Raw genomic sequence first — 119,826 nt, 5'->3', positions numbered from 1 at the left:
AATGTGTGATTCTATTGAGGAATAATAGGAATGATTGACTTTGGTTTTGAGATTTCAGGCATGAAATAGTTACATTGTGTGTTTTGACGAGGTGAGAATTGAATCGAGTAATGCTATGGAGTTATTTACCTGGTATGGGTGTTAAGAGGAGATTAGAGATCTTTTATGCTAGTTGATGACTATGGTATTTGGTGCCGTATTGCTTTTAGTTTTTTTATGGTTGCATGATTAAAGTATGATTGGGATTTTTAGAGCAGGTATATGACTGTATAGTTGTTGAGGTTACGTAGGACGATGGATTGATAGTGAGTGGATCTCATGGTTATCTTGTGGACTGTGTAAGATTGTGTTTGAGGTTGGACCTGAGGACAAGAACGACATCTGTGTTAAGACCAGATTGAAGACGAGAATGGCCTGGCCAACCATTTCTCCTGAATCAGTCCCTCTGTAGCATGATGTCAGTTCAAAGGTCAATGATTGTTTCGATTTGCCAGGGGCGGTGAGAGCATGGTATCATGTGTTATATTGGCGTGACGGTGTGGATTCAGGTGGTTAGTCTCAGGTGACGAGGTGTGTTAGGTGGGACCAAGTATCCGATAAAGGTTTGTGGTGCGACCACTTGATTATTGAGGATCTGTTTTGACGATTATATCTTGGGTATGTGATAGTGCGCTGTACTATTTTGGTGACTAATGTCTATGTAGCCGTTAGGGATTCATTATTTAGTAATCTTGAGGTTATTGGTGTAATGATTGTCGTATAATAAGGGTAGTAGTCGTTGGTAGATTATGAGATGGTGTAGATGTGTGTTTGATGGCGAGTATTGGTTTGACAGTGACATGTAGATTTGAGTTTGAGCTTGATTGTGAGATAGATAGGGTTCCTTGTCTGGGATTTTGTGTATCCTTTAAAGGATGAGTTGAGTTAGGATGTTGTCATGTTCAGGGGACTTGTGACCATTCTTCTTTCAGGCTCCGAAGCCTTGTGTAGCAGTGTAGAGGGGACCAGTGTTGGTTTTAAGTCGAGTGTTGAATCCAGCGGGTTTTGTGTATGATGTTGTGAACGGTGAGTACCCTGATAGGGTGGTGAGCAGTGGGTCCTTCTGGAGGCAGTGTGTGATTGCCTATTGGCATCGGGTCAAAGGCAATAAGGTTGTCAAGTTCCTAGTTATGCGGTTTGATGAGGATGTTTCATACGAGGAGGGAACAGTTCAGATCCTTGACACACAGCAGAAGGTGTTGAGAAAAAAAAACGCTACTGTTGGTAAAAGTTCTTTGGAGGCAACTTGGGAGCTCGAACAAGAGGTTCGCTCAAAGTATCCAGAGTTGTTTTCTCCCTCAGGTATGGCTTGATTTCGGGGACGAAATCTTTTAAAGTTAGGGAGAATGTAATGTTTTACGGACATATATATATATATATATATATATATATATATATATATATATATGTTAAAGTTATTTAGTTTTTTTAATAAAACAAAAAAAAAGGTAGTGGGCCCCACTAACATTTTAAACACCACATATGGCTTAATGACTATTAACCAGATCCATTTCTCTCTCTCTGCGTATCTCTATCCAAAAGCTTCCCTTTTCTTTTCTTTTTTCTTTTCCAATTTAAACCTTTGATTCCTCCTTCCATACTTGGAATTTTTGGGTGCCGTTTGCGGCAAATCGAAGAACACGGCGAGTTCTACGTGTGAGTACCAACAATTTCAGTTTTGGTGCACTCTAGGAAGTTCGAAATTCTATGGTTCTTGGGCTCAAATTGGGGGTTTTCATCAATTTGAGGTAGGGGTGTTCTAATCTACAACTTCTTGGGTCTTTTGTGAATTTTTCTCCTTAAATTTGATCCTAAGCATGCTAATTTTTTATTATCTAGTTTGTTGTTGTTGTAGTTATGTGTAATCAAAATGATAAATGTATTCTATATGTTATTTGAGTTCATGTATATGTCTATTTTCATTGCGATAAATGAGCATGCTTAGTGTTGATATGTTGTATGATTTATGATTATTTAATTATTGCTTTGAAAAATTGATGCTATGGTTATAAATAAATAAATAAATAAATAAAATAAATGAATGTTTAGAAATTCTTATTAAATTGTGATGATGATGTAAATGGAATGTGTGAAAGCCTATAATTGAATTGATGATTAGAAGCATGAAACATTCATCCATTCATTCGGAAAGAAAAAGGGCAAAATGTTTTAAAATAGATGAAATTATTTTTGGGAAAATATTTTCAGAGGTGTTTGCAAAAACCGGACGCCTAGGAGGCGCCTAGTGGTCCGTGTTGTTAGTATAATCTAGAAGGGTGTATGGTTGATCTAACTAGGCCGGATGCGACGCCTTGGAGGTGTCTTGTGGTCGTAGATCGTTAGTCAACCCTCTATTCCTGACGCCTTGGAAGTGCCTTGGGTCGGATTACACTAACGGTTTGGTTGTTGAAACGGAATTGTTTCGGAAATGAGGAGCAACATTTGCATAACATCGCACTTCATGGCATTTTAGTAAATCAGTGATTGGTTGACATTTGTTACATATTTGTTGTTATGGTTGAGAATATGTATTTCCCATGGTATGACCTCGTCCATTTTTATCCATTCTTTGTGTAGATTCACGGGGTCATAAGAAGTGTATCTTAGACACTTCCTACTGAGCTTATGCTCACCCCATTATTTTTTTAACATTTTTCAGGACATGAAAAAGAGGTGGCAGACGACGATCCACCACAATTTTAAACGAGTTTGAAGACTCATTTTTATTTTATTATGTTTTGTATTAGACTCTAATATTTTGTAAATGTAATCTTAACTATTTTGAGAAATTTTAGTTTAATCAGTATAATGTTGTAAATTATGGACTTTAAAACTTTAGCTATATTTATGGTCTGTAACTTGTTGTAACATGACTGTTCCTTGTTTGGAAGAGATAGAGGAAGGAAATTTTTGATATGTATGTAATTATTTTGGGAATGTGATGTAATACTTGTATTGTGCGTTGGGACAGAACGGGTTATTTTTAGGGCCCAGTGAGGCCATTGTATTTTTTTTTTTGGTATTTCAACAGGTTGTAGAGGGACTTTTTCTGCACAGGTCATGCCAAAATTTTATCTATTTTATTATTATTCTTTTGGTATCTAGTTGGGTCGTTACAAATTAATTCTCCCAAATTGATTTTTTGAGCCTATTAATTTTACTCTCGATCTCCTCAACAAAAACATATAGCATCGAAAACATCAATCAAGTACTTAAAAGAGTTACATAGTGGCCCAAAAAGAGTCTAGAGAGAAAGAAATGAGCCCTTTAAGAGTTATAAGAAAGAGAAAGAGATAAGTCATTTTACATGTGCTATAATGACTAGAAATAAAATAATTGTTAAGAGAAGAACCAATAAGCCCAATACCTATTGTGGGGCGAGAGGCACGAGGCCAATTTCTTCTTAAACAACAATCATATAATTTCCTATTTTTAATTTCTTCAATTTTCTTTTATTATTATTATTATTATTGGTCATCATTATTGGCTTAGTGATTAACCTATAGTATTACTTTCTAAAATCTTAAAACGTGATACATAAAGTGAAGGAAAAAAAAAAAAAAAAAAAAAAAAAAAAAACCTTACTTGTTACATTCGATGATAGAGAGACTTGTTTCGGTTTCTTTATCATTTTTTCAAAAATCAATTGATTATTTTTTTATATTTCTTGTTAAATAATTATTATTGTTGGTATAAAAACAATTAGACCAATTGATAGTAAGAGAAAAACTGAATAATCAATGAGTCAAATAAGAATTTTAATTTTAATTCAAAAATACATTTAGAAGCCCGACACCAAAAACATTTTCTGAAAAATATTTTCAAAACCTTTGCCAAATTGAAAAATAAAAATAAAGAAAACATTCTACATGAAAAAGTGTTACATATAAATTATTTTACTCTCAAACAAACGGAGCCTTAATATTATATATACTTAATATTATATATATATATATATATATATATATATATATATATAATACTAGTTTAAGCGGGATTCTTACCCAACATTTCAACCTAAAAAAACAATATATATATATATATATATATATATATATATATATATATATATTGTTTTTTTAGGTTGAAATGTTGGGTAAGAATCCCGCTTAAACTAGTATTCCTGAATCCTTCCTTGTCCAACCAGAACAAGGACTCCGTACGTACTCCTATATAAGAAGGCCTTCTGTCTTCTAATCCCTCCAAAACCCTCACTTCAAAACCCTAAATTTTATTCCCACAATCTCATCGATCAACAGTCCGTCGTCAATTGCCACAACCGCTTCTCACCCTTCTCCTTCAACTGGCATCATCGAGACTCTTGGAAGTTTCGCCCAATCCATCCTTTCTATCTTCACAGACCACACAAACCCTAATGTTAATTACTACTCCACCTGCTGCAGGCTTCACATCCCTTCAAACTCAGCTCTTTGAAGTTGTTGCTGAAGTTGAAGAAATTCTTGATGCTAAGCAGAATTTCTCTCGGTCCAAAGATTTTACAATTCTTGCCGCCTTTGCCAACAAACTCAAAGAAGCCGAGAGGGTTCTTAACATCCTTGCTGTCCATGATTATTCTGATCATCGCCGCCCCCGCCCCACCAAACAATTAAAAACAACTCTATGAAGCCCTTAGGGTGTGTTTGGATAAACAGAGGAGAAAATAAAAGAAATGATAGTATTAGTTAAGAGAGAAAAGAAAATAAATGATAGTAATAATTTCTATTCGTGTTTGGATAGATATGGGGGAAAAAAAAAAAAAGAAAGGATAATTATTCTTATTTGGATAAGATAGAGGAGAGAAAAGAAAAGAAAGGATAGTGACCAAATTACAGTCATACCTTTTCATAACCACTTCTTACATTATCCATTTTCAAAATATTGTTTCTTTTTGATAATTCAATGCCATGGGTAAAAACAAAAACAAAAAATAAAAATAAAAAAGAAAAAGTATCACAAGGCTAAGATGAAACATTCAACATGGTTGAAGGTAACAACAATATTTAATCTTTGTTATGAGCATATGAAAATTTTATTTTTGTTGTATCTGTTATACCTATCCGACTCAATTCCTTCCCATCCTAAAATTTTTAATAACTTTTAGCATTGTCATACATCCTTGCATTCCACTAAGCATATTAGGAAATAAATGGAATTACTTTTCTGTATGTTGATTTGTAGAGGGCATTTTTGGTATTAATAATTATAACTTATTCCACTATCCTTTCTCTCCCTATCCTCTTTTTTCTCTCCACTTAATCCACCCAAACACATTCTCACACTATCCTCTCTTTTCTTTTCTCTCCCTATCCCTCCAAATCAACCCTACCAAACACACATAGGCATTTAAACCAGTACAGACACCCCTGCACTCAGTCCAACCCAATGTAAACTAACATGAAGTCCCATCACTGAATGTATTATGATATATTTTATTAATGAATGTATGATTTTATAGTTTAAATGCTTATATCCATTTTTGGTGAATGCTTATATTTATTGACTCAAGAGTTTTTTTTTTCCCCTGGCAATAAGAAAAAAGCCATACGGCATCTACATAGCACAAACCAACAAAACATCCCAACACCCAAAGGCAGAGGATAGACAACACACAAATTCACCACAAGAAATGGTCATAAAGATGCGACGACCCCAACTGAAGAAAATACCCAAAATCAACTGGCAATACTTATGTGCAAGCTACAAATAAGGTTTTAAAACACCACTGAACTGGACATCGGGTCCATTGAACATACCCACCAATGATTGGGCTAAGCCACTGCCAAATAGGCCCATTGAGTTCTGCACACTCCAACAGCCGTGAGGATCATCACGGAAACCCAAACTAAAATTACAAACTATAGCTACCCACAAAGGGAGCCTAACAAACAGGACGTTAGATGACAAGACTAATGGGCTGCCCACAACAGTGACATCAAAGTGGGACTGAGGACAAACAAAGCCCACAACCATAAATTCCATAGGCATCAGAAAAACTATCGGTTGTGCATTTCCTACGTGGTGTAATGGATACAAGATAAACCACCCCAAAGGTGAAGCCACAAATTTAACATGCGCACCATGTTGAAGCCACAAAACCATCATTACGTTTGACTTTTGATGCTCATTTTGACCGTCAACTATAAGACGGAGGATTCGAGGAGACTCCAAATTCACCGGCCACCGAGAATTAGGAAGAAGTGAATGTGCCAACCAAGCCCAGAACGGTGAAGCCTTCACAACAGAGCAACCACGACGACCTGGGCTAGCGACCAAACTGCCGCTGATAGTCTGAAGCTCCACCGGACCATGATTTTCATGGCTTGGAAAAAGATGAAAAATCATTCAGAGTACAAAACTAACTAGCAACTTATTGAAGTTTTAAGCAAATAAAATCCTTGAAGGCTATTTTAAGGTGAGGAATAAGGAAGGCTTTAAGGCCAAAAAAGAATTTACAATCCCACATTTCAAATCATATGTAAGAGGGGTTTTGACTACATATCTTTCATGATTGTGTTATATCCTCGGCTATATTGTACATATTGTATTACATTACAAACCATTTAATATAGTCTAGTTCCCAAAACTCTTCTAGTAGCTAGAGAAGACAAAAGTGGAAGAAATTCACATGAACATATATATATATATATGGTCCAACAATAATTTATATATATTATAACTTTCTATATATCAAATACACACACATATAAATGTTTTAATGAACTGAACTTGGAGGTAAAGCATAGAGAGCAGATGTAAATGGAAAAGAGAGATCAAAAATAATTTTGATTGGAACAAAGGAATGCAAAAACATTTTTCTAGGAAGATGGGGTATACCAGTCATATTGGAAGGTGCTTTCGGGATTAATAAAAAATTATCAATCATGTGCATTACAATATGGAAAAATATAAAAAAAAAGTAGTTAGAGATAAAATGCAAGGAGACAAATTATTCACTTTTGAAACTATAGGGATTGACTTGCTCACTTTTATACTACATGGGGCTATTGTGATCACTTGGTGAGACTTTGGGATTGTTTTTTACTCTTTTGCCTAATATATAATACATTCTTTATGTGAAAACTATATAAAATTTCCCGGAGGTTCATCGATATCCCACATAAACCCTCTCTACGTTTATAATTCCACTTACTTCCCGTAAGGTTATAATTTATGTAACTGATTCCCCCATGTCGTTAGCATATGATAGATTCTGTTGATGTCAACATGAGAAAATTGATAAAGGTCAATTTTGTCCTTTTAATGCGCGCCTTAAATGACAATATATAAGGACAAAACGGTAAAATAATATATTACTATTATCAAGTTGGACAACACTGAGGAAATAAGTGAAATTATGAAACATAAAGGGATTTATGTAGGGCTGCAACTCAGGCGAGTTGGGCGGATTTGAGGTATAACTTGAGCCCAACCCACCATATGAAATGCTAAACCCAATCCCAACCCTAAACTAATTCTCAACCCTTGCTACTCAATCCAAACCCAATCAATTCTTCTACTTTTAAATTCGGGCTTAGATTTCGTGTTAAAATTTCGAATTAATTTAGGTGACTCATATGGCTAATCTTCACATCGAAAATTTAATATGATCTTAATTAGTTTTAGATTAAATTACTCTTAAACAAAAAAAAGTTCAAAGACTTTTTGTAAATTTTTAATAATTACAAACAAATTCTTAGAAAATTAAGTCTCCTAAATATTAATATACAACAAGTTAAGATTTAATAAAGAAGTTGAAAAGAAAAAAGGTAATCATAGTTTAAATATTATATATAATGTATTTTAAAGTAAAAATATATATGAAAATAATATTATAATTCGGGTTCGAGTTGGCTCGGGTTGCTAGGATTTCAACCCAAGCCTAATTCTAATTTAATTCGGATTGAGATTTTTCAACCCAAGCACAACCCTAATTGTAAAAATAATTATCCAAGGTCCACAAAAAATTTATATAAAATATTGATATAAGAGAGGCAAGTGAAATTTACTGTTAAAAGAAATTATTTCAAGGCTCAAAATAATTTTATTGAAATTTAAAAATAATGCTGGCACTAAATAAAATTCGAATTTATCATTCTTTTATACCCATTGGTCAAAAAGTTATTGGAGTGCAACATTGGAGCCCGAATTAAAGATGGGTTCCAACTCTCATACCAGCGTTTTTCTCTTTACCACTGTCATTTTCCAAAACTAAATTGACCTTTTTGATGGAGAAACGAGTGAGTGGCCATCAGTTCATTATGATAATTACCGAGAACCGTTCAAGTCTCTGTGAGCAATATTGCTTCCTGTACAGTGTGTCTCCTCCTCTTTTTCAAGCTTCGAAGTGTTAATTCAAGGTTTTAGAGGTAAACATCTTAACTGGATTTTTCTGGGTTTTTTTATTTTTATTTTTCAAATACTTTGTCATCTCAATGCTATGTTCATGTGATTCGGAAACATGGTTGGGTTTGGTTTTATGAAAATTTGTCTTTTGGGTTCAATGGAAGTCCAATTTTGGGTTAAATGAAAATTTGCTTTCTTTTGTTCTTTTAATTCCTATATGGGGTCACATTGTAAGTCCTCTTTTCTTCTGCTTGTTACAATTTTTATAACTATTTTCTTTGATATGATTGTTATGGTGATAATGACTCATCATTGCCTCTTTTTTCTTACCTTGTATTTAAATGATTTGCTCTTATAATTTGTTCAAACTAAAATATACACTGTACTTTCTATGTAAATGTTTGGAATGTGTCAATTTTGTTCAAACTAAAATATACAATATACTTTCTATGTAAAGTTTGGAATATGTCAACGTAATTGAGGTGGTTTTTTTTTTTTTTTTTTTTTTTTTTTTTTTTTTGGCTCTGCTGGATTTGATGCTTGTGGTCCTGTGGATAAATTATTATTCTTGATATGTAAATATTTTCTTCGAAAAGATTTTCCTTTTCTAGGTAAAATATATTTATTTTTTTATTTTTAGGTGATTGGCAAAAGTTTAGGTCAAGGTTGAGTTCCAAAAGGCTGGTCGAAAAATGATAGATAAGTTATTTTTGTTAGGTTTTAAATTTTTTTTCTTCGTACTATAACCAAACACCAAAAAATATATATATATATATTTTACATATAAACATAATTCAAATTTTCTTGTTTAATGTTCCTTTTTGATGTTAGTGCTCAATCAATGGATCAATTATTGTAATGGGTCTGTAATTGCAATATCTTCTCTTGTTCCTGTAGAATGGGAAGTACCAATGAGACCAATAATGGTGCATACACCTACGAGAACCTCGAAAGAGAACCTTACTGGCCATCTATGAAGCTCCGAATTTCTATTAATGGGGCAGGAGGCTTTATAGCCTCGCTCATTGCTAGCCGTTTGAAGAGTGAGGCCACTACATTATAGCTTCTGACTGGAAGAAGAATGAGCACATGACAGAAGACATGTTCTGTCATGAATTTCATCCGGTGGATCTCAGGGTGATGGATAATTGCCTCAAGGTCACTGAAGGATTCGACCATGTCTTCAATCTTGCCGCGGATATGGGTGGGATGGGCTCCATTCAGTCCAACCACTCTGTTATTATGTATAACAACACAATGATTAGTTTCAACATGCTTGAGGCTGCTAGGATCAATGGGGTCAAGAGGTCTGTGGGCTTAGACTTAATCTATATTGGTACTTTGTAGTTCTTGGAATGTACATTTTTATTGAAATTTGAGTTCTCAAGTCTGAATTTTATCTGCATTAATTGCTTTAGTTCATGCTCTTATTGTTGCATTTACAATAAGTACAATATGATTTTACCAAGTATTTAGGCTTGGTTTGCTTTCACATAAAATATCTTCCTCTGAAAATATATTCCTTTTTCAGCTAAAATATATAGTTTTTATTTTTATTTTTCGGTGTTTGGCAAAGTTCTAGGTCGAGGCAATGGACAAGTTTTTCTTGTTAGGTTTTGATATCTTTTTTCTTCGTAATATTTTACGACAACCAAACACCAAAAATTTAAAAAGTATTTTTGAAAAAATATTTTACATCTAAACAAATGGAGCCTTAGTAACTTGCAGATGGCTACATGCAGGTTCTTCATTGCCTCAGTGCTTGCATCTACCCTGAATTTAAGCAACTGGAAACTAATGTGAGCTTGAAGGAATCTGATGCATGGCCTGCGGAGGTTTGATACTTTTCTGAGTCAATAACAATATAATCTAATTGTATTTTGTTTTGTAATATATTATTAATATTAGATAAATTTCATTTTATGTTTAGCCTCAAGATGCATATGGCTTGGAGAAACTGGCAACAGAAGAGTTATGCAAGCCTTACACCAAAGATTTTGGAACAGAATGTCGGATTGGGAGATTCCATAAAATTTATGGTCCTTTCGGGACATGGAAAGGTAAGCTTTCAGTGATCACTTATGGTGTTATGCATATGCTCATCTTTATTTTCTTTTTGTAGATTCTATTCTTTGTTACTTTGCTCTATGTGGTATAGGTGGGAGAGAAAAGGCACCTGCTGCTTTTTGCAGAAAAGCCATTACATCTACGGATAAGTTTGAGACGTGGGGAGATGGACTTCAAACTCTATCTTTCACTTTCATTGATGAGTGTGTTGAAGGTGTGCTGAGATAAGCACTTCAATTTCCAATTTTCTTGTAGGTGAAGGCAACATTTTCCATTTTCTTTCTTTGGTAAGTAAGAGCGCGCGCACACACACACAACTCAACACAACCAGTGCGAGTTGAACCTTCAATCTTTCCCACATGGGAGGATGAGGAGATACGACTTGAGCTAAAGGCTTGTGGTAGCTCAAGGCAACCTATTTTGTAATTTTTGAAATTTTCTCTAGGTACTTGGTTAGAAGTTCAAGTTCATGGATATATCTTCTCCAGATTTACCAAAAATAAATGTTAATACCCTAGCAATTTAGATTATGGATTGCAAGCTACAGACCATAGTGCACAGTTTTCTTAAATCACTAAGTTTATTATCTAAAATGTTCTCTTGTTTCCTTTTCCTTAACATTAAATGGAAACATAAAATAGAAATTGAATTGAAATATAATTTGGTAAAGTTTCTTTAGGTGAAGATTTCAGGAAAGGGACATGGTATCAATATCAGCTTCTTCTTTTAATACTTTTGTATTTCATTAATCTACTCCTTGAAGGAAATAAGATGAATCTTGCATTTAGAATTACTTTTAGATATTCCTGTTATGATCAAAACTATCTCCAATCATGCAACAATTTAGGAGTATTTGGAGTACATTTTTAACGTTCCAGTTTTAGGTACTGTATCAATTTAATTTCACTTTAAGCAGCAACAATATTGAACTTCTAGGGAAGCCTTGGTTATTATGTGGCTGAAGATGGAAGATAGGTGAACAAGCCTAATCCATAATTGTCAATCTCTCATTTCTTTCATTGTTGTAAATCTGTTTGTAGGAGTGTGTGCACACCAATGTGTATGAGCAATTTTTATTATGCTGTGCACGTTATAGGCATGCACATGGTTACATTCCTCATTTCCTTTCCTTAATTGCGTTACCATTTTCGATTCAACCTAGATTGACAAAATCAGACTTCCTGGAGCCAGTGAACATTGGAAGCAATGAGATGGTTAGCATGAATGAGATGGCTGAGATTGTTCTTAGCTTTGAGAAGAAGAACCTCCCTATCAACCACATTCCTGGCCCAGAAGGTGTCTGTGGTCGTAACTCAGACAACACACTGATCAAAGAGAAACTTGGTTGGGCTCCAACTATGAAACTGAAGGTACCGATAAAGCTTGAAATCTATATTTGGATGTAATTTCAGTTACTATTCTGAGTCAAATTTGTTTGTTGAAGAAGTTATGCAAATCTCCAGAGTTCATAGTTACGGAAAATTTAAATTCACTACTTCCTACTTTTGTAGGATGGGCTGAGAATTACTTACTTCTGGATCAAAGACCAGATTGAAAAGGAGAAAGCTGAGGGCATGGATTTGTCAGTTTATGGCTCTTCTAAGGTGGTGGGAACCCAAGCCCCTGTCCAACTCGGATCCCTTCGTGCTGCTGATGGCAAGGAATGAATTGGTTGGAAGCCAGTCAGCTCTTCTAGTTGCAGTCAAAGAAGGTTTTTCTATTATTATATATTTCTATTAGTGATATGTATACTATATTTCGGAACAAATCTGCTCTTGGATAGTGTAGTACCTTATGAAATCTATATGTGGTTTAATGCATTGATAGATTGTTGCACCTTGACTCGATAGTTTATTTACATGGTTTTAATTGAATTGTTACCTGCACATAAGAAAAGCAAGTTGCTAATGAATTGTTTCCCAAAAATCGTAGTTGTTATCTCTAAATGGGGCTATCATAGTGTAGAAAACAAAGGAAAATTGTGTCCTTTCCTGGTTGAGTTTCATCTGAAATTTGACTGAGATCCTCGTGGGATTTGTTTAAGGTTGGCTGATTTTGTTAAGTTGGAAGATGATATATGTCCATTACTTTTCTAAGCGTTACGTTAGTTTGCCGCGGATATGGGTGGGATGGGCTTCATTCAGACCAACCACTCTGTTATCATGTATAACAACACAATGATTAGTTTCAACATGCTTGAGGCTGCTAGGATCAACAGGGTCAAGAGGTCTGTCGGCTTAGACTTAATCTATATTGGTACTTTGTTGTTCTTGGAATTTACATTTTTGTTAAAATTTGAGTTCTCAAGTCTGAATTTTATCTGCATTAATTGCTTTATTTCATGATCTTATTATTGTTGCATTTACAATAAGTACAATATATTTTTACTAAAGTAGTTAGGCTCCGAATTCATCGAAAAATATATATTTTTTTCAGCTAGAATATATATTTTTTATTTTTATTTTCTGGTGTTTGGCAACGGTCTAGGTCGAGGTTGAGGTCAAGTCCATCGGGTGGATGGATAAGTTTTTTTGTTAGGTTTTAATATCTCCTTTCTTCGTAAAAACCAAAAAAAAAAAAAAAAATTCCTCTAAACAAACGGAGCCTTAGTAACTCGCAGCTGGCTACAGGCAGGTTGTTCTATGCCTCTAGTGCTTGCATCTACTCTGAATTTAAGCAACTGGAAACTAATGTGAGCTTGAAGGAATCTGATGCATGGCCTGCGGAGGTTTGATACTCTTTTGAGTCAATGACAATATAATCTAATTGTATTTTGTTTTGTAATATATTATTAATATTAGATAAATTTCATTTTATGTTTAGCCTCAAGATACATATGGCTTGGAGAAACTGGCAACAGAAAAGTTATGCAAGCATTACAACAAAGATTTTGGAATAGAATGTCGGATTGGGAGGTTCCATAACATTTATGGTCCCTTCGGGACATGGAAAGGTAAGCTTTCAGTGACCACTTATGGTGTTATGCATATGCTTGTCTTTATTTTATTTTTGTAGATTCTATTTTTTGTTACTTTGCTCTATGTGGTATAGGTGGGAGAGAAAAGGCACCTGATGCTTTTTGAAGAAAAGCTAATACATCTATGGATAAGTTTGAGATGTGGGGAGATGGACTTCAAACTTGATCTTTCACTTTCATTGATGAGTGTGTTGAAGGTGTGCTGAGGTAAGCGCTTCAATTTCCACTTTTCATGTAGGTCAAGGCAACATTTTCTGTTTTCTTTCCTCGACAACTCAACACAACCAGTGGATAGTTGAACCTTCAATCTCTCACGTGGGAGAACGAGGAGATACCACTTGAGCAAAAGTCTCGTGGTAGCTCAAGGCAACTTATTTTGTAATTTTTAAAATTATCTCAAGGTACTTGGTTAGAAGTGCATTTTCATAGATCTATCTTCTCCAGATTTACGAAAAAGTGTTAGTATCCTAGCAAGTTACATCTGAGATTGCAAGCTACAGACCGTGTTGCACGATTTTCTTAGAACACTAAGGTTGTAGTCTAAAATGTTCTCTCATTTCCTTTTCCTTAACATTAAGAAGACAGAGAACAGAAAATGAATTGAAATATATATGATGAAGTTTCAGTTATGTTCGAAACTATCTCCAATCATGCAATTTATTTAAGAATATTTGAAGCACATTTTAACATTCCACCTTTAGGGGCTGTATCAATTTTCTCACTTTAAGCAACAATAATATTGAACTTTTAGGGAAGCCTCCGATACATTTCCTTTTTTAAGAAAAATATGTTCGTGGTTATTATGTTTCTGTAGATGGAAGATAGGTGTCAAAGCCCATTCCATGAATGTCAATCTCACCTTTCTTTCATTGAAATAAAGCTGTTTGTGGGCGCAGGCAAAAGTCAATGTGTATGAGCAATTTTTCATATGATGTGCGCATGATAGCACGCACATGGTTGTATACCTCATTTCCTTTCCTTAATTGCATTACCATTTTGGATTAAACCTAGATTGACAAAGTCAGACTTCAGGGAGCCAGTGAACATTGGAAGCGATGAGATGTTAGCATGAATGAGATGTCCGTGGTCGTAACTCAGACAACACACTGATCAAAGAGAAACTTGGTTGGGCTCCAACTATGAAACTGAAGGTATCAATAAAGAGTTCATAGTTCCCTGTTTGGAAGCTTGAAAATATATGTTTGGATGTAATTTTAGTTATTATTCCAAGTCAAATTTGTTTGTTGAAGTTATGCAAATCACCAGAGTTCGTAGCCCTGCCACAATTAAATTTACTACTTCCTACTTTTGTAGGATGGTTGAGAATTACTTACTTCTGGATCAAAGACCAGATTGAAAAGGAGAAAACTCAGGGTGTGGATTTGTCAGTTTATGGCTCTTCCAAGGTTGTGGGAACCCAAGCCCCTGTCCAACTCGGATCCCTTCGTGCTGCTGATGGCAAGGAATGAATTGGTTGGAAGCCAGTCAGATCTTCTAGTTGCAGTTAGTAAAGGTGTTTCTTTTATTATATATTTCTATTAGTGATATGTCTACTATATATATTTTGGAACAAATCTGCTCTTGGATAGTATAGTACCTTATGAAATCTATTTGTGGTCTAATGCATTGATAGATTGATTCACCTTGAGATAGTTTTTTTTACATCTTTTTAAAGGTCATGTCATCTCATGGCAAGTGCTCTTTGCTCGCCTTTAATTGAATTGTTACCTGCATATAAGAAAAGCAAGTTGATATATATATATATACTTTTCCCAAAAATCTTAGTTGCTATCTCTAAATGAGCCTAGCATAGTGTAGAAAACAAAGAAAAATTGTGTCCTTTCATGGTTGAGTTTCATCTGAAATTTGATTTGAGATCCTTGTGGGATTTGTTCAAGGTTGACTGATTTTGTTAAGTTGGAAGATGATATATGTTCATTACTTTTCGATACAAAGCTTTTAGGGATAATAGTGAGTTATATTCAATAAACATTCCTACCATGTTTGGAGAGATGTGAACTGCAGTATGAAAGTAGTGCAAATTGAATTTGTTTTCTAATGTGTTCCTTGGTTGGTTATTACTTTTAATCGAGACCAATTTTCTCCCCTTGGTTAATAAAATTCGAATGGCAAGGAACACATGGACAGACATACGGAGAATCAAAATATATAGGATGGTGCAGTTTTTCCCTGGCAGTGTTTCCGTTATAGGCTTTCAATCTTCATCATTGAAGCTCAAAGGCAATATTGTAGAATCGAGTTATGTGCAGAGTTTGTGGGTTGAAAGAGGAGTCCATTGATCATCTTTTATGTCAGTGTCCAGTTTCTCAGAATGTGTGGAAGCTTTGTCCTTTGAGGATCGAGTTTAGAGAACATGTTCGATGTTGTGACACAGGAGACGATTAGCTTTATCTAGAATCTGGAAGGCCAGTTTTGTCCAATAAAGTGCTTGAGCTCTGCTTCTTTCATTTGTTGGAACCTATGGAAGTGCATTAATTATTGGGGTTTTAATGAGAGATATTCGGATCCACACTTAATTTTGAGCAAGGGTCTTTAGGGTTATCGTGAATTAATTGAAGTGATGAGACGAGGGGTTGTGTGCAATGACTATAGGAGCTGTAAGGGCTAATCCTTTGTCCTTTTCTGCTCTGCATCTTTGGTACACGAGATTACAAGGTAAATTTCAGACATGTGCAATCACCCGCAAACCATATATCATTCAAACTTAGGTATTATTGCGTTATGTGAGAGTAGAACACCCAGGACTTCTGAGTTTAAACTTCGTTTCAATGTTTCTGTTAGTGTTGTGCATACAGAGAGTGGAGCGTGAGATCATTCTGGTATACCAGTCAAAGTTGCTTCTGGGTATTTAAAGTGAACCAGTAGTGCTATTGTGGCTGAAGGTTTTGATGCTCAGGAGAGCTTTGAAGCTTCTGATTAAAAGGGGTTATTCAAATGTCTTAGTTGAAGGGTACTACCAGTCGATCATAAATTTTAAGGCTATTGAAGATGCAGTAATAGGGATCATTGAAGATGTGCATCTACTTTTGAAGCAGTGTTTGGAGATTAGTCTATTTTGGGATCCATGTTGTTGTAATAGGGTTGCGCTTGTAGTGAGCCAAGTCACACAATTCTTCTTAATGGGTCCCGTTCTCAAGCTCCATACGCGCTTCCACTTTGGCTCCCACTTTGTCTGACTTAAATTTTACTGCTTTCATGTTCCCACTACGTTTGACTTAGGTACTGAGTAGGGAAGCTTCACAAGTGAAGCAAAGTGACAAAATTATAGAAGTGTAGTGACAATATTTGAATAATGGCAATGGTTTTTGATAACTGGGGTGTCTGGCGCTTTGTCCCGACTAATCCACAGGACCCATGCAAGGCCCCCTCGGTCATACCATTTGGAGTTCACTTTCTGTCCTTGATACAGCTGATGAAACCAATAAGTCAAAAACAAATAGAACCAGAATTTAACAAGATGAAAAAAGAAAAATTACAAAGCTTGATCCAAAGACCATGAACTTCCCTCCCACATCTATTTCACCCTATTTTCAACAAAACCCCGAGTCATACCATTTGGAATTCACTTGCTGTCCTTGATACAACTGATGGAACCCAATCACCATCATAAACTGAATTATTCCTGGACTTCTCAAACCTATCTCCATCACCCCACGGGGCATATGCTTCCTCTCTATGCACCGCTTCATCGCCAATTTGAAGATCTTGGTCGTTCAATCTCAGTGGGACTATCAACTTAATGAACAAACAGATCAAACTCGTGGTAAAAAAGTTGAGAGAGACGATGAAAACGATCCCCAGGAGTTGAATTCTCATCTGTCGAAATCCAGCACCAGTTCGGCCACTTTGGAGGCCATATGCTAGGCCAATGAATCTTTCCCAGTCTTGTACCGTGTAGAAGAGGCGGCTGAGCTTAGGCACTGCAAAAAAGCCGGTGAGAATGCCAAAAAAGCCGGTGAGAATGCCGCCCAAGCTTCCGGCAATGGCGTGGATGGGGAAGACGGCCATGGTGTTACGTATCGTAGTAGCTTGATCTTGTGGTGGAGCACCATCATTGTGTACCATGGGACACTTCCTGAGATTATGCCCATCAGAATGGCAGCCCAGCATTGGACCACTCCTGCACATTTTTAAAGTAACAAAAATGGAGACTTTAAGTATGACTTATTTGAACAAACATACATATACAAACTCTGAATTGTCCAAGTGAATTGTTTGACCTCCTATTTTTGATAGGCTATCTATGCAAATATAAGTTAGTGGGCCCACACATGACCAATCAAAACTTGTCGAACCATCGGCCTAAAAATCATTTTCCTTAAAAAAAAGTTTGTGCTATCTACAAATATTCTTTTGGTGTTAAAAAAAACTCCCTTACATTTACCTTGAAAAAAAAATCTAGATGTGTAATATGAATGATGATGTAGCTCGTTCTCTTATATTATATATATAAGAGAATGAGCTACATCATCATTCATATATATATATATATATATATATATATATATATATATTGTAATAATACAGAACTACATGCTATATATATTTGGGCGATGTGAGACTTGTGAGCACACATAACTCATACCAGAGTCTTGCCTCTCATAGGCCTACTTCCGCCCACCGAGCCTCATAATTCCACCACCTTGGGAGCCCGACGTCCTTGTCGGCACACTTCCGGCTAGGTCAAGCCCACCAACTACGGAATTCTGATGAGTTAATCTCTATCACGGCTTTAAAACGAGTTGTGTTATAAAATAATGTTGAACTTACATATATCACTTCACACTCATGCGATGTGGGAGTTGTGAGTACACGTAGCTCGTACCAGATCATTGCCTCTCACAGGCCTACTCAGTTCCACCGAGCCTCGTAATACTTTGGAGTTTTTATAAAGGGTAAAATACAGCCACACCCCCTGAGGTTTGGCAAAAGGACACTCAGATGAAATTTATCTGTTTTTTGAATAAAGACACCCCCTAAATGTTCAAAAATGGACAAAGATACCCCTTTACATGAGAAATTGACCAATTACCCTTTAACCATTTAGGAGACTTTTTTAACTTTACAATTTAATAAATCGGACCAATCTACCTTCATGAACAATTTATGCATAAAAAAAAGTAACTAACAAAAAAAAAAAAATTATATTTTGTTATTTACTTTATAAATGTCCCAACTTCTTAAAAATGTAGACGTCTAAGATTTTTTGATCCAATACATATATTTCAAATAAATTATATTTTGTTATTACTTCTTTTCTTTTTCTTTTTCATTTTTAAAATAAGATACTTAATTCTTTTATCTAAAAAAAATTAAACCAATCTCTTTTCCTTAAAAATAAAAATATGGTATCAGTATAACTTTATGCATCTTAAATTATATATCAAAGATTATGCATTTCCCAACATAAAAGGGAATAATAATAATAAAAAAAACAAAAGGAAAAAAAATAATAAAACAAAGGGAAAAAAAGAAAAAGAAAAAAAGAAACAGAAGCATGCATAAAGTTAAGATGCATAAAGTTATACTGGTACTTATTTTCTTTTATGTTAGGAAATGCATAATATTTAATATATAATTTAAGATGCATAAAGTTATACTAGTACCCTATTTTTTATTTTTAAGGAAAAGAGATTGGTTTAATTTTTTTAGATGAAATAATTAAGCATCTTAATTTAAAAAGAAAAAAGAAAAGAAAAGAACTAATAACAAAATATAATTTATTTGAAATATATGTATTGAATCAAAAAATCATTTTAGACGTTTACATTTTTAAGAAGTTGGGGCATTTATAAAGTAAATAACTAAAAAAAAAAGTGAACAATATAAAGTTTTTTTTTTTTTACTTTTTTTTATGCATAAATTATTCATGAGGGTACATTGGTCAAATTTATTAAATTGTACAGTTAAAAAAGTCTCTTAAATGGTCAAAGGGTAATTTGGTCAAATTTTCATGTAAAGGGGTGTCTTTGTTCACTTTTGAATCTTCAGGGGGTGTTTTTGTCCAAAAAATAAGTAAGTTTACTCTAAGTGTTCTTTTACTAAACCTCAAGGGGTGTGACTGTACTTTACCCTTTTATAAAAAACAAATGATTGTTTATGTGTACATTTGGTACAATATTTTAAATCATAGGAATTTATACGAAGGGTAACATGATTGTTTATGTATACTTTTTATTATATATGTTCCATGATATGTATTATTTATTTATATACATAAAAATGATCTCTTGCTCGTTTGTACAAATTGAGCCAAAAATGATTGTGATTTGTGAACTGTACCTGCGCCGGGAATGATGCAAACCAAGCCAGTGATCATGCCCTGCACGGCTCCAATGGCGGAGGGCTTACCATAGATGAAGGTGTCAAGTACAAGCCAGGTGAGCAAGCTGGTAGCCGCACACAGGTGGGTGTTAAGCGCGGCTAGGGACGCGTCCATGCTAGCCGCAGAAGGAACTCCGCCGTTGAACCCGGTCCACCCGATCCACAGCAGCCCTACACCGGCTAACATCATTAGGATGTTGTTAGAAGGGAACATCTCCCTGTCCTTGTCTGCTCTAGGTCCCACCTATACATTCATATATCTATATCTGTACTATTATTAAACGTGTAAAGTGTTTCAGTGTTTCAGTATTTATTTATTAATTGATATAAATTCTATAACACTCAAAATTACCTAATAAAATTAAAATTAATTCAAATTAACAAAATATAAAAAGAGTTTAATTCAAATTACAAAGTCCCACATTGGTTTTAAATAAAAAGGATTACATGAAAGCCTCTTATAAAACTATAGAGCTAAAGAAATAATAATCATACCTAATTCTCTTATAAAACTATAGAGTTAAAAAAATAATAATCACACCTTCTCGGCCTTTTGGCTAAGATCAAGTGTAGTACTAAATATTTTTGGGTCGGCCTTTTGACTAATCTTTCTTAGTCTTTTGGCTAAGATCAAGTGTAGTACTAATTCTATAAAACTCAAAATTACCTAATAAAATTCAAATTAAAAAAATATAAAAAGAGTTTAATTCACAATAAAGAGCTCTCGTTAATTATTACATCCCACGATATAAATTCTATAAAACTCAAAATTACCTAATAAAATTAAAATTCAATCTATAATCAATTGTGTTTAACCAAATGGTCCATAAATTAACCTATTTATCTATTTATTATTATGAATTTTTTAATAAAAGAAAATCTAATTAGACAAGAATTATGAATATAAAAATATTTATTAATTGATATATAAAACAAAATAATTTTTCTAAAACTCTACCATAAATTAGCTTTTATAATGAGTTTCTTAGTAAAATTAAATTTAATTAGACGAGGATATATTTAAAGAAAATAAAATAATTTTTATAAAATTCAATCACAAATTACCTATTTTATTTTCAGTAAAACTACAACACACTAGACAAAGATATATTTAAAGAGTTTCTGTAAAACTCTAACACAAATTACCAATTTATCTATTTATTATGAGTTTTTTAATAAAATAAAATCTAATCATTGTTAATATAAAAAATTATTTGTTAATTGATATAAAAAGAGATTTCAAAAGAGTTTCTATAAAACTCTAACACAAATTACCTATTTATCTATTTATTATGAGTTTTTTTTTTAATAAAAGTAAATTTAATTAGTCAAAAATTATTAAAATAAATATTTCAGTATTTATTTATTTATATAAAAAAAATATTTATTAATTGATATAAAAATAGCTTTTGTAAATGTAGTTTCTATAAAACTCTAAAAATTACCTAATAAAATCAATCACATTCTATATAAAACTCTAATTTTTAGTTCAATATAAAAAGAATAGTTATTTTTTATGGATAATTATCACAATATAACCGGTCCGGCCCAGTTATGATTATGTAATTATCAGAAAAGGACACATGTCATCATCCTATTAATCCAAGAAGCCTATAAATAAAGGCATGGAGGACAGAGGAAGGGGTACAGAAATTGAGAATTCTAGAAATCCAGAATTCTATAGTAAAATACAGAAACTCTACCAAAGAGTTTCAGTATTTATTTATTTATATAAAAAAATATTTATTAATTGATATAATATTATTATTAGATGTGCAAAGAGTTTCAGTATTTAAGTACAAATTACCTATTTATCTATTTATTATGAGTTTTTTTTAATAAAAGTAAATTTAATTAGACAACAATTACTAAAATAAAAAATATTTATTAATTAAAAATTACCTAATAAATCATGCAAAGTGTTTCTGTATTTCTATTTCTCATGCTTTAGTTTCGGAAAATGATTGTTGTAGTGAAAAACAATCAACCAAAATAAGAGACCAAATAGCTAATAGTCATTTGAGGCATTTATGTAGGACTCATTTGGTGTCCCTCCCTAATGCATTAAATGGTTACCAAATCATTCAGTCTGTGACCCTGAAAATAGCGTAATTCTTTTGTTTTAGTTCTGAAATATAGATAATTCTTGCTATTTCACAAAAGTCAAGTGAATAAAAAATTAAAAAAAATCATTGAGGATTTTAAAAATAAAAAAAACTTTGAGGATTTTAACAATGACTACTCATTATTAATTGATACAAAAATAGTTTCTATAAAACTCTAAAAATTACCTAATAAAATTTTAGAGTAAAATACAAGAACTCTACCAAAGAATTTCAGTATATATTTATTTATATAAAAAAATATTTATTAATTGATATAAAAAAGAGTTTTTATCTATACTATTATTAGATGTGCAAAGAGTTTCAGTATTTAAGTATTTATTTATTTATATAAAAAAAAAATTTAAAAACTAAAATTTAAATAATAAAATTTAAACTAACCTATTTATCTATTTATTATTATGAATTTTTTAATAAAAAAAAATCTAATTAGACAATAATTATTAATATAAAAAAATATTTATTAATTGATATATAAAACAAAATAATTTTTCTAAAACTCTACTACAAATTAGCTTTTATTATGCGTTTTTTTAATAAAATTAAATCTAATTAGACAAGGATATATTTAAATAAAATAAAATAATTTCTATAAAACTCTATCACAAATTACCTATTATATTTTCAATAAATCTCTATCACACTAGATAAAGAAATATTTAAAGAGTTTCTATAAAACTCTAACACAAATTACCTATTTATCTATTTATTATGAGTTTTTTAATAAAAGGAAATCTAATTAGATAAGTATTATTAATATTAAAAATTATTTATTAATGGATATAAAAAGAGGTTTTAGAAGAGTTTCTATAAAAGTCTAACACAAATTACCTATTTATCTATTTATTATAAATTTTTTTTTTTTTAATAAAAGTAAATCTAATTAGACAATAATTATTAAAATAAAAAATATTTGTTAATTACAAAGTTACCTAATAATATCAATCACATTCCATATAAAACTCTTATTTTTAGTTTAATATAAAAAAAATAGTTATTTTTTATAGATAATTATCACAATATAACCGACCTGCCCTGTTATGATTATGTCATTATCATAAAAGGACACATGTCATAATTCTATTAATCCAAGAAGCCTATAAATAGAGGCATGGAGGAAGGGGTACAGAAATTAAAAATTCTAGAAATCTAGAAGTACAAAGTAAAATACAGAAACTCTGCTAAAGAGTTTTAGTATTTATTAAAAAGAGTTTTTATCTATACTATTATTGGATGTGCAAAGAGTTTCAGTATTTTTTTATTTATATAAAAAAAATATAAATACTAAAATCTACCTAATAAAGAGTTTCTATAAAAGTCTTACACAAATTACCTATTTATCTATTTATTGTGAGTTTTTTAATAAAAGAAAATCTAATTAGACAAGTATTACTAATATAAAAAATTATTTATTAATTGATATAAAAAGAGGTTCAAAACAGTTTCTATAAAAAACACTCTAACACAAATTACCAATTTATTAAAATAAAAATATTTATTAATTGATATAAAAAGAATTTTTTAAAAGAGTTTATATTAAACTCTAGTACAAATTACCTATTTATTTATTTATTATAAATTTTTTTATAAAAGAAAATCTAATTAGATAAGAATTATTAATATAAAATTATTTTTTTATAAATTGATATAAAAAATAAAATAATTTTTCTAAAACTCTATAACAAACTACTTTTTATTATGAGTTTTTTTTTAAAAAAAATAAAAACTAATCTAATTTGAAAAGAATTATTAAAATTTAAAAATATTTATTAATTGATATAAAAAGAGTTTTTAAAAGAGTTTCTATTAAACTCTAATACAAATTACTTATTTATTTATTTATTATAAGTTTTTTAATAAAAGAAAATTTAATTAGACTAGAAAAAATCTACCATAAATTACCTATTTTATTTTCAATAAAATTATAATACATTAGACAAAGATACATTTTAAGATTTTATATAAAAACTCTAATACAAATTACCTATTTATCTATTTATTTTGAGTTTTTTAATAAAAGAAAATCTAATTAGACAAGTATTTTTAATATAAAAAATTATTTATTAATTGATATAAAAAGAGGTTTTAAAAGAGTTTCTATAAAACTTTAACACAAATTATTTATTTATTTATTTATTGAAATCTAATTAGACAAGAATTATTAATATAAAAAAATATTTATTAATTGATATAAAAAGAGTTTATAAAAGAGTTTCTATAAAATTCTAACACATATTACCTATTTATCTATTTATTATGAGTTTCTTTAATAAAAGAAAATATAATTAAATAATAATATATTTAATGAAAATAAAATAATTTTTATAAAATCTACTACAAATTGACTGTTTTATTTTCTATAAAACTCTATCGTATTATCTACAAAATATTCAACACGTACATCGCTCGTGCCTTTTCCTAATATATATATGTATACATGTAAGATTCTGTGAGTACATAAACGAATGTGCTACCACCACTAGTGGACATCAGTTTGGCTGTATGCGTGTGTTCTTTAAATTTAATTTTATATAAATTTTCATAAATAAATTGTTTATGTTTTTCTGAGATTGGTTAGTAATTTATTTTGAGAATCAACATATTAAATAGAGATTCGAAAATGGACATATAGCATTTACAAAATAAGTAAATAAATAAATTTATGACTGAGAATATGGAATTTAGCAAATTACTGAAAATATGGAATGTTGCAAATGATCTTGCATGGCAGCACCAAACAAAATAAAGATGAAAAGTTTGGGGTAGGGCTGGATTGGTTTATATTTAAAGAGAATAGAAAACTAGAAAATTGTAAAAAAATTCTGTTTGATTTAATTTTTCAAAAGCTGTTTTTTAAAAATCCAACTATGAAAACATCTGTTTTCAAATAAAATTTGTTTTTTAATTTTTGAGAACCACTACCTCTGTCCCAAAAAAATATCATTTTTAGGAAACTGTGACTTGACAGTTTCTCAAAAGTGACATTTTGTTGGGACCTAAGTCACATAAAGTGGGAGTGAGAACAAATTTGAGAGCGGGAGCGTGAGAGTGACAGAATTAAATCATAAATAGTGAAAATTTAAGGGAGAGCACGGGGAGCATGAGAGCGGAAATGTGTTCGGAGCATGAGAACGACACCCGTACGTTGAGAAGGATTGTGTGAGTTAGATTGGAACAGAGGAAGTATTATTTTTTAGTTTTTTGAGAGATGTTTTCTAGTGATAAAGCAAGTAGGGCGTTTGTGGTCTATTTTTAAGAATTTAGGTTTTGTGTAGTCAACACCAAATAAGATCAGATCAATGAAAGTTTGCAGTAGTATAAAAAATTTATTGTTACCAGTAAGCTGAATGTAAGGGCTTACTCATTTTTATAGTTTGTCCCTCAAAAACAATTTTATGTTTATAGAACAGAAAACTGTATTTTATAATTTTCTAAAAATTATTTAACTAAATAGACAAGGAAAAGTAAAATATTGAAAGTTTGCGGTTCTTTATTAAGAATTTAGGTTTTGGGCGATGTGTCATTATTATCATTTTGCAGTTACTACTGTATTCATGCTTTGTGGCAACACCATGCATGCATATATATATATATATATATATATATATATATATATATATATATTGATGGTTAATTACTTACCCAATAAGCAGCAGCGAATCCAGCAACTCCAGAGGAAAGATGAATGACATAACCACCTGCAAAATCAATCACTCCAAGCTTGGCCAACCACCCATCTGGATTCCAAATACTATAAGCTCCAATCGTATACGAAAATGTAAGCCACAAGGGCACAAACAACATCCATGCACGAAAGTTCATCCTCCCCAAAAGTGCTCCAACAACCAAAATCAACGTAAGCCCTGCAAACATAAACTGGAACAGCACCATGGTCGCGGTCGGAAAATACCCTTGAAATGCCCGATCCAGAAGAAACTTTTGGTCCGACGCGACGTCCGGTTTGCCCCAGAAGGCGACGAGCCTGTTTCCGAATGCCATGTTATAACCCCATCCCACCCAACAGACGAGAACGGCTGCAAAGGCGTAGAAAGCCATGAGTGCAGAGTTGACGGCCCATTTCTTCTTGACCATGTTTCCGTAGAGGATGACCAGCCCCGGGACGCTCTGTAGGCTAACGAGCATGGCAGCAGTGAGCTGCCACGCGTTGTTTCCCTTGTTCATCCACTCGGGGCTTGCCTCGTCCGGGAGGAAGTTCGACGGAAGCTCCATTTTTGGTGTTCGATGTCAAGTGAAGGTGGGAATTATGGAATGGAATGAAGTAGCTAGTGTTGGGATTTATATGCCCTGGCATAGCAAATTCCTGTTTGGATTAAGTGACATATGTTCCTGACGTTTCTGAAATATTTATGTTTTATACAATTGGTGAATTCAATGTATTATATTTCAATTCATTATAAAATTGATAGCGTCCATTTGATTACAAGAGATATTTATATATATGTATGTGATGGCAATCAATCCATGATATATAAATAGTAATCACAAATTGTTCATAGTCAGTAATTATGGATGGACTCATAATTAATTAAGACTTGAACTGGATCCGCGTTAGGTTGAGATATTTTGCGAGAGCCGTCGTATGCAATTGATCCCTATCACCGTTATGGCATTTGACTCTTAAGCATGAGAAAGTATAAACTCTTTTATTAATTAATAATTACTTTGATTTGTTCGGCGGATTCTTCGGGATCCTTAGACCGACACTTCGGGTAGTTATGTAATTAATAGTTAGGGGGTTATATTTTCAATATTTGCATCATTACTACTTATATTTATTTTGTATTGATTATGATTGATCACAAAGTAAATTCGAAGGCCTTCGTGTGTTTTTAGACAAAATGATTTATTATATATTTATTTATTTAAATTATTATTTTTGTCAAACAAATGTTTTATTGTGATCGAGCCAGAAATAATCAAAGGTACCAAAATAAATATATTAATTAAGTAGTCGGATTGATGGCTTTATTTATCCGATAACTAATTATGCATAGAGGGGTCAAAGTGCAATATTGACTTAGAGGTTATTTATTATTTAATTGGAGTTCAATTAATTTCTTTTAGTGGAGTAGAAATTAATTTATGAATTAATTGAATTGGGTCCATGGATCGGACCAATTATTAATTCATTGTAGCTAATAAAATAATAGGCCCAATGGATTCTCATTCATAGCCCAACTTGATATTGGAATCATATTAGATTTGAGACATGTGAATTAGAGATTGAGAAGGATTAGTTGTTTCCTTTTCTTTACCTTTATGTTGCCTATAAATATACATGGTTTATGTATATTTTAGGGGTGATTTTTTGGAAAAAGGAAAAAGGAATATATTTTCTCTCTCAAGAAAATTAGGGTTTATGTTCTAATCTAATAGAGGCTCCCACAAGCCTAGTTTTCCAAGGTCATTCATGGTGGCACATGAGTGATTCCTAAAGGCAAAATAATTACCAAGAAGATGGAGATACAAGGAGAAGGCATCTTACTAAGGGATCTACAATAAGTGAGAACATTCACTTTAGATGATAGATTTAAAGGTTTACTCAAACCTTTGATGTAAGTATTCAATCCATTAATTGAATGATACATCATATTTTTATTTTTGCATAAAACTTGTCTCTATGTGATGAATCAAGATTTATGAATAAAAATCCCTCGAAAAGTTTTTAAATATTGCACGTTTCCCAACAGCTAGTGATGTGATTTTTATTAAATGTATTGGACTTCAAGGCCGGCCATATTTTCTTAATTGACTAAGTGGGAGATAAGGACATACTCTGAGAACTCCATTAGCAAAATGGAAAAGGAGTTGAAAGAAATATCAATGACTAAAGTCCAAGGGTGTCCTTATGTGAAATGCATTTTCATGCAAGTTGAAGATTAAGAATGTTTTCTTTGCCATTTAGACAGAAAGGGAACTTTGTTTGTTGAAAAGTTGAGGGGATAAATTACACTAACCTATCTCAAACCAAATCACTTTCACTTTTGAGATATAAATTTAAATATTATTGATGTAACATTAAAGAAAAATAATGAGTTTATAAACCATAAGCTCTGATACCACGTGTAAATTATAATTTATTCATGCAAATTATTTATCACAAATAAACATGAATTCCAAATCTTAGAGCTTCATTATTTTCACATACCTATAATGCATAAATAAATATAGTTAGATATAAATGCCTTGATCTATGATTGCAAATATCGTAGAGATTAAGTTCAACGTTAAGATCCTTTCTGCGGAACGAACACGTGATAAACTGCAATAGCTAAAACATGGAAACTGATTTCTCTTTCTTGGCCTTTTGCATACATAAACATTATATATTTTGTTTTCATTAGCGTATATAATTGATGAGATATATGCACTTTTATAAAGGCAGAGAGAGGACTAGTTTTCCTTTTTAGTAAGCTTAATTCCACTTCCCATCAAAGTAAGGAAAATGTTTGAAAAAAATTATAAAATGGATATTTATCATTCAGCGTTTAATACTCTAACTTTTCTCTATCCGTCCCAAAATAAGTGTTGACCTTTTCATTTTTACCCATCCCAATATAACTGTCGGATTTGAGTTTGGGCTTCTGAGTCACTCAAGTATTTTTTTTAGAAGGAAGGACCTAGGCAAGCATGGGTAACCCACCACCACCCGCGGCCCCGCCCCGTCCCGTCCCGCCTATTAAGGCTTGGGCTTGTTTCTTAGAGTGATTATTCTATTTTATTAAAGTGAATAATTGAAATGCACTAGGCCTCTATTTTGTCAGAGAAGACCATTCAACACACAAAAGCGGGACCCTATTTATCTTAAGGATATTGTATTTTATACTTAGACTTCGTCCATAAACAAGTTCTTTATTATTATTTTATTTTATCATCAAGATCCGTTCAATACAGAAGCGTGACAATATTTGTCTTGAAGGATATTGAATTTGAATTTTGTACTGGACTCGTACATAAACAAGTTCTTTATTATTTTTTTATTTTATTATATTTATAAAATAATGCTTAGTATATAAATTATATATTTAATATATACTAGCATTGAAACCATACTATTTATAAATGACTACTATTTAACACGGCAATTAAAAAAATGGAATAACATGAGTTTAGTAAAAGTCAATTTTACACCTCGGTCGGTTGTAGAGTTAGGTGGGTAAATATAATAATTCATTACATCATTTTCAGCAATAAATATATTTATGCGCGTGTTCTAGGTCACATAAAATAATAGTGGAAGTAAAAGAGAATTAAAAAATGACAAAATTAAATTACAAAAAAGAAAAATTTGAGCGACAGCGGAAATTCGCTCTCTCGGAATGTAAGAGAGACAAATGTTCAGAAAAATTCTGTGACTTAATGCTAACTTGAAATATATAGTCATCCTTCTCGTACCAAACTAGTATTACTTTTACACAAGCACACAAACATAAGTTTTCGGATACACAATGCTCCACTGAACTGGCTCTGACACACCAGATAAATAGAAAACTGGCAAATCAAATTTGGCTTCACATGATCACTTTATTATATAATTTTTCACTGCATAGAGTTCCATAAACAAATGCCCGCACAGCATAGAGAACACATGCATATATATATATATATATATATATATATATATATATATATATATATTAGCTCACATATTTTTGTATATATCAACTACTATTTGATATCTACTTGTGCCCTTTGGGTGGCGTGTTGGCAAACATCCATGACACACGATAGAGAGGGCCATGTATTTTGTTCCCTGCCACCTCATTGGCTGGCACTGCATCAGATATCTCTTTCAATTCTTCTTTTGTGAGCTTCACTTTCAAGGCACCAATATTTGCCTCTAGATTCTTGATCTTCGTTGTTCCTGTAAAAATACACAAGGAGAGGACATTATATATATTTCCAGAAACAAGATAACTCAATTCAACTCTTAGAATTGAGCTCTTAAAATTTTCAGTACTTCATCAATCAGCACCGTAGCCTTCTGTTACTATCATTAAGAAATTAAAACCTCCAAGCTCGAAGATATGGTTATCCAATAAAAAGAGCTCCTTGTCGTATCATAACCGTTATAGTAAAAGATCATAAATGATCTCTTGCTACCCAGTATCATCATGTCTTGCCTAATTTTGGGTGTAATAAATAAGTAGCAATTACTAGTGCTTCCGATATTCATGAGGAGGGAGTCTATTGTTCACCTAGAATGTCAAGCATATGGTGAAATGACGATTACACTCTAAAGAAAATTGGCTAATCCGATATTTCCAAACAAGTGATGATATTACTGAGATGGGAGTTAGTTGGGATAGAATTACTAAAGATTATATTTTTAAATAAATATTTTGTTTTGTTGTATTATTAATGATGAGATGAAATTGATGACTCTTTTTTAACCATAATATATATTTTTTATATATGACATGTTGAATTAAATTTAATTATGTTGAATGGTTGTATAAAAAACAAGTTAACTACTTTATATTGCCAAACAATCCCCAAAAACACTCTTGGGTAAAATAGTTATTTCAGTAATGTTGTATTTGGTGTGTAGGAATGGAATGGAGTGCAAGTGAGAATGAAATGGAACAACCATTCTCATTTTATTGTTTGGTTGTAAATATAAAATGTGTAGGAATAGAATGATAATAACCATTTTAGTATTTGGTTGGACCAATTTGAATTTAGAATGGAATAAATTTCAAATATCCTTCTCAAAAATATCCTTCTTGGTAACAAATAAATTAAAGTAACAAAAAAACATTCTTCTATAATTTTTTAAAAATAAATGGTGGCGGTGGTGGTGGTGGATGGTGGTGTAGGTGGAAAGCAGTAGTGTTGTAGGTGGTGGTGGCAATGGTAGAAGGCAGAGGCAATGGTGGTGGTGGAAGGCGACAGTGGTGTTGGTGGAAGGTGGTGACAGTAATGTGGTGGTGGTGGTGGAATGAGATAGTGGTGTAGGTGGTGGTGGTGTAAGCCAATGGAGGTGACTGTGGTGGTGGTAGAAGGTGGTGACGATGGTGGTAATGGAAAGTGATGGCAGTGGTCGTCGTGGTGGTGAAAGATGGTGGCGGGGGCAGTGGTGGTGAAAGGCGGTAGCGGGTGGCGGTGGCGAAAGTTGATGACGGTAGTGGTGGTAGAAGGTGGTGGTGGTTGAAGGCGGTAGCGGTGGTGGTGGAAGGTGGTGGCGGTAGCGGTAAAGGAAGGCGGTGGCGGTGGTGAAAGGCGGTGTCGGTGGTGGTGGTAGAAAGTGATGGGCAGTAATGAAAGTCAGTGGCGGTGGTAGTGGTACGTGGAAGGTGGTAGTAGTGGTGAAAGGTGGAGGTGGTTGTGGTGGAAAGTAGTGGTTTTTAGACTTGGAATATGAGAGTTTTTTGGGAGTTGATTTTTTAAAAAAATTTAGTTGGGAATGGAATGATCATTCCATAGGTTTAGTTGTGGAATGGATTCATTTTTCATTCCAATAGAATGGCCATTCCACTTTAAATTGTATACCAAATAAAGGAATAGTTGGAATGAGCATTCCAACATAATAGAAGAGTTTCAACAAATCTTTGCCAAATAAACAAAAAAAATTCATCTGACATTAAAAGATCTTCAAAAATACAATTTTCAAACGCCAACAAATAAACCAAATAGAAGTGATAGCTTATACTTATCGTTTTCTTTTACTTAAAAGTATGAGTAAAAGATATATCAAACGACACCAGGTTACTTTCGGAGAAACTAAAAACACTTTTAAATTGAAATTCTCTTTTAGATGCACTGGTAACAAAATAAAAACAAAAAAAGGCTCTTTAGTCTTTCGGTGAAGTATAACTTTTAGCTGAAGCTAAAAATTGAAAACCTTGTATAAAAGAGATAACAAATATATATAAATAGTCTATTTATTGAAAAAATAAATTTTATAAGGCTATTTAATCATGGAAAAACTATTGGAAATGAAGCTTAATATAGGCCAACTTTGAACCAAAACTAAAGGGGGACCCATTAATCATTTTTGACGGGTCTATAGTTGAACGCATTCCTCTCCAAGAATAAATGAACACGGTATAATTATTTTCTCGATTTCATTTCCGGATGATTAAAGATATTAGCTCCAAGTAAAGATATGAAATGGAAATGTTTGGGAAATGTGTGTCCCACGTTGGAAGGAGGATGAAAAAATATAGAGTTAATATACTCCTAGTTTGATACGGAGTATTTGGGTTTGGGCTTTTGAGTCACTCAAGTATTTTTTTTTTTTTAGAGGGAAGGACCTAGGCAAGTATGGATAACCCACCACCACCCCCGGCCCCACCCCGCCCGTTAGGGCTTGGGCTTGTTTCTTAGAGTGATTATTCTATTTTATTAAAGAGAATAATTGCGGGATGCTATTTATGTTAAGGATATTGTATTTTATATTAGAGTTAGTCCATAAATAAGTTCTTTATTATTATTTTATTTTATTATCCGGATCCGATATGACTCAAATCCCACTTGCAACACATAACCTTTAGTAAGTCTTAACCATTCTTAGCCATTGTAGTCCGTTCTGAATTTAAAAGTTTAGTCTAATCTAGTAAGGTCAATAGAGAGATTCGTAGCGTTGGTTCAATGCTCCATTGGTGTGGAGTAACGGAAGACAAATGTTAGAAAAATTCGTTCAATACAGAAGCGTGACGATTTTTGTCTTAAGGAGATTGAATTTGAATTTTGTACTAGACTCGTACATAATCAAGTTCTTTATTATTGTTTTATTTTATTATATTTATAAAATAATGCTTAGTATATAAATTATATATTTAATATATACTTAGCATTGAAACCATACTATTTATAAATGACTACCATTTAACACGGCAATTAAAAAAATGGAATAACATGAGTTTAGTAAAAGTCAATTTTACACCTAAGTCGGTTTTAGAGTTGGGTGGTTAAATATAATAATTCATTATATCATTTTCAGTAATAAATATATTTACACCTGTGTTCTAGGTCACATAAAATAATAGTGGGAGTGAAAGGGGATCAAAAAAAGGCAAAATTAAATCATACATAAGGAAAATTTTAGCGATAGCGAAAACACACTAAAAACGAGAACGAGAGAGAGAGAGAGAGAGAGAGATGTTTGACTTAATGCTAGCTTGAAATATAGTCATCCTTGTCGTACCAAACAAGTATTACTTTACACAAGCACAAACAAAAGTTTTCGTATACACAATGCTCCACTGAACTGGCTCTGACACACCAGATAAATAGAAAACTGGCAAATCATTTGGCTTCACATGATCACTTTATTATATAATTTTTCACTGCATAGAGTTCCATAAACAAATGCACGCACAGCATAGAGAACACATGCACATATATATATATATATATATATATATATATATATATATATATTAGCTCACATATTTTTGTATATATCTGATATCTACTTGTGCCCTTTGGGTGGGGTGTTGGCAAACATCCATGACACGCGATAGAGAGGGCCATGTATTTTGTTCCCTGCCACCTCATTGGCTGGCACTGCATCAGATATCTCTTTTAATTCTTCTTTTGTGAGCTTCACTTTCAAGGCACCGATATTTGCCTCTAGATTCTTGATCTTCGTTGTTCCTGTAAAATACACAAGGAGAGGACATTAGATATATTTCAAGAAACAAGATAACTCAATTCAACTCTTAGAATTGAGCTCTTAAAATTTTCAGTACTTTATCAACCAGCGTAGCCTTCCGTTACTATCATTAAGAAATTAAAACCTCCGAGCTCGAAGATATGGTTATCCAATAAAAAGAGCTCCTTGTCGTATCATAACCGTTATAGTAAAAGATCATAAATGATCTCTTGCTACCCAGTATCAACATGTCTTGCTACCGATGAGCAAGAAATTTATCAACACCCAAACATGATAATTGTGAGAAATGATATTTTTTTTAATCTTGTTTACGCTTAAATCATATCCAATGGTATCGGAGAAAGTTTTTTTTGCTGAACGATGAACAAGAGATCATTAGTTAGTGAAAGATAAATCCTTATATGACAATTCAACTACACCACAAATCATGAGCCTCTTGTAAGCACAGGGCCCCCAAGGGTTGAACCTAGGACATCTAAAAGCCTGATATGACAACTCAACTATATAAAATGGTTCTAGTTGAACAGTTATCAACTACAAAAAATATTCTTAGACAATCAGTATTTATTTATTTAATAATTTTTTTTGTCAACACAAATCATGAGCATCTTGAACAATTCTCAGCTACCTAAAGGAAAGTTTTTTTTTTAGATAACCATGCTCTCTTGTATGCAAGATAACCAACAAAAAATATTCTTAGACAATCATTATTTATTTATTTATTTATTTTTGTCGCCACAAATCATGAGCATCTTGAACACAATTCTCAGCTACATAATGGAAAGTTTTTTTACATAACCATGCTCTCTTGTATGTAAGATAACCAAGGGTGCAAACTATAGTCTACAATTCTAGTCTTGTGATTGGGAGCACCAAAACCGAGCACTGAAAGTGAAATCAAAGGAAATTTAGTTCGAATTTATTCTAATTCTAATCGTAAAGTGTCAATTCGGTGCTCCCAAACATAACTTATAATTATTAGGATATATGGATGCACCCACCTCCCGACCAATCACTTTTGTAATTCTAACAAACTTTATACACAATATTCGAATGACAATGGAGCAATATGTTGACGGACACTAATTACTCACCAGGGATAGGTACTACATCATTCCCCTGATGAAGAACCCAAGCAAGTGCGACTTGAGAAACTGTGCATCCATGCTTCTTAGCCAGCCCTTCAATTCTTTCATAAATGATCTTGTTCCGCTTAAGGTTCTGTTCTTCGAACCTTGGATGATTTTTCTGATAAAAAGTAAGGAAATTTGATCATTCATTCATTCACCAAATCCCTTTCAAATTAGCGAATTACAAATTAGAATTGTAAAGTATCAAAAAAGATTTAATGGAATTAAAATAACATGCACAAAAAAATAAAAAATCATGAGTATAGTTTCATACCAGAAGACTATTTTCATTGATAGTCTCCTTAATTCCCTTCCCGCCAAAAAATCCATGACCAAGAGGGCTGAATGGAACAATCCCAATTCCAAGTTCCCTACATGCATGTAACATAAATTTCAGTTTTTATTTATTTTTGCAACAAATGTAAGTTAACATGATCGAAATTTTTCATAGGAATTAATTTTGTATGGAATATGAAAAAATTAACCTGCAAAGCGGAATTAATTCATCCTCAATATCACGAGTCCAAAGGGAATACTCCGTTTGTATGGCAGTGATGGGATGAACTTTATGTGCCCTCCTTATTGTGTCAAGGCTAGCTTCTGATAGTCCTATGTACTTTATTTTACCCTCTTGAACCAATTTCTTGAGTTCTTCCATCTGCGATTCAAAAAAAAAAAAAAAAAATTCATGACTTCAAAATGCTTAAATTATGGTAACATTATTAAAAGAACAAGAAAAAGACATCAAGAATTTTTATGTCTGTTGACGGAAAATGAAAATAAAAAACCTGGCTAGAAAGCTTACAGTGTCCTCAATAGGTACCGACTGGTCTACCCGGTGTTGATAGTAGAGATCTATGTAGTCCACACCTAGGCGCTTCAGACTACCTTCACAACAAGAGCGGACATATTCCGGATTACCTTTTATGATAACATTATCAGCTTCAACCTTAACAACTCCAAATTTTGTGGCTATTTGGATCTTTTCTCGAGGTAATTGCTTTAGTGCCTGCAATATTCAGATTAATATATGAAAGACCATTCATTCCCCAATACAAGATAAAATAAATAAAAAAAGCGTTTCATTTTCTTTCATATATATATATATATATATGATAATGTTGTTGCCAAGAAAAGGTTTTAAGCTGTCAAGTTCAACCCAAACGGGCATAGATGAATTTTATTAAATTTAAGTATTCATAGGTTGTTATACATAATACAATACCTTTCCAATCAACTTTTCATTAGCATTGTCGACGCCATAAACATCGGATGAATCAAAGAATGTGATTCCCAAGTTAAATGCATCCTTGATCATGGAAATGCCATGCTCTTCAGGCAATGGAGCATTGAGCACTCCAGTAAGCCCCATACATCCAAGCCCCAATCTTGAGACCTGCAAATAGGAGAAAAAATTTAGGATCAACTGAATATAATAATACCTAATATAATAGAAAAACTATACCCTATAAATAAATGAGTATCACACCCACACAGTGAAGCTTTACAAAAACTTGAAAGAGAAAAACATAAAGGTGGTTTGGTCAAAACTGAGGACTCAATGAAAGTGTTTGTCTGCTAAATGAGCAAAATGGATCTTTTACTCTCATACAATCATTTTAAGAGTTTTAACAAAAAAAAATGAGCAAACAGTACACTTATGTCAGTACCCTAACCTCATCCGCCACAAGAACTACCATTCCGCACCACCATTCCAGCCACCAGCATTATGGTTTGAAGCATCGCGAGAAATTATTACTCCTCACCCAATCACTAGTTGACACACAAGCAAATGTGCAAACTTTATTCAACTTTTTACCAACTAGTTATTGGCACCATGTAATAATTTCTCCTACTTACCTATGTATATTGGCAGCAGAAACATTTCAATATTTCTGCCATTGTTTTGCAAAGTCAATGAAATCATGTACTCATTAATCTTGTAAATTTTGAAACTTAAAATATGTATTAAAAAAATTCTAATTTTTCCGCTCTTATATTGACTCCCATGTGAGTAGACAAGTATTTTTTTTTTTTTTTTTTTTTTGATTTTTAATAAAATGAAGCCAAAACAATTTAATGTTTTTCTTTTCTTAAATTTGAAAAAATTAAAAACCCAAATTTGCCATTTAGAAGAGAAATCAAATTCTTTCATGGTTTGAGTTTTCTTTTTATCTTTTTCTCCATTTATATTTGGATTTGACTGATCTCTAATAGGTTTTTTTTTTTTTTTTTTTCTTGCTCCAAATCATCATTTCCGAGCTAGAAAGAACCTAAACTTTGGAAACAGAGAAAAACCTCAAACCCTCCTAGATTTTTCTTTCCTTTCCGTTTGATCACCCATCAAAATGAAAATAATGATGGATTGATAAATACTAATATTAAATAATACAAATAATAAAGAAGGTAAGGCTCCCAAATCAACTACTTTACCAAAACAATACTGACAAAGGTCATGAGCATGACCATGCTTTAACAGTATGGCTTCAGAAATAAAATAATTGGTGGATCCATACCGTGAACATATTTATAAATAAAAAATTAAAAAAAAAAAAAAAAACAATCAACAAAACCCAAAAAACACAAAATCACACGAAATGAAGTTGTTTTTTTATTGAATTTTTTTTTTAATTTAAAAAAAGGTATTTACCTCAAGTCCCTGGCTTCCCAATTTCACCCTTGGGATCTCAACCTTCTGCACTCCAGCCATTTTCCTGCTTCTACTAGTCTGTATGCTTGAATTCGACCTGGGTTAATTTTGAGTTAAAACAGATATACATATATATATATATATATATATATATACACACACATGTCTAGAGAGAGAGAGAGAGATAATGCGATCTAGGGCTGACGTCAGGGATGACGTCATGTCTCGATTACGTCATTAATGACTTTTTCTTATTCTGCCAGGTGGCAAGATTTGTCGAAGATTGGCTCCTGTGTTTTTTGGTTGAGTTTGGCGCGCTGTGAGCTTTTGATTGGAATGGACCTTTTTCTTTTTTATCTTAAACTTAACTTTATTTGGCCGGTCTTGATGTAACATAAAAAATTAAATTTTTTATAATAATAAAAAAAAAATGTGACAGACACTTGTCTACTTTTTGTTTATCATTTGACAACAACGACGTGCTTTGCTTGTAAAATCAATAAACTGTCCACCGTTTGACAACAAAACATGCTTTGTTTGTAAAATCAATAACCAATTGCAACTTCAGTTACCAATTGACTAAAAAACTACTTTTATATATATTAATTATTAAAAATGTAAAGAGTTTCATTATTTTAGTATTTTAATATTTTAGTATTTATTTATTTATTAATATAAAAATATTAATAAGAGTTTTTATAAAAAGAGATATTTTTTAATTAATATAAAAAGAGTTTTTATTAAAAGTGTAAAGAGTTTTAATATTTTAGTATTTATTTATTAAAATAAAAAAATATTAGTATTTCAGTATTTATTTATTAATATTAAAAAATATTTATTAATTGATATAAAAAGATTTTCTATTTCGGTATTTATTTATTAATATAAAAAATATTTATTAATTGATATTAAAAGAGTTTTTATAAAAAGAGATATTTATTAATTAATATTAAAAAATATTTTATGTTGTTGACCTATTATGATTTACAATTATGACTAATAGTTTAAAATTATGAATATTAATATTTATCTAATATTAGCATTTATATCATGATTAATAATTATTTAAGTAAAATTTTGTAACTCTTTAAATTTTAATCTTTACTCTTATAATACTATTTGTTCATAATTCATGAAAAAAAAAAAAATCAATACATTTGATTTCATTAATATTTAAAATTGTAATAACTCAAATAAGTTGCTAATTAATTATTTAAAAATAAAATTTATTTTAATAATTCTCTATAAATTTTAATTAAAATTATAAAATAAATTTTAATCATGTGCATCGCAAGTGATTTTTACTAGTGTGTGTGTGTGCGTGTGTGTTGGGGGGGGGGGGTGTTGGCTGAGCTATTGAAACAAAAAATGCATGTGGGCTGGCCGGCCGAGCCAAGGGTTGTGTGCCCAAGCTCTAAAAATCCTACTATAAGATTGGGTTAGGGCCGAACAATGGGCTTAGTCTCTTTATGGACCTTAACGAGGGATGGAGGATTGGATTCAGATTCTGTTATGGGTCAAAAACCACGTCATTCCCCTCAATGGTGTTCCGCCCTTTGAATTTCGTTCTGTTAAATCTTACGCTCTGTTTGTTCGAGTGTAAACTATTTTGTTTTAAAATATATATTTTTCAGTGTTTGGTAGTTCCAAATTCAAAGAAAATCTTTTACGAAGAAAAATAATTTATTAAAATTTAACTAAAATAACTTACCAATTATGTAATGTTTTACGGATTTATATATATATATATATATATATATATATATATATATATATATATATATATGTCAAAGTTATTTAGTTTTTTTAATAAAACAAAAAAAAGGTAGTGGGCCCACTAACATTTTAAACACCACATAAGGCCTAATGACTATTAACGAAATCCATTTCTCTCTCTCTACGTATCTCCGTCCAAAAGCTTCCCTTTTCTTTTCTTTTTTCTTTTCCAATTTCAAGCTTTGATTCCTCCTTCCATACTTAGAATTTTTGGGTGCCGTTTGCGGCAAATCAAAGAGCACCGGTGAGCTCTACGTGTGAGTACCAACAATTTCAGTTTTGGTGCACTCTAGGGAGTTCGATATTCTAGGGTTCTTGGGCTCAAATTGGGGGTTTTCATCAATTTGAGGTAGGAGTGTTCTAATCTACAATTTCTTGGGTCTTTTGTTAATTTCTCTCCTTAAATTTGATCTTAAGCATGCTAATTTTTTATTATCTAGTTTGTTGTTGTTGTAGTTATGTGTAATCAAAATGATAAATGTATTTTATGTGTTATTTGAGTTCATGTATATGTCTATTTTCATTGCGGTAAATGAGCATGGTTAGTGTTGATATGTTGTATGATTTATGATTATTTATTTATTTATTTATTGCTTTGAAAAATTGATGCTATGGTTATAAATAAATAAATAAATAAAATAAATGAATGTTTAGAAATTCTTATTAAATTGTGACGATGATGTAAATGGAATGTGTGAAAGCCTATAGTTGAATTGATGATTAGAAAGTATGAAACATTCATCCATTCATTGGGAAAGAAAAAGGAAAAAATGTTTTAAAATAAATGAAATTATTTTTGGGAAAATATTTTCAAAGGTGTTTGCGAAAACAGGAAGCCTAGGAGGCGCCTAGTGGTCCGTGTTGTTAGTGTAGTCTAGAAGGGAGTATGGTTGATCTAACTAGGCCGGATGCAACGCCTTGGAGGTGCCTTGTGGTCATAGATAGTTAGTCAACCCTTTATTCGTGACGTCTTGGAGGTGCCTTGGGTCAGATTACACTAACGGTTTGGTTGTTGAAACGGAATTGTTTCGAAAATTGGGAGCGACATTTGCATAACATTGCACTTCATGGCATTTTAGTAAATCTGTGATTGGTTGACATTTGCTACATATTTGTTGTTGTGGTTGAGAATATGTATTTCCCATGGTATGACCCCGTCCCTTTTTATCCATTCTTTGTGTGGATTCACGGGGTTATAAGAAGTGTGTCTTAGACACTTCCTACTGAGTTTATGCTCACCCCATTATTTTTTTAACATTTTTCAGGACATGGAAAAGAGGTGGCGGACGACGATCCACCACAATTTTAAACGAGTTTGAAGACTCATTTTTATTTTGTTATGTTTTGTATTAGACTCTAATATTTTGTAAATGTAATCTTAACTATTTTGAGAAATTTTAGTTTAATCAGTATAATGTTGTAAGTTATGGACTTTCAAAATTTAGCTACATTTATTGTCTGTAACTTGTTGTAACAGGACTGTTCCTTGTTTGGAAGAGATGGAAGAAGTGAATTTTTGATATGTATGTAATTATTTTGGGAATGTGATGTAATACTTGTATTGTGCGTTGGGACAGAACGGGTTATTTTTAGGGCCCAGTGAGGCCATTGTATTTTTTTTGTGGTATTTCAATAGGCTGTAGAGGGACTTTTTCTACGGAGGTCATGCCAAAATTTTATCTATTTTATTATTATTCTTTTGGTATCTAGTTGGGTCGTTACAAAATTGGTACCGGAGCGATGGTTCGAATACCATTAGGACGACGGGTAGAGGCCTACCTAGGGTTGCATGGGAAGTTGAATTACATGTTTATATGTTTGTGTGTTAAGGTGTTTAGTTATTTGAAAAACATGTCCAACTGCTTAATTGCTTATGTGTTTACGGTTTTAAAAGGCATGCTTATTTGCTAAGTGTTTACATACTTACGTGTTTAAATGCCAGTATATATAAATGAAGTGTATATGTTATTTGAAAGCATGTTAATTGTGATAAGATGACAAGTATGAGGGATGTGGTGACGGCAAGTGGTAGGCACGGTGTGTGGAGTTTCATTTTTGTGATAATATGGCAAATGGTGAGCACGGTATGTGCAAGTATGTTTCATATGGTATTGTGGATTATGGTCATTTTGTGTGTATATATATGACTCAATGTAATTATATGTATATGCGGTTAAGCATTGGCATGGTTGTTAGAACGGCAGAGTACTGGACGAAATAGAGTTGGTTGTGTGTGTTTTGACCTGAGTAAGTGAAGAGCTCGGTTGCTCCAGGGTTTTTAGGTGCCGGTTCTTATCGAACGAATAGCGTGGGCTTCTAGCTCGTGGATTGAGTTATTTGGTGTGTAGTCATTTTGATTTTCTTGATGCATTTTGTGCGGTGTTTAGAGCACGACTTTAGAATAGGTTCACATTTTATGGCACGGTGTCCGTAGAGAGTGTGAGTTTCATGCATCGGTGGATGGGTTCCTGTGACCGTGGAGGTCGAGTGTGTGAGTGAGGGTTTCGAGGGAGAAAGGTATGACCTTAGAAAGTTAGTGTTTGTGACTTTGGTCACAGTTTGGTGCGGAGGTTCTTTTCGAACCAGTCGTGGTAGGTATAACAGAAGTTGTTTGAGTCACGAATGTAGTTTATGGGATGTAGATGTGTATCATCTGGTACGGTCTGAGGAGGCGTGTTGGTTCTGACTGTCGTAGGTACTTGTTGGATTTTGTAGGTCTGGGGTAATATAGGACCGGTTGCAGGGTGAGGAGCATTTTGTGTCTTGTAAGAGTCTATTTTGGAGACTGGGTTGTTAAGGAGTGATTCTCATTTTGGATAGTTGTAGGAGCATGTTATGGGTAATTAACTCTTTGTGAGTTGATTACATGGTTCGGTGGATGAGTGGGGTTATAGGTTGTCACAGTTGTCGAGAGAGTCTTGAGGTAGTGTATAGTGGTTAGTTTTAGTTGTATAGAGCAGGATTGCACTATAAGGCAGGTTATATGAGGTCATTGAAGTACTTGGTCATTTACGGATGAAGTGATTGATGGTAGGTACGGTGTTACCAAATAGACTGTGTTCTAGGATTTGAAAGTTGTGGACTAGAGTTGGATTTTATGTTATGTCTAAGGTATCAGGAAATTGTGCTTGGTGTTTGAGGATTCGAAAAGGTCGACAGATGATTAGAATGATTTGGACGAGGTTGATTTTGTGGGTTTAGTTGTTAGCCCCATTTGGCCTTTGTTGGGGCCAAGGGTGTTCTGAGGAACGGCGAAAAGGGGAGGTAATGGTGTTGAACATAGGGTATTAAGTTTTCTTGTTTAGGCATGTAGATCGCTTTAGAAAGAGTAGTTTAAGTAGTTGGTTAAGTATTAATGATTGATTACATAGTTGGTGGTTTTGAGGAGACTGTTGGGTGTTGGGCATTTTGAGATTTGTATTCATTTTGTTTTGAGGATTTGTCAGCATGACATTGTTGTATGGAGGTTCTTTTCTAATGGTAAATAGTGGTCATTATGGGAAATATCGAAAGTAATGCTTATTTTATTGTTACGATGGTGTTATCTTAAGGATGTTGGAAGAAGAATTGCTTGGTAATAACTTGATGGTCCGGTATGATGATAGGTTTGAACTGTTGATATAGATGAGTGGCAGTGAAGGTGTTATGGTATGATGTTTAGAGATGATAAGTAGAACGGTTTAAGGTATGATCTGAATGTAGTTTGGGGACTATGAATTGTTTGTTATATGTTGTCGGGTAGGTAATGGGGTTGTGGGCCAGTCGAGGCAATTATGGTCAGCTTAGTCTTTAGAACCAGATGAAGAGGTGTTGCTATGTAGGCATCTTTTTCTTTTGAAGCGTCAGTGGGTTGTTGTGACTGAGTTCATGGGTCTTGTGTGCACGGTGATCGAGGTAGTGTCGCTTGGGTAGGTAAAGATGAATGGATGGTAAAGTGTCATTTTATGGCGTAGAGGTTATCGATTGGAAGTGACTGATTCTAGGTAGAACGGGACATGGTGTCCGAAGGGTTGTGATTGTTTCTAGTGATAGTGTGCCGTGAGCATTGGTGCTTTTATCTAGTTGGTTTTTATTAGCGTAGGCATTACAGAGTAGCGTATGTAAGGTTTCTGTGTTGATAGAGCGTGACGGTCCGTTGGTGGTGAGGTTGCTTGGAATCGAGGTCGTAGCCCCATATGTGTTTCCAGTTGGTTCTTCTCCTTGTGGGTAGGGAGTTTATTTCGTCTCAGGTGGGATTGGGTGTCCATCGTTGGATGATTGGTGAGTAACGTGTGATATGGTGTCGGGTGATTCAGGTACGAGTGGTCAGTCTCTTGTGAGAGTAGGGTCGTTACCCTTTCCATTTGCTCTAATCCTGGCAAGGACGTCGTTTGTAATGAGTCTTGCTCTCCGTTTACGAGTTGTGCGCGTCCGTGGGTGGACAGACCTGTGTGTGGTTGTTATGTTGTTAGAGTTCATCGGTAAAGGTTTGGTTAGTTTGGTCGACTCACTCCCACAGAGGGAAATAAAGTCGTTGGTTTTTAGTAGCGTTTGTTTTATAAGTGGTCTTGATTAGTGGAATGTGAGGCACGAGTTGCTGACTACGAATTGTGTTTCTGGTGTTTGGTACTAGCAAAGATGGTTAGGGAATGTGTATTGAATAGCAGTTTGAGGACGATTAGGTGATGTGATGTGAGTTATGTACTCGGAAGTTTTTATAGGCGTTTGATTCGAGCAGTGCCTTGATGACAAGTGTCGATGTTGTCCTATAATTTCGTTATTAGAGAAAGTGAATGTGTGATTCTATTGAGGAATAATAGGAATGATTGACTTTGGTTTTGAGATTTCAGGCATGAAATAGTTACATTGTGTGTTTTGACGAGGTGAGAATTGAATCGAGTAATGCTATGGAGTTATTTACCTGGTATGGGTGTTAAGAGGAGATTAGAGATCTTTTATGCTAGTTGATGACTATGATATTTGGTGCCGTATTGCTTTTAGTTTTTTTATGGTTGCATGATTAAAGTATGATTGGGATTTTTACAGCAGGTATATGACTGTATAGTTGTTGAGGTTACGTAGGACGATGGATTGATAGTGAGTGGATCTCATGGTTATCTTGTGGACTGTGTAAGATTGTGTTTGAGGTTGGACCTGAGGACAAGAACGACATCTGTGTTAAGACCAGATTGAAGACGAGAATGGCCTGGCCAACCATTTCTCCTGAATCAGTCCCTCTGTAGCATGATATCGGTTCAAAGGTCAATGATTGTTTCGATTTGCCAGGGGCGGTGAGAGCATGGTATCATGTGTTATATTGGCGTGACGGTGTGGATTCAGGTGGTTAGTCTCGGGTGACGAGGTGTGTTAGGTGGGACCAAGTATCCGATAAAGGTTTGTGGTGCGACCACTTGATTATTGAGGATCTGTTTTGAGGATTATGTCTTGGGTATGTGATAGTGCGCTGTACTATTTTGGTGACTAATGTCTATGTAGCCGTTAGGGATTCATTATTTAGTAATCTTGAGGTTATTGGTGTAATGATTGTCGTATAATAGGGGTAGTAATCGTTGGTAGATTATGAGATGGTGTAGATGTGTGTTTGATGGCGAGTATTGGTTTGACAGTGACATGTAGATTTGAGTTTGAGCTTGATTGTGAGATAGATAGGGTTCCTTGTCTGGGATTTTGTGTATCCTTTAAAGGATGAGTTGAGTTAGGATGTTGTCATGTTCAGGGGACTTGTGACCATTCTTCTTTTGGGCTCCGAAGCCATGTGTAGCAGTGTAGAGGGGACCAGTGTTAGTTTTAAGTCGAGTGTTGAATACAGCGGGTTTTGTGTATGATGTTGTGAACGGTGAGTACCCTGATAGGGTGGTGAGCAGTGGGTCCTTCTGGCGGCAGTGTGTGATTGCCTATTGGCGTCGGGTCAAAGGCAATAAGGTTGTCAAGTTCCTAGTCATGCGGTTTGATGAGGATGTTTCATACGAGGAGGGAACAGTTCAGATCCTTGACACACAGCAGAAGGTGTTGAGAAAAAAAAACGCTACCGTTGGTAAAAGTTCTTTGGAGGCAACTTGGGAGCTCGAACAAGAGGTTCGCTCCAAGTATCCAGAGTTGTTTTCTCCCTCAGGTATGGCTTGATTTCGGGGACGAAATCTTTTAAAGTTAGGGAGAATGTAATGTTTTACGGATATATATATATATATATATATATATATATATATATATATATATATATATATATATATGTTAAAGTTATTTAGTTTTTTTAATAAAACAAAAAAAAAGATAGTGGGCCCCACTAACATTTTAAACACCACATAAGGCTTAATGACTATTAACCAGATCCATTTCTCTCTCTCTGCGTATCTTTATCCAGAAGCTTCCCTTTTCTTTTCTTTTTTCTTTTCCAATTTAAACCTTTGATTCCTCCTTCCATACTTGAAATTTTTGGGTGCCGTTTGCGGCAAATCGAAGAGCACGGCGAGCTCTACGTGTGAGTACCAACAATTTCAGTTTTGGTGCACTCTAGGAAGTTCGAAATTCTATGGTTCTTGGGCTCAAATTGGGAGTTTTCATCAATTTGAGGTATGGGTGTTCTAATCTACAACTTCTTAGGTCTTTTGTGAATTTTTCTCCTTAAATTTGATCCTAAGCATGCTAATTTTTTATTATCTAGTTTGTTGTTGTTGTAGTTATGTGTAATCAAAATGATAAATGTATTCTATGTGTTATTTGAGTTCATGTATATGTTTATTTGCATTGCGATAAATGAGCATGCTTAGTGTTGATATGTTGTATGATTTATGATTATTTATTTATTGCTTTGAAAAATTGATGCTATGGTTATAAATAAATAAATAAATAAAATAAATGAATGTTTAGAAATTCTTATTAAATTGTGATGATGATGTAAATGGAATGTGTGAAAGCCTATAGTTGAATTGATGATTAGAAGTATGAAACATTCATCCATTCATTCGGAAAGAAAAAGGGAAAAATGTTTTAAAATAAATGAAATTATTTTTGGGAAAATATTTTCAGAGATGTTTGCAAAAACCGGACGCCTAGGAGGCGCCTAGTGGTCCGTGTTGTTAGTATAATCTAGAAGGGAGTATGGTTGATCTAACTAGGCCGGATGCGACGCCTTGGAGGTGCCTTGTGGTCGTAGATCGTTAGTCAACCCTCTATTCGTGACGCCTTGGAAGTGCCTTGGGTCGGATTACACTAACGGTTTGGTTGTTGAAACGGAATTGTTTCGGAAATGAGGAGCGACATTTGCATAACATCGCACTTCATGGCATTTTAGTAAATCAGTGATTGGTTGACATTTATTACATATTTGTTGTTATGGTTGAGAATATGTATTTCCCATGGTATGACCCCGTCCTTTTTTATCCATTCTTTGTGTGGATTCACGGGGTCATAAGAAGTGTATCTTAGACACTTCCTACTGAGCTTATGCTCACCCCATTATTTTTTTAACATTTTTCAGGACATGAAAAAGAGGTGGCAGACGATGATCCACCACAATTTTAAACGAGTTTGAAGACTCATTTTTATTTTATTATGTTTTGTATTAGACTCTAATATTTTGTAAATGTAATCTTAACTATTTTGAGAAATTTTAGTTTAATCAGTATAATGTTGTAAGTTATGGACTTTAAAACTTTAGCTATATTTATGGTCTGTAACTTGTTTTAACATGACTGTTCCTTGTTTGGAAGAGATGGAGGAAGGGAATTTTTGATATGTATGTAATTATTTTGGGAATGTGATGTAATACTTGTATTGTGCGTTGGGACAGAACGGGTTATTTTTAGGGCCAAGTGAGGCCATTGTATTTTTTTTTTTGGTATTTCAACAGGTTGTAGAGAGACTTTTTCTGCAAAGGTCATGCCGAAATTTTATCTATTTTATTATTATTCTTTTGGTATCTAGTTGGGTCGTTACAAATTAATTCTCCCAGATTTTTTTTTTGAGCCTATTAATTTTACTCTCGATCTCCTCAACAAAAACATATAGCATCGAAAACATCAATCAAGTACTTAAAAGAGTTACATAGTGGCCCAAAAAGAGTCTAGAGAGAAAGAAATGAGCCCTTTAAGAGTTATAAGAAAGAGAAAGAGATAAGTCATTTTACATGTGCTATAATGACTAGAAATAAAACAATTGTTAAGAGAAGAACCAATAAGCCCAATACCTATTGTGGGGCGAGAGGCACGAGGCCAATTTCTTCTTAAACAACAATCATATAATTTCCTATTTTTAATTTCTTCAATTTTCTTTTATTATTATTATTATTATTGGTCATCATTATTGGCTTAGTGATTAACCTATAGTATTACTTTCTAAAATCTTAAAACGTAATACATAAAGTGAAGGGAAAAAAAAAAAAAAAAAAACCTTACTTGTTACATTCGATGATAGAGAGACTTGTTTCGGTTTCTTTATCATTTTTTCAAAAATCAATTGATTATTTTTTTATATTTCTTGTTAAATAATTATTATTGTTGGTATAAAAACAATTAGACCAATTGATAGTAAGAGAAAAACAGAATAATCAATGAGACAAATAAGAATTTTAATTTTAATTCAAAAATACATTTAGAAGCCCGACACCAAAAACATTTTCTGAAAAATATTTTCAAAACCTTTGCCAAATTGAAAAATAAAAATAAAGAAAACATTCTACATGAAAAAGTGTTACATATAAATTATTTTACTCTCAAACAAACGGAGCCTTAATATTATATATACTTAATATTATATATATATATATATATATATATATAATATATATTGTTTTTTTTTAGGTTTAAGCGGGATTCTTACCCAACATTTCAACCTAAAAAAACAATATATATTATATATATATATATATATATATATATATATATATATATATATATATATATATATATAGAGTGAGAAGCGGTTGTGGCAATTGACGACGGACTGTTGATCGATGAGATTGTGGGAATAAAATTTAGGGTTTTGAAGTGAGGGTTTTGAAGGGATTAGAAGACAGAAGGCCTTCTTATATAGGAGTACGTACGGAGTCCTTGTTCTGGTTGGAGAAGGAAGGATTCAGGAATACTAGTTTAAGCGGGATTCTTACCCAACATTTCAACCTAAACTAGTATGTTGAAATGTTGGGTAAGAATCCCGCTTAAACTAGTATTCCTGAATCCTTCCTTCTCCAACCAGAACAAGGACTCCGTACGTACTCCTATATAAGAAGGCCTTCTGTCTTCTAATCCCTTCAAAACCCTCACTTCAAAACCCTAAATTTTATTCCCACAATCTCATCGATCAACAGTCCGTCGTCAATTGCCACAACCGCTTCTCACTCTTCTCCTTATATATATTGTTTTTTTAGGTTGAAATGTTGGGTAAGAATCCCGCTTAAACTAGTATTCCTGAATCCTTCCTTCTCCAACCAGAACAAGGACTCCGTACGTACTCCTATATAAGAAGGCCTTCTGTCTTCTAATCCCTTCAAAACCCTCACTTCAAAACCCTAAATTTTATTCCCACAATCTCATCGATCAACAGTCCGTCGTCAATTGCCACAACCGCTTCTCACTCTTCTCCTTCAACTGGCATCATCGAGACTCTTCTCCGTACGTACTCCTATATATATATTGTTTTTTTAGGTTGAAATGTTGGGTAAGAATCCCGCTTAAACTAGTATTCCTGAATCCTTCCTTCTCCAACCAGAACAAGGACTCCGTACGTACTCCTATATAAGAAGGCCTTCTGTCTTCTAATCCCTTCAAAACCCTCACTTCAAAACCCTAAATTTTATTCCCACAATCTCATCGATCAACAGTCCGTCGTCAATTGCCACAACCGCTTCTCACTCTTCTCCTTCAACTGGCATCATCGAGACTCTTGGAAGTTTCGCCCAATCCATCCTTTCTATCTTCACAGACCACATAAACCCTAATGTTAATTACTACTCCACCTGCTGCAGGCTTCACATCCCTTCAAACTCAGCTCTTTGAAGTTGTTGCTGAAGTTGAAGAAATTCTTGATGCTAAGCAGAATTTCTCTCGGTCCAAAGATTTTACAATTCTTGCCGCCTTTGCCAACAAACTCAAAGAAGCCGAGAGGGTTCTTAACATCCTTGCTGTCCATGATTATTCTGATCATCGCCGCCCCCGCCCCACCAAACAATTAAAAACAACTCTATGAAGCCCTTAGGGTATGTTTGGATAAACAGAGGAGAAAATAAAAGAAATGATAGTATTAGTTAAGAGAGAAAAGAAAATAAATGATAGTAATAATTTCTATTCGTGTTTGGATAGATATGGGGGAAAAAAAAAAAAAGAAAGGATAATTATTCTTATTTGGATAAGATAGAGGAGAGAAAAGAAAAGAAAGGATAGTGACCAAATTACAGTCATACCTTTTCATAACCACTTCTTACATTATCCATTTTCAAAATATTGTTTCTTTTTGATAATTCAATGCCATGGGTAAAAACAAAAACAAAAAATAAAAATAAAAAAGAAAAAGTATCACTAGGCTAAGATGAAACATTCAACATGGTTGAAGGTAACAACAGTATTTAACCTTTGTTATGAGCATATGAAAAATTTATTTTTGTTGTATCTGTTATACCTATCCGACTCAATTCCTTCCCATCCTAAAATTTTTAATAACTTTTAGCATTGTCATACATCCTTGCATTCCACTAAGCATATTAGGAAATAAATGGAATTACTTTTCTGTATGTTGATTTGTAGAGGGCATTTTTGGTATTAATAATTTATAACTTACTCCACTACCCTTTCTCTCCCTATCCTCTTTTTTCTCTCCACTTAATCCACCCAAACACATTCTCACACTATCCTCTCTTTTCTTTTCTCTCCCTATCCCTCCAAATCAACCCTACCAAACACACATAGGCACTTGAACCAGTACAGACACCCCTGCACTCAGTCCAACCCAATGTAAACTAACATGAAGTCCCATCACTGAATGTATTCTGATATATTTTATTAATGAATGTATGATTTTATAGTTTAAATGCTTATATCCATTTTTGGTGAATGCTTATATTTATTGACTCAAGAGTTTTTTTTTTTTTTTCCACTGGCAATAAGAAAAAAGCCATACGGCATCTACATAGCACAAACCAACAAAACATCCCAACACCCAAAGGCAGAGGATAGACAACACACAAATTCACCACAAGAAATGGTCATAAAGATGCGACGACCCCAACTGAAGAAAATACCCAAAATCAACTGGCAATGCTTATGTGCAAGCTACAAATAAGGTTTTAAAACACCACTGAACTGGACATCGGGTCCATTGAACATACCCACCAATGATTGGGCTAAGCCACCGCCAAATAGGCCCATTGGGTTCTGCACACTCCAACAGCCGTGAGGATCATCACGGAAACCCAAACTAAAATTGCAAACTATAGCTACCCACAAAGGGAGCCTAACAAACAGGACGTTAGATGACAAGACTAATGGGCTGCCCACAACAGTGACATCAAAGTGGGACTGAGGACAAACAAAGCCCACAACCACAAATTCCATAGGCATCAGAAAAACTACCGGCTGTGCATTTCCTACGTGGTGTAATGGATACAAGATAAACCACCCCAAAGGTGAAGCCACAAATTTAACATGCGCACCACGTTGAAGCCACAAAACCATCATTACGTTTGACTTTTGATGCTCATTTTGACCATCAACTATAAGACGGAGGATTCGAGGAGACTCCAAATTCACCGGCCACCGAGAATTAGGAAGAAGTGAATGTGCCAACCAAGCCCAGAACGGTGAAGCCTTCACAACAGAGCAACCACGACGACCTGGGCTAGCGACCAAACTGCCACTGATAGTCTGAAGCTCCATCGGACCATGATTTTCATGGCTTGGAAAAAGATGAAAAATCATTCACAGTACAAAACTAACTAGCAACTTATTAAAGTTTTAAGTAAATAAAATCCTTGAAGGCTATTTTAAGGTGAGGAATAAGGAAGGCTTTAAGGCCAAAAAAGAATTTACAATCCCACATTTCAAATCATATGTAAGAGGGGTTTTGACTACATATCTTTCATGATTGTGTTATATCCTCGGCTATATTGTACATATTGTATTACATTACAAACCATTTAATATAGTCTAGTTCCCAAAACTCTTCTAGTAGCTAGAGAAGACAAAAGTGGAAGAAATTCACATGAACATATATATATATATATGGTCCAACAATAATTTATATATATTATAACTCACTATATATCAAATACACACACATATAAATGTTTTAATGAACTGAACTTGGAGGGAAAGCATAGAGAGCAGATGTAAATGGAAAAGAGAGATCAAAAATAATTTTGATTGGAACAAAGGAATGCAAAAACATTTTTCTAGGAAGATGGGGTAAACCAGTCATATTGGAAGGTGCTTTCGGGATTAATAAAAAATTATCAATCATGTGCATTACAATATGGAAAAATATAAAAAGAAAGTAGTTAGAGATAAAATGCAAGGAGACAAATTATTCACTTTTGAAACTATAGGGATTGACGTGCTCACTTTTATACTACATGTGGCTATTGTGATCACTTGGTGAGACTTTGGGATTGTTTTTTACTCTTTTGCCTAATATATAATACATTCTTTATGTGAAAACTATATAAAATTTCCCGGAGGTTCATCGATATCCCACATAAACCCTCTCTACGTTTATAATTCCACTTACTTCCCGTAAGGTTAAAATTTATGTAACTGATTCCCCCATGTCGTTAGCATATGATAGAATCTGTTGATGTCATCATGAGAAAATTGATAAAGGTCAATTTTGTCCTTTTAATGCGCGCCTTAAATGACAATATATAATTTATGGACAAAACGGTAAAATAATATATTACTATTATCAAGTTGGACAACACTGAGGAAATAAGTGAAATTATGAAACATAAAGGGATTTATGTAGGGCTGCAACTCAGGCGGGTTGGGCGGGTTTGAGGTATAACTTGAGCCCAACCCACCATATGAAATGCTAAACCCAATCCCAATCCTAAACTAATTCTCAACCCTAACTACTCAATCCAAACCCAATCAATTCTTCTACTTTTAAATTCGGGCTTAGATTTCGTGTTAAAATTTCGAATTAATTTGGGTGACTCATATGGCTAATCTTCACATCGAAAATTTAATATGATCTTAATTAGTTTTAGATTAAATTACTCTTAAACAAAAAAAAGTTCAAAGACTTTTTGTAAATTTTTAATAATTACAAACAAATTCTTAGAAAATTAAGTCTCCTAAATATTAATATACAACAAGTTAAGATTTAATAAAGGAAGTTGAAAAGAAAAAAAGGTAATCATAGTTTAAATATTATATATAATGTATTTTAAAGTAAAAATATATATGAAAATAATATTATAATTCGGGTTCGAGTTGGTTCGGGTTGCTAGGATTTCAACCCAAGCCTAATTCTAATTTAATTCGGGTTGAGATTTTTCAACCCAAGTACAACCCTAATTGTAAAAATGATTATCCAAGGTCCACAAAAAATTTATATAAAATATTGATATAAGAGAGGCAAGTGAAATTTACTGTTAAAAGAAATTATTTCAAGGCTCAAAATAATTTTATTGAAATTTAAAAATAATGCTGGCACTAAATAAAATTCGAATTTATCATTCTTTTATACCCATTGGTCAAAAAGTTATTGGATAGTGCAACATTGGAGCCCGAATTAAAGATGGGTTCCAACTCTCATACCAGCGTTTTTCTCTTTACCACTGTCATTTTCCAAAACTAAATTGACCTTTTTGATGGAGAAACGAGTGAGTGGCCATCAGTTCATTATGATAATTACCGAGAACCGTTCAAGTCTCTGTGAGCAATATTGCTTCCTGTACAGTGTGTCTCCTCCTCTTTTTCAAGCTTCGAAGTGTTAATTCAAGGTTTTAGAGGTAAACATCTTAACTGGATTTTTCTGGGTTTTTTTATTTTTATTTTTCAAATAGTTTGTCATCTCAATGCTATGTTCATGTGATTCGGAAACATGGTTGGGTTTGGTTTTATGAAAATTTGTCTTTTGGGTTCAATGGAAGTCCAATTTTGGGTTAAATGAAAATTTGCTTTCTTTTGTTCTTTTAATTCCTATTTGGGGTCACATTGTAAGTCCTCTTTTCTTCTGCTTGTTACAATTTTTATAACTATTTTCTTTGATATGATTGTTATGGTGATAATGACTCATCATTGCCTCTTTTTTCTTACCTTGTATTTAAATGATTTGCTCTTATAATTTGTTCAAACTAAAATATACACTGTACTTTCTATGTAAATGTTTGGAATGTGTTAATGTTGTTCAAACTAAAATATACAATATACTTTCTATGTAAAGTTTGGAATATGTCAACGTAATTGAGGTGGTTTTTTTTTTTTTTTTTTTTGGCTCTGCTGGATTTGATGCTTGTGGTCCTGTGGATAAATTATTATTCTTGATATGTAAATATTTTCTAGGTAAAATATATTTATTTTTTTATTTTTAGGTGATTGGCAAAAGTTTAGGTCAAGGTTGAGTTCCAACAGGCTGGTCGAAAAATGATGGATAAGTTATTTTTGTTAGGTTTTAAATTTTTTTTCTTCGTACTATAACCAAACACCAAAAAATATATATATATATATTTTACATATAAACATAATTCAAATTTTCTTGTTTAATGTTCCTTTTTGATGTTAGTGCTCAATCAATGGATCATTTATTGTAATGGGTCTGTAATTGCAATATCTTCTCTTGTTCCTGTAGAATGGGAAGTACCAATGAGACCAATAATGGTGCATACACCTACGAGAACCTCGAAAGAGAACCTTAGTGGCCATCTATGAAGCTCCGAATTTCTATTAATGGGGCAGGAGGCTTTATAGCCTCACTCATTGCTCGCCGTTTGAAGAGTGAGGGCCACTACATTATAGCTTCTGACTGGAAGAAGAATGAGCACATGACAGAAGACATGTTCTGTCATGAATTTCATCCGGTGGATCTCAGGGTGATGGATAATTGCCTCAAGGTCACTGAAGGAGTCGACAATGTCTTCAATCTTGCCGCGGATATGGGTGGGATGGGCTCCATTCAGTCCAACCACTCTGTTATTATGTATAACAACACAATGATTAGTTTCAACATGCTTGAGGCTGCTAGGATCAATGGGGTCAAGAGGTCTGTCGGCTTAGACTTAATCTATATTGGTACTTTGTAGTTCTTGGATTGTACATTTTTATTGAAATTTGAGTTCTCAAGTCTGAATTTTATCTGCATTAATTGCTTTAGTTCATGCTCTTATTGTTGCATTTACAATAAGTACAATATGTTTTTACCAAGTATTTAGGCTTGGTTTGCTTTCACATCAAATATCTTCCTCTGAAAATATATTCCTTTTTCAGCTAAAATATATAGTTTTTATTTTTATTTTTCGGTGTTTGGCAAAGTTCTAGGTCGAGGCAATGGACAAGTTTTTCTTGTTAGGTTTTGATATCTTTTTTCTTCGTAATATTTTACGACAACCAAACACCAAAAATTAAAAAAGTATTTTTGAAAAAATATTTTACATCTAAACAAATGGAGCCTTAGTAACTTGCAGATGGCTACATGCAGGTTCTTCATTGCCTCAGTGCTTGCATCTACCCTGAATTTAAGCAACTGGAAACTAATGTGAGCTTGAAGGAATCTGATGCATGGCCTGCGGAGGTTTGATACTCTTCTGAGTCAATAACAATATAATCTAATTGTATTTTGTTTTGTAATATATTATTAATATTAGATAAATTTCATTTTATGTTTAGCCTCAAGATGCATATGGCTTGGAGAAACTGGCAACAGAAGAGTTATGCAAGCCTTACACCAAAGATTTTGGAACAGAATGTCGGATTGGGAGATTCCATAAAATTTATGGTCCCTTCGGGACATGGAAAGGTAAGCTTTCAGTGATCACTTATGGTGTTATGCATATGCTCATCTTTATTTTCTTTTTGTAGATTCTATTCTTTGTTACTTTGCTCTATGTGGTATAGGTGGGAGAGAAAAGGCACCTGCTGCTTTTTGCAGAAAAGCCATTACATCTACGGATAAGTTTGAGACGTGGGGAGATGGACTTCAAACTCTATCTTTCACTTTCATTGATGAGTGTGTTGAAGGTGTGCTGAGATAAGCACTTCAATTTCCAATTTTCTTGTAGGTGAAGGCAACATTTTCCATTTTCTTTCTTTGGTAAGTAAGAGCGCGTGCACACACACACAACTCAACACAACCAGTGCAGAGTTGAACCTTCAATCTTTCCCACATGGGATGATGAGGAAATACGACTTGAGCTAAAGGCTTGTGGTAGCTCAAGGCAACCTATTTTGTAATTTTTGAAATTTTCTCTAGGTACTTGGTTAGAAGTTCAAGTTCATGGATATATCTTCTCCAGATTTATCAAAAATAAATGTTAATACCCTAGCAATTTAGATTATGGATTGCAAGCTACAGACCATAGTGCACAGTTTTCTTAAATCACTAAGTTTATTATCTAAAATGTTCTCTTGTTTCCTTTTCCTTAACATTAAATGGAAACATAAAATAGAAATTGAATTGAAATATAATTTGGTAAAGTTTCTTTAGGTGAAGATTTCAGGAAAGGGACATGGTATCAATATCAGCTTCTTCTTTTAATACTTTTGTATTTCATTAATCTACTCCTTGAAGGAAATAAGATGAATCTTGCATTTAGAATTACTTTTAGATATTCCTGTTATGATCAAAACTATCTCCAATCATGCAACAATTTAGGAGTATTTGGAGTACATTTTTAACGTTCCAGTTTTAGGTACTGTATCAATTTAATTTCACTTTAAGCAGCAACAATATTGAACTTCTAGGGAAGCCTTGGTTATTATGTGGCTGAAGATGGAAGATAGGTGAACAAGCCTAATCCATAATTGTCAATCTCTCATTTCTTTCATTGTTGTAAATCTGTTTGTAGGAGTGTGTGCACACCAATGTGTATGAGCAATTTTTATTATGCTGTGCACGTTATAGGCATGCACATGGTTACATTCCTCATTTCCTTTCCTTAATTGCGTTACCATTTTCGATTCAACCTAGATTGACAAAATCAGACTTCCTGGAGCCAGTGAACATTGGAAGCAATGAGATGGTTAGCATGAATGAGATGGCTGAGATTGTTCTTAGCTTTGAGAAGAAGAACCTCCCTATCAACCACATTCCTGGCCCAGAAGGTGTCTGTGGTCGTAACTCAGACAACACACTGATCAAAGAGAAACTTGGTTGGGCTCCAACTATGAAACTGAAGGTACCGATAAAGCTTGAAATCTATATTTGGATGTAATTTCAGTTACTATTCTGAGTCAAATTTGTTTGTTGAAGAAGTTATGCAAATCTCCAGAGTTCATAGTTACGGAAAATTTAAATTTACTACTTCCTACTTTTGTAGGATGGGCTGAGAATTACTTACTTCTGGATCAAAGACCAGATTGAAAAGGAGAAAGCTGAGGGCATGGATTTGTCAGTTTATGGCTCTTCTAATGTGGTGGGAACCCAAGCCCCTGTCCAACTCGGATCCCTTCGTGCTGCTGATGGCAAGGAATGAATTGGTTGGAAGCCAGTCAGCTCTTCTAGTTGCAGTCAAAGAAGGTTTTTCTATTATTATATATTTCTATTAGTGATATGTATACTATATTTCGGAACAAATCTGCTCTTGGATAGTGTAGTACCTTATGAAATCTATATGTGGTTTAATGCATTGATAGATTGTTGCACCTTGACTCGATAGTTTATTTACATGGTTTTAATTGAATTGTTACCTGCACATAAGAAAAGCAAGTTGCTAACGAATTGTTTCCCAAAAATCGTTGTTGTTATCTCTAAATGGGGCTATCATAGTGTAGAAAACAAAGGAAAATTGTGTCCTTTCCTGGTTGAGTTTCATCTGAAATTTGACTGAGATCCTCGTGGGATTTGTTTAAGGTTGGCTGATTTTGTTAAGTTGGAAGATGATATATGTCCATTACTTTTCTAAACAAAGCGTTACGTTAGTTTGCCGCGGATATGGGTGGGATGGGCTTCATTCAGACCAACCACTCTGTTATCATGTATAACAACACAATGATTAGTTTCAACATGCTTGAGGCTGCTAGGATCAACAGGGTCAAGAGGTCTGTCGGCTTAGACTTAATCTATATTGGTACTTTGTTGTTCTTGGAATTTACATTTTTGTTAAAATTCGAGTTCTCAAGTCTGAATTTTATCTGCATTAATTGCTTTATTTCATGATCTTATTATTGTTGCATTTACAATAAGTACAATATATTTTTACTAAAGTAGTTAGGCTCCGAATTCATCGAAAAATATATATTTTTTTCAGCTAGAATATATATTTTTTATTTTATTTTCTGGTGTTTGGCAACGGTCTAGGTCGAGGTTGAGGTCAAGTCCATCGGGTGGATGGATAAGTTTTTTTGTTAGGTTTTAATATCTCCTTTCTTAGTAAAAACCAAAAAAAAAAAAAAAAAAAAAAAAATTCCTCTAAACAAACGGGGCCTTAGTAACTCGCAGCTGGCTACAGGCAGGTTGTTCTATGCCTCTAGTGCTTGCATCTACTCTGAATTTAAGCAACTGGAAACTAATGTGAGCTTGAAGGAATCTGATGCATGGCCTGCGGAGGTTTGATACTCTTTTGAGTCAATGACAATATAATCTAATTGTATTTTGTTTTGTAATATATTATTAATATTAGATAAATTTCATTTTATGTTTAGCCTCAAGATGCATATGGCTTGGAGAAACTGGCAACAGAAAAGTTATGCAAGCATTACAACAAAGATTTTGGAATAGAATGTCGGATTGGGAGGTTCCATAACATTTATGGTCCCTTCGGGACATGGAAAGGTAAGCTTTCAGTGATCACTTATGGTGTTATGCATATGCTTGTCTTTATTTTATTTTTGTAGATTCTATTTTTTGTTACTTTGCTCTATGTGGTATAGGTGGGAGAGAAAAGGCACCTGATGCTTTTTGAAGAAAAGCTAATACATCTATGGATAAGTTTGAGATGTGGGGAGATGGACTTCAAACTTGATCTTTCACTTTCATTGATGAGTGTGTTGAAGGTGTGCTGAGGTAAGCGCTTCAATTTCCACTTTTCATGTAGGTCAAGGCAACATTTTCTGTTTTCTTTCCTCGACAACTCAACACAACCAGTGGATAGTTGAACCTTCAATCTCTCACGTGGGAGAACGAGGAGATACCACTTGAGCAAAAGTCTCGTGGTAGCTCAAGGCAACTTATTTTGTAATTTTTAAAATTATCTCAAGGTACTTGGTTAGAAGTGCATTTTCATAGATCTATCTTCTCCAGATTTACGAAAAAGTGTTAGTATCCTAGCAAGTTACATCTGAGATTGCAAGCTACAGACCGTGTTGCACGATTTTCTTAGAACACTAAGGTTGTAGTCTAAAATGTTCTCTCATTCCCTTTTCCTTAACATTAAGAAGACAGAAAACAGAAAATGAATTGAAATATATATGATGAAGTTTCAGTTATGTTCGAAACTCTCTCCAATCATGCAATTTATTTAAGAATATTTGAAGCACATTTTAACATTCCACCTTTAGGGGCTGTATCAATTTTCTCACTTTAAGCAACAATAATATTGAACTTTTAGGGAAGCCTCCGATACATTTCCTTTTTTAAGAAAAATATGTTCGTGGTTATTATGTTTCTGTAGATGGAAGATAGGTGTCAAAGCCCATTCCATGAATGTCAATCTCACCTTTCTTTCATTGAAATAAAGCTGTTTGTGGGCGCAGGCAAAAGTCAATGTGTATGAGCAATTTTTCATATGATGTGCGCATGATAGCACGCACATGGTTGTATACCTCATTTCCTTTCCTTAATTGCATTACCATTTTGGATTAAACCTAGATTGACAAAGTCAGACTTCCGGGAGCCAGTGAACATTGGAAGCGATGAGATGTTAGCATGAATGAGATGTCCGTGGTCGTAACTCAGACAACACACTGATCAAAGAGAAACTTGGTTGGGCTCCAACTATGTAACTGAAGGTATCAATAAAGAGTTCATAGTTCCCTGTTTGGAAGCTTGAAAATATATGTTTGGATGTAATTTTAGTTATTATTCCAAGTCAAATTTGTTTGTTGAAGTTATGCAAATCACCAGAGTTCGTAGCCCTGCCACAATTAAATTTACTACTTCCTACTTTTGTAGGATGGTTGAGAATTACTTACTTCTGGATCAAAGACCAGATTGAAAAGGAGAAAACTCAGGGTGTGGATTTGTCAGTTTATGGCTCTTCCAAGGTTGTGGGAACCCAAGCCCCTGTCCAACTCGGATCCCTTCGTGCTGCTGATGGCAAGGAATGAATTGGTTGGAAGCCAGTCAGATCTTCTAGTTGCAGTTAGTAAAGGTGTTTCTTTTATTATATATTTCTATTAGTGATATGTCTACTATATATATTTTGGAACAAATCTGCTCTTGGATAGTATAGTACCTTATGAAATCTATTTGTGGTCTAGTGCATTGATAGATTGATTCACCTTGAGATAGTTTTTTTTACATCTTTTTAAAGGTCATGTCATCTCATGGCAAGTGCTCTTTGCTCGCCTTTAATTGAATTGTTACCTGCATATAAGAAAAGCAAGTTGATATATATATATATACTTTTCCCAAAAATCTTAGTTGCTATCTCTAAATGAGCCTAGCATAGTGTAGAAAACAAAGAAAAATTGTGTCCTTTCATGGTTGAGTTTCATCTGAAATTTGATTTGAGATCCTTGTGGGATTTGTTCAAGGTTGACTGATTTTGTTAAGTTGGAAGATGATATATGTTCATTACTTTTCGATACAAAGCTTTTAGGGATAATAGTGAGTTATATTCAATAAACATTCCTACCATGTTTGGAGAGATGTGAACTGCAGTATGAAAGTAGTGCAAATTGAATTTGTTTTCTAATGTGTTCCTTGGTTGGTTATTACTTTTAATCGAGACCAATTTTCTCCCCTTGGTTAATAAAATTCGAATGGCAAGGAACACATGGACAGACATACGGAGAATCAAAATATATAGGAAGGTGCAGTTTTTCCCTGGCAGTGTTTCCGTTATAGGCTTTCAATCTTCATCATTGAAGCTCAAGGGCAATATTGTAGAATCGAGTTATGTGCAGAGTTTGTGGGTTGAAAGAGGAGTCCATTGATCATCTTTTATGTCAGTGTCCAGTTTCTCAGAATGTGTGGAAGCTTTGTCCTTTGAGGATCGAGTTTAGAGAACATGTTCGATGTTGTGACACAGGAGACGATTAGCTTTATCTAGAATCTGGAAGGCCAGTTTTGTCCAATAAAGTGCTTGAGCTCTGCTTCTTTCATTTGTTGGAACCTATGGAAGTGCATTAATTATTGGGGTTTTAATGAGAGATATTCGGATCCACACTTAATTTTGAGCAAGGGTCTTTAGGGTTATCGTGAATTAATTGAAGTGATGAGACAAGAGGGGTTGTGTGCAATGACTATAGGAGCTGTAAGGGCTAATCCTTTGTCCTTTTCTGCTCTGCATCTTTGGTACACGAGATTACAAGGTAAATTTCAGACATGTGCAATCACCCGCAAACCATATATCATTCAAACTTAGGTATTATTGCGTTATGTGAGAGTTGAACACCCAGGACTTCTGAGTTTAAACTTCGATTCAATGTTTCTGTTAGTGTTGTGCATAAAGAGAGTGGAGCGTGAGATCATTCTGGTATACCAGTCAAAGTTGCTTCTGGGTATTTAAAGTGAACCAGTAGTGCTATTGTGGCTGAAGGTTTTGATGCTCAGGAGAGCTTTGAAGCTTCTGATTAAAAGGGGTTATTCAAATGTCTTAGTTGAAGGGTACTACCAGTCGATCATAAATTTTAAGGCTATTGAAGATGCAGTAATAGGGATCATTGAAGATGTGCATCTACTTTTGAAGCAGTGTTTGGAGATTAGTTTATCTTGGGATCCATGTTGTGTAATAGGGTTGCGCTTGTAGTGAGCCAAGTCACACAATTCTTCTCAATGGGTGCCGTTCTCACGCTCCACATGCGCTTCCGCTTCGGCTCCCACTTTGTCTGACTTAAATTTTACTGCTTTCGTGTTCCCACTACGTTTGACCTACGTATTGAGTAGGGAAGCTTTACAAGTGAAGCAAAGTGACAAAATTATAGAAGCGTAGTGACAATATTTGAATAATGACAATGGTTTTCGATAACTGGGGTGTCCGAGGCTTTGTCCCGACTAATCCACAGGACCCGTGCAAGGCCCCCTCGGTCATACCATTTGGAGTTCACTTTCTGTCCTAGATACAACTGATGAAACCAAACTTTTAAGTCAAAAACAAATAGAACCAGAATTTAACAAGATGAAAAAAGAAAAATTACAAAGCTTGATCCAAAGGCCATGAACCTCCGTCCCTCATCTATTTCACCGTATTTTCAACAAAACCCCGAGTCATACCATTTGGAATTCACTTGCTGTCCTTGATACAACTGATGGAACCCAATCACCATCATAAACTGAATTATTCCTGGACTTCTCAAACCTATCTCCATCACCCCACAGGGCATATGCTTCCTCTCCATGCACCGCTTCATCGCCAATTTGAAGATCTTCGTCGTTCAATCTCAGTGGAACTATCAACTTAATGAACAAACAGATCAAACTCGAGGTAACAACGTTGAGAGAGACGATGAAAACGATCCCCAGGAGTTGAATACTCATCTGTCGAAATCCAGCACCAGTTCGGCCACTTTGGAGGCCATATGCTAGGCCAATGAATCTTTCCCAGTCTGGTACCATGTAGAAGAGGCGGCTGAGCTTAGGCACTGCGAAAAAGCCTGTGAGAATGCCGCCCAAGCTTCCGGCAATGGCGTGGGTGTGGAAGACGGCCATGGTGTCGTCTACGTATCGTAGTAGCTTGATCTTGTGGTGGAGCACCATCATTGTGTACCATGGGACACTTCCTGAGATTATGCCCATTAGAATGGCAGCCCAGCATTGTACCACTCCTGCACATTTTTAAAGTAACAAAATTGGAGATTTAAGTATGACTTATTTGAACAAACATATATATATATATATAGGATTATAATATTGATACACTTTTCAAACTCTGAATTAATTCAGAATAATCTGAATTTCTGTGGTCTATGTAATAACCTTGGGTGGAGTCATATAATACTTTTATTGTTGAACATTATGACCCACTAAGACATATCATATGAAGTATGAACTATTGAATAGTGACTCTAAGTGTCTAAGTGAATTGTTTGACCTATTATTTTTGATAGGCTATCTATATCAAACATATGTTAGTGGGGTCTACACATGACCAATCAAAACTTGTCGAATTATCAGCCTAAAAATCATTTTCCTTAAAAAAAAATTCTTGCTATACGAATGTGGAGATATTCTTCTGCTGTTAAAAAAAACTCCTTACATTTTTCCAAGACCAGTGATACACATCTGGAAAAAGAATTCTAGATGTGTATTATGAATGATGATGTAGCTCCTTCTCTCATAATATATATGTGTATATATATATATATATATATATATATATATATATTAGGAAAAGACACGTGCGATGCACGTGGTGAATATTTTGTAACTTATAAAATTTTTGTTTTCATATTGATTAATAAAAATTTATTTTATATTAATAAATAAATACTAAAATATTTTGAAATTGGTGATAGAGTTTAAGTTTCGTAAATTAATAAATTCTTTTATATTTTTATATTAATACTGAAATAAGTATATTTTATTTTTTATTAAATAATTTTTTTTATTTTAATAGTGACATATTTGAGTTTTGCAAAGTAACAAATTTTTTTATAAAAACTATTTAAATATATCCTTATCTAATGTGATAGAGTTTCATTGCAAATAAAATAGGTAATTTGTGGTAGAATTTTATATAGATTATTTATTTTCTTTAAATATATATATATATATATCCTTGTCTAATTATTTTATTTATTTATTAAAAAACTCATAATAAAAGATAATTTGTGGTAGAGTTTTAGAAAAATTATTTTATTTTTTATACCAATTATTAAATATTTTTTATATTAATAATTCTTGTCTAATAATATTATATTTTATTAAAAAATTCATAATAAATACATAAATAGGTAATTTTTATTAGAATTTTATATAAACTCTTTTAAAAAAATATTTTATTTTCTTTAAATATATCGTTGTCTAATTAGATTTCCTTTATCAAAAAACTCACAATAAATAGATAAAAACAAGTTATATGTGATAGAGTTTTAAAGAAAATAAAATAGATAATTTGTGGTAGAGTTTTATAGAAATTATTATATTTACTAGAAATTTATTTATAATAAATAAATAAATAGGTAATTTGTGTTACAGTTTAATAGAAATTCTTTAAAAAAACACTTTTTATATCAATTAATAAATATTTTTTTATATTAATAATTCTTGTCTAATTAGATTTCCTTTTATTAAAAAACTCGTAATAAATAGATAAATGAGTAATTTGTGTTAGAGTTTTATAGAAACTCTTTTCAAACCTCTTTTTATATTAATTAATAAATATTTTTTTTATCTTAATAATGCTTGTCTAATTAGATTTTCTTTTATTGAAAAAACTCATAATAAATAGATAAATAGGTAATTTGTGATATAGTTTTATAGAAACTCTTTTAAAAACTCTTTTTAGATCAATTAATAAATAATTATTTATATTAATAATACTTGTCTAATTAGATCTCCTTTTATTAAAAAACACTTAATAAATATATAAATAGAAAATTTGAGTTAAAATTTTATGGAAACTCTTTAAATATTATATCTTTGTCTATTGTGATAGAGTTTTATTGAAAATAAAATTTGTGATTTGTCATAGAGTTTCATAAACATTATTTTATTTTCTTTAAATATATCCTTGTTTGATTAGATTTAATTTTATTAAGAAACTCATAATAAAAGTTAATTTATGGTAGAGTTTTAGAAAAATTATTTTATTTTATATATCAATTAATAAATATTTTTTATATTAATAATTCTAGTCTAATTAGATTTTCTTTTATTAAAAAATTCATAAAAATAAATAGATAAATGGATTAACTTAAATTTTATTAGATAGATTTTAGAGTTTGATTGATATTTTTTTTTTATTATAAAAACTCTTTGCATATCAATTAATAAATATTTTTTTTATAAAAATAGATAATTTAATACTGAAACTCTTTGCACACGTAATAATACTATAGATAATTTTTTTTTATATCAATTAATAAATATTTTTTTATATAAATAAATAAATAAATACTTAAACACCTTGACACAACTTCTGTATTTTACTCAAAAAATTAGGTTTTCTTTTATTAAAAAATTCATAATAATAAATAGGTTAATTTGAAATTTATTAGGTAGATTTTAGAGTTTTATAGAAGTTTTTTTTATTTATAAAAACTCTTTTTATATCAATTAATAAATATTTTTTTATATAAATAAATAAATACTGAAATATTAAAACTTATTTCACATTTAATAAATATTTTTTAAATAAATAAATAAATACTAAAACTTTAGATTTTCTATTATTAAAAAATTCGTAATAATAAATAGATAAATAGGTTAATTTGAATTTTATTAGGTAGATTTTATAGTTTTATAGAGTTTTTTTTTCTTTTATTATTATTATTATTATTTTTATAAAAAACTCTTTTAATGTCAATTAATAAATATTTTTTATATAAATAAATAAATACTGAAATACTAAAAGTCTTTGCACATTTAATATTTTATTTTCTTTAAATATATCCTTATCTAATTAAATTTAATTTTATTAAGAAACTTATAATAAAATTTAATTTGTGGAAAAGTTTTAGAAAAATTATTTTATTTTATATATTAATTAATAAGTATTTTTTATACTAATAATTCTTGTCTAATTCAATTTTCTTTTATTAAAAAATTCATCATAATAAATAGATAAATAGGTTAATTTAAATTTTATTAGATAGATTTTGGAGTTTGATAGAGTTTTTTTTTTTAAAAAATACTTTTCATATCAATTAATAAATATTTTTTTTTTTATAAATAGATACTTAAATACTGAAACTCTTTGCACATTTAATAGTAGTATAGATAAAATCTTTTTTTATATTAATTAATAAATATTTTTTTATATAATTAAATAAATACTGAAATACTTTGGTAGAACTTCTGTATTTTACTCTAAAAATTATATTTTCTTTTATTAAAAAATTGTAATTTGTAAAACGTAATAGACTATTGTAAAAAATATTTTTAAACTCTTTTTACATAAATTCATAAATATTTTTATATTTATATAATTCCTATCTAATTAGATTAGCTTTTATTAAAAAAAAATCATAATAAAAGGTAATTTGTGGTAGAATTTTAGAAAAATTATTTTATTTTTTATATTAATAATTCTTGTCTACTTAGATTTTATTTTATTAAAAAACTTATAATAAATAAATAGGTAATTAATGTTAGAGTTTAATATAAACTCTTTTAAAAACTCTTTTTATGTCAATTAATAAATATTTTTTATTTTAATAATTATTGTCTAATTACATTTACTTTCATTAAAAAACTAATAATAAATAGGTAATTTGTGTTAGAGTTTTTTAAAAACTCTTTTAAACCCTCTTTTTGTGTTAGTTAATAATAATTTTTTATATTAATAATACTTGTTTAATTAGGTTTCTTTTTATTAAAAAACTCATAATAAATTGATAAACAGATAATTTGTGTTAGAGTTTTATAGAAACTCTGTTGATAGAGTCTTATGGAAAATAAAGTAGGTAATTTGTAATAGAGTTTTATAGAAATTATTTTATTTTCTTTAAATATATACTTGTCTAATTAGATTTAATTTTATTAAGAAACTCGAGTTATATAAAAATTATTTTCTTTTATATATCAATTAATAAATATTTTTTATATTAATAATTCTTGTCCAATTAGATTTATTTTATTAAAAAATTGATAATAATAAATAGATAAATAGGTTAATTTAAATTTTATTATGTAGATTTTAGTATTTTATCATATTATTTAATAAATATTTTTTTTACATAAATAAATAAATACTGAAACTCTTTACACATCTAATAATAGTATATATAAAAACTCTTTTTATATCAATTAATAAATATTTTTTTATATAAATAAATAAATATTGAAATACTTAAACTTTTTGACAGAGCTTCTGTATTTTATTCTAGATTTCAATTCTTTTTATATCAATTAATAAATATTTTTTTATATAAATAAATAAATACTGAAACTCTTTGGTAGAACTTCTGTATTTTACTGTGGAATTCTAAATTTCTAGAATTCTCAATTTCTGTACCCCTTCCTCCATGTCTCTATTTATAGGATTCTTAGATGAATAGGATAATGACATGTGTCCTTTTCTGATAATGACATAATCATAACAGGCCGGTTATATTGTGATAATTATTCATAAAACATAACTAAAAATAAGAGTTTTATATAGAATATGATTGATTTTATTAAGTAATTTTTAGATTTTTATAAAAACTATAATTATCCATAAAAAAAAAAACTAAAAAGAAGAGTTTTATATAGAACGTGATTGGTTTTATTAGGTAAATTAGATTTTATTTTATTAAAAAACTTGTAATAAATAAATAAATAGATAATTTGTGTTAGAGTTTAATATAAACTCTTTTAAAAACTCTTTTTATTACAATTAATAAATATTTTTTATTTTAATAATTCTTGTCTAATTAGATTTACTTTTAGTAAAAAAACTCAAAATAAATAGATAAATAGGTAATTTGTGTTTTAAAAACTCTTTAAAAACCTCCTTTTGTTTCAGTTAATAACTAATTTTTTTATATTAAAAATTCTTATCTAATTAGGTTTTCTTTTATTAAAAAACTCATGATAAATTAATAAATTGGTAATTTGTGTTAGAGTTTTATACAAACTCTTTAAATATATCTTTGTTGATAGAGTTTTATTGATAATAAAATAGGTAATTTGTAATAGAGTTTTATTGAAATTATTTTATTTTCTTTAAATATATACTTGTCTAATTAGTTTTATTGAAATTATTTTATTTTCTTTATAAAAATTATTTTATTTTATATATCAATTAATAAATATTTTTTATATTAATAAATCTTGTCTAATTAGATTTTCTTTTATTAAAAATGGATAATAATAAATAGATAAATAGGTTAATTTAAATTTTATTATGTAGATTTTATTGTTTTATAGATTTTTTTTTTTTTTTTGTTTTAGTAAAAACTCTTTTCATATTATTTAATAAATATTTTTTTATATAAATAAATAATGAAACTCTTTACACATCTAATAATAATATAAATAAAAACTCTTTTTATATCAATTAATAAATATTTTTTTATATAAATAAATGAATACTGAAATACTGAAACTGAAACTATTTGGTAGAGCTTCTGTATTTTAATCTGAAATTCTGGATTTCTAGAATTCTCAATTTCTGTACCCCTTCCTTCTTCCTCCATGCCTCTATTTATAGGCTTCTTGAATGAATAGGGTGATGACGTGTGTTCTTTTCTAATAATGACATAATCATAATTGGGCCGGGTCGGTTATATTGTGATAATTAATTATAAAAAATAACTAAAAATAATAGTTTTATATAGAATGTGATTGATTTTATTAGGTAATTTTTAAAGTTTTATAGAAACTATAATTATCCATACAAAATAATTTAAAAATAAGAATTTTATATAGAATGTGATTGATTTTATTAGGTAATTTTTAAAGTTTTATAGAAACTATTTTTACAAAAACAATTTTTGTATCAATTAATAAATATTTTTTTATATAAATATTGAAACACCGAAACACTTTGCACATTTAATAATAGTATAGATATAGTAATAATACAGAACTACATGCTATACATACTTGTCAGATTTGCCATAAATTTGATACACCACCTTGAAAGATTGTTCTTAGGTGGAGGTTGGGGGCAAATCGTCAAATTATGGAGATCATGTCCATAACACATGGAGAACGGCTTATTATACCAAAATAATAATAATAAAAAAACTTCTATAGAAAAATCTAATAAGTTTAATTTAGGAGTATTTTTTTTATTTCGCTCTACATTTGCCAAATTTGGATGTAGCATATACTATAGAGAATAGATCTATTTTTATTGTTATTACTTTGGGATACTCATCTACAAACAATTGAATTCAGGTGAGAACTTAGGTGTTGAAGTTTAGATTTGGGAGAGATTGTGATAAGGGAAGAAAAGAAGATGAACATAGAAAATTTATAATTTAAAAAAAATTCCGAATCAGCCAAAGAACAAAAAGAGAAAATTATAATTTCTATATGATGGAAAGAATAAAAAACAAAAAGGGAGGAAAAGACGCAAGAAGTGGCTAAGAAATAAAGTTTATAGTGTCTTGAAGTTCAAGATGCATATCATGAAAATGAATTCATGACATGTACTCCTTCTGTCTCAAGATATTTGGTCACTTTGGAAACTGTACAGTTTCCAAAATGTTCAACTAATTTGAAATGGAGGGAGTATCATTTTCTTTTTTTCCAATTGAATTAATACGCACAATCTTTTAATTTGAAAATTAAAATATTTAAAATGCCATTAAGAATATTGATTATATAGCACCTTCACTCTTTCACATCTGGGCGATGTGAGACTTGTGAGCACACGTAACCCACACCAGAGCCTTGCCTCTCACAAGCTTGCTTCCGCCCACCGAGCCTCACAATTCCACCACCTTGGGTGTCCGACGTCCCCGTCGGTACACTTCCTGGTAGGTCAAGTCTACAAATTAGGGAATTCTGATGAGTTAATCTCTATTTCGGCTTTAGAACGCGTTATGTCATAGAGGAATATTGAACCTACATATATCACTTCACTACTTTACACCCATGCAATGTGGGACTTATATGGCTCGCACCATATCATTACCTCTCACAAGCTTACTCCCGCCCACCCAACCTCATAATACTTTGTAGTTTTTATAAAAACAAATGATTGTTTATGTGTACATTTGGTACAAAATTTTAAATCATAGAAATTTATATGAAAGATAGCATGGTTGTTAATGTGTACTTTTTATTATATAAGTTCTATGATATGTAATATTATTTATATATATATATATATATATATAAATGATAGTGATTTGTGAGTTGTACCTGCGCCGGGAGTGATGCAAACCAAGCCGGTGATCATGCCCTGCACGGCTCCAATAGCAGAGGGCTTACCATAGATGAAGGTGTCGAGTACAAGCCAGGTGAGCAAGCTGGTAGCCGCACACACGTGGGTGTTAAGCGCGGCTAGGGACGCGTCCATGCTAGCCACGTAAGGAGCTCCGCCGTTGAACCCGGTCCATCCGATCCACAGCAGCCCCGCGCCGGCTAACATCATTAGGATGTTGTTCGGAGGGAACATCTCCCTGTCCTTGTCTGCTCTAGGGCCCACCTATACATACATATATATATATACACACACACATGTAAAATGAATTATACAATGATTACATTGAAGCAATAAGATTCTGTGAGTACATAAACGAATGTGCTACCACCACTAGTGGACATCAGTTTGGCTGTATGTGTGTGTTCTTTCTCTCGAGTCATTTACTTGATCCGTGTAGTTCCGTAACGAATGAGAGGTTGGTCATTTATTTCGAGAGTTAATATATTATTTTAAATTTAATTTTACATAAATTTTCATAAATAAATTGTTGATGTTTTTCTGAGATCGGTTGGTAGTTCATTTTGAGAATCAACATATTAAATAGATTCGAAAATGGACATATAGTATTTACAAAATAAATAAATAAATAAATTTATGACTGAGAATATGGAATTTAGCCATTACCTGAGAATATGGAATGTATAGCAAATGATCTTGCATGGCAGCACCAAACAAAATAAAGATGAAAAGTTTGGGGTAGGGCTGGATTGGTCTGTTACTTAAAAAATAGTTTTATATTTAAAGAGAATAGAAAACTAGAAAATTGTAAAAAAATTTTGCTTGATTTAATTTTTTGAAAGCTATTTTTTTAAAATCCAACTATAAAACATTTGTTTTCAAATAAAATTATTGTTTTTTGTTTTTTATTTTTGAGAACCACGAAAAAAATATTATTTTTACGAAACTGTGACTTGATAGTTTCTCAAAAAGTGACATTTTATTAGGATCTAAGTCACATAAAACGAGAGCGAGAATAAATTTGAGAACGGGAGTATGAGAGCGGTAGAATTAAATCATAAATAGTAAGAATTTGAGCCAGAGTGCGGGGAGCATGAAAGCGGAAGCGTGTTTGAAGAGTGTGAGCAACACCCGTACGTTGAGAAGGATTGTGTGAGTTGGATTGGGACAGAAGTAGTATTATTTATTTTGTGAGAGATGTTTTCTGAGTGACAAAGCAAGTATGGCGTTTGTGGTCTATTTTTAAGAATTTAGGTTTTGTGTAGTCAACACCAAATAAGATCAGATCAATAAAAGTTTGCAGTAGTATAAAAAATTTATTGTTACCAGTAAGCTGAATGCAAGGGCTTACTCATTTTTATAGTTTGTCCCTCAAAAATAATTTTATGTTTAAAGAACAGAAAACTGTATTTTATAATTTTCTACAAATTATTTTTTATTTTAAAAATTTTTAATTACTATTTTTTAAATTACAAACTAAATAGACAAGGAAAAGTAAAATATTGAAAGTCTGCGGTTCTTTATTAAGAATTTAGGTTTTGGGCGATGTGTCATTATTATCATTTTGCAGTTACTACTGTATTCATGCTTTGTGGCAACACCATGCATGCATATATATATATATATATATATATATATATATATTTATTTATTTATTTATTGATGGTTAATTACTTACCCAATAAGCAGTAGTGAATCCAGCAACTCCAGAGGAAAGATGAATGACATAACCACCTGCAAAATCAATCACTCCAAGCTTGGCCAACCACCCATCTGGATTCCAAATACTATAAGCTCCAATTGTATACGAAAATGTAAGCCACAGAGGCACAAACAACATCCATGCACGAAAGTTCATCCTCCCCAAAAGTGCTCCAGCAACCAAAATCAACCTAAGCCCTGCAAACATGAACTGGAACAGCACCATGGTGGCGGTCGGAAAATACCCTAGAAATGCCCGATCCAGAAGAAACTTTTGGTCCAACGCGACGTCCGGTTTGCCCCAGAAGGCGACGAGTCTGTAACCGAATGCCATGTTATAACCCCACCCCACCCAACAGACGAGGACGGCTGCAAAGGCGTAGAAAGCCATGAGTGCAGAGTTGATGGCCCATTTCTTCTTGACCATGCTTCCGTAGAGGATGACCAGCCCCGGGATGCTCTGTAGGCCAACGAGCGTGGCGGCAGTGAGCTGCCACGCGTTGTCGCCCTTGTTCATCCACTCGGGGCTTGCCTCGTCCGGGAGGAGGTTCGACGGAAGCTCCATTTTTGGTGTTCGATATCAAGTGAAGGTGGGAATTATGGAATGGAATGAAGTAGCTAGTGATGTGATATTTATTAAATGTATTGGACTTCAAGGCCGGCCATATTTTCTTAATTGACTAAGTGGGAGATAAGGACATACACTGAGAACTCCATTAGCAAAATGGAAAAGGAGTTGAAAGAAATATCAATGACTAAAGTCCAAGAGTGTCCTTATGTGAAATGCATTTTCCAACAAGTTGAAGATTAAGAATGTTTTCTTTGCCATTTAGATAGAAAGGGAACTTTCTTTGTTGAAAAATTGAGGGGATAAATTACACCGACCTATTTCGAGGTTTGAAAAAATTATAAAATGGGTATTTATCATTCAGCGTTTAATACTTTAACTTTTCTTGAATTGAAATTTAACGTGTGCTCAGTGGCATCTCTAACATTTCTTTTAGATAGATCTATTAAATTATAAAATTCAACGTAATATACCATCCGTCCCAAAATAAGTATCAACCTTTTCATTTTTATCCGTCCTAATATAACTATCGAATTTGAACCCAATAAAGGTAAATTTGGTAATTCATTCACTACAATACAAAAAAAAAAAAATAATAAAAAAAAAAATAAAATAAAAACCCCTAATGCTCTCAAGAGATCCCTCTCATGAGAAGAGTCATGAACTCTCTCTCTCTATTTAATCATCGGAAAAAACAATTTTTTTGAGAGTGAGAAAAGTCAAATCAATTATTTAATGTATCTAAGTTAAAAAATAAGAGAATTCATGACTCTTCTTATGAGAGGGACATCTTAGGAACATTATTCATAAAAAAATTATAATAAAAATTATTCTCTTAAAAAGTTAAATTTCCTAAAATGACACTTATTTTGTGAGTAGACAATATACTGACTTTTATATTTAAAGTCACTTTTCAACAGTTGGCGAACGAGTTTAGATAATGTCAAAGTAATAAATATTCAATAGTCTATTCAAAGAACCAAAATGAGAAAAGATGAATAACGGAAGAAACGACATCAAAAACTAAGTCCCGAGTAAAAAGATATGCTTCGAACAAGTTCGACAGCAATCGGGGTCAGAAACCTTGAAAATGAAGAAAAATGATCAAAAAGTGTTATAATATGTTCAAACCTCAATTAAAGTCAGTGTAATTTATTTATAAAAAAAACAAAAAAGAAATAAAAAGGTTAAGTTTAAAGAAATGCTTTAACTTTGTTTTTCCATATAGTGTATTTGTTGTTGTCACTAAAACAATGATAATTAAATGAATGTGGACGTAAATTTAAGAAAGAAAAACAAAAGGGAAGACAGAATGAGGACTGCTTGTCCATAGTACTAAAAGCTTATTATTCTCAATATTTGTTGTAAATTTACACTCCATTTCTTTTACACGACCATTCAATATTCGTACAGGCCCCCACATTGTTCCCCACGCTGTCTATGTTACTCCTCATTCCATCTGAATTGTGCGCGTGTGGTGTTGTTATACGGAGTACTACTATTTTATCATATAACTTGTTTTTTTTGGTTACAAGGAAATCTCAATCGGGGGTTTTGCTCCATGTACTTTGGACTGAGAGTTTTTCTAGTTTGATTGTATCATCTTATATCTACCTTTGGCTGTGAGATTACATTTTTTTATTTTTTTATTTTTTTTTATAATTATAATAATAATTATTATTTTATTCTGACAATAAAAAACAGTTATACGGCATCTACAAAGCACAAACCAACAAAATAACATTACATACAAAGGAATAAGACAGATAACAAACAAAGCCACCACAAGCTATGGACACAAAGATCCTACAACCCCACAAGCATTCCACGGCCCAACCAAAGAAAAGACTCATGGTCAACTGATAATGATTAATTGCAAGCCACAAATATGGGCTTAAAACTGCATTGAATTGAACATCGGTTCCATTTAACATACCCACCATTGATTGGACTGAGCCATAACCAAAAAGGGCCATTTGGTTCTGCATACTTCAACATCCATTAGAATCTTCACCTAGACCCACACTAGTTTTCCCATCTTGGGCAACACGCATAGAAAACCCTAACAACCACGAGGTCAGATGACGGGACATATGGACTGCCTACAACAGTGACAAGAAACTAGGTCTGACTAAAAACAAAGCCCATATCCACAAAATCCATAGGCACCACATATATTATTGCCTGTGTACCTCCTAACTGGTTTTGTGGAGGCAAGATAAGACATCCCATAGGGCTCACTGCTCCAATATAGATATCCAAATTTACGTGCCCACCACGTTGATGTAATAGAACCATCATGATTTTTTAATTTTGTGGTTCATTCTGACAGACAAATAAATGACGTGGGTTTCGAGAAGGACCCAGAGTAGCCGGCAATCGAAAAGTAGGTAGAATCAATTTCGCCGATAAATCCCTAAACATTGAAGCCTTCATAACAGAGAAACAACTTCGACCTAGACTAGCAACCAAACACCGCTGATAGTCCGATGTTTTGCCAGACCATTATTTTCCTGGGCACATATTCACAGACTATAATTGGCGCCGTCTAGCACTACCATGGATTCAAGTGATGAACAGTTACGGTGATAAGGCATTTCCGTGGCTGAAACAGACGGACTGGAGCTACTACAAAAGGAAAAAAGCAAAATCTGCCAAGGTAATAGAACACTTAAATGTGAAAAGCAGGACTAGATCACCGATTTTAAAAGAGCTTGCTGGCTGATCGTCATACCCACTAGCAAACATCTGAGTCAGAGAGAACGAGAGACAAAAGACAACCAACAAAGAAATCGATGCAGAAAGGAATTGGAGAAAACGTACGTGAAATGAGACAGTTAACAAAGGAACACGTACCAATACCAGGATAAAAAGGATAATTGGTGTGGCCCTTCTCCAAAAGATTGCCAACACTCCAAAAGCCATGAAGGAACACCATGACCACAAACGTTGCCAGCCTGCTATAGTTCGCAGCACGGGGCGAATACACACCGTAATCACGAAGGTCATGGGAGTAAAGGGAAGCCATCCCAAGGAACAACGAACCACTGACAGAAGACATCGGACTCTGATCAACAGAGAACCTCAATAGAGAGAAAGGAACCTTTACAGAGAGAGGAAACATGACTAAAATTCGTTATCATTTCTTTGGCTGTTAGATCACACTTTTTTTTTTAAAAAAGCACAAGGCTAACCAATTCACAAGAATTCAATTTTTTTATAGCAAATTTTAATAATACTTCAAGTCAGATAGAATCAACGAGAACGAGAAAAGAAAGGATATATAATATTTTGAATTTTTTTTTAAGAGTTTGGTTAGATATTAAAGGTAAAGTTCTGGAAAATTAAAAGATTCTCATTCTCATAACTTTCTATTTTCTTCAAAACGTTTCCTGAATAAAATGCGGAAATTTTTTTATTTTCACGTGAAAGCAACATCTTTTTATTTTGTGTTCCTATTTGCCCAACAACTTCATTGCATTATTTTACACAAGTATTTTTTTTTTTTTTTTACTGAGTTTCAAATAATTGCAGTCAAACAACAACTTTATCTTTTATAGGGTTTTAATGAACTTGACTTTCGTTTTTAATTGTTTTCCATCATATATGAATGAAATAAATAGTAAACTATTACAAAGTTTAAATTAATTGAAAACCCTATTATTATTTTTTTATATACTTACTACTAATTAAAATTTTTTATTATTATTTTACTATTTTTATAAAATAAGGACAATTTAGTTATCTAAACTATAACATGATATTTTTCTATAATTTTCTTGAATAAATTTTCATCTTAACTTAATACATACTAAAAAATCAATTTTCTTTTCATTCACTTCACTTTTATTTTTATTTTTGGGTAAAGTACAAAAACAGCTCCTGAGGTTTGGGAAGAGGCTATGCAGATGAAAGTTAGCCTATTTTTGGACAATGACACCCCTTCAAGTTTGAAAATGGACAAAAAGACCCTGATGATGGTGAATTAACCTTATTACCCTTTGATATAAAATTGACATTTTAATTGACTTAAATAACCTTGGATTAAACCCTAACCTAAACCCAAACCCATCTCAAACCCTAGCCCAAACCCGCTTGTGTAAAGAACCCCTCAGCCGCCCCCACCTCATCATCATTCTCATGTGGTGGTGCTTGAACCCATCGTCATGGTAGGGGTGATGTCGACGCATGCCGCTATGGAACATCATCAGATTAAAGTCACTGTTCTCATCTTCTCTCCTCTATGTTCTCTCTTCCTCCACCCCAACACCAACAAACACACACACACACACACACACACATACACACATGTATATACAGTCGGCGATGATGAATGGATCCGTGGCCTTCATCCTTCGATTTCGTTAACTGACAGAGCCTTCATCCTTCAAATCCGACTCTAGTTCCACGGCCCGCCTTTGATTCCGTCAACCAATAGAGCCCCATAGTCGCCTTCCATTCCATCAATCTACAGAACCAAACCCAATCCTCTGATTTTGCCGCCACAAATATCCAGCGTAATTGATCCGTACATCCACAAACACATGGTAGATCGCTGTCGGAATCGATGGGGTCGCCGAAATCCTTGGAGCTGATAGTTACAGATAAGGTGAGTGTGCCAACTATGACCCTATGAGTCGGATTCCCTTTCTGTAGTTGTAGCCTAGCACGAATAGGTTGTAACAGTGAGGAGTAGGACAGAAGAAGCCGATGAGATTTATGCCTCAAGATCAAAAGTTGGAGCAACGAGATGGCGATTGTTTGCATCATCCACTTCCGAAGAATCACTCTTTCTTACATTGCCGGTAGTGAACGTACAAGTGAGGGTTGTGGTGTTGATTTTATTGTGGGTAATGAGTTAATGGTGGTGGTTGTGAGGGTGGAGATGTGTGATACCCCTCGATTCTAGAGTCACGGATGACTAAGTCCGAGCACAGAACCGAAGGATATCGAACAATTAAGTATTTAACAAGCATAGAATACAAAATAAATTAAGAATAAAGAATAAAAGCTAAAAGAATACTAAATAATAAAACCCCATTAATTAATCCAATAATAATCCTCCAATAACTAAATCCTCTGATGTTAGTAATTAATTAAAATTACAACTCGAGAATCCATCACCTAAACCCCTAATCCAAAATCCAACTGAAATAAATAATATCCAACTAAAATATAAAGAAGGAAATCCTATGTAGAGTCGGAAGAGTGAATATACCATCTCTGTTCAGCACGAACAATCCCTAAGTCTGTAACTTATGAACACCTGAAAAATAATAGTGGGTCAGGCCCACAAACAAGTTCTAATCTACTACATCTCAAACAGAGACTCAAAACTCATATACATCCTAATTAATTTAATAATAAGTAATAGTTCGTAAATATATATATATATATATATATATATATATATATATATATATATATATATATATATATATATGCTAAGGGAACCTCACTAAACTATAGGATTGCCTCAACTTGAATAGTAGGCAAAATGCAAAATGCACATATAGTGGACATGGATACCTAGACCTACCAGGGCACACAACTACACTATATCTAGCTACACATCCCTGGCAATATATGCACCCTAACCACTAATACTAAGACTTAAGCTCATATTATGGCATATAATCATATATATAAAATCCGTCCTATCTAACCATAAAAGTAAACTATGGTATGTCATCCAACTATGATGTTAACCTGATACAAATATAAGTAGGACTTTACATTTTAGTCAATCCATTCCTTTATATATGCATAGGCATGACTTAACCTTTTAAGTTAATCTGTCCCTAATATGCTCCCATCCCATAATGGTACATTACTCCACACAATAACAAAACAAAGGTTTCAATATCCATATTAAGATGCAACTAATATTTACATCTAATAATCCAAATAAACATGATATCAATCATATATACATCATTTGCATTTAATTGAGCAAAACTAACAATTCTAAGTAACATGCATATAATTTACTTCACCAGAAATTAACATGCATCTCAATTGAATTGTATAACTTTATAACCTGATTAAATTCATTTAAATCAAAATAATTGACTAAAATAATTTAATCCATCCATAGTTAATTAATTTAACCTTTTAAATTAATTAAATTCCACACTTAGCATGTGTACTTTAAATCATGCATTCCAATCCTTAATGAACCTATTTAAAATTAATTTAAAAATATTTAATAATAGGTCCATTAAATTAATTCAACAAACAATAGTCTAATATCCCAGGTAAAACAGATCCGAATCAAATCAACAATCTGCAGTTCAACATCCCAGGTCCCCAAATAGTGCCCAAATCGGTTGACCGATAGCCCCATACCGGTCTGCCAATAGCCCCAGACCGGTCTGCCAATAGCCCCAGTTCAGTCGGCCAAACCATGCGTCCTTTCTTCTTCTTCGTCTCTGACAAAGTCTACACTTTGTAATCACCATTGTTAATGTCCTATGCAGCAATCTAAGTCCCAGAGGTATCCCAATAGCAATTATACATTATATAAACATACTTTGAACAACATAAAACACAATACATGCATCAATTCATCAAAACATGAAACATTAACACAAACCCATCAATTTATACATAAACTATAATTTCAGACTTAATTCATGCAATTAGTTTCAATTAATTTTATTAAATTCCTGGAACTAATCTAGCATGCATAGGTTATGAATCAAAGGAGAAGAGAAAAATTAGAACTTGCCTTAAGGATTTTGATTAAAACCCTAGCCTCTTTCTTCCTCTTTCTTTTCTTTTCTTTTCTTTTCCTTTTTTCTCTCTCTAAACTCTCTGCCTTTTCCTCCAAAATGTATTACGTGAATAATTTCTAACCCCCTTTTACTAACCTATAGTTATATATTTATAGGCTACATAATAAACCTAATCTTTTTCCCAAACTAAGTCAACTTAATAAAGAAAATAATAAAAACTAAAATATTAAAAAGGTAACTGAGAATATGTTACGTATATAATCTAGAGAAAAGTGCCAAAAAACCCCCTGTACTATTGGTAATTTGCAACTAACCTCCCTAAACTAAAAAAAAAAACCCCTGAACTATGAATTTGTTGCATTTCAATCCATTCTGATAATTGACTTTAATCGAAAAAATAAAAAGTTTAATTTACCCTTGAAGTAATTTGGACCAAAAATTGACCATCCATGTTCTTTCTCTTTCCCCTCTCAAAACTCAAATTGCAGACACCACCAAGGAGAAGCTTGATTTGGGGAAACTAATAGTGAACCAGTAGAACAAGAAGAATCGAAACAGAACGAGTCACTCGTTCCACCGTCATCCATCTTCGCCGTCATAGCCGAGGGGCCAGTTTTTAGGGGCAAACAGCTGTAAGTTGGAAGGGTATTGAGTGGTGGGTGAGTTGGAAGAAACCAAGTTGAGAAGAAACAGAGAGAAGATAGGTTAAGAGAGTTGGGTTTGGGTCGGAAAGAGGATGAGGGGATGAGAGGTGGTGGTAAGCGGCGAGTAGGGAGGGAGAGATTGGGTGGGAGGCGATAAAGGATTCGGGAGAGAACATCCACAGCGGCAGCGTCTAATGAGGAGAGAGTGTTGGGTTGGATCGATGGTGTTAGCGGCCGAGCTGTGATGGTGCTGTATGAGTTAAGGATGTGGTGTTCGTTTTGAGCAGAGGAAGCCATGTCAAGATGTAATACCCCTAAATTTTAAAAGGATATTTTTGGAATTAAATTTATTATTTGATTGCATTGTACTTGATTATGTGTCATTTTATTGGATTATTTGTTTAATTTAATTATATTGTGGTGCTTTAAGTGATTATTACTTAATTTGAATTGTTTGTCTAATTTGAATATTTGTTATTTGAATTGATTTTTTTTTTTTTTTTTTTTTTTTTTTTTTTTTTTTTTTTTTGTATTATGTGAATTATTTGTATTATTACATCTGTTATATTATTTATTTGTGATTTTTGATTTAATGGTGATTTATCTTGTCTATCGTAACTTAGGGATATCAGTTATAACTTTGGCTTATATTTCACGTATAGGTGTGCCGCTATAGGTTAGAACTTAGATAGTTTCATGGACCGATTAGGAGGGGAATTAGGGCTTGGTCTCTAAATTAAACATGGACTAGGGTTGCTGGGATAAACCTATAAATATGTGCATTACCGTGGTTTAGGGTTTGGAGACAAAAAAACAAGAACAATATAACAACGTTCTGTAAAACAGAGAGATAGAGAGATACAGAAATACAGAGAAAGAAACACAAAGTAGAGTTGAGTGTTATATAGAGCAGCTCAAGGAGGAAGAAGCGTGGTTGTGTGGAACAACAGTCTAGGATATTAATAGAACCTTTAGACACGGTGAATTAGAGTTTCAAATCTGAGACTCAAAGGCAAGTTCTGTTATATTCTATCCCTTTAATCTATGTTTTGTGCATGCTTAGAAAGACTCCAGGGATTACACTAAGATTTAATTACATCTGTTATGCATGTTTAATCTGTAATTAAATTCATGAAATAAATCTTTTAAAATTTTAACCTGAAACCTTGCGGCCGTTGTGTAGCAACTTGTGTTTCAATTCAAGTTTTGGTTATATATTCTTGTTCTGTGACCAATATGGAATCTGGATGGACTTTAAAACATGTATTAAAAACTACTACAGAGGACTGGGGATCATCGGAATCGGAGAGGAGGAAGATGAAACGAACAGAGGCTGCTAAGAGGAGGGAGAGAGGGCTCCCAAACCTCTTAGAGCCGGCTCCCAAAGGGGAGAGCCGGCTCTTGGTGTTGTGGAGCTGGCTCTAAGAGCCTAGATCCGGCTCTAGATGAAAAGTAGAGCAGGCTCCCAATTTTGAGAGCTTGCTCTCTCTTAAAACACACAAAAATGAGATTTTTTTTTTATGGACTGTTTGGCGAAACGGGGATTTCTAAAATTGTTTTAAAAGTCACAGAATAGTGTAATGCATTGCTAAAAGTTTGTATTAATGTTGGGAAGTATATTTTACTCTTGCATATTGAGGATGGAATTAACATAAGATTAAACTAAGATCTGTATGTTAAGGATTGAACAATTGACTTGTATTACAGACTGTTACGTTTTCCTTGAAGTGGAGAAGGCTCTCCTTGAGATGGAGAAGGCTCTTTTGTTTTTAGAGCTTTCTCTTTCTCCTTTAATATGTAAAACTGATAAATTGAGGTCTGTTTGGTTAAACTGGGTTTTTCTAAGGCTATCTATATGCTACTGAATAATGTAATTCATTGCTTAAGACTTATAAAATTGTTGGGAAGCAAGCTTACATTTAGATATTGAGGATGGGATTAATCTAAGCTTAAACAGAGAGTTCGTAGGTGAAGGATTGGAGAATTAACTTCTATTGCTTACTGTTTTTGAAACTTTGATTTCTCTACATGACTTAAAATTATGAATAATGGTTTGCAACTATGCTATAAGCATACTGATGTTTAATTATATGTATGCTTAGTTGGGATTAACTGATGACTTAATCTGTTGTATATTGTATCCGTTATGGCACTGTTTGGAGGAGTTAAGTGCATAGTCTTACTTTGCCAATTTAATGGACTGTAATTAGGATTCTAAATCCTTTCTGGGATGTATGTTTTAGTTTTACACATGTTAAATTGTGTTTGCGCTTATTTTGGAATGTAGTTGATAATTATTTTTATACTGTTTTGTTAACTCCGGTAACTGGAGGGTAGTATGCACCGGTATGGGACGGTGGCATACTAGGTATGGATTAGTTCAGACACTAAGCCTACCTAATCTGGATTGAGGTTCGGATTAACAATAAAAGTTAAGTCCGACTTCTGTTAGTGTTAGGTCAGTAAATAACTGAATCACACAATCGAATTTCTGGGATGGATTGTTATACAAATATCAAGCCACTATATCAAATGGATGATATTTTGTATTAGGAGGATACGGACTTTATATATTTATGTTATGATGCCATGGTATGAGCTTGAGTCTCATGACCATAGTTAGGGTGCGTATATCGCCTAGGATGGATAGCTGGACAGTAGTTGTTGTTCCTTGGTAAGTCTAGGTACACATGACCACATTATGTGCAATTTGCATGGTATCTCTACTCAAGCTGAGACAGACCTATTGGACTAGTGAGGGTCCTATAGTGTGTACTTATACATATATAGACTACTCTAGATATTGTTGAGTCTATCTAAGATGTATCTGCGTATCAGATTCCTGTTTGAATCGTAGTAGATCAGGACTTGCATATGGGCCTGACCCACTCTTTTATTTTTCAGGTGCTCGTCAGTTGCAGGGTTAGAGCTTGGTCGTGTAGAGCAGATACAGACTTCTATTCCACCGACTACATAGGATTGCTTACTTATTAGCTTTGGATCTTATTTCAGTTATTTCATTTACAGTTGGGATTTTTATTAGGTGTTGTTAATTGGTTGGAGGTTTTGGAGTTTGGATTTTTATAACATTATTTTGAGGATTTTCAATTAGAGCTTTTTTCAGCTATTTTTAATTACTTCTTATTATTTCATCTTGTATTCTGTGTTCATTAAAGTATTAATTGTTTGATATTTCCCTCGGGTTTGGGCTTAGGCCTGATCAACCCATGTCTCGGATCTGAGGGGTATCACAGTTGGTATCAGAGCATTCCGAGTTCAAGTGTCTCTATGATTCTATCGTATAAGACTTCCGCGTAGCGTTTTCTCTTTATTAGAGTTTAAGTTTAGGATTCGTTGTATTCCTTACAGTTCATTTAGCATTGTATTCTATAATTTCAGAATGTTTGGCACTAGGAAGAGGATGTGGTCCGCGATGAAAGCAAACAAGGACCCACGGAAGAAGAAGGTTACTCCGGCGATTCCTCTACGAAGACCGACCAAGAAGGTAGAATTGGAGACCAAGGAATTTGTTCCAATAGGTGTCGCTTCGGAGTCAAGGAAGGTTTCTGGTGTACGGGATTGGCCACCATACTGTGGACCTAACGCAACTTCGGTGGTATTTAAAGTTGAGCCAAGCGGAGAGGAAGACCCCGAAGAAGATCAGGATGGAGGAGATACCGGTGTATCCAAGATGGAGGGCACCGGAGTTGAGGGATGACTGCTCTTTTAAGAGTACTTATAATTACTAGTAGTGGAGAAGGTATTAGTAAGAATGTAGTACGGATTTAATCACGTACATTAGGATTATGTTAAAAAAATACCTTACAGTTATTTGTTTGACGGTTTTGGTTTGGAAAAGTTCTTAATAAAGTGAACTCACGGTTTTGGTTATTTTATTTTGTTTTCTGATGGCTTGTGTGTGAGTTATACACATATGGTTTTATTAAGCTATATTAGATAGTGTATGTTGGGCTCATAAATATCTATCATAGTGGAGTGATTGGTTTTGCTCAGGCAAACAGATAATTGCTTGTGGTACATTATGTTGAGGTAGGACGATTACCAAGGAGTTTATAAATGAACTTGTGTAAGTCGATATGGTAGGTTTGTTTGGAAGGAGGAATTCCCATGATAGAATAATAATTTAAAATGGGACGATTGCGGAGTATTTCGTTTTACCTTATGTGTTTTGCTCTACGGAGTATTCGAAAATGGAGGATTTTCATGGATTGGTTGGTGACACATATATGCAATAGACCTTAGGATATTTTTACCCCGTTGGGCAATACTGCCATTTCTCATGAGAGTGATGGGCCTGTGACACTAGATAATGGTAGACTCGGACTTCTAGCCAATCTTTTTGTTCTAGACATGCACACTCATGATGTAAAACTTGGGATGGATTGGTCATCACTGCCATGCTCAAGTTATTTGTTTTAGATAGGTCTATTGTGTTCACCATACCTGGTCAGGATAGGTACGTCATTGCTATACCACGTTCGAGGGGGGGGTCACTAGCACTAGTGGAGATGCGAGAGCTGAGGGATCAGATTCAGCAGCTACTCAGCCAGGGTTTTATTTCGCCAAAGTACTTCACCCTGGGGAGCACCAGTCTTGTTTGTGAAGAAGAAGGATGGTTCGCTTCGTCTATGTATAGATTTTCAAGAGTTGAACAAGGTTACTATTCGTAACACGTATCTTTTGCCCAGGATTTATGATTTGTTTGATCAGTTGAAGGGAGTTACCTATTTCTCTAAGATTGATCTGCGGTCTGGATATCATTAACTTCGGGTTCGGGAGCAGGATGTTTCGAGGACAGCGTTCCTCACTAGATATGGATCTTTTGAGTTTTGAGTGATGCCGTTTGGGTTGACTAATGCACCAGCGGTCTTCATGGATTTGATGAATATGATTTTCAAAGCCTATTTGGATTAGTTTGTCTTTGTATTCATTGATTATATTTTGATCTATTCTAGGTCTGAGGACGATCATGCTAGACATCTTCGGATAGTCTTGCAAATGTTTCGTGAGCACCAGTTGTATGCCAAGTTCGAGAAATGTGAATTTTGGTAGCGGGAGGTGAAGTTTCTAGGTCACGTGGTTGTCGGAAAAAGGAATAGCAGTGGATCCAGCCAAGGTTTCAGCAGTGGTTGAGTGGGGACAGCCTACTTCACCTACTGAGATTCAGAGTTTTCTGGGTCTGGCAGGAATTACAGGAGGTTCATCCAGGGATTCTCAAAGATAGAGGGACATTGCTCTTTTTGTCTTACGATGTAGTACTTGTCAGACGGTCAAGATTTATCATCAGAGGCTGCCAGGAGCTCTACAGCCACTACCGATACCGGAGGGGAAATGGGAGAGCATTTCTATGGATTTTGTGGAAGGGTAGCCAAATTCCTTCAAGGATCACAATTCCATTTGGGTTATCGTGGACAGACTGACGAAATCAACTCATTTCTTGCCTATTCGTACTGACTTCACTTCGAAGCAGTTGGCGAGACTTTACAGTACCGAGATTGTGAAGTTGCATGGCATTCCATTGTCTATTATATCAGACAAGGATTCGAGCTTTGTGTCAGGCTTCTGGATGAGTTTTCAGCAGGCTTTGGGTAGAGAGTTACATCTTAGCACTACTTATCATCCTCAGACTGATGGACAGACTGGGAGGGTTAATCAGATAATGGAGGATATGCTTCGGTCGTGTGTTCTTGATTTTAAGGGCCGCTGGGAAGATTATTTACCGCTTGTGGAGTTCGCTTATAACAATAGTTTTCAGAAGACTATTGGGATGGCACCATTTGAGGCATTATATGGCCGACCGTGTCGATCGCCTGTTTGTTGGATGGAGGTTGGTGAGAGCAGATTCTTGGGTCCTGAGTTCATCAAGGATACTTTTGAGAAGATAGCTCTTATTCGGGATCGTATGCACACTGCCCAGAGTAGGCAGAAGAGTTATGCAGACCGTCACACACGTGCTTTGGAGTTTCAGGTTGGGGATCAGGTTTTACTCAAAGTGTCTCCTATGAAAGGGGTAATGCGTTTTGGGAAGAAAGGGAAGTTGTCTCCGCGTTTTGTCGGTCCATTCATGATTACAGCGGTCGCTTATTGGTTGGCACTTCCAGATAATTTGGATCGCGTACACAACGTATTCCATGTTTCCATGTTGCGGAAATTTCTGCAAAATGAGGATCGGTATTAGCATATCGATGTTGGGGACATTGAGTGATGAGCACTGAAAAGTGCGCATTTAAACCCGTTAAGCTTAAGCATTCTAGTACCTTTATTTATCTTACTTTGCCGTTTTAGACTTATTACGTGTTATTTATATTTTCAGGCACTAATCCCAAAATTGAGCTAACTCAGCCAAATAAGAGCTTAATTGAAGCAATCCTGAGATAAACCAAAGGAGGGAGCAAAGTGGAGAAAGAAAGGAGCAAAAAGGAATCAAAGTTGTGCAGCTGAAAAGTTCGATCGATCCAACTTAGAGTTCGATCGATCGAACATCTATGATCGATCACAGTACTTCTCGATAGATCCAACCTTCGCCTTTGCTGAAATTCCAAGTTCGATCGATCCAACATCACCTTCGATCGATCGAACCCTATTTTGTCCTATTCGAATGATTGATCTTATCCACAGCTGTACGCCTACCAACCACTTTTGTCCTTTTCCCCATAAATATCTTCGAAATATCTCAGCCTTGTCCTTATCCGGAGGAGTCAGACCACTTCGATCGATCCAAGATGCAGTTCGATCGATCGAACCCATCTTCGATCGATCCAAGTTAAGGTTCGATCGATCGAACTTCCTCCAGCGAGAAAAAGTTAAAGTCCAGCTCATTTATTCCGTCATTTACCCAATCATTGGAGAATATGCCTTGCATGACCACAGCTCATCATAGGGTGTATTTGACTTACCTATATAAGGAATATGATACACTTTTTGGAGGGGAGTCTAGAGTTTCTTGTCACACATTGAAAATCATCTTGGAGGTTATTCTTGGGGAGGAAGAAGGGAGGAAGCTAGAGCAACCATTGGAGGAGATCTTCATCAACAAGGAGCAGCCATGGAGTTAGCCCTTGAGGGTTAGATCATCACTACCATGAGTGGCTAGACATCTTCTTGGGGCTAGAGTTAGCCCCAAGCATGCTTTCTATACTCTAATCTTGTGTATTATTGAGGGATTAGTGTTGTATGATACATCTTGATATTCATGTATATATAAATCTTGATTATTTCATGGTTTGTATGGTTTAATGCTTCCAATTGACTATTCTATTCTACCCATATGTCTATATATGCTAGAGTAGGATATTCATGTGCTTATCTCTAAATTTAGTGTTTTTGATGCATGTCTATGTGTATTGATGCTATAGATCTAGAGATTATTAAGATGATATGCTTAATGAATGCTATTTTGGTTCATTTGATGGTTTATGCCTATTCTTAATGGTTTGTGCCTCTCCCCTAGTCTAGATAGCTTTATTTTCATGCTAGTAGTGTAGATTTAGTGTAGTGGTAATATAATGTTAGATGGGAGGACAATCTACTCTTGATGTTTGATGTTCCATGCTTGTGAGTCCAAATGGCATATTCCTCTAATATTGTGTTGTATGTGGATTGTGAGCTTAATGAAGGATTAATGACTTGTTTTGATCTATTGTGCTATCCCCATGTTGTCTAGACAATATATGCTCTATTATTTAGATATATTGTGCTCTTCACATGATGTTTAGACAATACTTGCTTGATTTGTCATCCTTGCCAATTGAATCAACCTAATGCACACACACCCTTATCATATTGCAACACATCCATTACCCTCAATTGATCACTTGTTAGTAGTATAGAAAAGTATTGCTTGGTGGTGATCTCTACACCCCAAGACCTCTCTCTCTCTTGTTTACCTCATATTATTTTATCTAGTTGAATTCAATTTAGCTTAATCAACCAACCAACCAATTGTGTGATCACTCGACCTACTAACCCTAATTACCATAGTTCACAATTCGATACACCATCAAATCCCTTGGGACGATCCCTACTCGCCCTATCTATATTTTATATAGAGAAAGGTAGTAGTGGCTTTTTATAAATGTAAAACTTGGCCACCTCCTAAATTCACACAACTCTTCAAGCTTTGTTGGTTGTGGCGACTCCATCAAGGAAACCACCAACAAGTTTTTGGCGCCGTTGCCGGGGATTAACGGTTTTGTTGGAATTAAACTAGACAATAGTGTTCATTAGATTGCTTCTATTTTTATTTTATTTTCCATTGTATATTCTTTTCTCTTGATTCTCATTATTATTTGTTCAATTAGGTACTTGACTACAAGGAAGGCGAACTTTGGAACTTAAAGCAATCATTGGAGCTTAAAAGCTAAATTTGGAGTTGAAGTGCTAAAGGACCATTGTGACCAATTCTTGGCTCTCTTGTATTTTAATTGTTTCACTTCTTTGTATGCTTGTGATAGCCCTTGTTGAGGCTCATTTTATTGCTAAATTTTTGTCCAAGCATAGGCCCTTGTTGAGGCCAAATTTTTCTTGCATTTGGGTTTTAATTGTGAATGGAGGAATTGTTTGATCCAAGTTTGGGGGGGAATTACATCCCTTCACCTTATGCTCCTCCATCATGTTTTAATCCTTATGAGATTGAGTCCAATTCATTTCATGCATCATCTTATTATGGACTTGATCACTCATTTAATCCTTCTTGTGACTATTACCCTCCCCCACCATTTTATGATGAATCAATTCCACCACCTTCTAAGTACTCACCCGGATTTGAAGAAAAAGTGTTAGCTTTACTTGATGTGCATATTTCACACACTTCACTTATTAATTCTCATTCTCAAGCTTTAGCCAACTTAGAAGCTCAGGTTGAGCAAATTGCAAGTACTCTTTCTCATCAAGAGGAGGAGGAAGAGGCAAATGAAAAAATGGCAAGAACTTCAATGTATATAGATGAGGATGATGAGAGTGAGGAGAATGAAACAAGTGAGCTAATGCCTAGCACTCTATCTTGTATAGAGGAGGAAGTAGCAAGTGAGTTAGTGGCTAATCCAATAGAACATAACATGATTAATGAGGACTTTCCTTGTTTTGATTATGATTTTATCTCGGAGATGGCTACTCTAGAGAGTGAGGAGATGTTGACCACACTTGAGGTAGGAGAGAAGGAGGCGGAACTTGTTGAAGAGGGCCTTCCTTCTATTATCTCTAATGACTTGAGGAATGTCTTTTGGAAATGTATGAAAATTGTGGTTTTGACTTTAAAAGCTCTAAAAATGAAATAAACTCTCTAATGGACTCCTTAGCTTACTTAAAAGGTGAGAAAATGGTAAGTTATGAGGAGGAGAAGAGGGATGAAGAGAGGGTGTTTCTTATTAATCCAAATGAGTCTTTGAAAGATAATGCCTCACCAATTATCAATGTGGATGATCATTTGAATGTGTTTCAAGAACACAACAAAGAGGTAAGCCTAACCATGATTGATTTTGTTTTCAAGACCGTGGATGAAATGAACAATATCATCTCTTTTATTTCTTTTCAAGTCATTCTTTTGGAGGATGATTTTATTGTTATAAGTGGGACATTAAATGAGAAAAGTGAAAAGAGGGTCAATAAGGATGTTTCATATCCAGTTTTTGATTCATTTGATTAGTAAGTTGACCTAACGTCTTGCTAGAGACGTTAAACACTAGTATTCGTAGAGTTTCACAACTCTATTCCTCCCTCATTTCTATCTTGCATTTTGATTCTTGCGAAGTCTAGATACCGTTTTTGTGGTTCATATACATTGGAAGGAACTGAGTAAGGGATTGCATGAGCATTCAAGTCATTTTGAGCATTTAGGCATAATTTCGATCGATCCAAGTTTTGGTTCGATCGATCGATCCAAGTTTTGGTTCGATCGATCGAACTTTGGTTCGATCGATCCAACTATGGACTCGATCGATCCAGCTCTCATTTTGCACCCAACACTTAGAAAAATTTTGGACCTGCATCCAAATTCCAAAATGCATGCTCTCGGGATCTCCAAATTTTCAAAAGTTCGATCGATCGTAAACCATTTCGATCGATCGAACTACCTTTCGATCGATCCAACATGTGGTTCGATCGATCATGAGTCTCAACACTTAGAAAATTTTTGGACCTGCATCCAAATTCCAAAATGCATGCTCTCGGGACTTTTCAAAATTTTTCATGTTCGATCGATCGAATTCTAAGTTCGATCGATCCAAGGTTCCAGCACGTATCAACTCTTGAACCCTTAAACTTGTACATTCTTTATCCTCTTCGATCGATCGAAATCTTTCTTCGATCGATCGAAATTTGCATCTCATTAATTTAATTTCCTTTGATTTTTCAAAATTCATTAAAAAAAAAAAAAATTTCAAAAAATGCCATTAAGAGTGGAAACCTAAGTTCGATCGATTGAACTCCATCTTCGATCGATCGAACTCTGCATTTCGTATTTTTAAAATATAACCGAGTTGGATCGATCACTTTAGATCTATCCAACTTTAAAAGGAAACCAAACCCTAGTCTCCCTCTTCTCTCAATCTCATCTCACTCCGGCCAACCTCCATTCCAATCATCTTTCTCATCTCCGGCGAGCAAATTCCGGCCAACTCAAGCCTTATTTTCACCGCGGCTTCGCCCCCTTTCTCTCATCTCATCTCTCTCGGTTTTGAGGTAAACTGCGAGCCATTTCTTGATTCCAAGCTTAAATTGATGCATGTTATTGATTTTCTATGTCGAATTATGTTATAAATGTGTAAATCATCCATTTTGAAGCTTGAATTTCCTGTTACATGATATACATATACATATCCATTCGGCCGAACCAAATTGGGGATTGTGATGTGATTTGTGGAGTTTGGGGAGTGTTTGGGTGTTGAGGATGGGATGTTTGGTGTGTAGATGGGCCCACAAACACGTTTGTGTGGGCCCCGTGCTCTAGATCTCACAGATCTACGACTTTTCAGATTCGGCATTCGCACAGTTCGATCGATCGAACTTGTGTTTCGATCGATCGAAGTAGTGAACTTCATTTCACTACCTTCGATCGATCCAATCTTGTGCACTTTCATGCTTCGATCGATCCAAGTGTTGGATCGATCCAATTCACTTCGATCGATCCAACTTTTGAACATTTTTCACTTCGATCGATCGAAAATTTTCGGTGATCGAAAGTTCGATCGATCGAACTTTCAAAGATCACACATACACACTCCATTCATCTCATGTTGTCTTCATGCTATCTTTATATGCACAATGCCTGTGATATTCCACATTGGATGCATTTCATACCTACATTGCTTAGCATGACTCACATTTCATTATTATCATAGATTCATGTCATCCGTATTTTGTCTATCTTATTTGACATACATGTTTCCATTATGCACTTAAATTCTTATATCTGGCACTGACTTATATTGAAATTTTCTTGTCTTTTTGTAGATCATGCCTCCGCGGTACAAGAGTACAGCCAGGAGATCTTCGGGGCCACAGCGACCCCACAGACATATACGGCCCAAGATAGAGATGGTTGCAGAGCCATCTCATGCTCAGGCGGAGCCCGCACAGGCTACTCCCCCTCAGTCCCCATCCCACGAGGCTGAGGAGGGAGCTGACCACATGCCATCTACATCCCAGGCTCTTCCAGCCTTCACCCCATCACCTTCTCCTGTGTGCCATCAGGCAGATGCAGCCGCCATGCCATCACCGCAGCCACCTCTACCGACTCAGCGCCGTGACCAGTTGCTGCCGAGATATGCAGCTATGACCGTGGTTCAGGAGTCATACTTCGATACTGAGTACTTCTCCGAGTCTATCCTGACCCGGTTTGGCTATCAGGATATTATGCAGCGGGGCCTCTCAGCCGGCCTTGTATACCCGCAACTGGTGCGGCTATTCTTTCAGCATCTCCGGCCCTCGCCATGATCTACCGCAGAGATGATCACTACACTGGACGGCCACGAGATTGTCATCACAGTTGACACTCTGGCCCGTGCTTACCGGTGCCCACACCGGTGTCCACCTGAGTTTGCAGAGACATACCCGAGGCTGCATAGGCCTTCATTTTCTGACATGGCTGTCTCCTTGACAGGCCATCATGCCGGTGGTCAGACATTCGCCACCAGGACCTTCTTGCCTGACGACCTCTGGTTCATCGACACAGTTCTTTTCCAGAACATTTACATGGCGGGCCACAAGATCCAGAGGCGTCATGACTACTTGACAGCTCTTTACGCTTTTTACACGGGCTGCTGGGTATCTATCCCAGTCCTCATCTGGAGCGTGATGAGGTTGCTGTATGATTCTATCATTTCCAGGAAGGACCCTAAGCGGTCCAAGGTCCTTCCCTTCGGACACCTCATCACGCAGATCCTTCTTGACCAGCGCTACAGAATGCCCCCAGATGAGGAGCCCCTTGCACGGTCCAGCTTCTATAGGAGGAGCGACTGGAATAAGAGCTACAATGCTCTTATTCGGAGTCTTCAGGAGCCAGCTGTAGAGGCAACAGCTGAACTAGAGGAGGAGGAGGCAGCCCAGGCACAGCCGGCACCTCCAGCAGTAGCAGATATCGCAGCGGACGACACACCAGTCGGTCCGGCTACCGATCACATGGACATTGACTTGGAGCGACCTGCGGAGGAGTATGCCGATGCTGCAAATGGTGCTGATGCCGATGATACCAGTGATCGAGCCGCTACTTAGGAGCGAGTTCGGGAGTCTTCTTCAGAAGCATCTCTGCCTGAGTCTCCAGTTCCCACTCCCGGATTCAGAGCACGCTTGCAGACACTGGAGGAGGACGTAGCAGCCATGCGAGCCGACATCACTGCCCACCGAGCTGAGTTCACCTCTTTCAGGGCGGATGTCATGGCTTGCTTTGCCGATCTCTCCAGCCGACTCCCTGCACCTGCACCCGCACCTGCACCTCCAGCCACTGCAGATCTTCACGATCAGGCCTCCTGAGACTCCACTTCCAGTTGTTCTATGCTTTCATTTCTTTTATTCTGGATCTGTATTATACTGTCACTGTTACTGTATTATACTTTGCGGCCGGTCTGTCGGCTTTATTATTTTATTGATGTACCTGCACTTTATATTCTCTATATATTGCTTTTTGATTATGGATGTCTCTTAGTATCTCATATTTGTATGTTTGACTCCATCAGGTACACCACAGTGACTTCAGTGAGAGAGTGCTGCCCAATTTTTCAAGACCACTCTTACACCTCTCTCTCTATTCTCTATTTATCCCATTTTACACTTGCATGTCCACTGTGTACTGATTATCCTATCTTGTTATCTAATGAGTTTATCCGACTGCAAACTTTTCAGGACCACAGTTTATCCCAAGTTTGGGGGGGCCATGCCACCCACTTTGGATACTTCTATCCCGATCATTCATGTCTAAAGCACTGGTATACTCTTTCCTTTGTTCTCTTCACACATTGAGGACAATGTGCAGTTTAAGTTTGGGGGTATTGGTGTATATTTCAGTGTTACTTTAAAATTCAAATTTTGAGCATGTCTTGTGTATTTGAGGGATATTTCTATACTTGGTCCATTTCTAGCTATGATTTTGATCTTTTGAGGACTATATTGCTTAAAATTTAAAAATTGCTTGACTTGAGAGTCCAATACTCCTTGTATGCCTTGAGGATGCTATTTAGGAGTAAATTTTTCAAAAGATTGATATCTTGCTTGCATTTGTGGTCCACATCATCCTGAATTTGTGATTGTTTTGAGATTCATTCTAGGATTCTACACTAGCACCGGCACACGCTAGCATTCAATTGTGGGGTACATGCTTTGTTGATTATTGAATTGGTTATATCCCAATTGGGCTAGTAGTGCATTGAAAGTTTTTATTCTTGATAAAGGTGGATAACAACCCATTTTCATTGAGTAGCCGGGATTCTTGCCTCATTAAGCAATGAACTTCTCGCGCCGAAAGGTGGAGGGCCCAAACTCTAGGTTAATAATTGAATTGAAAAAAAAAAAAAAAAAAAAGAGGTTGCAAAAGCAATAAAAGTGAGGACTTCTCCCAAAAGGCGAGAAGTGGGAAATGATTAGATGGTTGTTGTCTTGATTTGTAGCCTAGTTGATTTAAGTTTGTAAGTCCGTAGGGGTGTCTTAACACCTAATGCCCTAAAGCCATTTGGTTTGGGGGTCATTGACCTAAAGCTCGCTACATGAATCTTCTAGAAAGCTTAAGAGATCAACACATTGCACAATATTTCCATCTTTGATCCTCAATAAAAAATAAAAAAAAATAAAAAATTGAGTGAAAAGAATAAGCGCACCTAGAACAATAAAGCTTTAATAAAAGGTCCACTCTCTTATCTTGATGATCGGTACTAGATTTGTGTGCTAGTTTGAGGGTAAGGATGTGATTGCTTCTCTAGTTGGCTAAGATAGCAACACACTTGATGCCGGACCTCTCACATGGATTCTAGACTTGTTTCGATTTTCATGATCATTTTCTTGATATGTGGAGGACCATACTTGCTTGCTTGATATTGAAATTTTGGGAGATTGCTTAGAAACGGTTGAAAAATTGCATACTTGAGGTAGTTTTCTCCCAATGCTTGTTTGCAATATTGGTGCCTCTTTTGAAAGAATGAGCTTAATGTTTGTGGGTACCATTTCTGGAAACCCTCACGAGACTTTACTCGTTCACTAGGGGTAACCTAGGGGTTTAAAAGGCTTGTTGCATATGCTAAATACAATTGTGTTCCCTACGAAAATGGTGTTATCATTTTACTTGCTTTCCAGTTTATACTTGTTTAGTTGTTCATTTCATTCCTTTACTTCGTAATTCATTGCTAGGGACTAACAATATTTAAGTTTGGGGGTGTGATGAGCACTGAAAAGTGCGCATTTAAACCCGTTAAGCTTAAGCATTCTAGTACATTTATCTATCTTACTTTGCCGTTTTAGACTTATTACGTGTTATTTATATTTTCAGGCACTAATCCCAAAATTGAGCTAACTCAGCCAAATAAGAGCTTAATTGATGCAATCCTGAGATAAACCAAAGGAGGGAGCAAAGTGGAGAAAGAAATGAGCAAAAAGGAATCAAAGTTGTGCAGCTGAAAAGTTCGATCGATCGAACATCTATGATCGATCACAGTACTTCTCGATAGATCCAACCTTGGCCTTTGCTGAAATTCCAAGTTCGATCGATCCAACATCACCTTCGATCGATCGAACCCTATTTTGTCCTATTCAAATGATTGATCTTATCCACAGCTGTACGCCTACCAACCACTTTTGTCCTTTTCCCCATAAATATCTTCGAAATATCTCAGCCTTGTCCTTATCCGGAGGAGTCAGACCACTTCGATCGATCCAAGATGCAGTTCGATCGATCGAACCCATCTTCGATCGATCCAAGTTAAGGTTCGATCGATCGAACTTCCTCCAGCGAGAAAAAGTTAAAGTCCAGCTCATTTATTCCGTCATTTACCCAATCATTGGAGAATATGCCTTGCATGACCACAGCTCATCATAGGGTGTATTTGACCTACCTATATAAGGAATATGATACACTTTTTAGAGGGGAGTCTAGAGTTTCTTGTCACACATTGAAAATCATCTTGGAGGTTATTCTTGGGGAGGAAGAAGGGAGGAAGCTAGAGCAACCATTGGAGGAGATCTTCATCAACAAGGAGCAGCCATGGAGTTAGCCCTTGAGGGTTAGATCATCACTACCATGAGTGGCTAGACATCTTCTTGGGGCTAGAGTTAGCCCCAAGCATGCTTTCTATACTCTAATCTTGTGTATTATTGAGGGATTAGTGTTGTATGATACATCTTGATATTCATGTATATATAAATCTTGATTATTTCATGGTTTGTATGGTTTAATGCTTCCAATTGACTATTCTATTCTACCCATATGTCTATATATGCTAGAGTAGGATATTCATGTGCTTATCTCTAAATTTAGTGTTTTTGATGCATGTCTATGTGTATTGATGCTATAGATCTAGAGATTATTAAGATGATATGCTTAATGAATGCTATTTTGGTTCATTTGATGGTTTATGCCTATTCTTGATGGTTTGTGCCTCTCCCCTAGTCTAGATAGCTTTATTTTCATGCTAGTAGTGTAGATTTAGTGTAGTGGTAATATAATGTTAGATGGGAGGACAATCTACTCTTGATGTTTGATGTTCCATGCTTGTGAGTCCAAATGGCATATTCCTCTAATATTGTGTTGTATGTGGATTGTGAGCTTAATGAAGGATTAATGACTTGTTTTGATCTATTGTGCTATCCCCATGTTGTCTAGACAATATATGCTCTATTATTTAGATATATTGTGCTCTTCACATGATGTTTAGACAATACTTGCTTGATTTGTCATCCTTGCCAATTGAATCAACCTAATGCACACACACCCTTATCATATTGCAACACATCCATTACCCTCAATTGATCACTTGTTAGTAGTATAGAAAAGTATTGCTTGGTGGTGATCTCTACACCCCAAGACCTTTCTCTCTCTTGTTTACCTCATATTATTTTATCTAGTTGAATTCAATTTAGCTTAATCAACCAACCAACCAATTGTGTGATCACTCGACCTACTAACCCTAATTACCATAGTTCACAATTCGATACACCATCAAATCCCTTGGGACGATCCCTACTCGCCCTATCTATATTTTATATAGAGAAAGGTAGTAGTGCTTTTTATAAATGTAAAACTTGGCCACCTCCTAAATTCACACAACTCTTCAAGCTTTGTTGGTTGTGGCGACTCCATCAAGGAAACCACCAACATTGAGTTACAGCCCTATGCAACTTATTTGGCGCCACCGTGTCGTATTGTTGACCGGTGGGATCAAATCCTTCATAACAAGGTTATTCCATTAGTTTGTGTTCAGTGGAGTCATCACAATAAGGCTAAGTCCACTTGGGAATGGGAGAATGTCATTCACTCGCAGTTTCCTGAAATATTGGAAGAAGGTAAGAGCGGATTCCGAGGACGGAATTCCTTATGTTAGAGGGGAAGAAAATAATACCCCTAAATTTTAAAAGGATATTTTTGGAATTAAATTTATTATTTTATTGTATTGTACTTGATTATGTGTCATTTTATTGGATTATTAGTTTAATTTAATTATATTGTGGTGCTTTAAGTGATTATTACTTAATTTGAATTATTTGTCTAATTTTAATTATTTGTTATTTGAATTAATTTTTTATTTGAATTTTTTTTTTGTATTATGTGAATTATTTGTATTATTACATCTGTTATATTATTTATTTGTGAATTTTGATTTAATGGTGATTTATCTTGTCTATCGTAACTTAGGCATATTAGTTATAACTTTAGCTTATATTTCACGTATAGGTGAGTCGCTGTAGGTTAGAACTTAGATAGTTTCATGGGCTGATTAGGAGGGGAATTAGGGATTGGTCTCTAAATTAAACATGGACTAGGGTTGCTGGGATAAACCTATAAATATATGCATTATCGTGGTTTAGGGTTTGGAGACAGAAAAACAAGAACAATATAATAACGTTCTGTAAAACAGAGAGATAGAGAGATACAGAAATACAGAGAAAGAAACAAAGAGTGGAGTTGAGTGTTATACAGAGCAACTTAAGGAGGAAGGAGCGTGGTTGTGTGGAACTACAGTCTAGGATATTAACAGAACCTTCAGAGACGGTGAATTAGAGTTTCAAATCTGAAACTCAAAGGCAAGTTCTGTTCTATTCTATCCTTTTAATTTATGTTCTGTGCATGCTTAGAAAGACTCCAGGGATTAAACTAAGATTTAATTACATCTGTTATACATGTTTAATCTGTAATTAAATTCATGAAATAAATCTGTTCTTAGTTGCTTTAAAATTTTAACCTGAAACCTTGTGACCGTTGTGTAACAACTTGTGTTTCAATTCAAGTTTTGGTTGTTTATTCTTGTTCTGTGACCAATATGGAATCTGGATGGACTTTAAAACATGTATTAAAAACTACTATAGAGGACTGGGGATCATCGGAATTGGAGAGGAGGAAGATGAAACAAACAGAGGCTGCTAAGAGGAGGGAGAGAGGGCTCCCAAACCTCTTAGAGCCGGCTCCCAAAGGGGTGAGCCGGCTCTTGGTGTTGTGGAGCTGGCTCTAAGAGCCTAGAGCCGGCTCTAGATGAAAAGTTGAGCAGGCTTCTAATTTTGAGATCCTGCTCTCTCTTAAAACACACAGAAACGAGATTTTTTTAGGGACTATTTGGTGAAATGAGGTTTTCTAATATTGTTTAAAGGTCAAACAATGGTGCAATGTATTGCTAAAAGCTTGTATTAGTGTTGGGAAATATGTTTTACTCTTGCATATTGAGGACGAAATTAACATAAGATTAAACCAAGATCTGTATGTGAAGGATTGAACAATTGACTTGTATTGTAGACTGTTACGTTTTCCTTGAAGTAGAGAAGGCTCTCCTTAAAGTGGAGAAGGCTCTCCTTGAGATGGAGAAGGCTCTCCTTGAAGTGGAGAAGGCTCTTTTGTTTTCAGAGCCTTCTCTTTCTCCTTTAATACGTAAAACTGATAGATTGAGGTCTGTTTGGTTAAACTGGGTTTTTCTAAGGCTGTCTATATGCCACTGAATAATGTAATTCACTGCTTAAGACTTATAAAATTATTGGGAAGCAAGCCTACATTTAGATATTGAGGATGAGATTAATCTAAGCTTAAACAGAGAGTTCGTAGGTAAAGGATTAGAGAATTAACTTTTGTTGCTTACTGTTTTTGAAACTTTGATTTCTTTGTATGACTTAAAATTATGAATCATGGTCTGCAGCTGTGCTATAAGCATACTAATGTTTAATTATATGTATGCGTAGTTGGGATTAACTGATGACTTAATCTGTTTTATATTGTATCCGTTATGTCACTATTCGGAGGAGTTAAGTGCATAGTCTTACTTTTCCAATTTAATGGACTGTAATTAGGATTCTAAATCCTTTCTGGGATGCATGTTTTCATTTTAGACATGTTAAATTGTGTTTGCGCTTATTTTGGAATGTGACGGCCTAAGTTTTATAAACCTAGTGCGTTAGTGATGACCAAAAGATGACCCGATATCGGATCCGAAATGCGGAAGCGAAAGGTGAAACAGCGGTCTCTAGAGATAGAATGCGTCTCTAAGACACCAATGTGACTCTCAATGAGGTCATGGAACCCAAAGGAAAACAAATGCGGAAGTGTTGTTTCAAAAATGGACAAAAAAGGAACCTAGGGGCAAAATGGTCATTTTGTAAAAAAATGGATTCAAGTGCTATCGAGCACACCACTGACAATGAAAAACTAATCATGATGAACTCAAGAATTTTATTATTCGGATTCCGAACGAAGGAGAAACGACAAAACAAAAAAAAAAACGAACAATAAAGCTAAAAGGGTAAACTGGTAATTATCTAGAATATCTGGGTGCAACTGAGCACATCGTTGGATAGAAAATGAAAAATTAATCAATTTAAAAAAAAAAAATTCACTTGATTTGGAGTCCGGATGAGGGAGAAAGGTCAAAAACAAAATCGACGTCGCGGCGGCCCGACGAAGGCCATGACAGCTATAGTGCCATCAACCCACAACTGCTGCCACTGAGAGTAAAAACGGGCATCTAAACGGACTTTTCTGGAAAAACTTAAAGAAGAAACCCCCACTAAAATCAAGTTTCCTACCCCAATAGTAGACGGAAATAAAAAAAATGCATTCTAAAATGCTCAGAATGCCCCCAAGAAAAATCAGGTCAAGAGGAAAAAAATAATCCGAGCTACTGCCCAAGTTTTGGAAATAGGGCTTCAGGAGGTTTTTAAATTGCCTAAATTGAAAATGCAATCTTAAAATACATCCATAAGACCTCCGGAAGTTTCAGATCGGTCGTGATGATTTTTAAAAAAAAGTCGATGAATAGTACCAATTACATTTGTACTAAAATTTGCAAAACCTGGCAGCAAGGATTTTTCGGAAAAATATTGATTTTTGAGGGCCAAGATGATATTTTCTGGAAAAACACAAAGAAGAAACCCCTCTCAAAATTGAGTTTTCTACGTGACTCAAGAGGAAAAATGAAAAAAACGCATTGTGAAATACCCGAAATGCCCCTGAAACAGAATAGGGTAAAACTCCCTAAAAATGCTACTTAGAGTTTTTGTTTCATCAAGGAAGGTATTGTTTGCCAAAGTGAGTATGCAAGTGCATGCAATATGATAAAATAGATGCACCAACATGGCCTAAAGCCTCTTTACATTCCATTAACAAGTTTTAGCATACAAAACCTCCATTTCTCACAAATAAGCTACAATGGCAATACTTGAGTTTTAAAAAGAACATGCTTGTAGTCTTTCATGTTAATGGCTCTTGGCCTCATCTCATACATATCAAATACATTGTAAAGAGTGTAATTACGTACACATTACATCAATGGAATCAAATATACACATTTTGACATATAAAGCTATAAAGGCATTTCAAGCCAATCTTCACAAAATGGAAATCTTCAAGTCCACAAGTCATCCAAGCATAATGGGAGTCTCAACTTTAATTCTTGTACCTGAAATATGCCCCAGTATCGTAGGGGTGAGTAACATAACGCTACTCGTAGGAAATGAGCATGCATCGATCTAGCATTTTACAATTATATCACCTTATGGTGAAACATGTTAAAGGGCTCATGCCACCTAACGTCTATATCAAGTGAGACTCGGGGAGCATCCTAAGCTACCCGTGCAATTTAAAGCGAACAACGGCATCCAAGTATACATGCTCAAGTACACTAAACCATATTAAAACATGATACACGACATACAAGCATACATTTCCAAGTATACTAACCATGTTAAGACAAGTCATACAATGTCTAAGCATATTACCCAAGTATACATTTTATATGAAAATCTCATAAATCAAGTATACGAACATAAGTATATTAAGCTCAACAAAATGCATATAAGACAAGTATACATGTCACAAGTATACTAAATGAAAGTCAAACTCACGGAGCAAATATATAAGTTCAAATATATTAAATAGTATTCATTTGTCCCAAACAACCATCAATTCTCAAGCTACAAGTAATCCATGATTAACAACTTGAAATTAAATTCAAAAACAACAAATAGTGGAAAGACTAGGACGTGCGGTCGCTAGACCAAGCAAGTATTTTCGAGTAATTACGACCCACAAGGTACTACCTAGTGCGCACTTATGACTTAGAAGATACTTGTCTCCGTACTAGAGCCAAACCCTAGCCATCACATAATATATGTCCTCACAAGCTTTCCAAAACCAATAAGTTCAAAACTTATACAAAATCAAATGCAAGTTACCACATTGCATACACAAGTAAGGTTGATTCCACACAAACCATGTCCTAGAATTCAAGTCTAAATAGCATATGACATGTCAAGTCCTCAATATTCAATTTATACATAGAGTAAGAATATTTTACAACAATTGAGTCACATTACCATCCTAAGCCACAAGTACTAAATAAGCTTTAATTTAGTAACTAGTTTCCAAGGTAAACAATTGTAATATTCTAGATAAGCTATATACCTACACAAGATACATTTAAACAAACTTTACTAATCAATGATATTCTATATCATGTTAAGTCTAAATACCATTTTAAGAGGCCACAAGTACTAAATATACTTCAAATTAGTAGCATGCTCACAAGGTAATTAGAATACTACATTTTAAGAGATTTTCAACCTAATCATGGAAAGTCTCTAGATTTCAAATCTATCCCAAACAATCTCAAATTAATCTATGTTAAACAACATAGCATGCTCAACACATATATCAAATTAAAAGAGCAAAATAAGCAAGACATCATGATGTAGATTTTAATTAATTCAATTTTAATTAAATCTCTAGATTTCAAAAGTTGTTCAAATGATCCTAAATTAATATATAAGAAGCACCAAATCATGGTCATACCATATCTCTAGTCTAAAATGAAATACAAGTAAAATACAATTTACTAGAATTTAAATCAAATTAAATCTATTAAATTTCTAGATTTGAAAACTCATCTAAATTATCCCAAGTCAATATATATCAAAGATCAACTCATGGCCATGCCATTTAACAAGTTTAAAATGAGTTACATGCAAGCTATGATAAATCATAATTTCTCAAATTAGCAAAAGACATGCATACAACTTATATAAGCATCAATTGCATGCAAGAAACAAAATATAACCCTAAAACATCCCCTACCACACAAGAGGATTGGTCCTCTTGAATCCAAGGCAAATCAACACAAAATGGTAAACCCTTCAAGGGTTATGAAGAGGAAGATGAGAGGAAACTTTTGTCTCCCAAGGTTAATGATCTAAGGTGAGTGGAAGACCCTCAAAAATCAAGGTCAAGGCTTAAGGCTTCAAGCTCCATCCATGGAGGCTAGGGTTTTTGGTGAGAAAAAAAATGAAAACAATGAATGAAGTGTGAGTGGAGGAAATAGAAATCCTCCATTCATTATGTGATCTTACACCATGATCAACACATACATCTATGGTTAATTGCATAAAAACCCTCCTTTAAAACCATAATCCCAAAGTGGCCCAAAGATATTTGCAAGACTAAATTGTGGCCCTACACTTGTCACCAATCCATGGCTCCTTCCTAGGCTTTTTCCCACACCTATACTTGTCAACCATCCAAGCCAACAAGTGCACCAATCCTAGGCCAACAAGTGGATGAATCCTCACCCTCCAAATGTCATCATCCAATGCATCAAAGTGTTTCCACACAAATGTCAACAAGTGGACCAATGAGAGTGTGACACTTGTCACACTTTTCAAAAATTGTAAAAAGGTCCTTTTTGAAAATATCTTCCAAGTTTAATTACAAAATGGTCCCCAAGATGAAAAATAAATACTTTATTTAATTACACTAAAAGCCCATAAGTTAATAATAATTACACTAAAGTATGCATTAATGTCCCTTTATGAAAGAAGTAAGCAATTAATGTGCTTTTCTAGAAAAGTAAAAATACCACTATCATGGAAATCAAATATCATGAATGGATGCAAAACTGGAATCAAATCCGAGCACAAAAAGTGAGGTTGTGTCAGGAAAAAGGATAAACAAGAAAAAGACAAAATGTGAATAGTGTTCGGGAAAAAAAAAAAATGGAAATGACATAATCCCCAAAGGAGATTGTCAATCCAAGGAAAAGAGTCTCGGAAATCATTCCAGAGCACTCGAGACAACATCAAGTGATGAAAAATCGAACACAAAAAGGAAAAGACAACGGAAAAAAAATATCTGAAAAAATCTGAGAAAAAGAAAAGGAAGAAAAATGACCGGGTCATTACATGGAATGTAGTAGATAATTATTTTTATACTGATTTGTCAACTCCAGTAAATGGAGGGTAGTATGCACTGGTATGGGACGGTGGCATACTAGGTATGGATTAGTTCAGACACTAAGCCTACCTAATATGGATTGAGGTTTGGATTAACAATAAAAGTTAAGTCTGACTTCTGTTAGTGTCAGGTCAGTAAATAACTGAATCACATAATCAGATTTCTGAGATGGATTGTTATACAGATATCAAGCCACTATATCAGATGGATGATATTTTGTGTTAAGAGGACACGGACTTTATATATTTATGTTATAATGCCATGGTATGAGCTTGAGTCTCATGACCATGGTTAGGGTGCGTATATCGCCTGGGATGGATAGCTGGACAGTAGTTGTTGTTCCCTGGTAGGTCTAGGTATACATGACCACATTATGTGCGATTTGCATGGTATCTCTACTCAGGATGAGAGAGACCTATTGGACTAGTGAGCGTCCTATAGTGTGTACTTATACATACATGGACTACTCTAGATATTATTAAGTCTATCTAAAATGTATCTGTGTGTCGGATTCCTGTTTGGATCGTAGTAGATCAAGACTTGCACGTGGGCCTGACCCACTCTTTTATTTTTCAGTGCTCGTCAGTTCCAGGGTTAGAGCTTGGTCGTGTAGAGCAGATACAGACTTCTATTCCACTGACTACGTAGGATTGCTTACTTATTATCTTTGGATCTTATTTCAATTATTTCATTTACAGTTGGGATTTTTATTAGGGGTCCACTAGATGGATTCCCGAGTTGTTAATTGGTTAGAGGTTTTGGAGTTTGGATTTTTATAACATTATTTTAAGGATTTTCAATTAGAGTTTTTTTCAGCTATTTTTAATTACTTCTTATTATTTCATCTTGTATTCTGTGTTCATTATAGTATTAATTGTTTGATATTTCCCTCAGGTTTGGGCCTGGGCCTGATTAACCAGTGTCTCGGATCTGAGGGGTATCACACAAGACTAAAGAGAGACATTTCCACAAGGCGAAGCTTGGCGGTGATCTTGTGGCGGCGTTCAGAACACGGACGACAGCGTGCTCGGCTGGTGGAGACGTTTGGTTCGTTGCCACCACCGAGTCAAGCTCAGACCTCTGCCACTACTAAGTCCAACTCGGACCTCTGCCATTGAACCCGGCCGTATCACCGCCACTGCTGCCACCAATATTGCCCACCCCATCACACCCACAACCACCCCCACCATCCACAACCACCCCTACAACCAATTTCAACCCATCAGTCACTACCACCGTTAGCAATCACCCCCAAATGAAATGACACAATCTATAACCGAGTCTGCAACACAATCCGAGTCATTTCGGCTTCCAATTCGACTTGTTGCTTCTCTACTTCATAACGCAAAGCCTCTCTGGCCTTGATCATGCGAGTTTTATTCTCAACATGGACTCGGAGAAGACTCTGAAACTTACCGCCAAACCGGTCAATTGTTTTGAGTCGCAGTCTGAGTCGGAACTCTCTGAATCAGAAGTCTTTAGGGTTACGGAATCTCCATCATCGTCATCGCCGTCCTCTCCACTGCCAGCCGTAATCATCCGATGCCAATGTGACGGCCCTGAATTTTTAAGCCAGTGCGTCCTGTGATGACCTGTAAGATGACCCAAAATGGATCCAGAATGTGGAAGCAAAAATCAGAAACAAGGTCTCTAGGGATACACGACATCCCTAAGACACCAAGGGTAAAATGGGAAGGGTATTTGACAAGGGTAAAATGATCTTTTTAGACAAAACTGAATGCAACTGAGTATTGATCGACGGATCGATTACAATTATAAATCAACCTTTTTTGTAATAGCACAAATCATTATAAAATAGGACTATTGGTCGGGTAAGTCGAACCACTGGGACTGCTAGTTTATGGCAACTAAGGTGTTTAGAATCATTTTTAGAATGATGATGGGGTATAGAGGTTTATGAGAGTTGTCACTAAAATTATAAATTGAAAAATGCATAAAACAGTAATGCTAAGAAGTAGAGAGGCAAAGACAATTACAAAGGGACTAGGGAAGTGAATCCGCACTAAAACCTGAACACATGTTAGATCAAGACTACATTGGGGATAGACAATATATATATATATGATGGTCAAGAATTATACAGCAATGCATGGTTGCCTTATAATCATCAAGAAGTTCATTAAATCAAAACAAGAATGATCCATCAAAAGTTTATACATTTGAACTACCTAAACTAGGGTGTAGCATCAAACATACTATCTTAAGCAAAAGATTATCAAGCCTTTAATCAAATGATGAAGCACATGAAGTTAGGAATCAAGTATAAACCATCAAAGGGAATACCTAAGCAATAGACTATCAAGTTTCTCTATCAACATACCATGAAAACCATTCATAATCTTATGTCCATTGTCACAATGAAAATACAAGCATTATGATTAATATAAGAACCATCTAAGACAAGATAATTAACTTACATCAATCATTTATAAACATTAGAATTCATTACAAGAAGTAATATGTTCTAGATTATGAAAAGACCAAAAATTATACATTATTATCCCCAAAATAGAGCATAATCTAGTACATGATTACAAGGGGAGGCTTCATCGCCTCCCTAGATGGAGGTTTAGTTACCTATTATTACAAGGAATGAAGAGGATGAAGAAGAAGAACTCTCCATTGTTGCCCTTTGAGCTCCAAGAACACACAAAACCTCTCAACCCTCTTTTTCTCTCTAGAACTTTACAAGAATGAAATATATCTCAAAAATAAGCCTCCCATCCTTTATCTACCCAAAATCTACTCTTCATCCACTCCATCACGAGCTCCAACCACTCTAGAGCCATTAGAACCACATAAAATGCATAGGAGACAAGAATCAGCTTGAATTCAAGAGTAGGTGACCTGCTGTCTACATATTGGTGAGCGCCCGCGGGTGCTTGGCATCAGGGTGGAGCTCTCTGGACAAAATGGCGGGCGCCTGCGGTGGCGCGGAGGCTCGGCGAGGGCCCGCGGAGGCTTGCGGGGCCCCGCGAAGGAAGGCTGGCTACTGGGGTATTTGGCGGGAGCCCGCAGCGGCGCAATAGGCACCCACGAAGGCCTTTGTTCAAAACATGCAGTCTTCTCTTTAGCCACTTTGGATTGGCCCGACGACACGATCGTCATTCTGAATATGACGCTGTAAGACTCACATGCATGAGGATTAAAGTAACTTGGCCCAAAAGACGGTCCCTAGCAACGGCGCGCTTTGATTCTTCAAAAGATTGACAAAACCGCTTCTTTAACCATAAATGGGGAAATCGACCTGAAAGCAGACGGAAATAAACAAATAAAGCTAAACTGTACATTATCATCAACTAATGGACTTAACTAATGCAAATAAGGGCGCTTGAATATGCAATATTCGGCGCTTATCAAGTATACCATTAGATAGACAAGAAAAAAAATAATAAACTTAGACTCAAGAATCACTTGATCCAGAGTCCGGATGAAGAAGATATGAAACGTCAAAGTTTCAAAAAAATTAACTTTTGGGTTTCAAATCGATGTGGCAAGGGTATTTGACAAGGGGTAAAATGGTCCTTTCAAATAAAATTGGATACAAATGTGCATACCATTGGATAGAAAAGCAAAAATTAGTAAACTTAGACTCAAAAATCACTTAATTTAGAGTCCGAAAGAAAAAGATATGAAGCCTCAAAGTTTCATAAAATTAGACTTTTGGGTTTCAAATTAATGCGGGAAGGGTACTTAACAAGGGGTAAAATAGTCTTTTTATATAGAATTGGATGCAACTGTGCATACCGTTGGATAGAAAATCAAAAATTAATAAATATAGACTCAAAAATCACTTGATTTGGAGTCGGGACAAAGAAGATATGAAACGTCAAAATTTCAAAAAAATAGACTTTCTGGGTTTGAAGTATATGCAGGGCCTGCACAAATTTTTGGAATTCAAATGGGGTTTTAAGGGCTTAAACGACATTTTTTGGCAAAAAGTTGTGAAGAAACCCCCACCAAAATCATGTTTTCTATATGACCATGTTAAGAGAAGTTTTTATTTTTCAAGTGAAATACCCGAAATACCTCTTAGATCAGAACTTTTTCCGAAAAAACCTAAAACGCACCAGATTTTCCAGATCTGCGAGTTATTTTCAGCATCAAAACGATTTTTTTGTTGTAAAAACACAAAGAAGAAATCCCCCCTAAAATCATGTTTTCTACCCATCAATGCAGAAAAAATGAAAAAAACACACTTTGAAATACCCAGAATGCCTCTAGATCAGAAAAAAGGCAAGAGATTGGAAAAGCTGCTATAGCAAAACAGAAAAATTGAACTTTGCACGGGATTTTCGGCACCAAGATGACATTTTCTAGAAAAACACGAAGAAGAAACCATCCCCTAAAATCACGTTTTCTAAGTGAGCATGTCAAGACCGGAATTTATTTCTCGAAGAAAAAACCCAAAATGCCCTTAAACCGGATTATGTAAGAAAAATGTAAAATGAGTCCATTGGAGGCTCAAATCACAAAGGAAAAGGTTTTTCTTGAAAAGGGTCATGCACACAGATGTAACTTACTTATTAGGATGCGCTACAATGATCCATGACGTAAAAATACCGTTGATGCAAAATATGACCCCCCGGCGGCCAAAAATGGCTAAAATAAACTAGAAATGGAAAATTTGAAAACCAAAATTAACAAATGATCTCAAATTACCGTTTGAACCTTAGCCACACTTCATACAGGATTAATGATATCCTATGAAAGAATAAAAACGAAATTCCCACACCCAATGCAAACATGGTGAAGTAATGACTTGGCATTTTTCAATATTTTCATAATAAACCTTGAAAGTGAAAATGCATAGAATACAAATTTGATGTCATTGGCCTATGGCCTTATATCATACATGTCAAATACATTGTAAAAAGCGTACTTATATACACATTACATGTTTATAATCAAATATGCACATTTCGACATATAAGGCTACAAGTGGTTTTTCAAGCCAACCTTTACAAGAATTAAAACTTCCGAGTCTACAAATCATCCAAGGAACGATGAATATCACGAACCAAGCCTTCGTACCTGAAACAAATCCCTAGTAACTTCGGGGTGAGTAACATAAAGCTACTCGTATGAGATGAGCATGCATAGATCTAATATTTTACAAATTTATCACCTTAAGGTGAACCATGTTAAAGGGGCTCATGCTACCTAACGTTTATGTCAAAGTGAGACTCAAAGAGCATCCTAAGCTACCTTAGAGTATTTCTAGCATAAACCACATCATCCATGCAATTTAGGCAACATAGAAGTATGCGATACACACAACAAGATATTCAATATACAAGCATACAATCAATATTGAAATGCACTTAAGACAAGTATACAAGACACAAGTATACTAGGTAATCTAGAAAGTAAATCATCAATATGCAAGTGTACATACTAAGTGCGCTAAGCAATATTGAAATAGAATACAACATATATATTCAAGTATACATTTCTAAGTATACTAAGCAATGTTGACATACATGGCATACAAGTATACAAATCCAAGTATACAAAGCATTTTTGATAGATACAAGGCATACAAGTATACAAACACAAGTATACTAAGTAAGAAATAAAGTACTATGCGTCCAAGCACAAGTTAAAAGTAATCCACAATTACAACTAGGAATTGAATGCGAAATCAACCAATGGCGGAAAGACAAAGGACATATGGTCTCAATGACCAAACAAGTGATCTCGGGTTACTAGCTCGCAAGGAACTACCTAGTGCACACTATATGTTGTAGAGGGAACTCTCATCCTACGTACTAGAGACATACTCTAGCTTTAACATATTACAATGTCCATACAGGCTTTCCAAAAATCATCAAGTTGTGCAACAAGTATATCACATATACACAATGCATATTGTCAATTACCATACACAACCAAGTCATGGAATACACACAAGATATACTCTAGGCCTTCAAGCTACAATGGCATATTAAATGTCATATAAGTATAATGTATATACAATAAGTTAAATCATCGGTTTAAGAGCTACATTGAAAAGCGATGGGTAAAGAAGGTGACCGTAGTTTATTTGAAGGATAATTTCTTCATTGTTCGATTTGATTCTGAGGAAGAGGTCATGCAGACATTATCTCGGATACATACCTTTGAAGGTAGACCTATCATCATCAAGCAATGGGATAAAAATGTTAATTTAACCAAGGAGGTTTTGGATTCAGTTCCGGTTTGGTTACGGCTTCATAACTTACCTGTTCATTGTCATAATGCTGATTTGGTGTCAAAGGTATGTTCAAACTTCTCTAAATCAATATATATGGATGATCTAGAATTACATCGCGATAAGGGTGACTTCGTTCGTGTCATGGTTGAGGTAGGGGTTAAGGAGGAGTTACCAAAATCATTGGTGATTGATATCCATGGTTGTGATTGCGATATTAATATTGAGTATGAATGGAAACCTAAGCTCTGTGCCTTATGTTAGAAGGTTGATCACTTAGAAAATCGATGCCTTCTCAAAGTTTGGCAGGCAAAAGCTAAACCTAAGAAGGGGTGGACAAATGGGTGGTTAAACAAAAGGGAAAGATTGTCGATGTAGATGGAGTGGTTAAGGTTTTGCCTGTGAAAGATCAGATTTTAGAATCTCATGAATCCGTCCCAATTTCAAATGTTTTCGCTGCATTAGCCAAACTCGAAGATACTATCCCTGTTGTAGATGATGTGGAATCTAATATACAGACAACAGGTATTGTTGAGGATACAATGGTGGTGCACTCAAAGACTGCCGAAGATGCTACAGATAAAAAAGAAGAATGTATTGTGGAACGCCTCTCAGTGACTGGGGTGGTTCACTCATCTCTGGAGGAAGGGGTAGATATTATGGAACCAGTGATTAACCCTATGGAAGATTCTGTGCAAGTTTCCACAGTTGGTGTTGGGGTTGCTGGGGAAATTAGGAATGAGGCTGTAGATGATCGACAAATTCAAAAGGTGTCCAAATCAGTTGGTCAAGGGGATCCCAGTAAGATATCAAAGACAGTAGAGATTACAACACCTGCAAGAGTAACTAGAAACCAGTTGGGGCTGAAGCCTCAGACTTCGTCCTCTTCTCAATGATAGGAGCATGGAATGTGAGAGGCTTAAATAAGCCTCGAAGACAAAAGGAGGTAAAAGGTTGGATACAAAATAATGCCTTTCAATTTGTCTGTTTATTATAAACTAGAGTGAAACTTGATACTTTTCAGTTTATTTCCAATAAGATTAGGAATAATTGGAGTTGGGTTAATAATTATGATGCTCATTTTGGGGGTCGAATTTGGATTGGGTGGAATCCAACTGTGTTTAGTGTTTCTGTAGTGGATAGTAAGGATCAATGCATGCTACTTAAAGTTGTGGTTAATTCAACAGGGGAAGAATTCTATTATACACCTGTGTATGCTGCAAATCAGAACAAGAATAGATTGGATTTGTGGAAGTCGAATTTGGATTGGGTGGAATCCAACTGTGTTTAGTGTTTCTGTAATGGATAGTAAGGATCAATGCATGCTACTTAAAGTTGTGGTTAATTCAACAGGGGAAGAATTCTATTGTACACCTGTGTATGTTGCAAATCATAATAAGAATAGATTGGATTTGTGGAAGTATATTTCCGAATATGCTGACTTAGTTCATGGTCCTTGGATTACTTTGGGCGATTGGAATGCTATTCGCTTCCATTGGGACAAGAAAGGGGGTAGCAGAGTGCCTCAGAGGATGTTGGATGAATTCAATTTATGTCTTCAACAGGCAAGTTTATTGGAATTAACTCCTACAAATGGGGAGTGGTCTTGGTGTAATCGTCAGAGACTTAGAAGGAGGATCCATGTAAAGTTGGACAGAGTTTTTTTGAATGATGTGTGGTTAGATAAATATCCTGGAACCAAGTTTTCCTACACAATGTCTAAAATGTCTGATCATTATGGGGTGATGGTGCAAGTTTCAAAGGATTTTGCTTCAGGTCCAAAGCCATTTAAGATGCTTAAAGTCTGGTGTGATAAGAGAGAAGTTCTTGCTCTGGTGCAACAGGCTTGGGATATTGAAGTGGCAGGTTCTCCAATGCACAGATTATTGCTTAAACTCAGGAATGTGAAAAAGGCTGTCAAACAATGGAATAAGAATGTGTTTGGAGATGTGGGAGAGAGAATAATTAAGACTACTTTAAAGTTAGAAACAGTTCAAGAGAGTTTGTTACAGAATCCCACTGATGCAATGCTGGATGAAGAACAATCTATTAAAGAAGAATATGAGTCTGCAATGGCGGATCAAGAGATAATGATGGCTCAAAAATCCAGGTTGTTCTGGCTCAGGGATAATGATAGATGCACTACTTACTTTCATCAAAAATTAAAGCAACATAGAAACTTCAATGCTATTACAAAAATTAAGAATGAAGAGGGGGCTGTTTCAACTGATCCTGCAATTATTAGTGGCTGGTTTGTGGAATATAATCAGAAACTTTTCTCAAAGAGTTCCTCTGAGGTGGTGTGTGATTTTGTTCCTAGGCATACTCTAGATGAAATAGAGAATGATATGTTAGAAGGGCCAGTTACCTATGAAGAAATCAAGGGAGTGGTGATGAATTTCAACCCTGATAAGGCACCAGGGCTGGATGGATTTCCTGCAAGATTTTACCAAACTTTTTGGTCTGTGATTGATAATGATGTAGTAGCTGCAGTCCAACATTTTTTTATCTTCAAAACTATGCCAATAGGGGTTAGTTGCTCCTTTATTACTTTGATTCCAAAAGTGGGTGATGCTACAATGCTGGGGGATTTTAGACCAATTGCCCTCTGCAATCTGGTTTATAAGATTATCACTAAAATCATGGCAAATAGATTAGCTCTGGTTCTTCCAAATTTGGTGGGGTTGGAACAAAGTGCTTTTGTGAAAGGTAGAAGAATTCAGGAAGCAATAATTATGGCACATGAATTGGTAAGGGACTTCAACAAGCTTAGACATCCAGTTATGGCTTTAAAAATTGATATCAAGAAAGCCTATGATTCAGTTTCTTGGGACGGTTTGATAACAGCTTTAAAGAAATTTGGTTTTAGAGCTAGTTGGATTGAATTGATTGCTTCCATATTTCAGTCTTCTAAGTATTCAATTCTGTTAAATGGGTCTCCTGCTGGCTTTTTTCATCCAGAAAGAGGGCTGCGACAAGGCTGCCTTTTATCGCCTCTTTTGTTTACTTTGATTACTAAACTTTTTTCTACCTTAGTTGCTGATGCTGTGTAGAGGAAGGAGTTGGCAGTCTTGAAATTTGTGGAAAAATTTCAAGAACCTCTTACCCATATATTTTTTGCAGACGATTTAATGTTGGCCTGTAAGGCTTTTGTTCATAATGCAGCTGTTATTGTTGATATTTTCAGACGTCTTGATGAGATTACAGGTTTACAAATCAATCAGGGAAAAAGTAAGGTCCTGTTCTCAATAGCAGTGAGAAGAAAACAAGCTCTATTGCAAGTTCTGAAGTGTACAGAAGATACTTTTCCAATTAAATACTTGGGGTTGCCTTTATGTTCAACTACATTAAAGAGAACGCATTATAAGAAGCTGCTGGACAAAATTGTTAATAAGATAATATGCTGGAACACAAAGTTGCTGTCTTTAGCAAGTAGGTTGGAATTAATAAGAGCTGTGGTTATGCCTATCTTTCAGTACTGGTGTAGTATATATGACATTCTTATTGCAATCATCAATCAAATCCAAAAGAAATGCAGAGATTTTCTTTGGTGAAGTAAAGAAAATACAAAGAATATGCATTTATTAAACTAGAAAAGAGTGACCCAACCAAAATCTGAAGGGGGGTTGGGGATTAGAAAGCTTTCTGATCTCCAATTAGCTTCTCGATGTGTGTTAGCTTGGAATTTTCTATCAAGCAAGGATAGATTGTGGATTTCATGGTATAAGTTCAAGTACACTCAGCACTCTAATTATTGGAATGTAGTGGTAAAGCAAACCAGTTCTCCTATTTGGAAATCTTTAGTGGCAATGAGAAATGTGATGCAACACCATGTTCAATTCCAAATTGGGGATGGATAACATACACTGTTATTTAAGGATCCTTGGTGTAATGGTCAACTATTTAGTGGTGTGTTCGGTCATAGAGTGGTTCGAAGCCTTCAGCTTCACAGAGATGCTACTGTTAGTTCTTTGATTCAGAATGGGGTTTGGGATAACCACAATTTACAAAGTGAGATTTTGACTCCAGTTAGATTATTTCTGCAAAATGTAATAATTAAGGGAGTAGAAGATAAGCTGTTGTGGGATGAGGGACGGTTCTCTTTCAAAATAGCTTGGAATGGTATTAGGACAGCTACTACTAAAGTTTCTTGGTACAAAGTATGTTGGGGTAAAGCACGTCCTAGATGGTCTATCATAGCAGTGTTGGTTTTACTTGATCGGTTGCCTTCTATGGCAAATTTGCAGAGAAGAAAGGTTGTTCTAGCAGCAAGGTGCACACTTTGTCAACAGAATATTGATACTACTGACCATGTCTTTGTCTCCTGTCCATTTTCACAGGGGGTTTGGAGGTGTTTAGGGGGTGTCTTAGGGTGGGAGCTGCAACAGTTGCAAGAGCTTACTTCAGTGTGGGATCTATTCATTTGGTTGAATACTCAGAATTCCAAAAGATTTCAAAGTCTTTTTGCTGAAGGGGTATGGTTTATTTGGAGGAAAGGAATAATAGACTTCATGGTTCTACTAGTTTACTTCAGGTAGTAGTGGCTCGTTTGGCCCTCATGGAAGTTTGTGATGTTCAGAAGGTTACTCTTAATGATGTTATTACTTAGAGTTGAGTTTGATTTTTTGCTTTTGTACTAGAAATGGGCGTATTCATTAGGCCTTGTTTTTAGTACTGTTTTTATTTTCTTTTTCTGAGGGTATGCCCTATGTGCTCCTGTATTCATGTTGATTTTTTGAGCTCAATACAACACCAATTATGAAAAAAAAGTTATATCATAACTTCTACTCATGGGATACCATCTTGTAATCATACACCAAGTTGCAAATTATAAATTAAGCAAGAATATAACATCAATACTTAATTACCACAATGAAAGCATACAAATGGAATTTAATTAAATTAATAATTAAATTCTCATGATTACAAAGCAACTCCAAGAATTCTAAATATAATATATGTCAAAGGTCATTGCAAGAACTAATTTAATTTCAAGTTACAAACCAATTTTACCTTAGTTACAACAAGGTAAATTAAGATCAATGCCAAGAAAATAATTAAATAAATTTCTCAAAACTCATTCAAATATTCTTAATTTAATATATGTTAAAGAACATATCAAGACATTATTTAATCTACACTAGGTACAACTAGGTGAATTAAATTTCATACAAGAAAATAATTAAATAAAGTTTCTAAACTCATTCAAATATTCTCAATTTAATGTATGTTAAAGAACATATCATACTCATTACATATATCAAGTCAAATGTCAATTTAAATGAATGTAACACTTGAATAGAAATTAATTAAACTAACTAATTAATTTATCTAGAATTTAAATCAATTTCAAATGACTCCAAATAATTATATGACAATGGTACTATCATGGTAATCACATATATCAACTAAAAAACTTAATTAAGTAAGTGGAGCAATTAAATAGAAATTAATTAATTTTAAGTAATTAATTCTCTATATTCTAAAACAACTCCAAATGATTTTATACTAAGACAAGTTATAGATCAAGTCATGGCCTTCAAGAATATCTTGTCCTAACTTAATTTCATGCAAGATACTATAACCTATTAATTTAAAAATTAAGTATAAGACATGTAAACAATTTATTGTAAACTATAAAAATAATTAAAACACTTAGATTAAAAACCTAAATCACTCCCCACCTCACAAGAGGATTGTTCCTCTTGAATCCAAAGCAAACAAAGGAATTTTACAATTTCCTTCAAGGGTTATATAAAGGAAGGTGAGTCAAGTGTTTTGTGTTCCAAGCTTTTAGGTCTAAGGTGAGTGGAAGGAGATCAAAACCAAGGTTTTAAGCCTAGGTTAATGGTTTTCTTGAATGGTGGCTAGGGTTCTAAGTGAGGAAGAAGAAGTTTAATATGTAAAATGAAATAATTAAAACCCTTTAGTGTATTCCTCTACTCACTTGGTCAATGGAAGTCAAACACACCTAGTCTTGCACCATCCCCTCACACACACAAAAGCTAGACTTTAATTAGAAATCTACACTTGTCATTAATCTAATGCTTCATTCTAGGCTTAATCTAAAGCATACACTTGTCAACAATCCAAGCCAACAAGTGCACCAATGCTAGTCCAACAAGTGGATGAATCTCCACCCTCCATATGTCATCATCCAAGGCTTCCAAGTGTTAACCAATGAGATGCTTACAAGTGGACCAATGAGAGCGCGACACTTGTCACACTTTTCGGTAATTACAAAAAGGTCCTTTTTGAAAATATCTTCCAAAATAAATTACAAAGAGGTCCCTAAGAAATAAAATAATTACTATCTATAATTACGAAAAAAAACCCCAAAAACAAATAATGTTTCCAAAGAAACTATGCATCTATGCCTTTTTACATAAAAGTAAACAACTAGCATACTTTTCTAGAAAAGTAAAAATGCAAATATCATGGAAATAATATATCATGGATGCATGCAAAATCGGAACCTAATCCGAGCACAAAAAGTGAGGTTACGCGAAGAAAATCATTCTCGGGGAAAAGACGAAAAGTGAATAGTGTCCAAAAAATAAAAAATGTGGAAATGACTCAGTCCTTAAAGAAAGTTGTCAATCTAAAGGAAAGAGTCTCTGAAACTATTTCCGAGCACTCAAGACGACACTAAGTGATGAGTAACCGAACTCAGAAAAGAAAATTCAACAGAAAAAATTTATCCATAAAATTTCAGGAAAAGTTAAGGAAGGAAAATGATCAGGTCATTACAGCCAAGCTCACAGCCATTGTGTTAATTATTTCAATCAATTCCCCTTCCAATTCTAGATCTTTGCAACCAAAACATATTTTTGTTTCAGGGGAAGAAGAATCTGTGGTGGCGGCGATGGTGGCTATGAACGGACGATGAAGGTGGTCACCGTTGGGGATGGAGTAATGAACATGAAAGCGGCGTATGTGTAAGGGCGTGTTTGGCGCTAAAATTTCTTATAAGGGCGTGTTTGGCCCAAGCTGTTAGTAGTGGAATTATGGTGTGTTTGGCAGTGGACAATTTGGTATTTTCATACATTAAAGGGCATTATTGTCCAAAAAAGTTAGTTTGTTTGTCCTGTGGGAATCACGCACTCATTTCTGGACAACTGGTAGCCGGATGGAGTGATATACAATAAATTTGTATAGTTCAAGGGATTTTATGCAATTTTGATAGTTTATGAGGTTAGTTGCAAGTTTCCCAATAGTCCAGGGGGATTTTTTGCACTTTTCTCTATAATCTATGTATATCCTTATTATACAAATATATAAATATACATCAGATTATTTATTGTTAATACTAATGTTATAATAGTATTAATTAATAAATTACCTTCCTTATATATATCTATATATATACATATACAATTATCCATGGGTAATTATCCGTACCCATTAAACCTCATTTCCAAGTAATCCATAGGACCAAATTGGTTGGTCCATTACTACTATCCATATCCATAAAATAAAATAAAATATAATAACATAAACATTTAATCTGTAATTAATTATAATTAAACAAACACGTCAATCAATCATTTAATTCAAATAAAACATTTAAGCACATAACTTCAATTAATCATTTAAGTCAAATAAAACATTTAAGCACATAATTTCAATTAATCATTTAACCAAATAACCAAACAATCAAGTAAATAAATAAAATTAAAATTAAAATATTTAAAATAATACCGAGACTATCCTTTTGAAATTAGGGGTATTACAAGATGGGGATGGTGGTGGTATCAGTGCTAGATCATGCCGGAATACACAGGGGTGGTTGTTGGGGTGGAGATGCTGGCAGTGGTTTGGGGGTGGGGATGGTGATACTTGTGGGGGCGATTATGTGTTGGTGGTTGTAGAGTTTGGTGTGGTAGCGGCACCAGAATCTAGTTGTAGGATTGATTGGGTGCTGAGGGTAATTTGGTCATTTAATTATTTTGATATAGTATAATTAAAATTAATAAAATAGTGAAGGGTAATGTTGACTTTTCACATGTTTTAAGGCTTTGTTTGGCTTATAAATTTCATCAGGGGTTTCATCGATCGTCCCAAAATAAGGTAAGTTGTATCTGGCTGTCTTTTTGGCAAACCTTAGGAAGTGTTGCTGTATTTTACCCTTTATTTTTTATTTCTTTTCTTTTCTTACTATTTTCATGTAACCAAATGGAGTACTAAGAAAATGTGACAAAATTAATGTTATTGATAACTTGAAGATGGACCTGCTATCATCCGTTTCAGATTTCCTATGCAATAGTGCCAAGTTGGCATCCATAGGATATTCTAAATGGTTGCGGGCGATATTTTGATGGTATATATAATGCATCCTCTTCTGTACAACTTTTTTGTGACGTAATCCTTTCTTTCCTATATTTATTTTCGAGAAATGAACTTTTTCTCATGATTCACGAGCCATTGTATTACTAATTGAAAATGATAGGTTGCACAATGAACAAATTCAAACTTCAAAAAGAATCTTTCTAAGAGAATAATTGATCAAGAAAGATCTCTTATTCTTATTATAAGATTTTAACCAAATCTGTTATATGTTTGGTAAAGAAAATAATCTTCTCATTTGAGAATAATAAAAAATAAATGTTGTATGACCCCAATTTAACCAATTTATCATGGCAAATGTGTAAAAGTAACCGTGTACATTTCAACGCAATAAATCGTGATTTAACACACATTTTTATTTTTTATTTTCTAGAAAGATTAAGCAACTGTATAAAAAATATACTCTATTCGTCTCTTTTTAGGAACTTGACTCACAGATTTTAATCTTTCTAAAAAATAAAAATACAAACAAATTTGGGAATAAGAATTTTTTTTTTTTTTTGAAACAGAATAAATGTGTATTTAAAAATATAAGTCTGAGCAACCCCATAGAAAGTTAGCTCAGAGGACTAAGTAACACGGAAAGACAAACAAACCAACTCAATGATAGGCCCAAAATTAACTAACACCAAAAAGCCCAAGTGCAACAAAATCCACTGTAGCAACAAAGGTAAAAAGGTAAAGCGACCAAATCTGGTGGCCCAATTGCACCAGACCCATACTTCCTTAAGGGAGGTCATAAACTCAAGCCTCAAAGGAGGCAGTGTGTGAGTGATTGTTTTACCTTAAAAAAAAAAAAAAAAAAAAAAAAAAGGCAGAGTGCAAAAAAACCCTACTATATATACCGAATGTGCAAATATATGTCTAGTGTTCGTACATATAGCAAGTTTTTTTGCACTTTACCCAAACTATGACCCTAATTATATCTGACAAACCACAGAGGGGGAGGGCTTCATCGATCACCTGTAAAGACCATGAGATAGAGCATCAGGAGATATATGTGAATAAACCAACTCAACTGACTCGCTCTCTCTCTTTTGTCTCTCTCTCTTATCTGTTCATCAAAGTCACTGTTCCTTATTATGTTAGGGTTCTTTATTCATCAGAGTTTGGGGCTGATCCCAGTTTGTGGTGCTGTCTTTGGGATAGATTCTGTCTATTATCCTCTCCGTCGCTTCTCTTATTTATCCGGCCGGAAGGGTTCAAGGGAGTACATTGTAGGGCTTCAAATTAGGGATTTCGCGCAATGGATGGATTGGGACCAAATCTTTGTTACTCTTCCCTTTTGATTCGGGTATTACGTCTCTTTCTTTTGTTTTACTGTCCACCGTAATTTGTTTCCTAATTTTTGTTGTTTTCAGGATAGTATGCTAGCCTTTCTTTTCCTTTTTCCATGGGTGGGAAGGCCTATTTTGGGTGACTGGGCTTTTCGATTGTCGCCATACTCGGCGATGTTTTTATGGGGAGGTCGTTAATTCTGTTGTTGAAGGATTGCAAAGGCTGTTTTAGCCTTTTCCGTCTTAGTATCGTCGATGTTTCCCCTCTAATTATCAAAGCCTTTTTGGCACACCTGGACGACGAATTTCATCAAGCTTGCGAGGGCGATATTTATTTCATCAGATCCGGAGTTTACCGGCCTCTGTTATGTTTTTTCATGACCATGGAGCTTTTGTTATTGGTAGCAATTGGAATCACTCCTTCATGGTATCACATGATCATCAATGGCTTTCTTATGGCTATGACTTTAATCGTCAAGTCCCTTTGTTGAACATATACCACCTGTTACCGTCTTGGTCGTCGGAGACGGAGTATCAACCTCACGGTGTCCCTTGGTTATGGCGTTTCTCGGTGATGGTAGCATCATATGACGTCATGTTGACGTTGGTCCTTTGGCGTATAGAGCAAGCTGGGTGTGCAGAGGTGAGACCGGGGAAAGTTTCTGGTTCTTGTGATAGGGCCCTATCTCACATGGGTTTGCTTAGCTGGGCCTTAGGTCAAAACCTTGTTAATGATATGTTCCTCAATTGGGCTATATGTCTGTTTCGGGCCACTTTGTTATTGCTTCTATTTACCTGAGCCTAATGGTTGGTCTTATGCATCATTTTAATGTGGATCCGTTTAGAATCTTCATCCTTAGGGTTAACCGTTATGGGCTTCTAGTAATGTGGAGCGTTTGCTCATGGTGCTTGTATTTTTGGATAAAAAATGTGGTCTGGTACACCGCCTTGCCTTAGCAAGGGCCTACTCATGTATTGTTTTTATGTTTTTATTGTTCAATGTTTGCTAGGGTAAAAACAAAAAAGAAAAAAGATAGAGCATTTGGAGGGCGAGGGATTGTTCAACACAATTACTTCGATGCTCAACATAATTATACGTGTCTTGTGTGTGTGTGTGTCTTGATGGTAAAATACTACATAATTCACAAATGAGCTCGTGTAATCCCCATGTGCATTGAACAATGACCAAAAAAATTCACCAAGTGTGGTTCCATGGAAATTTTTTACAAATACCTCTAATTAGCCGCTGAACGTGATGGTGGGAAAATATGATTGATGATCCAAAAGAAAATTTTATTTAGATATTTGGTTAGTATAATTTTAGGAAGGAAATTAGCTTTGGGTGGAACTCATGCTTTCTTGGCATGGGTCCCACACATTTAATTTAAAATTTTATTATTTTATTATTATTTTTATTTTTATAGAAAAATAATCAGGGAACGAGATTCAAACTTAGTATCATATAAAGTGGATACCTTTATCACCCTAGCAATATTTTCACACGACTTTACATGCACATCTCACAAATTGAATGTATAAAGATTATACC

At 34.3% G+C, this 119,826-nt stretch overlaps 3 protein-coding genes and 4 pseudogenes across 4 annotated transcripts; 4 read left to right on the top strand and 3 right to left on the bottom strand.

Annotated features, from left to right (window-relative positions):
• Window positions 1-8,235: 8,235 nt before the first annotated feature.
• On the top strand, window positions 8,236-13,337 carry LOC132295197 (GDP-mannose 3,5-epimerase 2-like; annotated as a pseudogene).
• A 3,656-nt stretch (window positions 13,338-16,993) lies between these two features.
• On the bottom strand, window positions 16,994-26,124 carry LOC132295196 (ammonium transporter 2 member 4-like; annotated as a pseudogene).
• On the top strand, window positions 20,309-20,452 carry LOC132297660 (U2 spliceosomal RNA; annotated as a pseudogene).
• Window positions 26,125-29,419: 3,295 nt separating the features above from the next.
• Window positions 29,420-37,429, bottom strand: LOC132295193 (perakine reductase-like). Of its 2 annotated transcripts, none has more exons than XM_059793358.1 (7): window positions 37,316-37,429; window positions 35,891-36,061; window positions 35,471-35,674; window positions 35,151-35,323; window positions 34,940-35,036; window positions 34,630-34,783; window positions 29,420-29,779 (listed from the first exon to the last, which is right to left on the bottom strand). In XM_059793358.1, exons 1-7 carry the CDS (start codon window positions 37,373-37,375, stop codon window positions 29,595-29,597), a joined length of 1,044 nt encoding a protein of 347 aa, XP_059649341.1. In that variant the 5' UTR covers window positions 37,376-37,429; the 3' UTR covers window positions 29,420-29,594. The 2 variants fall into 2 exon arrangements, with proteins under 2 accessions (XP_059649341.1, XP_059649340.1); XM_059793357.1 differs by lacking the exon at window positions 29,420-29,779 and adding an exon at window positions 33,012-33,516.
• A 16,441-nt stretch (window positions 37,430-53,870) lies between these two features.
• LOC132295192 (GDP-mannose 3,5-epimerase 2-like) lies at window positions 53,871-57,638 on the top strand (annotated as a pseudogene).
• LOC132296352 (GDP-mannose 3,5-epimerase 1-like) lies at window positions 57,167-58,136 on the top strand. The gene is made up of 4 exons (XM_059794564.1): window positions 57,167-57,273; window positions 57,706-57,781; window positions 57,877-58,006; window positions 58,105-58,136. Exons 1-4 carry the CDS (start codon window positions 57,167-57,169, stop codon window positions 58,134-58,136), a joined length of 345 nt encoding a protein of 114 aa, XP_059650547.1.
• Window positions 58,137-61,557: 3,421 nt separating this feature from the next.
• Window positions 61,558-71,643, bottom strand: LOC132287386 (ammonium transporter 2 member 4-like). The gene is made up of 3 exons (XM_059789778.1): window positions 71,056-71,643; window positions 69,356-69,641; window positions 61,558-62,160 (listed from the first exon to the last, which is right to left on the bottom strand). Exons 1-3 carry the CDS (start codon window positions 71,641-71,643, stop codon window positions 61,604-61,606), a joined length of 1,431 nt encoding a protein of 476 aa, XP_059645761.1. The 3' UTR covers window positions 61,558-61,603.
• Between the last annotated feature and the right edge of the window lie 48,183 nt (window positions 71,644-119,826).

This window comes from Cornus florida, unplaced genomic scaffold, assembly GCF_030987335.1.
Source record: "Cornus florida cultivar Cherokee Brave unplaced genomic scaffold, ASM3098733v1 CherokeeBrave_3.0.0_Hap2_Chr02, whole genome shotgun sequence".
Taxonomy (NCBI): domain Eukaryota; kingdom Viridiplantae; phylum Streptophyta; class Magnoliopsida; order Cornales; family Cornaceae; genus Cornus; species Cornus florida.
This window is presented reverse-complemented; position numbering and strand designations above follow the sequence as displayed.

Excerpts from the sequence above, each read along its gene's own strand:
- LOC132295193 (XM_059793358.1), bottom strand. The coding sequence starts at position 37,375 with ATGGCTGGAGTGCAGAAGGTTGAGATCCCAAGGGTGAAATTGGGAAGC. Across the intron at positions 36,062-37,315 it reads TGGGAAGCCAGGGACTTGAG|GTCTCAAGATTGGGGCTTGG; the intron begins GTAAATACCTTT and ends TCCTATTTGCAG. Across the intron at positions 35,037-35,150 it reads GAATTAATTCCGCTTTGCAG|GGAACTTGGAATTGGGATTG; the intron begins GTTAATTTTTTC and ends ACATGCATGTAG.
- LOC132296352 (XM_059794564.1), top strand. The coding sequence starts at position 57,167 with ATGGGTGGGATGGGCTTCATTCAGACCAACCACTCTGTTATCATGTAT. Across the intron at positions 57,782-57,876 it reads CTGATGCATGGCCTGCGGAG|CCTCAAGATGCATATGGCTT; the intron begins GTTTGATACTCT and ends TTTTATGTTTAG. Across the intron at positions 58,007-58,104 it reads TCCCTTCGGGACATGGAAAG|GTGGGAGAGAAAAGGCACCT; the intron begins GTAAGCTTTCAG and ends TATGTGGTATAG.
- LOC132287386 (XM_059789778.1), bottom strand. The coding sequence starts at position 71,643 with ATGGAGCTTCCGTCGAACCTCCTCCCGGACGAGGCAAGCCCCGAGTGG. Across the intron at positions 69,642-71,055 it reads GATTCACTACTGCTTATTGG|GTGGGCCCTAGAGCAGACAA; the intron begins GTAAGTAATTAA and ends ATGTATGTATAG. Across the intron at positions 62,161-69,355 it reads TTGCATCACTCCCGGCGCAG|GAGTGGTACAATGCTGGGCT; the intron begins GTACAACTCACA and ends AAAAATGTGCAG.